General features: G+C 38.3%; 14 protein-coding genes across 29 annotated transcripts; 8 read left to right on the top strand and 6 right to left on the bottom strand.

Moving 5' to 3' along the window:
• The first annotated feature begins 3,419 nt into the window (after positions 1-3,419).
• Positions 3,420-4,331, top strand: DCTN5-p25 (Dynactin 5, p25 subunit). The gene is made up of 3 exons (XM_064697464.1): positions 3,420-3,565; positions 3,651-3,950; positions 4,020-4,331. The coding sequence occupies exons 1-3, from the start codon at positions 3,518-3,520 to the stop codon at positions 4,239-4,241; spliced, it is 570 nt and encodes a 189-aa protein (XP_064553534.1). The 5' UTR covers positions 3,420-3,517; the 3' UTR covers positions 4,242-4,331.
• Ankrd49 lies at positions 4,260-5,082 on the bottom strand. Its single transcript, XM_064697462.1, has 2 exons — positions 4,885-5,082; positions 4,260-4,831 (listed from the first exon to the last, which is right to left on the bottom strand). The coding sequence occupies exons 1-2, from the start codon at positions 5,018-5,020 to the stop codon at positions 4,320-4,322; spliced, it is 648 nt and encodes a 215-aa protein (XP_064553532.1). The 5' UTR covers positions 5,021-5,082; the 3' UTR covers positions 4,260-4,319.
• A 13-nt stretch (positions 5,083-5,095) lies between these two features.
• On the top strand, positions 5,096-5,936 carry NC2beta (negative cofactor 2beta). The gene has a single exon (XM_064697463.1). It carries the CDS (start codon positions 5,252-5,254, stop codon positions 5,846-5,848), a length of 597 nt encoding a protein of 198 aa, XP_064553533.1. The 5' UTR covers positions 5,096-5,251; the 3' UTR covers positions 5,849-5,936.
• THG (tRNA-histidine guanylyltransferase) lies at positions 5,859-7,076 on the bottom strand. Its single transcript, XM_064697460.1, has 2 exons — positions 6,699-7,076; positions 5,859-6,629 (listed from the first exon to the last, which is right to left on the bottom strand). Exons 1-2 carry the CDS (start codon positions 6,925-6,927, stop codon positions 5,938-5,940), a joined length of 921 nt encoding a protein of 306 aa, XP_064553530.1. The 5' UTR covers positions 6,928-7,076; the 3' UTR covers positions 5,859-5,937.
• Positions 7,077-7,394: 318 nt separating this feature from the next.
• Positions 7,395-8,892, top strand: Rnmt (RNA guanine-7 methyltransferase). Its single transcript, XM_064697459.1, has 2 exons — positions 7,395-8,659; positions 8,732-8,892. The coding sequence occupies exons 1-2, from the start codon at positions 7,477-7,479 to the stop codon at positions 8,812-8,814; spliced, it is 1,266 nt and encodes a 421-aa protein (XP_064553529.1). The 5' UTR covers positions 7,395-7,476; the 3' UTR covers positions 8,815-8,892.
• Positions 8,893-16,222: 7,330 nt separating this feature from the next.
• On the top strand, positions 16,223-31,045 carry GABA-B-R1 (gamma-aminobutyric acid type B receptor subunit 1). Of its 3 annotated transcripts, XM_064697862.1 has the most exons (16): positions 16,230-16,635; positions 20,316-20,570; positions 25,159-25,293; positions 25,359-25,529; positions 25,599-25,815; positions 26,250-26,415; positions 26,476-26,719; positions 26,789-26,938; positions 28,543-28,685; positions 28,747-28,870; positions 28,993-29,109; positions 29,180-29,387; positions 29,463-29,719; positions 29,938-30,075; positions 30,141-30,369; positions 30,934-31,045. In XM_064697862.1, the coding sequence occupies exons 2-16, from the start codon at positions 20,319-20,321 to the stop codon at positions 30,954-30,956; spliced, it is 2,574 nt and encodes an 857-aa protein (XP_064553932.1). In that variant the 5' UTR covers positions 16,230-16,635; positions 20,316-20,318; the 3' UTR covers positions 30,957-31,045. The 3 variants fall into 3 exon arrangements, with proteins under 3 accessions (XP_064553934.1, XP_064553933.1, XP_064553932.1); XM_064697864.1 differs by lacking the exons at positions 28,543-28,685; positions 28,747-28,870; positions 28,993-29,109; ... (3 more) ...; positions 30,141-30,369; positions 30,934-31,045 and adding an exon at positions 26,987-27,004 and having other exon boundaries at positions 16,223-16,635; XM_064697863.1 differs by lacking the exons at positions 28,543-28,685; positions 28,747-28,870; positions 28,993-29,109; ... (3 more) ...; positions 30,141-30,369; positions 30,934-31,045 and adding an exon at positions 26,990-27,219 and having other exon boundaries at positions 16,225-16,635.
• A 3,396-nt stretch (positions 31,046-34,441) lies between these two features.
• On the top strand, positions 34,442-43,759 carry Su(H) (recombining binding protein suppressor of hairless). Its single transcript, XM_064697528.1, has 7 exons — positions 34,442-34,775; positions 36,315-36,720; positions 36,791-37,464; positions 39,883-40,276; positions 41,545-42,425; positions 42,491-42,698; positions 42,756-43,759. Exons 1-7 carry the CDS (start codon positions 34,552-34,554, stop codon positions 43,101-43,103), a joined length of 3,135 nt encoding a protein of 1,044 aa, XP_064553598.1. The 5' UTR covers positions 34,442-34,551; the 3' UTR covers positions 43,104-43,759.
• CIAPIN1 (cytokine induced apoptosis inhibitor 1) lies at positions 37,472-39,100 on the bottom strand. Its single transcript, XM_064697358.1, has 3 exons — positions 38,885-39,100; positions 38,332-38,828; positions 37,472-37,699 (listed from the first exon to the last, which is right to left on the bottom strand). Exons 1-3 carry the CDS (start codon positions 39,018-39,020, stop codon positions 37,586-37,588), a joined length of 747 nt encoding a protein of 248 aa, XP_064553428.1. The 5' UTR covers positions 39,021-39,100; the 3' UTR covers positions 37,472-37,585.
• A 4,425-nt stretch (positions 43,760-48,184) lies between the features above and the next one.
• Positions 48,185-61,916, bottom strand: ck (myosin-VIIa ck). Of its 3 annotated transcripts, none has more exons than XM_064697320.1 (11): positions 61,635-61,751; positions 57,858-57,935; positions 56,994-57,254; positions 55,655-56,004; positions 55,383-55,583; positions 52,193-54,587; positions 50,685-52,135; positions 49,267-50,619; positions 49,061-49,207; positions 48,866-48,986; positions 48,185-48,780 (listed from the first exon to the last, which is right to left on the bottom strand). In XM_064697320.1, exons 2-11 carry the CDS (start codon positions 57,873-57,875, stop codon positions 48,574-48,576), a joined length of 6,504 nt encoding a protein of 2,167 aa, XP_064553390.1. In that variant the 5' UTR covers positions 57,876-57,935; positions 61,635-61,751; the 3' UTR covers positions 48,185-48,573. The 3 variants fall into 3 exon arrangements, with proteins under 3 accessions (XP_064553390.1, XP_064553388.1, XP_064553389.1); XM_064697318.1 differs by lacking the exon at positions 61,635-61,751 and adding an exon at positions 61,813-61,916 and having other exon boundaries at positions 48,186-48,780; XM_064697319.1 differs by lacking the exon at positions 61,635-61,751 and adding an exon at positions 61,813-61,876 and having other exon boundaries at positions 48,186-48,780; positions 57,858-57,938.
• Positions 61,917-62,258: 342 nt separating this feature from the next.
• On the bottom strand, positions 62,259-63,736 carry TfIIS (RNA polymerase II elongation factor). Of its 2 annotated transcripts, none has more exons than XM_064698249.1 (3): positions 63,581-63,736; positions 63,371-63,466; positions 62,259-63,293 (listed from the first exon to the last, which is right to left on the bottom strand). In XM_064698249.1, exons 2-3 carry the CDS (start codon positions 63,440-63,442, stop codon positions 62,400-62,402), a joined length of 966 nt encoding a protein of 321 aa, XP_064554319.1. In that variant the 5' UTR covers positions 63,443-63,466; positions 63,581-63,736; the 3' UTR covers positions 62,259-62,399. The 2 variants fall into 2 exon arrangements, with proteins under 2 accessions (XP_064554319.1, XP_064554320.1); XM_064698250.1 differs by having other exon boundaries at positions 63,371-63,453; positions 63,581-63,658.
• A 42-nt stretch (positions 63,737-63,778) lies between these two features.
• LOC135439495 (ATP-dependent RNA helicase vasa) lies at positions 63,779-77,783 on the top strand. Of its 3 annotated transcripts, XM_064698244.1 has the most exons (10): positions 63,779-63,905; positions 64,480-64,524; positions 68,049-68,098; positions 70,184-70,223; positions 70,287-70,749; positions 75,362-75,603; positions 75,660-76,403; positions 76,463-76,676; positions 76,739-77,004; positions 77,409-77,783. In XM_064698244.1, exons 4-10 carry the CDS (start codon positions 70,203-70,205, stop codon positions 77,457-77,459), a joined length of 2,001 nt encoding a protein of 666 aa, XP_064554314.1. In that variant the 5' UTR covers positions 63,779-63,905; positions 64,480-64,524; positions 68,049-68,098; positions 70,184-70,202; the 3' UTR covers positions 77,460-77,783. The 3 variants fall into 3 exon arrangements, with proteins under 3 accessions (XP_064554314.1, XP_064554315.1, XP_064554316.1); XM_064698245.1 differs by lacking the exon at positions 64,480-64,524 and having other exon boundaries at positions 63,806-63,905; XM_064698246.1 differs by lacking the exon at positions 64,480-64,524 and having other exon boundaries at positions 63,831-63,905; positions 70,181-70,223.
• On the bottom strand, positions 66,157-72,781 carry vig (vasa intronic gene). Of its 2 annotated transcripts, none has more exons than XM_064698247.1 (4): positions 72,614-72,781; positions 68,755-69,585; positions 67,690-67,962; positions 66,157-67,263 (listed from the first exon to the last, which is right to left on the bottom strand). In XM_064698247.1, exons 2-4 carry the CDS (start codon positions 69,428-69,430, stop codon positions 66,755-66,757), a joined length of 1,458 nt encoding a protein of 485 aa, XP_064554317.1. In that variant the 5' UTR covers positions 69,431-69,585; positions 72,614-72,781; the 3' UTR covers positions 66,157-66,754. The 2 variants fall into 2 exon arrangements, with proteins under 2 accessions (XP_064554317.1, XP_064554318.1); XM_064698248.1 differs by lacking the exon at positions 72,614-72,781 and adding an exon at positions 69,714-69,844.
• solo (sisters on the loose) lies at positions 71,280-75,032 on the top strand. Its single transcript, XM_064698243.1, has 2 exons — positions 71,280-72,525; positions 73,425-75,032. The coding sequence occupies exons 1-2, from the start codon at positions 71,360-71,362 to the stop codon at positions 75,010-75,012; spliced, it is 2,754 nt and encodes a 917-aa protein (XP_064554313.1). The 5' UTR covers positions 71,280-71,359; the 3' UTR covers positions 75,013-75,032.
• Positions 77,784-78,328: 545 nt separating the features above from the next.
• Positions 78,329-116,525, top strand: wwk (white walker). Of its 8 annotated transcripts, none has more exons than XM_064697940.1 (19): positions 78,329-78,390; positions 79,253-79,719; positions 101,588-101,840; positions 102,024-102,394; positions 102,834-103,126; positions 103,190-103,345; positions 104,713-104,778; positions 109,090-109,225; positions 109,288-109,418; positions 109,484-109,783; positions 109,956-110,285; positions 110,782-111,126; positions 111,189-111,277; positions 111,589-111,723; positions 112,590-112,893; positions 113,806-113,904; positions 114,354-114,750; positions 114,939-115,041; positions 115,117-115,257. In XM_064697940.1, the coding sequence occupies exons 2-18, from the start codon at positions 79,473-79,475 to the stop codon at positions 114,995-114,997; spliced, it is 3,711 nt and encodes a 1,236-aa protein (XP_064554010.1). In that variant the 5' UTR covers positions 78,329-78,390; positions 79,253-79,472; the 3' UTR covers positions 114,998-115,041; positions 115,117-115,257. The 8 variants fall into 8 exon arrangements, with proteins under 8 accessions (XP_064554010.1, XP_064554011.1, XP_064554004.1 ...); XM_064697934.1 differs by lacking the exon at positions 114,939-115,041 and adding an exon at positions 115,332-116,525 and having other exon boundaries at positions 78,333-78,390; positions 115,117-115,262; XM_064697935.1 differs by lacking the exons at positions 78,329-78,390; positions 114,939-115,041 and adding exons at positions 78,583-78,646; positions 115,332-116,525 and having other exon boundaries at positions 115,117-115,262.
• The last annotated feature ends 5,371 nt before the right edge of the window (positions 116,526-121,896 follow it).

The following is a 121,896-nucleotide window of genomic DNA, read 5'->3' as shown; positions in this document are numbered from 1 at the left end:
AATATAAATCATATTTCGGAACAGTTATTTTCCTATTCTCAATCTCACATATCACAACTAAAGACCTTTAGGATTTTATTGGAACAATTATAGATAGCTGGGCCATTGTTTGGCTTTATTTATGCCAATCCAATACTCAGAATATCCACAATACTCTGTATTTAGCTAATGTCAATTACAGCAAAGATTTATTGATTTTCAATGCCTGCATTAAAACAAAAGACTTGAGCAAAAAACTTGTTATTTGCTGCATGCAAAAAGGTGAAAATATTATATGCAATTGTTGTCTGCCTCGTCTGACCGCACCGCACCGCAGCTCACCTTTCCATGCCGCGCCTCACCTTGTGCGCAATAGAATTCAATGAAACAATTTTCTTAATTTTTAATTGCAGCTACGAGTTAATTTGATTTGTTGTTATTAAAATTTTTGCATTGTTCTCAGCGCGACATCGACTCAAATCGTTATATATAGATATACAGTGAAAGCTCTACCAACGGACAGCTTAATTGGATGAGATTCACATTTTGGGGCTAAGTTCTTGCTAGTTCCTTTGACCAAAAAGTCGACATTTCATTTTGAGCACAAATTAATCTATCTTTAATTTTGTATAAAATATCATTTCAAATTTATTCAAATGAAAATTTGTCTTAAAAATTAAATGGCAGCAGGAAATTTAGAAAAAGCCAAAATAATTATTTTTAATAAACAATTAATTTTCTGGTTTTTTTCGGCATTTTTATCGGCATCTCTTGCGGGCCAAAGAACCTGTAATCCGCGCAAGAGAGCTTTCACTGTATCTCTTGAGCATTACTTCAATTGCGGTCTTTATTAATTATGCGCTTATTTACGATTGTTTTCAGTTACCGATTTTTTTTGCTTTTGCCCCTGGGCACACTTCAGTTTTTGCCTCGCAGCAACTTGAAAAACGATTAAAACGCTCAAAATCAACCACTAAAACAATAACAACAAACAAACTGAAGCTGTGCGCACGCTCGCTACAACAACAGAAATAATAATAATAATAGTAAAAATCAACTTTAATGGCAAATAGATCGTGAGATTGGAAGAATTGGATGATGTCTGCCCAGGCGGATGTGCAGTGCGTGTATTTAAAACTTGATTAGCTTTTTGGGCTTTTAATAATATGGATAATAGCAGCAGCAGAAGCAACAACAACAACAACAACAGCTAGCGCTATCATCAAGGCCATCGTTGATGTAGCTCTGTAAATATTTACATAGATGCCACCAGGGAGATTGGCAGCGCTCAATGAATGCTGCGGCATGGTCAAGGTCGGCTTGTGGCAGCAATCAATTGATTTTTATTTTGTTGGGTGTCAGCAGCTGAAGATGAGCCAGAGTGTGTCTTCAAGATAATAACAATTGACGAAACGACGAATATTACAAATATATATGATCATTTTTGGATTAGGTAATATTTCAAATAGACGCTAACCAATCTCTCTTTCTACACCTCTCTCTTTCTATTTTCCTCACTCTTCTTCAATATCTCTCTCTCTCTCTCTCTCTCTCTCTCTCACTCTCTCTTTCCCCCCTCTATCTCAATCCTATTCACTCTTTCTCTTCCTCATTGTCTCTCTCTCACTCTCTTTCTTTATATCTCTTTCTCTGTGTTTCTCTCTCTTTTCCCTCTCTCACTACCTGTCTCTATCTGACTCCTACAATCTCCATCTAACTCTATATTTCTCTCTCTCTCTCTCTCTCTCTCTCTCTCTCTCTCTCTCTCTCTCTCTCTCTCTCTCTCTCTCATCTCTATCTCTCTCTCTCTCTCTCTCTCTCTTTAATGCTCTTTCTTTCTCTCTATTTTTCCCTCTCTAAATATCTCTCTCTATCTCCCTCGCTCTTACTTATATTCCTTCCACTTGCTTCTTAAATATATATTTTTCCATTTACTTTGTCTCTCTTTCTCTGTCTTCCTCTGCTTCGTTTTATTGTCTTTCATCATCGGCCTATTCTGAAGATATATGCATTCTCGTTCTCTTTCGATTTATGCTTTGTCCGTCATTCTTAAACGTTTTTCTTGCGATTTACTACATAATAAGAAAATTTAGGTTTAAGCTTTTACTCTTTATTTTTCTAAATGACTTACTTTTAACTTTAAAAATATTAAATAAAATATAAAAAAAATACACATTATATTTAATGTGCTTCCACCAACCCTCTGTATAATAACTAACATCAGCAATTCTGAATAGATCAACTTGAGTATAAGAAAAGCAAACACACACTTTCGAGTGCCAAACAAATTTGATTCGTGGTGTTTATTTGTTTGATCATTTGTTCAATTGTTTGTTTGTTAGCTTGCATTTGCTTTTCAATTAAAAGCTGAACATGAACAGCTTCTAACCTTTAGCAGGTTTCAAGTTGAAGTTTAATAACCTTAGGCCAAAGGTGGCAAACCCCGAAGCCTTCAACTGGCGGCTTTACTACAAAGATCAGCCAGATTTAGTTGAAATTGCCAGTTGGTAATTGCCTCCTTTTTTTTCTTGTGTGGCTGCAAATGAATTGGCCAAAAGTTCAAATGGTCAACCGGCCATTTGCTTGACCAAATGAATTATTGGTAAGGTCGAGACACAGTTGAATATCGAATTGCTTAAAACGCAGAACCCAAAACGAAATGGCAAAACAAATTCATTTACATGCACAACAATACGTCGTATTATTAAAGGCGGGCATATCATAATGGATTACCATAAATATGGTTATGAATGTTCTTTGGCATGCAGAACCTGGCATTAACGTCTGACTGCCAATTAGCGAATGTGGCCAGCTGGAGGGCATTGCGCATTCGAGCGTGTAGTCCAAGCGCCCAAGGCCAAAGGGGGCCGGGCAGACCCGATTATACAACGACCAATTTAATTGGAACATCATTGAAGCGCGTATGAAAAACAGAAACAAAAACAAAAACAAAACAAAAGTTTCAACTGAAACTTTGTATGTGGCATGCCTGAGGTCACTTCCAGCTGTTAGTTATTGTGCAATTATTTATCTAGAAATCTATGTACATGCTTTTTTTTTTTAATATTATTAGCAGACGATCTAATCAATGTGCAGCAGCTGCAACAACAACAACAACAACAAGAGCGAGCATAATTGTTGTTCTAATCAGCGCTGCAGTTGCCAACTGCATGCAAAGTTCAGGGTTAACGTGGGCTAAACACCTGCAGTTGCTATGCACCCGCATTTTATAATTGTAAGCAAATAGTAGCATGCGACTAATTAAAAAAAATAAAGTAGCTCTCAATTAAAATATTTATAATTATATGCATAAATAAATTGTTCTATTAATGCAGCAGCTGTAACAGTCAGTTCTCATTTAACGTTGTTTTAGCAGTGGTTGGCAACGCGTAAGACCACACAGTCTGGCAACGCCAAATACACACTGAGCCGCTGCAATATCGATATAATTGTTATCGAAACAGCTGAGCTGGTGAGACTGCCAACGCCAACAATAAATTGCAAATAAAATTAAGCTTTTTTGCACATATTGAAAATAATGGAAATTGCGGATACCTATTACAGCAAAGATGAATACGTTGAAACGGTGCGTGGTAATTATGTGCCACAAATATAAGCTGCAACTAATCAATTTGTTTCACTTCGATGACCTCATCAATTGTTGCTTACAGGCATCCGGCAATAAGGTGAGCCGCCACACTGTGCTCTGCGGCTCCCAGAACATTGTGCTCAATGGCAAGGTGATTGTACAGAGCGGGGCCATAATACGCGGCGATTTGGCCAATGTGCGTACTGGACGTTATTGTGTGATAAGCAAAAACTCTGTGATACGACCGCCCTATAAACAGTTTAGCAAAGGCATCGCCTTCTTTCCCATGCACATTGGCGATCATGTCTTTATAGGCGAGGGCGCTGTGGTCTCTGCGGCCATAATTGGTTCCTTTGTGTACATTGGCAAGAATGCCATCATCGTAAGTGGCCAGCTTAAGCTTTCCCAACTTTTATAAATCTTCTATTTATATGTATTCGATTGATTCCAGGGTCGCCGCTGCACGCTCAAGGATTGCTGTGTAATTGAAGATGGCGCCGTCCTGCCGCCAGAAACAACAGTGTCCAGCTATATGCGCTACACGGCCAAGGGCACCATCGAGGGCGGTCAGGGTAATCCGTATTTTGTGCCCGCCGCCATGCACGATGAGATGGTCAACTATACGAAGTCATTCTATGAGCATTTTGTACGCACACCGGCACCGGCCAGTTAAGCACAATTAAACACATAATTTGTTCACTCATAAACCAAACTAATATTAGGTATTATATTTAATAAAATCAACGACATTTTAGTCAATCAATCCCGTATCGCAGTCGTAGGCCTCGTCGGCAATTTCAAAGATCACATAGCTCATGCCAGTCCGACGTGCAATCACAGCGGCTGTCTCCTCCGAGTTATTCTCCTTGCGTGCCTGCAAATTGCGATCCAGGAGCAGCACAGTGGCCGTATTGCGGCAATTGGAAACGGTTGCCGTAATATGCAGAGGCGTCTGCTGGCCATCCGACTCGGCGTTCACATCGGCGCCAAATTGCAGCAACAATAGGGCGCAATCGGCATTGTTCCATTTGCAGGCCGAATGCAATGGTGTCCAGCCGAGTTCAGTGCGTGCGTTTGGATCTGCCTGATGCTGCAGCAACAGCTTGGCCATGTCGACGAAGTTGTTGTAGCAGGCGCGATGCAGGGGTGTGTAGCCATCGTTGTCGCGCGAGTGGACACTGTCCGCGTCCAGCTGTAGGATTTCGCGAACCTCGCTAATGCGATTCTCACCGACGGCCCACAATATCATGCGATCAATGCTGGCTGCACGTTAATCATTTAGTTTTCATTATTTTATGTATACCGTTGATTTGTACCTTGTGGATTTTTGTCCTCCTCGATGAGCTCGTCGGTGTCATCGTCCCAGCCGCTAACAAACATGCCGCGCGGCACCTTGGCATAGCGCAACTTCTCCACTTGCGATTTTTCATCATCTGAATCGTAGTCGCCCATAATACTGAAACTTTTTCTAAAAATGCCGATTTGTTACTTTCCAATTAATAAATGTTGTCTTTCAAACATATGTTTTGCTATCGATAGCACGTTGAAAACATCGCATTATCGATATATCTATGTTTCTCTGTGAATTTGCAACACTGCAAATGCTAGCAGCAAGAAGCAGCAGCATCGTTGTTATTTATTTTTCTATCAACGAGTTTTGTTTACATTTTGTTCGTGCGCGCAATGTCCAATCCACAGGAGGAGCTTTTGCCACCCAATGCCGAAGACGATGAGCTAACATTGCCCAGGGCCAGCATCAATAAAATAATTAAAGAGCTGGTGCCCACGGTGCGCGTGGCCAACGAGAGTCGCGAACTGATACTCAATTGCTGTTCCGAATTCATACACCTGATCAGCTCCGAGGCGAACGAGGTGTGCAATCAGCGCAGCAAGAAAACAATCAATGCCGAGCATGTGCTCGAGGCACTCGATCGTCTGGGCTTTCGCGATTACAAACAGGAGGCCGAGGCAGTGCTGCACGACTGCAAAGAGGTGGCCGCCAAACGGCGCAGACAGAGCACGCGCCTGGAAAACCTGGGCATACCCGAGGAGGAGCTGCTGCGCCAGCAACAGGAGCTGTTCGCCAAGGCGCGCGAGGAGCAGGCACGCGAAGAGCAACAACAATGGATGAGCATGCAGGCTGCCGCCGTGCAGCAGAGCAATGCGCTAATCCAGCGACAGCAGACGGATGCCACCGGCGGCGGTGGCAGCAGCAGCAGTGCAGGCTTCGTCAGCAAACCCAGTGAGGATGACGACGATGATGACGACGATGACTACTAAACACAGCTGCTAGTTGCAACGAGTTTATTTGCTTTGCTCTTAATGTATTTGTAATAATTTGTTATTAAACTATTGTCATAAGTCGAAACTCAGCTAATTGTGGCCTTCTCCTGCAGCTGCGCTTCAAGCTGCCTGCATAAACTTGTCGGCGCATGTGTGCCCGGCACATATTTGCCCAGTATTTCGGTGTGCTCTCGCCAGAACGCGGCGCCAATTAGATCCTCATGTATGGGCACTATCACCTGCCTGCCCTTATCCTGCTCGCCATCCTGCAAGAGCACCCGCTTGCGCAGCAAGATGGTGCCCTTGCGATACATGGCCGGCAGTTTGTTGTAGTTAATGCCGAACTGCTGGAAGAGTAGTTCATTTTTGTCGGCGGAGAGTGTGCCGCGTAGCCGCTCCTCGGCCTGTTGATTGGTCAGACCCGACTCTAGCACTAGTTTCCAAAATGCCGTATTATACAGATTATTCACATGAACATCCGCCTGCCGCCAGCTCAGATAATCGCGCAGATTCTCATCCGACGGATAGAGCACAATACGGCCATCGAAACAGGGCGCATAGCTCAGCGGCTGCTGCTGCATCCATTGTGGCCAGCTGAGCACATAGCTGCTGGAGAACATGCTCGTCACATAGCTGAGCAGCTTGGCGGCGCGACGCTTAAAGGCCGTCGTATCCTTGCGAAAGACAAACGAATATTCATCGCTCTGGCCGTAGCCCAGCACAATGTCCCGGAACTCCTGCATGACAGCGATACCGGCGGCATTCATCACATTCAGCGCTGCACGTGGTTACAGTTTTTTCCATTATTTATTATAATTTTGCAATTAAATTCGGGTAGCGTGCTCACCATTCTCATCGTTGGGCTTTTCAAATTTGTGCGCATTGGCAAATTTGTGAAATTTCTTGCCATCGATGCGTACCACAATCCACACATTTGGCAATATTCTATCGTCCTGTTCGTAGGACTTAACGTATTCATATCTGCTGCAGGCCATGTTGCGTCTGTCAAGCGCTATTCTGCTTTTATTCGTCAGCAAAAGTTTGAGCACAGCGCGATTAAATGCACGAAAATGCATTTAAATTATTTACTTTTGCCGCATGTGAAACAGGTGTTGGCAATGTGCAAGGTAACGCACAGATAAACCTCCATGTTAGCTGCATTGTTGTGACGTCACGAAGGCGATTATCACGTATGGTACAGATGTACCCAAACTGGTATATTGTATTGGCAATTTTAATAAATATTTTATGAACAAGTTCCTGGTACTAAAATTCATCTGGTTGTTTGGAAAAATTTGTAGAAACAACATAGAATTCGTCGATTGAAATTAACGGGTAAAATAAGTGTGCTGATCATAGTTTGCTCGATCCCGAGCCTCACGTATAATCAAAATGTATATGTTGTACTTTTTTATTTCTTCAATTACTTGTATGATTTCTTCACTACCTTTATTATTTTAGGCTCCTGAAGCAATCTAGACCATTGTACAACACTAGCAGATTTTTCAAGAGACGATAACAATCGATAGGCAACCTGAATATTTGAACAGCTGTTGCAGGGTATCGCGGCCAGATTTTCCATTATTCAGCGGCGGCCGCACAAATTTGCTGTGTGTTATAATAAAATGAGTGTTAATTATGAAAAAAATGTAATGGAAGAAGAATTTGCGCCAGTCAAATTATCAGACGATGAGGAAAGCGAGGGTAATGCCACCACAGAACCAAACGCGGCGACGGCAGCAACAAAACAGCCAGCGGCAACACAAAACAGCTCGGACAACGACGATGCAGAGGCAACAGCTGCCGTTGATGGAGATGAAGGGCGGCATTCAAGCGGCGGCGCCGCCAACACACATGTGGTCGCCCATCACTACAACGAGCTGAAGGAGGCCGGACGCAAGGAGCGTCACAAGTCGAAAATCTATTTTATGCGCAACTTCAACAACTGGATCAAGAGCCAGTTGATCAACGAGTTTATGGGGATAATCAAGCAACAGCAGCGCGTTGGTGATGCACTGCGCGTCCTCGACATGTGCTGCGGCAAGGGCGGGGATCTGCTGAAATGGGATAAAGCGCAAATATCGCATTTAATATGCACAGACATTGCCGAGGTATCGGTGGAGCAATGCCAGCGTCGCTACCAGGACATATTGCAGCGTGCCGAGAGATCAAAGTACGCGCATAAGTTCACAGCCGAGTTTTTTGCCTGCGACTCGACAATGGTTCGGCTGCGTGAACGCTATAAGGATGCATCTCTGCAATTGAATCTGGTCTCGTGCCAGTTTGCCTTTCACTATTGCTTCGAGTCGCTCATGCAGGCGGACTGCATGATGCGCAACGCAGCCGAGTGCCTGCAGCCGGGTGGCTATTTTATAGCGACCATACCGGATGCTTATGAGATTATAAGGAGATTAAAAGCGGCCGGACCGAATGCACGCCGATTTGGCAACGATGTCTATAGCATTGAATTTGAATGCAATACGGAGTCGTTGCCGCTTTTCGGCGCCAAATATCAGTTCCATATGGAGGGCGTTGTCGATTGTCCCGAGTTTTTGGTACATTTTCCAACTCTGGTCAAACTGGGTCGCCGGCATGGACTGCAGCTGGTCAGGCGCAGCACATTCGCCGACTATTTCAGGGAGACGATGTCCCAGGGCCGCCAGCTGCTGCAGCGCATGTCTGGCCTGGAATCGGTCCAGCCCCAGCGCTGTGGCAGCGATGACCAGTTCGAGCATGTGCGCCGAGTCATTGGCACACAGCGCTCTCGACCCGTGGGCACGCTCTCCAAATCCGAATGGGAAGCAACAAGTGAGTACCTAACAAACATTGCAGCGATCCAACTGATATAACTCATATACATGTATATATGTTTATTTTCAGCACTTTATCTGGTTTGTGCCTTCAAGAAATGCAAAAACAGCTGGGATGCCAACGGCAAGCCCCTGTTCGAATTTGATGACTGATGATTCCCATCAGATTTATATTTATAGATATATATATCTATCCGCATCAAATGTTTCGTTCAAATACCTGATTTTTTTTTTTTTTAATTTGAATTTACAACATACTCATCATAATCAGAGCATCTATTTTAAGTTGAAAAGTGTATTTGGAAGCTTTTAACGTCAATATAAAAAAGTTGCAGTTAAACAACGAAAACATTACAAAAGTATTAAAATGATTATCAAAAGTGCGAATGCATTAAATTAAGTGTACAAGCGAGTATAGTTATCTGCGTATAAGTTAAATATCCATGCAGAGATTTTCTATACTTCCACGTTAAAAATATTTAATACCATTTAAGGATCGTCATAATAATATCGGAATTGCTGAGTTTAATTAAAATATGTATATGAATAACCAAAATAGTTTACACAAAAACTGTTTTTCGGCTATATAGAATCGCAACAAAAAGACGTTGTTGTAGTTGACCTTTGTCAACATAGATTGATAAATATATAAAATGTATATATCCATTCATATCTAGTGAAATCGTTAAATAGTAGGGTTTTTAAAAAAGAAATGTTGACTTGTTAAGGGCCAGATCCCGCTCTTTCCCATAATTTTATCAACACTGGCCATATTTTTGTGCGGAATAGCAATTTGCACCTGGTTTGATCTCTGGAATCTAATCTAATCTAATATTTGTCAGATTTGAAAGAGATTTTATACCATTTTCTTATTTTGGGACAATAATAAAATTATATTTGAAATCATATATGACTTTTTTTAAGCTTTTTTTCTATAACGTTTTATATGCTTAGAACGTATATACTATTTATTTTAAATCTTTAAGTTAAGTTTCTTTTGTTTTACATTCGAACCAAGAGTTTCCGTAAAATGGGATTTTTCTGAAAATTTATTGTTCAACTCTCGTCACATAGACAATACCTGCGCCATTCTCTCTACATTTGAGCAGCTTTGATAACGAAGCTTTCGGCCAACGAATTTCGAAACTGGAAGTCCTTTTGGGCGATTACCGAAAGCTCAATGGAAGTACGAGGGGTATATGGACACGGACTTCGCGAGAGTGGGCGAGAGCGAGAGAGTAAAGAGAAAGAGAGCGCACAGCTGTTGCTTTCACAGCGACGGCGCCATTGAAGGACAACGGGCAAAGGTTAGTCCTGACGTTTACGTTGCCGGGTCGTGCCCGAGACCGTTTACCAAGTGTGCGAGCCCGTGCCTGGCATTCAATGCATCAATGAATTATTATAGCTCAAGTGTAAATAAATATTTGATAACAAAAACGAGAAGGTACGAATGAGTATGAGGCAAATAAAGGCATAAATTACGCCCATTGATTGGTTTCTGAAGGCAGCAAAACGGATAAATGTTTGCGTGTATGCGCCTGTGTGTGTGTGTGTGTGAGAGAGACAAAGATCTCAGACACACACGCACAACTTACGCTCTTAGTTATTTTTCAACTTACTCGCTCGCCCTCTCTCTCTCTCTCTCTCTCTCTCTCTCTCTCTCACTCCGTCTCTCTCTTGGTCCGTTTGCTTCTCTTTGTGTAGTGCTTTGCCCATCTTCAAGTTCTTGTCAGATAATTTCATTATTTAAAGTTTTGCTCATAAAAATAAACTTTGGGCGTAAAGTTTAAATTTGTTTTGCACACATATGCAAGCACACACCCACACATACACACGCTCACATTCACGTACCTGCATGTTGTTTACAACAGGGAAGCACGCGTGTGTGTGTGTATGTGTATGTCCGCTACGCTTTGTTTAAAGTAGAACGTGCGTATTTAGAAGGCAAACAACAAAACTGTTTACACACACAGAGGCACACGGCTCGGCTCGTGGCGCAGCATTGGCTCCCTCTTGCCTCTTGGCACCTGCTACCCCTCGCCCCGACGCGCTTTGCACTGATTGGCCCTAATGAATCTTTTTGTTACCTCCTCGTGCAGCAGCCGCCTGCGCATTGTTCCATGCGGTCTATGCAAATTAGTTCACTTTTAACCCAAATGCTCGCCATCAGGTTGCACAAAAAATTTGCTCCTGATGAAATTTACCAAAATGCTTAAAAAGACCAAATGGTTGATAATAAATAAATTTAAGAATTAAAATATCTTAAGCATTTTAAGCATGGTTTAAAATTCAAATTGGGCAAATATTAAAAAAAAAAGTTTATAAAATGTTGTTTCTTTTGATTTTGAATGAAAAATATATATATTTTGTAAAGTATATTTCCACATTTTATATATATAAATTGTTTTATTAATTTTATATATAAATAAAGTTTAAAACTCCCTATACTATCCGATCCCTATAACATACATAAGTTATAAAGTTATATGTATGTAGAACAGCTTTTGCTGACAATCAATTGGCAAGATTTTTTAAACTAAATTTTTCACAGAAAAATCACCCAAACGTGGAAAATTAGTGGAATTCAACTAATAATTTCTATGTGTTTTAAGCTAGGCGCCAATTGAATAAAAATAAAAAATGTTTATATTAATTTATTTAATTAATTTTATATTAATTTTATAAAAAAAATTGAATTAATTCGACTTCGGATCTAGATAAAATACGAATATGCAGTGCTTTGTAGGGGCCAAGGACTAATTCACGTATGTGCGAAATTTAGGTGGAAACTATATCCATTTAATATAATATAATAAAAAAATTTAACAAATTTCTTATAAAAGAAATGTTAAAAAAAAGAGGCAAAGTTCTTTCACAAAAATATAAATTTAATAATAATAAATTATGTTACATTCAATTTAAAAACAAACTCTTGTTAACTTTATTTTTAAGCATTTCTAGATAAACTAAAATATCAATTATCTGATATACTATGTTTGTCTAATCAATTTACTGACTTTTTCATGAAATTGGAATAACATTTTCTTAACTTGGAATAACATAAAACACACTGAAGCTGCAGCTGACAGGAACTAGGATATGGGTTAAATCATTTTGCCACAATGGCTTGTCGGGCTGCTGAGCTCTGCTGCAATATGTGTGACGTGCATTGTGTGTGTGGACGTGAGTGTGTGTGCGTGTATTGTGTGTGTGTATCTTTTGTGTGTCGTTGGCCACTGACAGTCGGCCAGGTGGGTAGGCAAAATGAGTGGCCTTCCATTACGTATACGCAGTGTGTACAAACAAAATACATACCGCAATGTTTATTTTGTAAGCCTGTCGAGGCAACCGAGCGAATAAGTGTCCGTGTGTCACTGTGTGTGTGTCACTGTGTGTGTGTGTGTGCAGCATATAAAATGCATATGTATGGGTGTATGTGTAACGGCTTGTGTTTATTCAACCGCATGGAACAATGTGAAAAACGCATGCCAGGCATTTGCCTTTGTTGTACCCCCTCTAGCCGCCGCCTGCCTCTTACGGCCCCAGAACGCTATGCTAAACTTTTCACAAGGATTGCCCCCAGGGCAAGGGCTCAAGGGGGCGCTGCTTAGGCACGAGGCGTGCAACAATTTAAAAAGATATGCGAATGTGTGCTAGGGCGTGTGTGTGTGTGTGTGTGCACAAGGACTAGAGGAATGAGCCGATCCGAGCTGAGCGCATGTTAATCTTTTGTGGTTCTTGTCCAAAAAGCAAACTTGAACTTTGCCATCAATGTATGAATGATTCATTCCATTCATGATTGATATGAATAATAACAGTGACGTTCGCAAAAGAAAAATAAGAAAGTTTCGGAAAGTTTTAAGAAAACAATCAGTTATCTGAGCAGCTTATGATGTCATATGTCAAATCAAATGCCTTTATATTTATATTCTGGTATTCGAAATTAAGCTTTCATTGAAATCAAAAAAGGATTTCTTTATGGGAATACTTCCATTCTTCAGATATGTATGTATATGTATATATTGATGTATGAATTATATGAATATGCATATGTACTACCAAAAATCCAATTAAAATAAATTAAACAAATAAGCCTGGGTTTTTTTTTAATAATAAGTAATAATAAGTATTTATTCACTTACCCTTATATTGTAAGTTTGTTTGTTAAACTTTTATTTTATTTATGGAAGCCTGCAGTAGAAAGCCAGTTGGGGAGTTAACGGCCTGAAACAATAATAATTAATTAAATATGTATGCTTGTTTATTCATATATATTCGTTTTATTATTTTTTTTTATTTACATTGAAATTTAAATACCTTACAACAGTAAAAATGATATATTTTAAGAATTTAAATCGGGTTTTAATATTATAAAATTATATTTATGATATATCATAATATAAACTCCAATCTATACTGAATTTCCTTTTGAAATTGAATGTGCAGTGTTGGAAAAGAATATTAAAAGAAATTGCGTTGGGAAATTTGGAAATTTTATATTATTTCTATTAAAATTTAAATATTTTAAAACTGCTAAAATTATTTAGTTTAAGAATTAAAAATTTAATTAAATTTAATCAAATTTTAATATAATATAATAATATTAATGCTACTTTATAATATAACCATAATCTGTTTTGAAATTGAAGTGTTTGAAAACAATGTTAAAAGAAATTAAGTTTAAAAATTTGTAAAAACTTCATATTTCGGACAATATATTTAGTCTAATTCTAGGATGTTTTTGGATAGGAATGTGATATATTTTACCGTAAATTGTATATTAATTCGTTACAATGCTTTGCAGCCCCCCTTAAGTTGAGTTTTCTAAGTGAATTAGTCATTTAGGTAAATAAGAAAGAATATCTGTGCTTGGATCCCTGACTAGTGTGAAGGAAAGCCAGGCACACTTAAGAGTTAATATTTATAGCATTTAATAATGATCAAAAAATTGATATGACAGGAATTTTGCTAGAGCAGTTGTCCAACTGATTTCGTTGCGTAGGCGATGAAACAACGAAAATGCGTTGAATCCCAGATCGTTAGTTAATAATATTATTAACTTAGCCCGTTGGCCAAAGTTAATTATAAGTTTATAATAATATTATATTTTTATATTTATATTTATAGTAATATTTATAATTTTAATAAAATATATATAATAATAATTCCTATACTAGTTATAATCTTAATCTGCACAATTAAAGTTATTATTTGTCTCTACCCTCAAGGTCTTTTAGGTGGATATATTAAATATTTACTATACTACAAGCCTTAAGTTTTTATTATCTGCTTATACCCTTGTAGAGGGTATACAAATTTTGTCAAGAAGATTGTAACTCATAGAAGAAAGTATCTGCGATCAAATTAACCTTAAATATTCTAGATATAGCCAAGTCTGTCTGTCTGTATCGATGTGAACTTGTCTCTCAGCTTAAAAGCTGTTGTCTTGGAATTTTGCTGGGGTTCGTGTCTCTGTTCCAGGCGGTACATACTATATATCGGAACCGGCTAGATCGGATCAATATAGCATATAGCTGACATTGCAATGATCGGCAGAAAAGTAGGTTCTTGTACGGAAAAGTTTTTTTTTATCAGCTATTTTGACCAAACTCGTCATTTATTAATTCCACTAGGATTCTTATATACGTGCAAAATCATATCAACATCGAACCACTATATCATATAGTTACCATTGGGATGATCGGTCGAATAGTAGGTTCATATATGGCAAATTATTCTGTTTTCAAATATATATTCAACAAATTCAGCATTTACAAGCTTCACAATTCCCACATATCAGCAAGATGGGAAATGTCTAAAAGGGTATTAAATCTTCTGCTTGCCGAAGATAAACGCACTCTCTCGTTTTTATGTAGAACACAAAATAAACAGATGCACAATTTGTCATTCTCTCGACTTTAGCTTAAATATGAATTTCTCAGTTGCATTTCGCCAGCGATAACTTTCGCTAAATAATGCATAAGGTGAGTTTGCAATGATTTGCTTTCGGCCCGTGTCGCTTATTTATTATGCAAATGTGCAAGTCACAATCCAGTTGTGATTCCTTGCGGAATATCAATTGTGAATGCGTTTGCGTAATGTTTCGCTTTGGCATACGTGTACGTTCTGTAATTACACACAGAGTTGCTCATGATTTATTCAGTGCAATTAGCAAAACTAATTGGCTACACCGGAAATGTATCGATTTAAAATTCAATAACTTTGAGCCCTTGATAAGCTCATCAAATATGCACGTGCCCGTGTGTAGCCGGGGTCTCTGGTTTTCCTTTTTCCTTTCTTTTCTTTTCTTTTCATATTTTTTTTTTTTTTTGGCTCAAGGCGTGGCATTTGGGTATTAGCTGGCAAACCATAAAGTTGTTTTCTTCTTTGGTTGTTGTGAAGTGCACACACGACAAAAGGTCAACTTGGCAAGTGAGTTAAATGACAAGGACCTCACCTTGTCCATGTCCGTGTGGGTACGTGTGTGTATGCATGGGTGTGTGTGTGTGTGTGTGTATAGCCGCGTGCCTGGCAGCGGCAACGTTGTTGCCAGTGCGTGTTTGCATGTTTGACTGTATTACGACCCAAAAACTTTGGCATGCAATGCCACGCCACGCCAGGCCAGGCCAGGCCCGACCATGCCCGGCCAGGCCAATAATAATGGCTTTCGCTTTCAAAACAAACGCCGCCTGACATTGGCCATAAGTTAAAGCCAATCGTCCTTGGCCATAACGCGCTCTGTTCTTCAATTTTAGCGGCCATTTGATAACTCCATAGCCAAAGGCAAAACAAAAATACGCCGGTCACACAGGCGAAAGGACTCAAACGCCCAGAGCCTGCTGGCCAAGTGGCCTCTAGTCATAATTGCGGTGCACACACAATTGACAGTTATCAACTTCGCGCCCACTAAAAATCAAACTTTACCAACACTCACGCATTTGCCTAGCTGGAACGGAGGGCAGCAGCAGTCAGCAGGCAGCAGGCAGCGACGCCTTCCAGTCGCTCAATCGAAAGCTTGCTGCTCAGGAAAGCTCCTGCCTGCCCGCTGCCTGCTGCTGGTGTCTGTTTGCGCGTGGCTCAAGCCAAATGTCGGCTGTGTGTGAATGTCAGTCATGGAGTTCCAGTCGTCGGATACATGTGGAACGCAGCGAATACAAAACAGTGCGCCTCGCCCCCAAATACAATGCGAAAAAGTTTTTTACAAAAATTGTGTATAAAACAAGCCAAGCTAACTACACCCCAGTGCGTGTGTGTGTGTGCACATTTAATTCGCTAGAAATTTAAAAATGTTTACTTAACACGTGCCAGTGTGCAAAACGTTTTAAAAATTGTACAAAATTTATGCATGAAACAAACAAGAATTAAAACATATAAAAACTCAAAGCTAATAGCTGCTGTGGAAAGTTAAGAAAAAGTTAAAGAAAATTAAATTAAAATAAAAGAAAAGCCAAGGCATACAAAAAGTACAAAAAAACGTCGCTTTACGAAATTTAAAATTCAATTCGAAGCTTTTTTTTTTTTTGGTAAAGCTCCACGCCCCGACGGCTGTTGTTGTTGTTGTGGCTGAAAGTGCAGCACCAGCAGCAGCAGCAGCAGCAGGAGGAACAACAAATAGCGCTAGAGCAACTAATAATCATCATTTAAAGGATAATCTGTGGAGCTTACGGCATTTCATTAAAATGGATTTGCGCCAATGCCGTTGCGTTGAGCTGCATTTGTGCACGGGATTATCGATTGTAATGCGCAGTCATCAAACAATGCAACAACAACAACAGCAACAACAACAGGAACAGCAACAGCAACAAAGCCGCCGCAACAGCAACAACAAACATTGAGTTTTGGCCCCCAAAAGAGTTCTTGTGTGTCTTATGAAACAATTGAAGCGCCGGCCAAGTCAGCAGCAGCAGCAGCAGCAACATCAGCACCAACAACAATCAACAAAATCGCATCACATTTTTGAACGGCATACGCAAAGTAAGTGAAATTAAATCAAGTTAAGTGTGAACTGAAGCGTAGCGAGGTGTGCAGCGAGGGCGTGCAGGGTTCAGGGGAAGGGTTGGTTTTTATCCTTTTTTTTTTTTGTTGTTGCTTGGTGCACTCAAGTGTTTAAGTGGCAAAAAGCGGTCTCAGTCACAATCGCAGTGCTCGCGTAATTATTCAACGCGTGTGTGTCCTGAAACTAGGTCAGCGGAAGTTGCCCACCAGCAGCCAAGCCAGGCACAACACGGCGACAACAACAACAATAACCACAACAAGAGCAGCAGCAACGACAACTCAACTCAACAAAGGTGTCAGGCAATGCGTTTGCCGCTTTGCTGATTAACGCTTCGGTCGCATTTGCCGATAATCGCCGCGCAAAATAATGTTGCCTACCTTTCAGGGCACGCATCGAATTGCTATGCCAAATAATATTGCCTACATTTGTGGGCACGCTTTGAGCGGCGCAGCAAAAAAATGTTGCCTACATTTGAGAGCACGCGTTGCGAAATAATGTTCACTGCCTTTGAGCCCGGTGTTATTCACATTACACCCACAACACCTGTACAGTGAGCGCTCGCATATTCTTATTTGTCATAATTACTGACAATAATGTTTATTTTATCAAAAGTATTTTGGAGTTTACGCTTAAAACATTTGCTTTAGCAAACGATTTTGCTTACAACAATTTTCTGTTTGTTAACAATAAAACTAAAGGTGCAAACTTGCCAAATTTTGCATAATAAATATAATTATTTATACATATATATATATATATATATATATATATATATATATATATATATACTATACAAAAATATTGTGTAGTATATTACTTTTTTTTAAATAATTTAATATTTGTTTATACAAAATTAAAAGTTTATGCTTGTAAAAGATCACATTTTAAATTTAATAAACTATTTGGAATATTGTGAAGTTTGATTATAAGTAATTAAAATAAAAGTGGTTTGCTTTGTAATTAGCAAAACTGTAAATTTTAACTTTTTGTAGGAATAATTTACAATTATTCTATAAAAAGTTAAAGTTTGTAGGAATAATTTACAATTATTCTATAAAAAGTTATAGGGTTGAATGAAAAGTTTACTACTATACTTTAAAACAAATGATTTTGATTATATAAAATAAAATTAGTCGATAAAAAAACAGATTCATTAAATATTTATTTTAATTGCATCGCGTTTATATAATTGAATTTAATTTCTGGAAAATTCTAGATGCTAAATATTTTAATTTTCGAGCGTTCACTGTATTGCCTACACGCGTGCTTCATGTGCGCGTGTATGTGTGTGTGTGTGTTTATGTGCCTATCTGTATCTACCTCGCTCACACACACACACACACACACACACACACACACACACACCCGCACGTACGCACACGAGCGCGCAATGAGCGTAGCCTCGCAACTGATTCGACAGCAGCCGCCTCATGAGGCTGTAGAAAAATATTTTTTTTTTTATTTTGTTGATTTTTTTTTTTGCTTTTCTCATTGGCAAGCGCTTGGTGAAGTTTAGAACAGCACGATTGCGGTGTGTGTGTGTGTGTGTGTGTGTGTGTGTGTGGAGGTTAAAGCTATAAAAACGAAACGCCAAACAAAATGACCTTGCTGAACGAAGGAGCGAGCAATTGATATCAAGAAAATGAAGCAGAAAAAAAAAACAAAGCAAAAGCAAATATCTATGAAGAAGAAATAGAATCTAATTATTTATTTATTTGTTGCCACAAATGTCAGTTGAACTAAAGCTTAAAAGCTTCCAAATCAACACTAAAATAGAAAACTGGCAATCAAATCAGAACTATTTAAGGACAAAGCAAATTGGTCTCAACTTACGTTGACCTTAAGATAAAATAAAAAAATAAAAATAAACTAATAACATGATGACAAAAAGAGAGACAAGACAGAAAGAAATATATAGTATTCGGCTATAAATGGAAAAACGAATTTGTTTCCAATTGTAATGCAAATGGGAAATAATATTGGAGATAGCATGTGGAATATATTGATTTTTGACTTAGATACTGAATGACAGACAGATATAAGTGGAAATTGTACAGTCATGTAGTATAAATAGTTCATATTATATAAATCTCTCTTGAGAATAGATTGTGGGATATTTTGATCTCTAATTTAAATACAGAAATATATGACAGTTAATAGATACAAGTAGAGAAAGATGGGTCATATTATATAAATATTCTTCGTCTTAACCCTAAGGGAAACATAAAATTATAGTTCGACCCATAATGCTTATGGCGCAGCTATATGTATATACATGATCCGACTCTCTTTGGTAGATTGCAGCAAAAACAAAAGTCTATTTGAACAAAATATTTTCGCAACTGCAAGAAGTCGACAAGAAGACGAGGCAAACTATAAAGACCCAGCTCGTCGACCCGATCAAGAATATATATGCTTGAACGTTTCTATGCGTTTTAACTCTTAATCTGGGCTTCAAATCAAAAGTTTTTAGTATAAGTATAAGTATATAAGTATAAGTATAGTCGAAGTATCACAAGCAAACGGATGCTAGCTTGTCGAAGATATACAAGGGATCATAAAACACAGTCCTGTTTAGTTCTGTTAATTTGATGGACGATTTTTGAGTAAATATAACAACTTTTTGTTGAGTTTCTATAGAATATAATACATAATATACTACAATAAATAAAATTTATCAACTTTAAGCAATCTACCTAACTAATATAACCGAGATACAAAACTTTTTTTTGATACGAGCCGATTTAAAACCGAAATTCCAATTTATTTTACAATATGAATCGATTCGAATGAATTGAATGTATTTAAATGTATCGAACCTTAAGCAAAACCAGTTGCCCAAATAAACAGCTGAACCAAAACTCAAAACGAAACATAATTATCTTTTAATACCATTTTGTTTAAAAATAAGATAAAATTTAGCGCAGCACTGCACAAAAGCTTGTTAACTTAGACCTCAATCATTGGATTTATCTAGACATATTGGAAAGATGCTAATTTTAAGTAGAGATAAAATACAGCCCGCAGTTTCTAAATATTAATATATTATAATTTATTTATTATATTATGTCAATATTTTCGTAGAAAGGGCACTTAAAACATAAAAAAATAAGTTGTTTCATATAAAAAAAACTAAGGTTTGAACCAACACATGGATTCAAACCTGTATTCACAAGCTGAAGCTAAAGGCAGGCAGTTGGTTCGCAACGTGAACCTTGTTTTTTTTTGGGTCTGCAGCCCTGAATAAGGTTAAGGCTTAGGTTTTCAGCCAACATTTAAATTTAAAGCATAGCTCGGCTCTCGAAGTAATTTCTTTGGCAAACGTGTCGAGGCAACAAATCTGTTAAGCAGAAAATATGAAAGAGTCCAAAATAATTTTATAGCAAATGATGCCCCACCTCATAACAAGGAAGTGTACGAAATTGCTTGCGTTAGCTGTAAACAGAACCGAGGCGAGTCATAAAAACAAAACAAAAAACAAAAAAAAAAACAAAACAAAATTGCCCTGGACACATAAAAAAAAGGCGCTTGAGGTACGTTTTGGTTTCCCATTTCGCGTTTGTCGTATTGTCTAATTTTCTATTTGTATTTGTATTAATATTTGTTGGATTTGGATTTTGGTATGCGGTAATCACATTTGGTACATCATTTACTGCAGGATATGACAAGTGATGGTGCTGTTGCGTTTTGGATATTTTTGCTTTGTTTGATCGGCACACCGCAGCTGGAGGGCAGCGAGGCGGGCAGGCCGGATGAGCTGCATATAGGCGGCATCTTTCCAATTGCCGGCAAAGGAGGATGGCAGGGTGGGCAGGCGTGCATGCCGGCCGCAAGACTGGCATTGGATGATGTCAACAAGGAGCCAAATCTTTTGCCCGGCTTCAAGCTCATCCTGCACAGCAATGACAGCGAGGTGAGTTCATTTTCCATATCAACTTACACTATCATAAGCCAGCCGCTGACCCAGACGTACCCACCCACAAAACACAACCCTCTCCTCCCCCAGCGCCACAATAAAGATAGAGTAGAGATATATAGTTGTGTGTAAGTGCGTCTAGTTTTGAACCCTTGGGTCTCACTTATTTCGCTTCGTTTTGTTTTTGCGTTTTGTTTTTTTTTTTTCCTTCTTTATTTTTTTGCGACCGTTTTACGTATTGTCGTTTTTGTCGGCTGCTACCGCAACGGCACGTTTCCAGGGCGGTACGAGGGTAGCAAGAGCTGCCTGGGGTTGGGAAGTTGGGCGGGGTTGGGAAGTGGGGTGGGATTGGGGCATTGGATGTGTAGCGATTGGTGGGTGCGGGTAAGTTGGCATTCATTAGCATATTTCTCTTGGGGGCCACACACAGTAGCGTTTTATTATGCTTTTGTTATATTGCGCATAAAGGGTATTAAGCGTTCTTCAAATCAATTTCAACTCAATTTCGTACAACTCTTATCGTAATTTACTCAATATTCAGTTAAAGTTGCTTTAATCGACACCAAATAGCAGCATCTGGGATTGCGATTTATTTCTAATATATTGTAAGCATATTTTTTGGTATCAATCTGAACTAAAAGCTTAATTTTAGCTGTGTTTTTTAATCTCAATAAAACTAAAAGATTCCTTTTATCTTTGTCAATAAGTAGACGCTGAATCTTATTAACTCAATTGAAACTAAAAGCTTCTTTTTAGCTGTGTTTTTAGGCAGAAGCTTAAGCCTTTAATCTCAATAGAAACTAAAAGATTCCTTAGCTTTGTTATTATGGAGCTGCGTAATCTTTTAACCTCGGTTATGGTTAGGTTTTTCTTTCTCTATTAGTTCTGATTTACAAAAGGAACTTACGGAAATATTGGGTTTAATTTTCTTTCAAACTTCGTGTTTCATTTGATGACAGAATTAAGAATCTAACTTTAGTTTCTGTTTTAATTATATTCTTCACTTTAAGCCCTTTTTTAAGTCCTTTTATATTCTTGCATATGGGCTATCCTTAAGGATTTTTTTTGTTTCCTTACTTTAACTAATTTTTATGCTTAATGTGTACTATTCAGGAACTCTTCATATTATTTTATTGGTTCTATTCTGTAATCGTATTCTTCTTTGTAAATTCCCGTTGATTAACTAAGTACCTCTGGGAAATAAGTATATGTGCATAGACAATATTATATAATATGTGAATAGATATTTTCATGTTTATTTATTTTGTTATATTTTTGGTAGTATATTAAAGTATTATTATTAACTTTTCCATACTTTTTGTACTTAAATTTTTAATATTTTGGTATTATATTATAGTTTATTATGCACATATCTCTAGTTTCTTTTGTTTCTTCTTTTTGAAAAAGAACACAAAAAGAATAGAGAAAAAAAAATATAAAGATATGGAAATAAAAAAAAAAAATTTTTATATTTTTTCAGAATTTTTTATATTTGTAATGAAAATTTAAAATTTCACTTCATTAATTTAATTGTTTTTTACTTAACACAATTTAACATTAACTATAAAAAGTCGTTTGTATAATTGATATAACCGCGAATGCAGGCACCGATTTCTTTAATTTTTTCTTTAAATATCATTTTCGCATAAAATATTTGAAAAACATTTTAGATACAACCAACTAAAATTTAATTTTTATATTTTATTATATTTATATCAAAGAGAATATCTGCTATTTATATTTTTATATTGCTAAGAAACTTTCAAACCAATTTCTTGACTTGCACACAAAAGTATTGAATTTGTGGAGAAAGCGTTTTTAAGAACAGCACGAAGGAGGATTAGAAGCAGAAGCATATGTATGTAGATATTAATATAAATATATTTACTCGCATAAATGTCATATGTCATAATTAATGGCTAGTTGCTGTCGCAGGCTCGCACGAAATGTTATCAATGCTCCGAGCGAACGAACAGTTATGCTTATGAATAGAGGCGAAAGGACTGGCCGAACAGTTACAGTTACAGTTACAGTTACAGTTACATCTATATTGTTACAGTTACAGTAACGGACCAACTGTGGGTTGTAAAAGTGGAATATGCCTATTTATAGGCGCAGCTCATTAGTTTTAAGTGAGCGAAAGCTTAACAAACTTGTTTTGAGTTTTGAATGAGGTCACTTTGTCGCGCTCGTCTCATCATTTGAGTTTATTTTTATTCAAGGCTGTCAGACAAACCTTTCCACATACACATAATCATATATATATGGGCCATACTATATACTATGTATGTAGGGGAGTATGCTCAAAAGCAGCTTGAATTGAGTTCAGTTTGGTTCGCTTCGCTGGGCTTTACGGTCTGTACGGTCTGTATTATGCTGGCTAGTGTCTCTGGCTTTGGCAAACAGCTTCCGTTAAATGCTGCATAATTAGTTCGCATCTCTGCACCATCTACGTGCCACATGCCCATCATCATCATCATCATCAGTAGGCGACAAGCGGCAAAGGTCGCACGCAATGCTCAACGCTGGCTTTGGCTTTGCCTGCGCCTTTTGCTTGACCTACTTTGATGTGTGAATTGTCCCAAGGAACGCGCTCGCACACACCGAAACGATTAAACAAGTGCGGCCATAATGCGGCGAGCCCCGGATTTATATATATGTATATATAAATACTGGAATATGCTCTCGTAATGCCACAGGATAATATATAACAAAAAAACACACACACACACACAAACAACAATACGACTGGACACGAAGCTAAACAATTACAAAGGTTGTTTACACGCAAAGTCAAGTTAAACAAAGCGTAAATGAGTTTTTCATTAAAGGCATGAATTTAATGATTCATCATCATGCAGCGAATGCAAATGAGTGCATGCTTTATGAGTGCCACAAACAGTTGGCTATTCAACTAAGCACATCAATTATTCATTGCATTTAGATACACAGACGCACTCTAACCCTCAGCGAGGACTCGACGAATTGTTGGCATGAATTAATTAGAAATCAAGAAGGACGAAGCTTTCATTGACTTGCCAAAAATGAAATTAACTTGCAGACAAGTAGCATATTTGCAATATATTTCTTAATTAAGCCATAGATTGGGATTTCTTAAAATGAAAATTTAATTGTTGAACTTTTGTGCCTAAATAGTAGTACAGTTCAGCAACTTTGGCCTACTTTGCAAATGAACAGACAGATACTGTTCTGAACAGACAGATACTGTTCTCAACTTTGGCTTAGTTTGCATATGAACAGACAGATACTGTTCTCACTGATCAAAAGCATATAGACTTTATCGATTTAGAGATATCTCTTGACAGTAAATAAACGAAAAATTAAGGACTTTTGAAGACAATTTTCTTACGGTTTTGCAGTTATCTGAAAATAGTGAAGCTCGTAAATGCTGAACTTTATGAAATCTTTTTGGAAAACAACATATTTTGCAATACAAAAGTTCATTTTTGAACCGATTCTTCATATAGTGTTATATACTATAGAATATATATATAATATAGTGCGATACTAGTAAGTCTTGGCTTATATATCAGCTGCAAAGTTGGTCAAGATATCTTGACAAAAAAAAGTTTTTTGTTACAAGAATCTACTCTTCGACCGATTGGTCGATATTGCAACTTTATGATAAAGTGGTTCGATCGGGCCGGTTCCTACATATGTACTGCCTGCAATAGAAAGATGGACCTATGCAAAGTTTTAAAGGCTAGGTTAAGACTGGGAGACTTGTTCGCATAGAAACAGACAGACAGACGGACAGACGGACATGGCTGTATCTACTCGGCAATTGATGCTGATCTAGATAATATACACCTTATGGGGTCGAAGATGTCTCCTTCTGTGCGTTACGTTAAATTAATTAATTATGTATATCAAAAATATATTTATACCTAAATGGTAAATTTTAAAATTGCTTAAAACTTTTTTACACACGCCATTTTAGACTCAATATGTTATGTTTTATTTAAGTTTCAGTAACTACAGTTCCAAATTTGAGCAAAATTTTTAAAACTGAAAATATTTATTCAAAAGAAATCAGTTTTCGTAATAATTCGTTTAACTTCTTTTCTTGTAGAAGAAATTTGAATTGAAAATAATTGAAAATATATTTAAAAATTGCTGAAAATTTTTACAAGATTCATTTGCATTCATTTTGAATTAAATTCCAAAATATAAAGTAAAGTTTTTCCGAAAAAATAAAAGGAGAAATTAAAATTTCATATAACTTTGAAATTTACATTTAATTCAAGACAAATTTTTTAATATTTCATATATATATATATAAAAAGTCAACATCACATAATATTTTAGTTTTTCTTTCTTTATGGAGTGTTTTCATATTTCCATGAAGAAAATCATCAATCAGTTCTTTTAGGTTTGGAAGGTGCTTTAATGGGTATTCTCTTGGTTAGACTGACTTTATTTTTATTATTTTTTAATTTATTTGTTTTTTTGCATTATGTAAACTTGCATCGAAGTCCCGTTTGTTGGCAGCTGACAAACTGGGTCATGCCCTTTGCCAAATGGCGTTTGTACACATGTGTAATTGACTTTCTCGTTGGTACAGTGCGAACCCGGTTTGGGCGCCAGTGTGATGTACAATCTATTATATAATAGGCCACAAAAGCTGATGCTTTTGGCTGGCTGCAGCACCGTCTGCACCACTGTGGCAGAGGCAGCCAAAATGTGGAATCTAATTGTGGTAAGCAAATTGACAATCATAGAATATAATATGCATTCATATAATTGAATCTGGTCAAATTGTAGCTTTGTTATGGCGCCTCAAGTCCAGCTCTATCCGATCGCAAGCGTTTTCCAACACTTTTTCGCACACATCCCTCGGCCACGGTGCACAATCCAACACGCATCAAGCTGATGAAAAAGTTCGGCTGGTCCCGCGTTGCCATTCTCCAACAAGCCGAGGAAGTATTCATATCGGTAGGTAAACCCCATAAATATATACATATATGCAATGCCAAACAACAGCAAATATGATATTATTTGCAGACCGTGGAGGACCTTGAGAATCGCTGCATGGAAGCTGGCGTCGAAATCGTAACTAGACAATCATTTCTATCCGATCCAACAGACGCCGTACGCAACCTAAGACGCCAGGATGCCCGCATCATAGTGGGCCTCTTCTATGTGGTAGCAGCAAGACGTGTTCTCTGCGAGATGTACAAACAGCAGCTTTATGGACGTGCCCATGTCTGGTTCTTTATAGGTAAGCCATTCGGCAATTATAACGATAGAGTTTCTGCATGTTTCTCTCATCTTCATTTTATAATACTTGCGAATTAAACGCAAACATGTTTGAAATGTGGCAGCGCCGCGCTATTTGATAAGTTTCGAGAATATGCAATATTCGAGACAATATGATATTGACACTTTTGTTATGATGATTATTCGATTAGTTAAAATACCTAACGTTGATTTACAATCACTTTTAACACTATTTTTATGCTGCCAGAAAGCTGCAACAAGGTGGCAACACTGCAGTTCTATTTAGCTAACAACTTCACATTCACAATAGCCAAAATGTCTAAGTCTTTGTTAACTTTAACAGAAACATGACAAAACGAGCTTGTGCATAGAAATTTTAATACATATCAAATTAATTTTCCTTACAATTTATTCCAAAAAAAACGTAATCGACAGGCTGGTATGAGGATAATTGGTATGAGGCAAATCTGGAAAATGAGGGCATTACCTGCACAGTGGAGCAAATGCGTAAGGCGGCCGAGGGACATCTGACAACCGAGGCGCTCATGTGGAATCAAAACAATCAGACAACAATATCCGGCATGACTGCTGAGGAGTTTAGGTAAATTTATTCAAATTGCTTAACCCAAACATCTGTAGTTAATTTCAAATTTGCATTTAGACATCGACTGAATCATGCGCTAATTGAGGAAGGCTATGATATTAATCACGATCGCTATCCGGAAGGCTATCAGGAGGCGCCGCTGGCCTATGATGCTGTCTGGAGTGTGGCATTGGCCTTTAACAAGACAATGGAGCGTCTAACAACCAGAAAGAAATCGCTGCGTGATTTTACCTATACAGACAAGGAAATTGCCGACGATATATATTCGGCAATGAATTCTACGCAATTTTTGGGTGTATCGGTAGGCGCAAATTAGGTCTATACAAATGTTCAAATATTTACATACTTTCTCTGTATATTTTGATGACAGGGCGTGGTTGCATTCAGCTCCCAGGGCGATCGTATTGCGCTCACACAAATTGAGCAGATGGTAAATGGCAAATACGAGAAACTGGGCTATTACGATACACAGCTGGACAATCTAACCTGGCTAAATACGGAGCAATGGATCGGGGGCAAGGTAAACCAAATAGGCTATGCCACAAGTTTAAATTCAAATCAAATCTAGTAGCTGACTAGGCATAGAAAACTTCAAAGCAGCTGGGTGAAATGGATAAAAAAGATAAAGAAGATGAGGATGAGGAGAAAAATGATGATACACCTAGCAGTGACAGAGTTTCTGAGAACTCTGCGGACAATCCTCCAGCCATAAGCAATGTTGAAAGCGTACCAACATCCACAAGGGTCTTTCAAGATGCCAGATCGTATGCCACCGCAGAGCTAAATGAAATTGCCAATAAAACAAACATAAACAATAACGAGCAGGCAAATTCAATTCTCGATGCTCACAGTAAGGCAAATAAAATTGTCAGATTCAAACCAATTATCGCAAAAACAGAACTTGCACCCACAAACCGTGGTGTTGTTACAAGCACACGTCAAAGGCCACACAAAATCCAAATTGTCCAAGGAGAAGAAACTAGCAATAAACGCATGACATTATATGCCCAACCAATTAGGCAGAAGAGTGTTAAATTACCGCATACAAGCGACGATTACCATCTGGATAGCCGTCCTCGTCAAAACTATACCGATTGTGAATACCATTTTCCGTCCGCCTATCGTTGGCAAAATATTTGGTATGATGGCAAGCAACATAAATATTTTTCTCGTCATGTTCTAAATTGGCGTTACTCGGCTATTTATGTGACCGGCTTTATAATCTTTATGCTGTTCTTTAATATGGCAATATCTCGACGTCTAACAGATAATTTGAACATGACCAGCCCAGTGATTCAGATGTCGCAACCGTTTTTGATTTTTGCACCAACCGGCAGCAAAACCGAACCGAAGCTAATCCAGTATGCGCCCCGAAATGGCACACATAGTGGACACATGAGAAGTCGGCTATCTGAATTTCTGAGTCATCATGGACGCAGTAAGGGGCAGATCAAGCGTTTCGGGCCCTGCCAGAAGGACAATAACTTTGGCTATGGCACCGAAGAGCCGTGTGTATTTCTAAAGATCAATCGTTTGATTGGCTTCAAAACCAATCCCTATAAGGATGATGCTGAAGTGGTTAGATCGAAATTCGAGCACGTCGATTACACGGCCCTCATGCAATTACTATTGAGTATTCCAAACGAAGATAAGCGTAAGGATCGCATTTGGATAACATGCACATCCCCAAATAAGCGTGCATACGTTGATTTCTATCCGGAAGCGGCATTTAGAACAAAATATGTTGATAATGAGAAATTTACAGATATTAAAATGCATAATGAGATAATCACATTTAAGAGCAAAACGGATATGAATCGACTGGTTGCACTCAAATTGAAGAATTTGGAGCTAAATAAAAGAATTGGTTTCAATTGCAAAATTTGGGCACATAATATCAAACATCGCAAATATTTTGGACAGACAGATTTCTATATGCTAATCGAAGGAGTCAAGTTTTGCAAGAACTGCTCACGAATTGTACATTTACATTAATATTTTTGAAACATTGATCAAATTGATCGAAAAAGAATAAATTGCAATTACATATCTTACTTAATATATACTTTATTTATAAATATGATTAATGTCTAACAAATTGGATTCTGTTTTAATAATTATTAGGTGCCTCAGGATCGCACAATTGTTACCCATGTGCTTCGCACGGTTTCCTTGCCGCTATTTGTCTGCATGTGCACCATCTCCTGCTGCGGCATCTTTGTGGCCTTTGCTCTGATCATCTTCAACATATGGAATAAGCATAGAAGGTAATTCACGAAATGGCAATCCAATAAAATAACTCATGGCTAACGCGCTTTTCTTTTGTAGAGTAATACAATCCTCGCATCCTGTATGCAATACCATCATGCTATTTGGCGTCATCATCTGCCTTATATCAGTCATATTACTGGGCATAGATGGACGATTTGTCAGCCCGCACGAATATCCAAAGGTATGACGAATATATATGTATATATATATATATATATTGTAAGCAAGATGGATCGGCATTTTCACAATCATTTCCTTAGATATTATATAGTATTTATTAACGATCTTCCTTTCTTCACACAGATTTGTCAGGCTCGAGCTTGGCTATTATCCACCGGTTTTACATTAGCATATGGTGCTATGTTCAGCAAAGTCTGGCGTGTGCATCGATTTACAACAAAAGCGAAAACTGACCCAAAGGTAATTACTCCATGAAAACATTGTTACAATTCTTTAATAATGTATTCTTTTCTGTGTTTGCTTTGAATAGAAAAAAGTGGAACCTTGGAAGCTATACACCATGGTTTCGGGGCTCTTATCAATAGATTTAGTGATATTACTGTGTTGGCAGATCTTTGATCCGCTGCAGCGTATACTCGAAACATTCCCACTCGAAGATCCAGTATCTACAACTGATGATATTAAAATACGTCCAGAGCTTGAGCATTGCGAAAGTGAACGCAATTCCATGTGGTTAGGTAAGCTATCCAGTTAATTATTATTTTTATTTATTCCTTTTAATATTTTACTGATTATTAAAAATATTTTTGCAGGGCTTGTCTATGGCGTTAAGGGTCTGATACTTGTATTCGGTCTGTTCTTGGCCTATGAGACGCGTTCGATCAAAGTCAAACAGATCAATGATTCGCGCTATGTGGGAATGAGCATCTATAATGTGGTTGTGCTCTGCCTAATTACGGCGCCAGTGGGCATGGTCATTGCATCGCAGCAGGACGCGTCTTTTGCCTTTGTTGCACTAGCTGTGATATTCTGTTGTTTCCTAAGCATGTTGCTGATATTTGTGCCAAAGGTAAATTGCATTTTTGATCGTTTTTGAACACTAACACAGCGTTTTTATCAAATTCACACGCAAGTGTGAAAAACTGGTGAGAAACGGTTCACGGCGGATCACCGTTAAAACTTTGTTTTAAAGATAATTTGTATCTATTCTATTTTCATTAATTTTCCCTCGAAACTTAATTTGCAACAAAAGAATTAATAACCTTATTTAACATCTACCATATTTAGGTGATTGAGGTCATACGACATCCAAAAGATAAGGCCGAATCAAAGTACAATCCAGATTCGGCCATATCGAAGGAGGACGAGGAACGCTATCAAAAACTGGTAACCGAAAACGAGGAATTACAACGATTGATAACACAGGTAAAGTGAAAATTTATCGAATTTTGAAAAATTCCCTACATAAAGCTAATTGAGTGCACCGACAGAAAGAGGAAAAGATACGAGTTCTGCGGCAGCGGTTGGTCGAGCGGGACGTGAATACGAAGGGCACAGAACTGAATGGAGCATCGGGTGCCGGCATCGCGGTTGGCGGGCTCAACGGCAACGGCGGCACAGCAACAACCTCGCTGGCAGTGCAGTCACAGGCTGCTGCTATCATCAGTACAGCCGCCTCTGCGCATCCCACGCCCGCAGCTACACTCGCAATCACACAAGGTAAGTGAGCGGTAAAATATATATCCGAATGCAGCAAATGTAGCAGTAGTTGTTTAACGAGCTTTACATGATCTCAACATTTGACATCTTTTACTAGAAATTTTAGCTCTTTTTGCGGGCATTGACAAATTCGATTGATCATTTTTCAAAAGGAGTTTAAAGGGTATTTCCATTTATCTGCATCAAACGCAAACTCACCCAGCTGTTTGTTATTGCAATTTAACGTTAAGTTCATTCAATTTTCACTATTAATCACACTTTTATTTTTGCGTAAACAAAAACGCGCACAAATTTTCACAAATAACGGTTCTATCAGTAACAGAGCCTTAACATGAATAAAACATACGATACTGGCTATCGATTATTAATGTTTGACTGATTCACTGGCTCACAATTGTTTACACCTTGTTTTCGCACCAATCGTGATCGTCTCCGGCAGCTCGATAGTCACTGTTAGCGTAATCGATATATCGTATTGTACCACTCGGCGCGTTCAACTTTGATTTAAAATTTAAATTCAAACGTAAATCAACTGAAACTAACTCATATTTATTTCTCTTGCAGATACTCATGAGCACCGTACATGAAAAAACTTGTCAATTTCCTTTGCGTGATAGGTGAATTATACAAAAAAAAAAAAAAAATGAAGAAGCTAAACGATAACTTAATAAATATGTGTATGTACTTAATGAACTTTGTATCAACTTTAAGCTGAGCTAACTATTGAAAATTGGTAGCAGCAATTTTGTAGATTAACTGAAATATGTATTGTACCTTAAACGTGTTTAGCAAGTACTTAAATTAAAACGAAATACTCTTAACTTACTTAAAAATAATTAACGACATTAGAATGTGAACTAAACAAAATTGTTAGGCTTTAAAGTTGAACACAACCCCAACATAGACGTCATTAAACTAAAACAGAAATTAAACAAAAAACAACAAAAATAGCAATAATTATAAGCGAAATCATGTTAAAGTTAGTAATTTTTAAATGCAAATGTAAACAAATTGTTGTGTTTAGTACATATGTTCTTGTATAACGAGTATTTTCCCCATATAAACCTATTTTGCTCAGCGCTGTCTCCTAGAGCTAGAAACACACGCACGCACACACACCCACACACTCACATCCATTAATGCTGTTTGTTTCCCCTCCCAAGGCGGCCTTTCCCATTTCATGTTTTGTTGAGCCCAGGACTTCTACTCCTGACTAATGCCGTGGCAATATGAGCTCCTAGACTCCAGTACCAGACTCTAACAAGATTTGGCCTATTTAACTTGTAGTTTAGCCTAAGTTAGTGTTAGTTTTTTGTATGGATCATGTTGTGTACGCGTGTATAAATTTTTGGCGCCTGTCCAATAATTGTCGTACTTAACATTTATACTGCACACGAATATAATGTTTTAAATAGTTTAAATTTCTGTGAGTCGTAAGTAGCACAAATCGTAAGGAAAGCATAGCAAATCTTAGATAAATAATTAACATATAGCATAGTCTAGTGTAGTATCAAGGTAAATATATTATTATATTTGGGGGCGGGGTTATGTGCTCAAGCAACATTTTAATTTATTTGTACTGTTATTATACACATAGAAATTGATGATGGGAAATCTGAAAATGGGAAAGCAAAGTAAAATTTTTGAACATACTGTAAGTTCTAAAATTGCATTTATAATATATATATACTTATGTATGTATATATACATATAGACAAAGCAAACAAATCGGAGAATAATGTATAATGTGAAAATAAATGCGTCGTTATTTAAATAGGAATTGACATTTATTTAAAAGAAAAATGAAAAAGCAAACGATAACTGAAACCTATTGAAGAAATTTCTCAAATATATATATATATATAAATAAAATAAATCGAAATGGAACCTTTTTTAAATTCAATCACTCTTATCCATCACGAAAAGTGCTATAAAAAATGAAAAGAAAAAAAGCAAAACATAGACAACATCAAATTCCTACGAAATGAAAGACTTTAAAATCTAAGCCGTTAAATGAAATAAAACTATACACACACACACACACACACAATGAACGATGATGAATAAAATTACACAAGCATTCATAATATATATATACATATATACATCTATTAATATATGTATACGAATTGAAGAAGTGCATAAGAAAATTTACACACTGCAAAAATGACATCTCTAGTATATAAAAACAAAAGTCAAATGAAGAAAGCAAAAAAAGAACACCTTTAATATATTGTTAAGGATCGTTGGAATTTGTAGTTTAATTGGATTGTAATTCATATATAGGGAATGCTGTTAGGGTAGACGTAATTTAAAACATGTATATTGTATATAGCGTGTTAAGCTAAAAACTAAGCGACAATTGCAAGATTTACTCGAAACTCAAATGTTAATTTTATTTTGGTTCTTTGCTTTTCCATCGTTTATCACAAACACAGCCATAAATATAACTACAGCCCGACACCTGCAACCAAAAAGTTAATAAATAACTTTAGCAAAGCTAATTGTTGTAAAAACACGAGTATATAAACCGCATTCAAATTGATTTCCCAAACTTAATGTTAGTGAAAGCAAATACAAATACAATTGTAGCAATATGAAGCAAAGAAAACTCGGTATGTTCTTATGAAAGTAACATTAACGAATTAATTTAAAGTCTAATTAACGGAATATGAGAATTTTACTGAATAAACACACAAAAAAAAAACCAAATAAAAAAAAAAGGAAACAAATTCAATTGGCAAAGATATTGTATACTATACAAAAGAGCAAAACAAATCTCGTTTATTTTTTCGCTTCAAGCCGGCAACCAAAACTCATCCATATTAAAGCATATGCATCATACAAACATCTGGAAGCTGATATTGTGATAAATGCAATTACCATAAGCCCCCTCCTGAGTCAATTGTTGTATGCTCAAATGCCGTGTTTGTCAACGGGTATGATAATTTACATTTTGATTTAAAATGAATCGTGTTTTAAGAGATATAAAGGAAATTTCAATATACTTTATACCCAGCAGCAGCTAAAAATATCTCGTTATTTAAACTGTTCTTGCGTAACTTACGCCTATAGATATTATTATTTTTATTGTTATTGTTTGAATACAATTTTCATCATATAGCTATATGTAGCTAGAATTTATTGTTAAGTTTTTGTTACACTTTTTTTTTTAACCAGAGCTATGTTAAAATTTACAAAAGCTGCAGCTTAATTGCTTAGAGCTGTGTTTAGCCAAGGCTCACAGCTATATTTTCCGCTAAAGTTGGCATTTTAAAGCTAAAAACATGTCAAGCTTTAGCTATGAGTAAAATAGCCATAGCCAAAATGTTTGCTTGTAGCTCTTTTATAAACTCTTCAGCTTTTTATAGCTATATTAAAATGCATAAAGCTTAAAAAGTGTTAAGCTATAGCTTTGGGAATAATAGTTATAGCCGTAATGCTTGGCTTGAGCTCTTAAATATGTTCTTCAGCTTTTTAAAGCTATATTTAAATGGACAAAGCTAAAAAAGTATTAAGCTATACCTGTGTATAATAGCCATAGCCAAAATGATTGGCTGGAGCACTTTTATAAATTCTTCAGCTTTTTATAGCTATATTTAAGTGCATAATAGCCAAAATCACTTGGCCATAGCTAGAATTGTTATGTTTTGGTTTAATTTAACAGCCAATTACAGGGGAACCGGCTTTCTGTTAACTTTTACTCGTAGTTTTCCATGTTTTCAGCTGAATTGAGAACTCGTTTCAACTGTAAACTAGTTTCCAATTGGATTCAGCTCAGAGCTCTATCCACACACACAATAGCATCTGACCCGATGAGTTACGCATAAGTTGTAAGTGACAGTTAAATAAATGCTGTCCATTTATAGACTTTTTAATGCAACATTTATTTTTACCGTACCTTATTCCCTTCCGCCTATGCTAATTTGGCGGCGACCCACCCACAAAAGAAGACAGCTGTCGCCTGCAGTGCCCCAGGCTGCAGTAGAGCTTTAAGCCGTTAGCCGAGGGAAAGCTTCGCAAAGCTTTTAGCTTTCGTCAGCATATTAAGCTCTGAACGGAGCTCAAGTATTGCAGTAGGCGCGCTCAGCTCGAACGCAACGGAAGCCCAGTTTGAACGCGGTCGACGGAAGTTTTGAGATAATCAAAAAAAAAATAAAGAAAACCGTAAAAAAGGCAGCCATGTATTCGGTTAAAGTTCTGGCTTTGTGCCTGATCAGCTGTTGCTGTTGTTTGGGCATCAATGCCAAGCTGGAGGAAAGATTCTCATGGAAGCAGCTGACCTTCGACTGGCCCAGCGCAGAGGCCGAGACGGAGGCCAAAAGCAACGGACACTACATAGCGGAGAACAATTTACCGCTCGGCGTGGAGCGCTGGGAAAACAAAATCTTTGTCACTGTGCCAAGGTAAGCGGAGGCAGCCAAAAATATCAATTACCGCTGCGATTACCTCTTTGTACTTTTTTTTTATATATATTTACTTTTATTCGTGTTGCGAAAACCCATTTGTCTTGAGGGAAAACCGGTTATTCGTTGTTTTTGCTCTTTTTCTCTTTCCTAGTATACAACTATTTGCATTTTAAATAACTGTTATGCAAATAATTATTAATTATATTAATGCTCAGACAAAACGCTTACATGGTAAATTAATTCGTGATCGAACAGGGGACATATATATACGGACGCTTATCACATTTGATCTTTGACTATTTCGACCTGCCCATCTAGTTGCGATGACGTCATCGCTGCGCGGTGGTTTACCTGTTCCAATAATATTTTGACCGAAAATATTAATATGCTTATCAGGTTTGATGTCAACAACATGCTGATTCAGAAGAAGAAAAAAGCCCAAATATATTGTTCTGAACAATGCAGTTAAATTTATCAGAAAAAGGCTGAATGAGCAATATCTGCAATAAAATATATAATATATAAGATTGCATTTGTGCCTGGTTTTGAGAATTCCCGCTTTACCTTTTTTAAAAATTATTTTTAAATAACTTTTGAGTTAATTCTTCGATCGCTTTTATGTTATCAGGTCATGAGTATATCATTCAAATTTATTCCTTACCAAAAACAGACTCAAATACTCGGCAGTTATTTATATTAAATTTAAAACTCTGGAAGAAATTGTTTAAAAACGTAAATATACCTCAATTGAAGTCTGCTCTAAGAGTATATTTGGGCCGAATTTCGATGACTCTAACCCGAATATTCTCAAGGATCGATATTTATCGATTATGGATAAAAGGGTTTTCGAAAAAATAAGCATATTAAATATGTGTAACTACACTCTTTAAAATATGAACACAAACAAATCTCTTTTTACATCAAAGATGCAAACATTGGCTATTTTCGGCATGCCGAAGATTAAATACCCTTACAGTTTCGCAGATATCTGAGAATCTGTATACATCGTAATTACCGAGTTTGGTGAAGATAACTTAAAAAAATCAGAAAATTGTTCCCTTTAAAACTCATTTTTCAACCGATTCCTACTCTAGAGCTAAATCATGGAAGTATTATAGTAGACCGACATTGATATTTGGCTTATATGTGAGCTTAGTGAAACTAAGCATAAAAAAATTTTTCATCCAAGAACTTAATTTTCGACCGATCATACATATGGCAGCTGTGTGATATAGTAGTCTGATCCCGCTAGCTTTGACTTATGTACTGCCAGCCACAGAGAGACGGACCTCTGCAAAAGTTTCAAGAGGATAACTTTAAAACTGAGACCAGTTCGCATAGAAGGCAGACAGGCGGACTTGGCTATATCAACCCGACTTGATGCTGATCAAGAATATATATACTTTATGAGGTCGGAGATGTCTCCAGCTATGCGTCATTTATTTTATGACATTTTAAAACCCCCCACAAGAGTAAAGAAAATGGGTAAAGCGCTCTCAGACTTACCGATTTTGTTTTTTTAATACACTCGCTCAGATGGAAGGCAGGCGTGGCGGCTACACTGAACTACATTGATCTGACGACCAGTGAAAAATCACCGAAACTGCGTCCGTATCCCAGCTGGGAGGCCAACAAGCTGCCAATTGATGTGCAGCCACAGGAGCAGAAGACGCCCGCCGGTGGCCGATTGGATGCGGAGAAGGCGCAAGATGCGGGTGTACAATTACAGGACAATGCCACCATAATTTCCACCTTCCGCATTCAGGTGGATGCCTGCGATCGTCTTTGGGTGTTGGACACCGGTCTCGCCGATATTTTGGGCAATCCCAAGCAGATTACACCCAATTCGATTTTAGTGTTTGATCTGAAAACGGATCAGCTGCTGCGCCGCTTTGCCATACCCGCCGAACAGACCAAGGAGGACACGTTCTTTGCTAATATTGTGCGTACTCCTGGCAAAATCAATTGAGGTTTTTACTTAACAAGTTTTCCCTTCCCCACATTTTGTTTAGGTGGTCGATGTGGAGCGAGAACAGTGCGATGATGCGTTTGCATATGTCCCAGATTTGGGCGCATATGGCGTCATTGTCTACTCCTATCGGGACAACAAATCCTATCGTGTAAAGCACAATTACTTCCACTTTGAACCGCTGCAGGGTGATTTCAATGTTGCAGGCGTGAATTTCCAATGGACCGATGGCGTATTCGGCTTGGCCGTTGGCCCACTGAATCCCGATCACACCAAGGATATATACTTCCATGCGCTGGCCAGCACCAAGGAGTTCAAGGTCTCCAATCGTGTGCTCCAAAACGAAAGTCATGTTAATGGCGGCGAATCCTATCATGATTTTAAACTTGTCGGCGATCGCGGCATGAACGGACAGTCGACGGCCGAGGCGTACGACAAGGAGACAGGCGTGTTGTTCTACACGCAGGTGAACAAGGATGCCATCGCCTGCTGGAATGTCAATCGTCCATATACAGCGGATACACAGGGCCTCATTGATTCCGATTCGCATACTTTGGTCTTTCCCAACGATCTAAAGGTAGACAGCACTGGCTCACTCTGGGTACTATCCGACAGAATGCCCACCTTTCTGTACAAGGAGCTGGACCACACGGCCGTCAACTATCGCATTTTGACCGGCAAGAGTCGTGATCTTATCAAGGGTACGCCATGCGAACAGTGAGCCTTTGATTGTGCGCTATTCATTTGTTTTCTCTTTAATTAATTTTATATTTAATTATGAAATTATATTCACTTAATAAAGTGTCCAAGTCTATATGTGCTGCATTGTGTCCTAAGCCTAAATGTCCGATTTCAGCAAATTATCCGCCAGCTGCACCTTCTCGCCCGGCTTGAAGGCTGGCATACCCAGATATGGGCACGAGGAGCACCTAAACGCGTCGCCCAGATAGCACTGCAAAATAATAGAATAAGAAAAAACAAAAACATGAGAAAATTAGTACGCGTCGGTTACTTAAATGATGCTAATTGGAAATGAACTCTTAATTGGTGAAAGTCCTAGTTTTCTATATAAGAAAATTTAAAAGTGCCCTAATGTTACATCCAATATATTAAAAACTAGTTGCACAGGGTTTTTATAAACTTTTTCATGGACTATTTCAGGTCCATGTAAGGTCTTGAATTAATGTACTTAATTTTTAGCAGATCCGAAATATAATTAGAAGCATGTACTGCCTGCAATAGACATGTGCAAAGATTCGGCTATATAAACGACAGACAGACGAATATGGATTATAAATTTACACTTGCTGAGGTCGGCGATGTCTGTCAGGCGTTACAAACGTCGCGACATAATAAGAACGCCCATTGTTAGGGTATAATGACGACTCAAATTGCTAAAAGTTCCAATTCCCAAGTGCTTTCTGAGGTCGCAGTTGTCTGCCAGGCGTTACGAACGTCATCACAAAATTGAAATGCCCAATGTAAGGGTATAGTGACGATTCCAATTACTAATAGTTCTAATTTCCAAGTGCACGTTATTGTATGGGTTTTGCCTTTTCACACGTAAACATAGACGTTACATACATTGCCGCAGCTGGACTTTGCATTCTCGGTGACCGCTTTTGTTGTCTTCTCGCTTTCTAGCTCCTCGGCCAGGCCGCAGGAACAGTTCTTGCATGCCTTGCGCTTGCCAGTGGTGCTGCAGACTCGCAGCCCAGCTGGATCTGGCTTTTGTTTATCCTCCTCATCGAGCAGTTCCTCCTCATCGATAAGCTCCTCATCATCGCCGCTTATTTTCCATACATTCACGCTAGATGTTTTCTTTGCAAACGATAGCCGGGCCGAGGACCCCGTCTCATAGCCAGGCTTCTCCGCGGTCAGCGTATTGGCAACGGCATCCTCACGGCAATTGATGAATCCAGACAGCTTGATTTCCTGCAACAGACTGCTGCCCGGTCCAATGTAGGAAAACAAATGCAGTATGCCGCTCGGTTTTAGCATGTGGAGCAGCTTTACGTAATTGTCAGTCAATTGGGCGCATTCGATCACAATTAGATCAAAACTCGAATTGGCGTAAGAGGCTAAAATGCATGCAATTGGCAATAAACATGCTGACTCACACTCTGTTAACACTTACAAAATGACAGGCGATGCACATTTTCTACAGCCACCTCGCCGCAGGTGGCCGCCTTCAGTGTCTCTACACGTTTATCCAGATCAGCGCTATCAGTCCATATATATAGGGATTTTTGCAAGCCCTTAAACTGTTCCATTGTCTGTGTGGTTGATTCTAGAATTTTATAAAAATTTTAAGCGCACACAGTTTGCGTTGCTGCCAACTTGGTGGTAAACTGACTAGGAGCTGCCAACTTGCTTGTGAGTCCTCATTTGTTGTAGTCACAGCGAAGGCGTATTAATGTGATGAATATTTTCGAAGAAGGTTGCCGGCAAATTACGATTTAAATTAATTTAATTTTTTGAATTTTTGAAATTCCACAATGATCTTTAAAAGCGTGTAATTGTAAATGAGTTGAAATGAATTTATGCAAGCAGGCCATTTACCTAATGTTGAAAACATTGTAGAATTGACGTCACAGATTTTAACCGTGAATGTATAAACTATCGATAGAACACTCTTGCATACGCATATCGCATACGCTCAGCCACTTATCGATAGTGGCATATTTGAAGATATCGATACGATAACAACAACCCTAGTTTGTTTGGTAGCTGCTGCTTGCTAGTGGGGTTTGATTTCGTTTTTATTTATTATAAATCAGTTACCACAGTTTAGTTGCTAGTTTAAACAGCAGCCAGCCGCAACGAGCTTCAGTCGTACTCGCACTCGCGCTCCTAAGTCTACACTTGTTAATTGTGGCCAGGCGGGCATTCTAAAACAAAAATTAAAAAAAACAACAACAACATCGAAAGCGAAACCGTGAGAAACGACAGCTGCTGCTGCGTGTGTTGTGCCAGGATACAACGACTTGAAAGACGAAAAAAGCAAAACACAAACAAAGTACAAGTGTAAGTGCAAGTAGTGCCAAAGTGTTAAACAAGTTGCCAAAAAAAAAAAAACAAAAACAAAAAAAAAAGCACAACAATAATAGACGACATTAAAACAGCATGTGCTTAAATGAAGAGCTACAGCCAATTTAATTTAAACGCTGTTGCCGCCGCACCGCCCGCCATTGTCTACGAGAACGCAGCCGCAGCAGTAGCAGCCGGCAGCAATAGCAACTCCTTGGAGCATACTCAGCTGCACAGTCACAGCCAGGATATGCCGCACTTTGGACTGGGCAGTGCGCCGCCGCCACAGCAGCAGCAGCTACAAGTGCATCATCAACAACAACAACAACAACAACAGCAGCAGCAGCAACAACAACAACAAATGCAACTATCAATGCTGCCGGTTGCTGTTCCAGGTCCATACCGGTCGCACATTGAGGAAAAGAAGCTGACGCGCGATGCCATGGAGAAGTACATGCGCGAGCGCAACGACATGGTCATCGTCATACTGCACGCCAAGGTGGGTTTAGTGTGAAACAACAACAGAATATTTTGAAAGGTTTCGCTTTGAGAGAGGATTAACAAGACAGCGTGACGTCACAAATACATACAAATTATATGTGTGCATAGTATGTCCTTGTTATCACTGTCTATTGAACTATTGAGTATGCCTGTACATGTATATAAATTTATATTCATGATTATCAGGATCAGCTTGGAGTTGTTGTGAAAGAAATGCTTGACAGGAAATTGAATTAAAATATATTAAAAATATATCTTAACCAAATTTAGCAAATACAAGTTTTAGCTTGCATCTAATATTTTGAAAGTTTTATTAAAATCGGGCTAATAAATCATTTAGCTTCTATAAGATCTATGAAACTTGGAAGATGACTGAAATTTATATATAGCTCTCAAAAGATTTTAAATCTTCAAGAGTTTTTTATGTGGAATACCCCTAAAAAATCTGTTTTTTTACCTAGAGACAGGAAATTTTAAATGAATGTATAAATTTTTTAAATAATTGCACATTTTTTATGGGATTTTCTAATAACTTGAAATATTTTTCGTATCTCAATAATCTTGTTTTCGTATTGTCTTAATTGTAGATAAACATTTTGTTGATATAAAAAAAAAAATTAAATTATTAAAAAATGGCTATTTTTATAAATATAATATTTATATATAATAATATATGCCAAAACAAGAACCGTATAAAATCGTAGGACGGTTTTATATAAAAGTGTGTTAAAACGACGTAAAATTTGGAGTTTTTCTTTTAATACTCCTTTTTATATATACATAGGAATAAATATATTTGTATATATTCCATATATTCAGGAAAGTTTGCCTTAAAATGTTGCTGCAGTGACGTCATCCACAGATTTGGCAAGAGATTGTGGACAGCTTTATATGTATTAATTTATGGGTGGGCTTGGGTTAATGTGTGGGCTTCACTTGCAATTCCGAAGCGAATTGCTGCTCCAGTGCGGGCATTTGTTGCGGTTTGACGCGGCTATCTTCAAGCGTCGGCCGCCGTCCAGGCATCGCATCCTTCACACTTGACTGCACCCAAATTAAGCAAACGGCGGCCACAATAAAATAATTGAAATTAATTATACGACAAATTTAACAGCTGCATTGCTGCGGTTACAGTTTGTTACGATTTGTCTCTGTCGATAATCGAAGCACTGATTTTCATTATTATTACTATTATTTTTACTACTATAAGTTATTTGTTAGATTTACTCGGCTAGTTGGCTAATCGAGTTTTTGCTACTCCTGCAGGTGGCACAGAAATCCTATGGCAATGAGAAGCGTTTCTTCTGCCCGCCGCCGTGTATCTATCTGTTTGGCAGCGGCTGGCGTCGACGCTACGAGGAGATGCTGCAGCAGGGCGAGGGCGAGCAGGGGGCACAGCTGTGCGCATTCATTGGCATTGGCAGCAGCGATCAGGATATGCAGCAGCTGGATCTCAATGGCAAACAGTATTGTGCAGCCAAGACGTTGTTTATATCGGATTCGGATAAGCGCAAGCATTTCATGCTGTCGGTGAAAATGTTCTATGGCAATGGCCACGACATTGGCGTATTCAATTCCAAGCGCATCAAGGTCATCTCGAAGCCGTCCAAAAAGAAGCAATCCCTCAAGAATGCCGACCTGTGCATAGCCAGCGGCACCAATGTCGCCCTCTTCAATCGCCTGCGTTCCCAAACTGTCTCGACTCGGTATCTGCACGTGGAGAACGGGCATTTCCATGCCTCATCGACACAATGGGGCGCATTCACGATACATCTGCTCGATGATAATGAATCCGAATCGGAGGAGTTTCAGGTGCGCGATGGTTATATACACTATGGTGCCACCGTTAAGCTGGTATGCTCTGTTACGGGCATGGCGCTGCCGCGTCTAATCATACGCAAAGTCGATAAACAGATGGCACTGCTGGAGGCCGATGATCCGGTCTCGCAGCTGCACAAGTGCGCCTTTTACATGAAGGACACGGATCGCATGTATCTCTGCCTGTCACAGGAGAAGATCATACAATTTCAGGCCACGCCCTGCCCAAAGGAGCCCAACAAAGAAATGATCAACGATGGCGCTTGCTGGACAATCATATCCACCGACAAAGCCGAATATCAGTTCTACGAGGGCATGGGTCCCGTTGCGTAAGTCCTTCAAATGTGTATCAATATTCCTTTTTATTGTTTATAATCTTTGATTGGTTCCTTAGCTCACCGGTGACGCCAGTGCCAATTGTTAATTCGCTGAATCTTAATGGCGGCGGCGATGTGGCCATGCTGGAGCTGAGCGGCGATAACTTTACGCCGCATTTGCAGGTCTGGTTTGGCGATGTCGAGGCGGAGACCATGTATCGCTGCGCAGAAACGCTGCTCTGTGTGGTGCCCGAAATCTCACAATTTCGCGGCGAATGGCTTTGGGTATGTGTTTTGCTTGGAATGCACGTGAATTCTTATGTTTATACAATTTCTTGGCAGGTGCGACAGCCCACGCAGGTGCCAATATCGCTGGTACGCAACGATGGCATCATTTATGCCACTGGGCTGACATTCACCTATACGCCGGAGCCGGGTCCGCGATCGCATTGTAATCAGGCTGACGATGTTATGCGTACGCGTCACAACAACAATAACATCACAAGCATTAGCAACAATAATAACAATAGCAACAACAACAATAACAACAACAACAGCAACAACAGCAACAGCAGCAATTCACCAGCTGGCGGCTCCAGCTTACAGCAGAGCATGCAACAGCAGACGCATCAAACGCTACCCTCCATCTCGGAAGTGCAATGGAATAGTCATGGGAGCGGCTTGTCTTGAGTGCGGCAGTATTGCTATTATTTGCAATTTCATATACATTTATTTATGCCAAGTTATTTAAAGTTCGTCTAGCACATATTTAGTTTTTAAACACATGCTTAGTTCTTAAGTTGTTCACTCTCCCCCACCCCCTCTCACTCTCTCAATGCGAGGCGAACAAAACGAAAACCAATTTCAAGTTGACCAATATTATCATTTTGTAGTGCTAGCCGGTACCAATAGATGTATAAATGCAAAATATATTTGTAAATAACTCGAAAGAGCTCACTGACATAAAGAATTAAATGTAACTCTAGTTAAATATACATTTATATAGTATATAGAACATTTGATGTATATGCTGGGCCTATGCGTTGTGCCAACTTAATTGGATCGCCCATATAATTATATATAACAACTGTTTGCTGAACATCTTGTACAACATTCCACTTAAAAAAAGCTACAGTCAACAGGCACACTTGAGAATAATTTACATCAAGCCCAACATAAGCCCAGCATTAGACCATATACAGATATATATAAATAAATATATATATATATATATATGACAAAGCATATAATTTTGTAAGATAACTGAATGAAGAAAGTTGTAAGCCTAAGAGAAACCCTAAATCTAAATAAATACCAGAACAAACATAAACTATGTCAGTTAACAATTTGAATTTGTCATGATTTAACATTTTCTTTCTCCGTTGCTTTAAATGACCTACCAGCTAAAAAAAAAAAAGGTACAAATCCCGCCACCAGCCCCCTTTGGTTAGGCGAATAGTCGATTTAAATCGGCATGGGAAAATGTTGCCATGTCGTGTGAACATTTTTGAGACTAAAACAAAACAAGTGCAGCACTTCCCACGGTGGGCTGCCTCTTCAACTTTAATTACAGTTGGTTGGTCGATTTGAATTTTTAGCTGCCATTACGAAAAACGCAAAGTCAAGAAATATATATATATATATGTACATATATAACGCCGCATTGTTTCCGTTTGGAGCTAAAGGAACAGAATATTCACACAGCCCCACAAGGCGTTGACAATAAGCGGCCCAGCGCTGAGAATCTTTTTTCTTTTTCTGTTTTTTTTTTTTGTTTTCTTAACTATCTTTGTTTAATATTTATGCATTATTTGCCAGACTACCTGTTATTGTTGTTTTACAGATTTACAAATTAACAATCGCAGTTTTGCATTAATTATCGCGCTTCCGTTTTGGGTTTGCCAAACTAATCACAGCGTCGAACTTGAAGTTTTCGCCCAATACTCTATACACCTGAACTTATCTAAAATGGGTAACATAATGTTACTCAAATATATATTGCAAACAGAAGAAGAAGTGTCAAAGACAAACAAGGAACATCTCCCGAGACCTTATTAAGATATTCCACTGTGAAATATGTTTGTTCAAAAGTATCGTATATTTTCATATATACGTTAGTATGGGCTTAAATGTAATATTATATATATATTAATTAAAGAAGTGGTCAATGGCTTGATTTGCGTTTCGAACCTACTACCTGAATTAATCTTTTGCTGGTTTACCAAATCCATCAACCCAGGATTTGGTTCGTATCTTGATTTGACATGCATTTTCAAAATTCTAATGAAACAATTCAATTTCTAATTGCCCGTTCTACTAAATATAACCCATTCTTATAGAATGGGGGCTTAAATTTATATCTACCTTAATCTAGCAGTTACCAAATATGTTATTTTTGTACTGCTTCCTCAAGAGTTTTCTATTTTTAATAAAGTCCTTGTTGAAATAAAATATGCTACATTTTCGTGTAAGCTGTTTTTTGGGTAATTGGCTTACTTTAAGGTTCGGTTTATTAAAAAAAAAAATAATTCTAATTCCAGTCTCGAAGCGGCGCCTTTTAAGCAATCCTCGCTTGACAAGCAGCCCAGCGACCAATTTTTTATATATCACTATTTCAGCCTAGAGTTCTTGTGTTTACTAGAGACATCAAATCTGTTACGTAGTTTCGCGTATTTTCTTTATACAATCCCCTGTTTTGCCAAAGAATTATATACGATATATTTCAATCAACGAAATTGTAAAAAAAATCGGACATTAAACACAAAAGTTAGGAAAGAGTGTTAGATATGTTTCTATAAAGAGAATAAAGTTTGAATATCTTGTACAGCAGCTAGCAGCGTCGTGCAGAGTATCTCATATTCGGGCACAACTGATTTAAGCACTCTTACTTGTTTTAATTAGAATTTTTGTAGCTAAGTCTCAAGTCTTATCAGAGTCAGTGAAGCAGGCAGGCAGCAGCAGCAGCAGCGACAGCGGGAACAAATGCAACTCACCCCCAAGTTGATGGGAATTTCTGGAGATGGCAAACGAAAGACTCAAACGACAAACTTGGCGTCGTCGCCTGCGTCGCCTGAGTTGCGTGAGAGATGAACTGAACAGCAAAGGGGCCAAAGGGGTCAAGTTGTAAAAACCACCACCAAGTTTTGTAATTGGAACTGCAACTTCTTTAAGGCCGTTGCCACGCATGACATCTTATAAGAAGCTGAATATGAAATTAGTTGAATTTTTAATGAACATTCACATTTCGAGTGCATAATTTTTGCCCCTCGCTCTGGTCTGGTTGGACAGGTGACTGCGTTGGGTGTTACAGGTACAAGGGGGGAAATGTTAAAAAAAGAAAAATTCTCAGGAGCTTCCACTGCACTAATTATCTTGAAAAATCTGCGTCTTGACTTTAAAGCCGGCTGCCGGTTTTCACACGCTGTGAAAATTCTAACCATACAATGCGTGGGAATTGCCAGCCGGTTGTGTGGGAGCCAAAAAGGGGTTGCATGCAATCAAAGCAGATATAAAAAGAAAAATAAATACATATATTAAGTTATAGTATATATTTTTATATCATTCCAAGTAGTAATAGAGACCAATTGCAATAATTAACTGAAATGATCTTCAAAGAACGCAAATGTTTTTCATCTAGTATCAAACATTACCTGGATTTAACCGGGCATAAAATGTAAAATTTTCCAAAACTAACTTAAAACCCCAATTTTAAGCCAAGGTCGGTTTTGCGCAATCTGTGAATCTTGTTTCAAATCAAATTTTACACAGTTAAATGAAATTGAGAATATTTCAAGAACAACACACGTATTCCTGTATCTGGCTGATGGGGTTCAAAATAATATTAGTTGCTTAGTTTATGGTTATCTACGAGGCATTAAAGACATTGAGTGATACCCCGATTGTGATTGTTAAAATTATAACAGGAACATAACAGCCTGTTATTCGCTATGTTATTGATAACAGAACGCTGTAATTTTTCGCGTAAAATGGAACCAAATATGAAAGGGCTCAGCGTAAAAATTCCACATCTATTTTAAACTTTTTAAAACTCTCAATTATATCTGATATCATTATCAGTTTATAATTGACAGGAGTCTTTAAGATTTGCACATTACAATGTGCAGCCTCAAACAGAAACGTTTACCTTCTATGATATGAAAAATAAATACATATATTAAGCTGTAGTACATACAAATATAAACATAGATATTTCTATATGTATGTCTGTCAGTATTACTCAGGCAAAAAAAGGAATAAATAGAAATGGAATTAATTGATATTCAGTTAAATTTCTAGTGAAAGATTAAGAGTGCATCAGTCAGGAAATACACTACGGTAGCTATGGCCAGGTCTATAAAGAAATATTCGAGAGATAGTAGTATATCGAGAAATGCGACACTTGCAGCTTTGGCATTAGTCTCTGGGAGGAGATGGCACGCCAGAGGCTTTTCTATCACATGGAGTAAGTGACGAAATTTGTTGAGGGCAAACGCCTACTACTGATTTACATAAATATGACGATAAGTTACAAAAACTGATTCAAAATTGTTGTAATCAAGCGATCCATTATCAAAAACATTCAACTTAATGATGATCCATTTTTTGATAATCCACGCAAAGCCCATAATTAATTTTACATTTATTTATTTCACTTAAGCAATATGCCTTAAGATAATCAGAATCTCGAGATGTTTGCATTTTGATATGTAAATAAAAATGCTTTGAAGCAAAAATGTGGATTCGTATTTTTAGTGTATATCACTTTATGCATGTCAAATCACAAAATATAAAATATTTGTATGACGACTTGTAATTTACCTATTAAAGAGTTTATATTTTGTCAAGCGAAAATAATATAATTTGAATCAAAAACAAATTACATTAATAATTTGATCAAAAGCCTCAAAACTTGACCACAAAAAACATATGTAAATAATGCAGCCAAGTTTCGCCACACACCACAAGTCTATCGAAAAGTTGAACCTTTTTAGCCTGTACACAAACCGCGTGCACAGCTAGAAAAACTTGCTAACACTTTACACAACAGTCTGCGCAGAGCGCCGTGCAGTCTGTGGGGCGCTTTGGGCAGTGACGCAGGCGTCAGCGCAGGCGTCGGCGCTGGCAGTGGCAGTTCCTGCCACGGGTTGCTTTTATTATAAAGTTTATAATATAAAGACCGCCTACGCGCATCGAATGACCGCAGGCGCACTTGTTTTATTCACTTTTACGAATTGCATTTCATTTAATTTATGATTACAAATTTTGGCCATGGTTGCGGCCATAAACAAATTTGATTTTGCATTTTGCGAATTCAATTTCTTAGCTATTCCCATTTAAATGTAACAAATGCACACTTACCCACCTTTTCATTGTTGTAATTAAATGGAGTTTTTACACGTTTTTAGTTTTATTTGCACTTTAAAACACAATTTTATTTTTACGTACACAAAAACGCGCACTAATTTTCACAAATAACGGGACTAACAATTGTGAACAGAGCTATAACAGAGGCTTAAGACACGACACTCGTTATCGATAGTCAGTTCATTCACAATAGGTACAGTGGTGGCAGTGGATAAAACAGCTGCAAAAATATTGTTCCACTAATGGAAACCGCGTGAAAAAGTAAAAAATGGTTTAACAGAATTCTGCAATGTCTATGCAGAATAGATGAAGACATAGCACACCTTGTGTATATATATAATTTATTAAATAATTGAACATTTCTATGTATTTGATACAAAACGTCATCAGTACAGATATGCAGTTGAGATATACATAAAGTTATATAGAGTGCAAAATGCATAGATAATATTGCTTATCTATAAGGATAATATGTAAGACCCTCAACTTGATATGTTTAATCAATAATTTAAGTAAACGGAATGTGAGATAAGATACTACAAACAAAAGTTTGCATATTTTTACAAAAGAAATGCATAATATAAATATGAAACAGGGTTTGGTATAAATTATAGCAGCTAAACAAGCCAAAAACGAATGTGTTATCAAAGTAGGGATGCACAGTAGGTAATTGACTATAGGTCCTAGTTATATAAATTATTGCATTTATAATTTATAATTATTATAAATATATATATATATATATTGATATATATATATATGTGTGTGTGTGTGGGAGTCTTTTTAGATAGCTTTACTAGTTGGCTCGTATTGTTCGATTTTTGTTCATATTGGTCAACATCAAAGATATATATGAAGTTAGCAGATCGTCCATCTTATAGCCGAGAGATGTCTCGCAGAGCAGCTTCGAGCCACGCACCAGATTCCCAATTGTCATATGGAAGTATGTATTGCCTGATGACCAGTTCGAGATGCGTGTAAAGGGATGTGTAACCAGTATATCCTGCAATCGTATTAAATATTTATTAATATAATATGTTATTGGGATTATAGTTGTAAACTTTTGAAGACTTTTGTTCTTCGCTTACCTTTGTTACCGGATGTATGAGACTCACGCCGTGCTTGTTAATGGCAATGAGCAGCATTTCGGGATAGTTCGGCTCGGTGGTTTGCTTCACTTCAAAAAAGGCAGAGCCAAAGGTGGGCCATCTGTGATGGAGAAGAGAAAACGATGTTATTAAAGCAGAAAATAAAGAAGTAGAATAATACGCGCTCGCACATACCTGTAAACGATCTTTAGGAATGCAACTTTAGCATCCTCAGAGCTCATGCCGCCATCCTGATTATATGAGGCAACAATGGAGCGCTTCCATTCGCTGGTGCTCTGCATCTTCATTATATCAGAGGGTATCAGTTCGCGCAGCATTTGTCTAGAATATAATAATAGGAATTACAGATATATGGATAAAAATTTATAAATGACACTCACGGTATGGCCTGCAGCTCCTGTTTGTTCTCGCCAAAGCGTACACGAAAGACGAGAGCGGCCAACTTGGCGGCCTCCTCGCGCGAGCACTTGTGATAGCCGCGCAAGAGCTTGGGCAGCTCCTGGTGATAGTGGAAAATGAGATCAGCATTGCGATCCTTGCCTGGCACCGTATTCGTCCATAGTTTCTTCATGAAAAACACCTGATAGGTGAACTGCGGATTGGCGCCATCGCGTATGGGTCGCGCCTTCTTTATCCAGTCGGTCAGATGGCGGACAAAGTCAAAGAAGAAATCGCCCTCCGGCACCGAAATCACCTTGTCGGCGATCTTAACAAACAGGGAGAAACCCTCGCTGGTGCGCAGCGAAAGACGTTGCGAGATATTGTTGCAAAAGTCTTTGGCGCGCGTGGAAGAGTCCACTTCGAAGGCCTCATCGGTGTCGTCCGGGAAGTAGACCTTGTGAAAGATTTGCGTTGTCTTGTGCTGTATGGCCTCGACTTCGACTTGATGCGGCGGATATTTGCGCTGTCCATGGCGTATGGTTTTCTGCAGGCGATGCATCGAGTCCTGTGAGATGGGATGACGGCGTGTGCGCAAAAATAGCAACAGTTCCTTTAACAAGCCCTGCGAGCAGGCGAACAGTCCGGTTGCCAGCCACATTAGCTCCCAGCCACGCTCCTCGGACATCCGATTGCGATTGTCAGTCAGCTGCTTCATCAGCTGGCAATAGATCTCGTCGCGCAATATCTCATGCTTGAGCGGACCATCGAATATGTGATCGGTTATCTCGTTGCCCATGCGTGGTCGCTTTGATGGCAAATCGCCCATATATTTGAGTATGGCAGCAAAGGCGAAGCACGCCTCCTCGACCAGCTCCTCCTTGCTCTGCAGCTTGCGCAACAGCGGCGCCTTGATCGGATCTCTGGCATACCGCCACAACTCCTCGCTGCGCTTCGAACCGAGCGTCAGGGTTTTGGACATGGTGCGCTTTGGTGGCAAACGGAAATGATCCAATGCATATTCCATAAGTGTGTGCGGACGATCGCGCGGCTCCACCACAGCGCCATTTGATACCATGCTGAGACGCCGGCCATGATGCGCCTCCTCGATGTTAAACAATGCCAATATGTCCTGTGGCGGTTTACTCAGCGTTGGCAGCACGTAGACCGTCTCGGCTGGGAAATCGCCACGCTCCTGCGTCCGATCGCATCGTCCAATGCACCAGCCATTGTTGAGCACCGACTCGCCGCACGACTCATCCTCCAGTATGATGAGATCGCCCTTGAAGAACGACAAGAAACTGGTGCCGTCCGAGGGTGCGCGATAGTCCTGCAGCGCAATCACATATTTCGATCTGCAAATGAAGTGAGGAAGAAAAAGATTAGTAATAGCTATTGATTGGCTGTTCGGTTCACCTACCGCTTCTTGAGTCCATCCAAGAAATACACGACCAGATCGCGTATATCCTCCGCATTGGGACTTTGGAATGTGAACTCCTCACCCCGTACCGTGGCCAGGCTGAAGGTCTGGGTGAAGACCTTGTTTGTCTTCTGGCTGGAAACAGCTGTGATCTCGGGAAAGCTAAGCTCGAGCAGCACCTGCTCCTGATCGTCGACCACATAGACGCCCGTCCAATTAACCGCTATGATCACATCGTTTTTGGGCAAATTGGGGCCCGAATTGCGATAGGCCTCATAGAAGCGCGAGAAAAGCAGCGGCCACTTATATTTTGCATAGCTAACGATATCCTCCTTAATCTTGAGCGCTGCTATCTTATCCTTGACATAGTAGGACTTCTTGTAGGCCTGCAGCACAAGCGCCGCCCAGCGCTCAATGGCCTTATCAATGCCACTGAGACAGAAATCGGGTATGAAATTGGGCAAGAGCGTGAACAGCCGCTCCATGGACATGTCTGTGCCGTATTCAATGAAATATTGCTGGGCGGCTATCATAGCCAGATCCTCCTCCTTGTCGCAGCGATATTCGCCAAATTTAACGCCACGCACAACCTGCTGATAGATAAGATTTGTGGCCACCTGATCGTTGGTTGGCTCATGCCATGGCGCAAAGATCTCCTTGCGAAAGAATAGACGCCACGGTGCATTGCGCTCCTGGGCGCCCTGCTCCTTGGCATACTGTTCGCATTGTGATATGGCGTCCATCACATGATCACCGCCGCTGCCCAGCGAGCTGACCTTGTCGAAGAGCGCAATGTAGAGCGAGAAGCCAAACTGATCCTTGAGCGTTATCTTATCCGAGAGCTGATTGCATAGCTCGCGCGCCGTTGTCGCCGAATCCGCCAGCAACGTTTTCGTATTGCCGTCCATAAATGTGATGGGCAGCATGATGGGCTTCTTGGATTTGGTTGCCTGCAGTTCCAGCCACGAGGGCGGCTGATTACGTGTACCATTGTTGAATGTACGCTTCAGACGCTCCTCACAATACGGCGCATAGCCGGGCGGACCCTCCCTAATGAAGGCCCTCAAATAATTAACAAACTTCTCCGATGGCGCAAAGCAGCCGACGCATAGCGACAACAATATCCAGCCGCGTGCATGCGATGATTTCAATGGATTATTGGTCAGCTGCTTGCATATCTGGCAGTAAATCTCGTCGCGCAGCTCTGCCCGCAATATGCCATGGCCAATGATGAAGTGCAGCTTCTCCAGATTCGAGGTCGGTCGCGATTGCAGCCACGACTGATAGCTATCCGCCGTATACTCATCATCCTGCAAGCGCCGGCGCACATCCTCGCCCAATTTATTCTTCCGTTTCAATGTGAGCGAGACCAGCTTGTGGCGTATGGAGCGTGGTTTTTGCTTGAGAAACGCCTCCGGATCGAGGCCCATCAATTGAGCCTCCTGGAATTCCTGTCAATGGAATGCCAAATGAAATAGTAATAATAATTATTTAGAATTCACACTCACCTTGCTCCTAATGAAATTGCGTCCGAGTGTTGCCGTCACCTTGGACATGACGGATGTGGTGTCCATGCGATCCATGGTATGATATTTGGGTTCCTGCATGTCGCCCGTAAAACGCAATATGGTTATCCATAACGCCTGCGCGGCCAGTTGATCGCCTTGCGTGTGCAGCGGCAAAAGCGGATGCTTCAATGCCTTCTTGGCATACTGATGATTCACATTGCCCTGGAAATAGGTGGCTGCGAATTTCTGGAATTTATATTCGGATAGATCCTCCTCATCCTCGGAGATATGCATGGGCGCAATGATGTCCTCCTGATTGACTGCCTGACCATGCGGCAGATCATTGAAAACGGACGTCTCACGGCCGCCATGCGGGGTCGGTGCATCGCTGCTTGAATCGGGCAGAAAATCAAACATGGCCTCGACCAGTTTGCCATCGTCGACGGGCTCCTCCTGCTTTCGGGCCGCATCATTGATGATATTCATTTTAACCTCAACGCGGCGGCGATCCTCGAGCTGCTCCTGCAGCTCCCGACGCTCCAGCTCATGCAATCGATCCCGATAATGCTGTTCGGCTATCTCGCGTGCATGCTTATTGCCGCGATGCAGCAGCTCCTGCTCCTCCAGTTTGCGCAGCTGCAACACTTCCGCAAACTGTTTATGCTCCAGCCGCAGCTTGCGATATCGTCGCACTGCAATCATGCGTCTCACATGCGATTGTATCTTAATCACCGCCCACATCTTGTGGCCATATTCGCGGCGCACCAAATAGCCGCGAGCGTGCGCCTGCAGCCCCACAATATGGCCGCGCAGATGACGGAAGCGATGGGAGAGGACGCGGGAACGTATCAGCGCCTGCAGACGCATATAGCCCACACGCATGCTTCGATAGCGTTTCCGCTGGGCATAGCCCTTCCACACGCGCTGCACACTGATCGCAGCGGCGCGCAGCCTTAGATAGCGGCGTCTATAGACCCAGCCGCGTATGCTGCGCTGCAGTATTAGTATTTTGCGTGTGAGCACACGATCGCGTTCCTGCTCCAAATACAAGTCGTGGGCATCCTTCAGAAACACCTTGGTGTGTCCCAATTGGTAATCGGATTTGCCCAGTACCATGGCGCAAATGCGTGACGTCGCCGCCAGACAGTCGGTACGATGTGCGGGCGGCACGCCGGCAATAAGGAAACGATAGCGTTCAACGAACTCTCGGAAACCGTGTCGTATGGGATAGCCGGCACGCCGTATCCGTATCGTCTCCATCATGCCAGAGTAGCGCAGTTGGCGACAGCACAGACCACGATCGAACATCATTGGCCTTTTCATCTCGTTTGGCTTAATGCAGCGTATAAAGAACGGCTGGCAGCTGCTCAATGTCTTCATCAGGGCATCGAGACTCTTTCGGAATTGCGTCGACAACGTGGGCGTACGTTTGCGCGTCTCGGCGCCCATCTCAATGTCCTGTGCGAATATTTGACGCAAGAATTTATTGCCACTTTGGCTGACCAAATGCAACAGATCGGGACTGAAGGTATCACGATTCTTGTCGAGAAAGCCGCGCGTATCGTAGAAAACGATGCCAGCAAAATGATTCAAGCCGAAACTTGTATTGATATCCGATTTGGGTTTCAGATAATTCTTGTGCGCTCCGTGCGTTTTGTGCAGCTTGGCGAGCATCGTCTGATCGGTGCCCTTGGGGAAGCGCGCCTCCTCATCGATCAGTGCCATTATGTTCAACTGTTTGATGGCAATCAGATCGAGCGCATCCTGATTGTCCACAAATTCAATGTGCTGCCAGTTGATCGCCTCGTGATTGTATTCCTCCTGTTCCAATTTGAAAATGTGCTGTACAAAGAATTGCTGCAGATTCTCGTTCGCATAGTTGATGCAAAACTGCTCGAAACTATTCTGATCGAAGTTCTCGAAGCCAAATATGTCCAGGACGCCGATGGCGTTGCGTGATGTTGCCTTCGGTTTAAATATGGCCGTGTTTATTTTACGCACAATATGCACAAAGAGACGTCCATAGATGCCCTTGACGAAGGCGTCACGCACATCGACCGACTGATCCCTGGACAGCGTCGAGACGACCGTCTCTCCGTGCGCGAACAGCGTCCGGCGTGTCAGTGCATCAATTAATGGCTGTATGGGCAGGCCAAGCAGCCCGGCCACACGCTCCACATTAATATGCTCGGGTATTTCCGTTGCATCCAGATTATCCACAACGGTCGCTTTGTATTTAATATTGCCGCAATGCAATAGCGCCGCCAGCAGCTTGATTATCTCCCAAATCTCCTGATCCGAGAACAGCAGCACCTTCATCGCCGATCGTATGTCCGAGAATTCGGCGGCATCGTCTCGTCCCTCGCACGTGATGCTGTTGCCGCCAGTCAAGTATCTGATAAATAAAATATTTTATGAATATAACATTCTGATTTATGATGTAAGGTGTAAGAAGTTTAATAACGCGTGTACTAAAGTGAGTTTATCTAAGATATCTAGCTTATCCTATATCTTAAATCTTACATCTTACATCTTACATCTTACATCTTATATCTTACATCTTACATCTTACATCTTACATCTTGTATCTTACATCTTACATCTTACATCTTACATCTTACATCTTACATCTTACATCTTACATCTTACATCTTACATCTTACATCTTACATCTTACATCTTACATCTTACATCTTACATCTTACATCTTACATCTTACATCTTACTCATCTTATATCTTACATCTTTCATCTTACATCTTAGATCTTACATCTTACATCTTACATATTACATCTTACATCCTACATCTTACATCTTACATCTTACATCTTACATCTTACATCTTACATCTTATATCTTATATCTTATATCTTATATCTTATATCTTATATCTTATATCTTATATCTTATATCTTATATCTTATATCTTATATCTTATATCTTATATCTTATATCTTATATCTTATATCTTATATCTTATATCTTATATCTTATATCTTATATCTTATATCTTATATCTTATATCTTATATCTTATATCTTATATCTTATATCTTATATCTTATATCTTATATCTTACATCTTATCTTTAAGCAAAGTTATTAAGAGCTTAATTTTTGATCCGGTCGATACATATATATATTACTACTTTATCTTTTATCTCCTCTATCTTAATCTTAAAAAAATCTCACTTGTAGTCGGCAGCCGCGCCCAATTCCAGACGGCTCTTCTCATCGGCGGAGAGACCCGCCAATATGCAATAGAAGACATGATAATTGCGTTCGCTGTGATTCTGCGAGACAATGCGCGACTTCTCCAACAGATATTGCTCGATCTTGGCGCCCTCGATCACCCCATTGGCGCTGAAGTGTATGTCAATGTACTTGCCGAAACTACAAAATCAACAATTATCAAATTATTCAATTAAAAATAATAAAAATAAAAAGGAAATTGTGTTATTTACCGCGAGGAATTATCGTTGCGTATCGTTTTGGCATTGCCAAAGGCCTCCAGTATGGGATTCGCCTCCAGAATTTGCTGCTCGATCCACGAGTGCTTGCCACTGATCGCAGCCAAATATTGCAGTATCAGCTTTGTGCTCTCCGTTTTGCCAGCTCCCGACTCGCCAGATATCACAATGCACTGATCCTGGCGATAACGTTTCATATGCGCGTACGCATTGTCGCCAATCGCAAAAATATGCGGCGGCAGCTCCCCAATTTTGCGCTCCTTATACAGCTTGATCTGATCACCCGTGTAGATGGGCAATATCTGATACGGATTGACGGCGACCAATATGGAGCCGGTGTATGTCTAAAATGTTCAAAATAATGTAAACTTTATAAGCTGTTTATAGGGTATATAGGATAAGCAACAGGTTTCATTGGATAGATTCGTATTAGATTATTTAAATAAAAAAAAAAAAGGATAGAATCTAGCGAAATAGTTTATAAATTGGATAGATTATGCACAAATTAACTTTGTAGTTACTTAATAATTTTTTAAATAAGCTGCTGGAAAAAGCTGATCTAATATTAATGGGTGAATAAAAAGGGTAAAAAAAAGAATAAAAAGAGAGAGAGAAAAATAAGAGAAAAAGAGGATAAATACATTTTTTTTTTACTTTTAGATAATAATTTTTTAACTTAATTAATTCCAAATTAAAAATTTATTTATTTACTTATCCTTTTTTTATTCTTTATTAATTTAAAATGTATCTATGTATAATTTTCAATATATACACTTTATTTGAATATATTTTTTTAGAATAAATAATGAGCGGAAAGTGAAGAGAAAAATAAATAAATAAAAACAAAATTGTAAGTGAAACTATTTTAATATCAAATTTGGATTGATTTTAATCACTTTAGAAATATTTGTCAATTGTCAAATTTAAAGTTTTTAACGTTCTTAACGAAAAGCAGAATATAACAATTAGAAATTGTCCAAATTTTAAAAAAATGTTTTCTCGTAAACACAGTGTTGATTATTATTATTATTAATTTTTGTAATTCATATTTGCATATATCTAATAATTTATGGTAATTTTGAATAAAAATTTATTTTTTAAATTATTTTTTGTTTTATATTTTTTTTTAATAAATAATGCTGATTATTATTATTCATTTTTGTAATAATATATTTCTATATTTTTAATAATTTATGTTCATTAAAATTTTTTTTTAATTTTTATTTATTTATTTTTTTATTTTATTTTTATTATTTTTTATTTTCATTTTTTTTTACTTCTATTTATTAATGTTAATTTTTGTTAAATAATTCGTAAAAATTTCTCCACTTACATATATCAGATTCTCTTTGTAGCGTATGAGCAGATTACGTAAGATGCCAGCTTCGTGAAGATCTCCCAGAGATATCATATCCTCGACACCCTGGACGGATGAGGCGTGCATCGCCTTGATGCGACGCTCTGGCGCAAGCCAGACCTCGTCGCCATCATCATCGCGCACCTGGATGCGACGACCCTCCGCGGAGATGACACGTGCTCCAATGGCCACATCGAATTCCCGCCCCGATGCGGGTTCTATCCAGATGTAGTCACCCTGTTACAACAAATACACAAGTGCTTACAATTTGACATTCCAGTTTACGAGCCATTGGGGTTGCCATGGACATTTGACGAGGGCCATAAAACTTTGCGCAGTGATGTGTTTTTTTTTACAACATTTTTTTTTTTTTTTTGTATTTTAAAGAATCACTTGAGCGTAACGCAAAATGCCAGCCAGGGACAGGCGTGATAGATATACGAGGCATGGGAGCTATCCACACAAGCAAATACAAAACGGAAAACCAAGCAAGAATGCTAAGAGTGTTGCACAATAAGATACCCTGTATTATATATAACCAATTTGTTGACTCTAGCTCTGAGATAGATGCATTATTACATATAGAGAAAGACAAAGTCTGCTTGTCCCTCTGTTCAAGCATATATATATAGAAAAGAGAGCTTCACAAATATCCATTTCTGACTGTTACATAACTATGCATAACTCTATCATAGCCAATTTACACAAACATTCCTTAATAGCTGCAGGGTATATGTTTGTTTGTATGCGTGGACTTCCGTTTGGTATCTGATGGGCAACAAAGTTTTCATGGCTCTCACTCTGTCTCTCTGGCATTGGAGAGCCGTGCTCTTAACTTACACGTGTTACAATCACCATATTCGTCGTCCTTCATTTACTGTTCCTGGCTCTCTGGCATCCAATGCAAAGCCCGTTTAGCTGCTGAAAGAGAGGAGAAGAGATGAGTCGAAACAGTTGCTCTTCGTTTGGACAACCATAAAAACAACAATCAAACAGCAACAAGTTGCTGCAGGCGCTTAAAACCGGCTTAAAGAAAGATGAAAAAACAGACAAGTATAAGAGTTGGGAAAAAAAAATTAAGGTGAAGTTTACGGTAAATTGAAAGAATTTACAAAGTTGTCGCCGTCTTCGCTTGTCGCTTTATTTGTTGTCTTCCCCCTCAGCCACAAGCTGTTGTACAAATGTCTCTACTCATTTCCTCATTTCTATTTTGGCAACCATTTAACACTCTACGACAAATTTGTTGTTAGTGTTGTTTCCACGGGGGGGGGGAATCAAAAGCCCGATCCGAAAACCCTCTCTGATTCGTTGACAATTGATGCCCAAAAATAAAAGCAATACAAATACAAATCGAAAGACCACAAAAGCCAAAACCTTTAGACATGCAAAAAAGGCCAAGGCACAATTTCACTTTTCAAAACTATTGTGTTTTCTTCTTCTTCTTCTACCAATCAGAACAAGCGGCATTCGCTTGTTCCGTTGCAAGCGAAGCTCAACTTTTGCGTTTGTTATGCAAATAATAATTTTATTTCGTTTTCCTTTTTTATTTCGATTTGTTTTCATTGAAAAAATTTACTTTCATTACTTATACGGCAAACTGAGCGATTCGTTTAGGCCATAGAAATTTGTGGCCCAAATGAAAGGCTGCCTGTTCATTGCTGCTGCAGGTGCTGGGGGGAGGGGTCTGTCAGTTTTTAAAATATATACGTATAGGCAATGATAGGTGCGATGGTTCGATTATAAACTAAGTCCAAAAAGACAACAATTTAAACCCTCAATTCTATTTAAAGCCTTAAGATAAAACTTAGATTGCAACCCGTTCTATTTAGGTAAAATCTAAGTTTGCGATCTGTTGCTTTTAAGAATTTCAAAATATCTATGAAAATAAAATTTTTCCTTTTAAATTTATTAACATTTTTTTCAAATCTTGATTTAGCTATTTCCTCTTCTGGCGTAAGCCCAGAAATGGAATTTTAAGATAAAAACAAACAATTACAGAGAAAAACATTTTTGCTTATTGCGAAAAATACAAAGTTCATTAGATCAACAATCGGAAAGTAAGTAGAATCTGATAAAAAGAGGTATGCAAAAGTACTAAGTTTGGAATTTAATTGAAAAGCAAATGTTTTGCCTTGAGTGTAAAGCAGTTACGTATATATTCTCACATATGTATTCCTGTTCCTATCAGTTGTCGAATTTGATACGTTAGACTCGGAAAACAATTGTTCACCTAGTCGAAGCCTTAAGCCAAGTACAAACATGCGTCATAAGATAATTGCACAGTTGGAGGCGTCTCTGGCAACTGATATACTAATCGCATACATATGCATAAGCATGTATGTATGTATGTGCATACCATATGAATGTGCGTGTGTGTGTGTACATTAGTGTCTAGGTATGTAATTGCAGACAGACGAAATAACTAAAGCAGCATTTTTTTGTGGCACAGAAAACTCGAGCCATACACACACACATACATATATACATAACATAAGTATAAAAGTACGTTAAACAGTCTGGTTACGCTCTGGCGATCAAAATACAATGCACACAACAGCACCCCGATCCCACACATAATAGAGCGAGTGAGAGAGAAAGAGAGAAGGGAGCAGGAAGCGGGGGGAGGGGGGAGGAAGAGAGAGAGAGAGAGAGAGAGAAGTGTCGGATGCGAGAGAGTGCCCAAACTGTTGAGTGGACCCTCTGCTCAACATTATTTAAAATACTTATGTATTGCCTAACAATGTTATCACTAGACAAAACTGATAAGCGGCGACGCCTGTTAAAGTGAGCATAATCAAAACTAAACAAATAATAAAAACATTATCATCGTAGCGACATCTTGACTCATTTTTCGATTTAGGCACGTTTCAATTAAAGATATGCCATGACAACTGACATAATTCTAAATAGAAGCAAGCTAAAGATACATTCTCTGATTGGAAATCATTTGCATTTTTTAACGGTGCAAAAAGTATAAGCATGTAAGCAATAACAGGAAAGAAATGCTATATGCTTAATTGCGCTGGGAATGCATCAACGCAACAGTGATAAAGTCTCTGATTAGAGTTTGGTGACAGATTTAAACAGTGCAAGCACAAGCATGTTAACTTTAGCAGAAGCACAAATCTGATTGTGCTATATCACATATTAGCACGTATGGGAAACGCACGTGTGCAAGTGTGTGTGTGTGTGTGTGTGTGTATGCATGTGTGAGAGTTCACCAAGAGTCATTAGTGAAAGTTCGTATACCGCTGCCACGTACATTACGCTTTAAGTATAATATCTATCTGCATACTTCATGATTTCGTTTTTTTATTGTTGTTGTTTTTATTTCACTTTGACATTAACAGTGCTTCAACTGTTAGGCTGCAGTGCAGAGCGCATTTACAACTGCTCTTTTTAAATCTTCCAAAATATACAAAGTGCGTTGTATTAGTTATGTATATGTGTGTGTCTCTGTTTTTTATTATTATTATTATTATGCCGATGCCGACCTTAAAAAAAGTTTCACCAAACAAACAGAAAGTCGCAGCCGCTGGCTGCGTGTGCGGCTGCTGTTGCTGCTGCAAAGTCGCGAAAGCTGCGCAGCCAACAACAATAACTATGTTAGCAGAAACGTAAAAAAACAGACATAAAGACACACACACACACACAAAGTGGGGCTTTTTAGGTGTTTTATTGAAAAGGGTTCTCAGCGCTGCAAGCTACAAAATATCCCGTTGTGCAACAAACCGGCCAAACAAGTGTGGTTTTTGTTGTCGTTGAATTTAATTCTAGCCCCGGCTCAAGCGCAAGCTCAAGGCTTGCGAGCGAGTTATCTAGTTTTTTCTTTTCTATGAATTGAATGCGTGAGTAAAAGAGAAAGAGAGAGAGCGCGCAGCAAGGGGCACCCATGGGATATGATATGCGGCTGCTGCAATGTGAGCCGCTCTTTATACACGGCTCTCTCTTTTATGGGCTCTTTAACAGGTGCGCAAGTATGTGTATGAGTGAGTGTATTGGTGTTTGCTGTACTCTCTCTGTGCCTGTGTGTGTATGTGTATGCGCATATTAGTACCGTTCTAGACAACGAAACCTGAAGCGTAGCTAACCATAATTTGGTCAGAGGCTTAGCCAGAATGCAGCCACGTCTCAGCCACAGACCAAAGCTCATCTGTTGACACACACACACACACACGCATATACAGAGATGAAAACATGTTGGGTGTCAGTTTCACTTGTGACCCTTAAAAACACAAATAACTACGCCCTTGGCAAGCTTTGATACTCTTATTAGATTTTCAGCGCACTTTTCTAGTTTCACACAAACACACACACACACTAACACATGGCTTGCAGGGTGAATGCACTCAATTTTTTCTTCACTGTTGAAAAGTTAGAAGAGAGCTTTTGATTTTTAAACAGCGCTCGATAATAAATTTATTTTTGCCAAGTTCTCAGCTAGCGGCCATTAACGTATTTAATTAACACTTTGTACACTTTTAGCCCGTATTAGTACCAGTTCCAGTTCGAGGTGCACAGTCCCAGGTACCAGAACCAGGCAAAACTTGTAGCTTTGGGAGCTTAGTTAAAGCGGTATATTCTTTTAAAAACAGGTTACATAAATAGGTCACGCACCATCGAGTGCAGCGCGCAACAGGTTAACAATGGCAGTTTGGACTTTAACTTAAACTTAAATTATTGCCACTTTCGGTACTCGAAAACCGTTAAATACACACGCGTTCACACATTCGCTTAGCTAATTTGTTATTGGCTTGGGTGATTTTTTTTCTTATTTTTTTTTAACGGTAGTTACCTCAACAACCAAAATAACCAACCGAGCACAAAACCGAACACGACCGATCGTTGCAAACAAAAATTGTGGACTGTCGGCAATGTGACCGGACTTGGTTAGCGTAAAAACGGCGCGGCAAATATATATCAATGTGACCGAACTGTTTGTTACTAAAGTGCACCAACAATTTCTGACGTCATGCAGCTGTTTTTATTTTTCTATTAAGTTAGTGCAGCTAACTAGAAAATTTAAATATATATTTCCTCACTTAATGTGACTGCTATTATTATGCTAATAGATACATAAATAATTAAAATACATAATACATGAATACTTAAAGCGCGGCTGGCAGCCCTGTTGCCGTGCATACTGTACCCCAAACTGCAAGCGACTTAAAACTGATTAAAAAACAAGAATATTCAATACATACATATTTATATATTAGATATTTATTTTTTTTTATTGAATTTTAGTTATTTAGGTGGTCAGTGAATGCGTTCAAATACAAAATGTATTGTTTTTTTTTGTGTGAACATGCAATATCTTGAATTAATTTTAAGGGGGGGCGCTTGTAAGATTTTGGTGTAAATGAATTGAAGGACCTCGGCTTAGCAGAACTTCCAACGATTGCCGCACTCGTTGCACATGACGAAGGTGGTCATCGGCTCGTCCGCAGAGCGTGTCTGTAGCTGATTGTAGGTGCAGTTGCGCTTTTTGCACTTGCCGCACTTGAGCAGATCGGTTTTGGTGCCCTGGACGGTCGCCAATTGGGCATCGTTGATGGCCTCCTTGACGAACTTTTCGCGCAGCTTCTTCATCTCATCGCTGGCCATTTCCTCGGGCGTCATTTTGGCCAATTGCTTGGCCGAGATGGCGCCGCACATGAAATTGCTGCGCAAGCCGGGATTCTTTGGATCCTTCAGATTGGCGACACGCGATCTAATGCGATTCTTGTACTTCATATCAGTGTTCTTGAACTCCATGTAGATGGCCTCCTCCAGTTCGGCGGCCATCTCTTCGGGCTCGGCACAACCGTCCGGCACTTCACCAATTTTTAAGGCATTCGCCAGCATCTCGCGGCACTTGAGCCGCACGGCGTCCGTCATGCCGCCCGCTGGAAATGATGTTTGTGCCGAGGAGGGCTTCTTCTCCTCGCGCTTATCCTTTGTGGAGTTGCTGCTGCTGCTGCTGCTCGATTTATCCTTGCCACTCGATGAATTTGACTTGGTGGCACTTGAGGATTTTGTTGCGCTGGAGCCGCTATTGCTATTGGTGCTTTCCTTGCTGGCGGCGCTCTCCTTGGGCGTGCCGGGCGGCGCTGGGCTGGCCAGAAAACGTTTCCAATTCTTGATCAGCGTCTTGGCCAGTGCAATCACCTCGTCGTCCTTGCTGCTCTTGCGCAGCTCGTTGACCGTCATGCCGATGCGCGTCTTTGTCAATATCTCCAGATTAATATTGAGTGTCTGCAGCGCCTTCAAGAGATCCAGTGCCTGGTCCTGGCCCTGCACAATCAATTAAATATGAAACAAAGAAACTTGCCCACCTACATTGCGGCATTTTAATTGTTTTATTTACTCACTGCGCCATCGCTGGACGTCGATATTTTGCCAATTTTTTTCTGAATTCGAAACACTTCATCCTCGACGCTCATTTTGACAGCCGCTGCGGATAGAATCTATGTATATTGAGAGTATGATAGAACAGAGGTTATGTTAACTGATATTTAATGCGGTCGGCTTTTGTTTTTTAAATGCTCGGCTACAATAAATAGTCATAATTGGACAATTACATTATTTCCCTCCAATAAATGTTGTTTACTAATTTTTCTTTTATGTATTCTCTAGAGTTGCGTGATTCTATTCGGATCTAGTTCCAATGTCGCATACACTGCTCATTTTCTGCACATGTAAGAGTGCCATTTTGAGTTTAACAGAAGTTATCCTACTGTTAATGGTATGGTATTTTTGTGCTCGTTTAAAGTCGGCCGCACTGCCGCACTCTGTTAAACATCAACAGCCATTAAGGACGTAAAGTTTCGAACGGGCGCGGTAGAATTAATATTTTATTAAGTTTACGCTTGTGTTTGCAAAAATATATATATTTCGGAACTTGTGGTGAGTGCATAATGTTTATTAAAAGTGCATTTAAAGTTAAAAGATGATTGATAACAAAAAATATCGGTTTCTTTTCCTACGCTTGTGGTTAAGTCAAATTTGGAATTATCTTAAATGTAGCCAATGAAGTTTAATTTTAGCTGTGTGTTCACTTTCATTCTATTAAATAGTTTTGCAATGTCAATTACAAAAATAACATACAATAAATCATGAGCCAGCCTACTTACATATTAATTCCGCAAATATGTTTTATGGATGCGTGTATTCAAATTCGTGCACAACTAAAAACATGCATAAATACATGGCTTAAAAAGCATTTCACAATCGAGCTCCCGAAGTGCTCTCTTTCAATTTCTTTTGATCCCAATCGGCATTCTCGTGCCTCGCTTGTATTTCACCGTTATAGTTTAGGGTTGCCAATAGACAGCAGAAATGCCTATGCTTCTTGGTATTCTGACAATTCTGCATAGTCCGGCAGCTGATGACAACACTGAAATTGGCAAATAAAATTAAATCGGTTACTCTCCGATCTGTCGTTTCATATATCTCTACGGATTTCATTCTAACTTTTCAGTCATCCAGCTTGGACGTTAACGGCTTGCAAATAGACAAACAAAAGGTGAGTGCCTGATACAAGAATTTAAAATTAAAGAAAATGGTGAAAAAACGCAATTTGATTTTACTACATGTTTTGGCATTCACGTTTGCGCAAGCTTTCCTCTTCTTGGATATACGCCGTTTTAATTTTACTATTTCGGCATTTCCTTTTATGCATATTTACTCGTTTAGTTTGATTTTCTATTTGCTTTGCCGTTTTTATAATTTTGACAGCAATAACAGTTCTTGTTGCTTCTATGTGTACTTAGGGCAAGCTGCCGATTGTGAATTGCATTTGGTGAACCAGCAAAATTCGTTCAGGACAAACGCGCGCGCATTGTGAATTGGCGAAGAGTGTTCAGAGAGAAAGCGAAGACAATAAATGAATTAATTTTAACAGCTTCTGGATCTTACAGAGTAATTTCACTTGCCAAAATACATAAGTGTATTTCAAATCTGAATGATTAAGCAATTCCCATTCAAAAATGTTCCAATAAAACAAAATACCGTAGATAAAAACATAACCTCAAAAAAATTCAAAAGTGATTATACTGCTGCTAAAAGTTAAAAATAGCGAGTATACGCTTTAATTGTCAGTCGAAACACCCATTGAAAGATTTTTGTGTGTTTTTCTTTATTTTTATCAAATAATTTTTTTTTTTCATGTTATTTTAAACGAGTTTCTCTCAACGATTTTGTTGAATTGGGTTTGAGTTTTGTTTCATTCTTTGGGCTCAAAATACAATACAATATTAGTCAAAAAATGTACGTTGTATTTTTGGATTTGTTCATCTCTAAGTGGTTTAGTCGTAAAATTTTGTTGCCATTCCATGTTTTTTTTTTTTTCTCATTTCCAACTTTTTTTCATGCAAATACATGCACACATACGTGAGCATGCACATACATATATTTATATATATATAGAAGTATATATATGTTAATATATATAAATATAGATTATTTATACAATTTCTAATTGTAAAAGCATAAAACTTTACAGGTTTTACAGGATTTGGTTTTATTATATTTTCTGTTGAAGTTTTTCTTGTTTTTTTTTTTTTTTTTTTGTAAGCGATTTTCACAAACTGATTTTATCATAAGTCGCGTGTGTTTAACTCTACTTAATAAGGTTTTTATATATTTTGCTCCAATAGTTAATATAAATTTGTTGTTTTTAATAATGCTTAAATTAAATTTATTTCATTTTCAGTGTGTGCTTGATTAAATTTAGTATATACGATGCACATAATTGGATTTATAATTAATATAATAGAGTATGCATCATAGCGGTATACGTATACATATATATATATACTTATGTGTATATATATATAGCATTATTATAATTTTTTGTACGAAACAAAATTACAAGTTTTCAACACATTTGTTTTTTAGCATATTTCGTTCTAATTTCCGGACTACCGTGTGTTCGGTTTTTATTTAGTTTTTTTTTCAATAGTTTTTTGTTCATTTATTAATTTTTAAAATACAATTGTAACACAGTAAAAATTAAAAAAAAAATGCATTTTTATATGAGGGCATTGCATATAAAAATGTTTAACAAAAATATATGTATGTATATGTAAGGTTAGTATGCGTATGTGTGCATGAAAATGCGCCTTTAAAAACTGCCTCCGACAATGAGAAACTCGTGATGTTGTTTTACTTCATGTAATTAATATTTTCTTTTTTTTTTGTGGTCTCTCATTTTTTTTTTGTCACTGGAAAGCGGAAGTGTACTTTTTCTGTGTATGTGTGAGTTTTAATGAACCTTGTGTTAGGATAGTAAAATGAATTTTGGGAGGGGGTAAAAATATAAAAGAGAAACAACAAATTTACAATGTATCATAGAAATAGAAACTTTGCTCTCTTTAGTTTGCTCTCCAAATTGCTTTTGCTTAGACTTACAGTTTGCTTTTCATTTTTTTGTTGTTTTTATTTCAATATTTAATTTATTGTATATATATTTAATTTCTCTCATTTGCTGTGTTGTTTTTGTTATTGTTTTTATTTATTTTTTGTTTGCTTTTGGCTTTGGCTGCGCTGCGGCCGCCTTATAATGAAAATTTAACTCTCGCTTACAATTCGTATGTTTCTGTATGTGTGTGTGTTTGTGTGTGTGTTTGATATATTGGTAACCTGTTCTCCTCCTGCTCCTAATACAGACACCAACTCTAAAATTGAATGCACTCCCGGCGCCTGCGACAGCAGCAGCGAGCGCCTTCCTCCTCTATCTTAATCTCCAATCGCGCTTAGGCGAGCGTCGGGAATTGGCGCTCATCGTTGACCTTGGGTGCAGCATTCTGTTGCCGCTCGTTGCCAAAACGCTTGCCAGCATGACCACCGCCAATGCCGCCGCCCAAGCCGCGACGCTCAATTGGTGGCCGACTGCCGCCCTCGAGACGAGCCGATGGACCGCCACTGCCGCCACCACCGCCGCCGCCGCCAACATTGCCACCATCGGCATTGCCAGCGCCGCCACCGCCGCCGCCGCCTTGTGGTCCGCTTTGCGGTCCGCCGCGATTGCCCTCGTTGCGTGGTCCGCCCGGACGTGGTCCACCACGGCCGCGACCACCGAAACCACTGCCGCCTCCGCGACGACCGTCATTGAAATTAAACTGAATGTCAAGGACGCGCTGCTGGCGGCCCACGCGCTGCGGATACATGGCAGGATCGTATTCAAGTTCCTCTTCGCTTTCGTTCTCCTTCTTTTTGTTGTTGTTCAGCACAATCATTTTCTTCCATTGCGAAGTGTCCTCACCTGAAAAGCGTTTTCAATCTTGTTTAATTTCTATGAAATATAACCTCAAAATGTGATCGGATATTAAAATTTATATTCGTAACATTTAAAAATTTCATTAGGGAACCTTTTTTTACCCGTTTTGAAATTCTCAGAAAGCATTAAATTCATATGCTGTTCATAATATATCTAAAATATTTGTAAGCATAGAAAAATATATAATTTTTGAAAATAGAACCTTCTGGAATTAAAGCTTACTAATTAACGGGAAAAAATATTTCTATATATATGCAAATTTTATAGCACTGTTTTTTTCTAGTATCAAAATTTGCAAAATTCGAATATATCTGCTACAAATTGATTGTTGTAATCTATTTGTAGATTTGGTTAATTTTCGATCCACTATATTAATCAATGTTTAGATCTATTTGGTCTCATTTTACCCACCTTCGCCCGCCTTGCGTATGTTGAACTTGGGCTTAATGCGCTGCTGCTGCTGTGCCTTCCATTCGTCCAGGGTCAGCTCTTTGGTCTCCTCCTCTGGCGGTGTCTGCTGCTCATTGGTTTGCTCATTACCGGACTCATCGGCCTTTCCTTCGGTATTGGTATTGTTCGCATTGGTCTCGCCCTCGGTGCTCTTGTTCACATCATCGATGGCTTCCTTAACTGATCCCCAATTGTGTGCGCCAGCTCCGTCGCGTTTGTCGATTGCCTTCACACCTGTTTTGAAGAAACACGAATTAGGTTTTATTGAAATTTTCTAATATGCTTATTAAAAAAAAATATTTTTTCTTTTTCTTTTACAGAATCGAAAAAGTTCTCTTTCTTATAACACTTTCGACATTTCTACAAATCGGTAAGTGAAAAATAAAACTAATCAACTTGTAGATAATGATGGAAAATCTCAGATAAGGAACTAAGGAAAGGGCTATTGTTGCCGACCTCTACTTAGATTTTCTTATCTTCGCTGTAACCAAATGAAGCTTTCGTTTTAATAGGGGTTATTTTTTAGGAAGTTTTTCTTTAAGGTTATCAAAAATTGTACAAAAAGTATTTAAATAGTGAGAAAATGCAGTTTTTTGCAATATTATTATCCAAATTGAGATATTTTAAAGCATGTAACGTCGTGGTTTAGTATATATAAGCAACACACCCCCTGCTGCCCGCCCACACTAATCCCCCTGTTCGCCCCTGTCTTCAATCATAATGTTCCATGGCGTGGAAAACTGTGTGGGCCTGCCTACATTCGTGCAGTGTGGGGCAGGGACGACGGGGGCCTATAGAGGAATCAAACTATTTTTAAACATATTTCTATACAACAACATATCGGACTAATGAAATGTGCGCAACACTCAATTTAGTTTGTGCCTCCTCGTTTTTTTTAGTACATTTTTCTAAAGATATTAATTTTGTATACAAGAAAATGGAAGAGCGACTAGTTAATTTTTGCCCAACCTTTTGTTTTGGGGTTAGGGTTAACACCTAACATGCATATGTATATCAGATACTCACCAGTTCTGTCGGAGCCCGATTGACGATCAAATTCACGTTTACGATTGGCGCCATCAAAGTTGCGGTTCTGGCGTGGTGGACGGTCGCCGCCAAAGCCGCCGCTGCCACCGGCACCGCCGGGAGTGCGATATGATCGAGGATTGCCGTCGGCAGCAGCGTTGCCAGAGTTGCCACCTGGAGCGCCATTCTCGCGCACATTGCGGCGATTGTTGCGCTGCTCGCGCGTTACCTCGCCGCCGCCGCCGCCACCACCACCTCCGTTCTGTTGACGAAAATTGACATTACGCTGTTGTTGCTGCTGCTGCCCTTGACCAGTTTCACGTGTTTTGCCCGCAGCAGCGCTGCCAGCATTGCGCGTAGCGACAGCAGCCCCACCTTGCTTGTTGTTGTTCAGTTTGTCATTGTTGTTGCCAGCTGCGCTCTTCTTGCCATCATTTTTGTTCAATGCACCTGGTTTGTTTTCCTTTTCGGCTTGATTTGGCTTTTTGGCTCCTGCTGATGCTGCTGTCGCCGCTGCTTTTGGTGCCTTTGCCGTTGGCGCCGTTTTTGTGGTGGCTGCTGCGGCGCCAGTCGCTGGTTGCTGCTTCTTCTTGGCCGCGACAAGATTATCTAATGGATCGCTAACATCATCGTCCATGAACAAAAGTTCATAACGATTTTTACCGGCGCTATCCATGTTGTTGTTGGGCTGCTGCTGCTGCTATTGTATGGCAATATATCTTCCAAATTGATTTTTCCACACACAAATGATTTTATGCAAAAATCACACACAGAATTTCAAGAGTTTCTGTCAGGAAAAAACTCGTGTGTGTTTGGTCGCTGCTGCTGCGCCTGTATTTGTGTGTGTATGTGTTTGTTGGTGTAAGTGAGAATAGAAGAAATACGTTTTTTTAGTCTTGCTTTTTGCTATTTTTTCTTTTCTTCGTCGTCGTCGTGTGGTTGCCTGGCTGCGCTCTAACCTTAATTTTCTGCGTTTCTGCTTTGGCTGCTACACACAAACGTGCACATATACATATACCACTCAAACGCACATGTGTTCTACTACCAGAAGGCAAGGCGAAAAAAACGCAAGCATGCTGTGTATACATACACAGAACAGAGCAACTCACGTTTTTCGTTTAACATAATTGCGCCTCAGCACTTAACATTGCGCTCGTTCGCGTTTGTGAATGGCAAAAACGGAACGCAGTGTTGTGTTTAGTGGACTGTTAGCGTTGCTGTTAAAAGCGTTGCGTTTGAATTTTTGCGCTGTAAAATATTGGCTGTGTTTAGTGAGCGACATACAAATTTAACAATTTATTTGCATATAGAATAATTTAGTTGAAACTATTGCTAGCCTCCTAAGTAAAATAAAGCGCTGCCTGTTAAAGCTTTCGTTTATTAACAATTTGAATATAATTTTATTAATATATGTTATCTCCCAAAGCAGTTAACGACAAACTAAAATCATGTCCGACTGGGATGATGAGGTAAGCTAAAAGAGGGAATATTACGAAAAGTGTACTATAATTTCAATTTACATTAATGCTTAGCCTGACTGCACTAACCAGCCTATACACAAACCCCACGTTGATGATAAGTGGGATAGCAAAGAGGCATCATCCAATAAGAAGACAGTGTCGGAATGGAGCGATGAAGAAGTAGCTGTTGACAATGGTCAAGGTGGCGATGGAGATGGCAAGGGCTATCGTGGGGGTGGCCAAGGAGGTGGCTATCGTGGACGTCGCGATGATGGCCAAGGAGGCGGCTATCGTGGACGACGGGAAGACGGTGATGCCGGCGGCTATCGTGGACGTCGTGACGACGGCGATGGCGGCGGCTATCGAGGACGACGTGATGACGGCGATGGCGGCGGCTATCGTGGACGTCGTGATGGCGGCGAAGGCGGTGGCTATCGCGGACGCCGGGACGATGGCGAAGGAGGAGGCTATCGCGGACGCCGGGACGATGGCGAAGGAGGTGGCTACCGCGAAAAACGTGATGACAACGAGGATGGTGAGTATACACATGATATTCCATAAAACTACGAGTGCTAGGCAATTATTTATTGGTTCTATAGTTAAATGGAACGGCTTTGACCAACTATATAAGATAGTATTCTAGATTCATAAATCTCTTAAAGATTATTAAAATTTTGACAGGAAACGTTTATCTAATAAAGGAGAAAGGAGATCTGTTTCGATTCCATACAATAGAGTCATATATTTTTATCAGTGTCAATAGACGAGTCCGTTTTAATACGTTTGTACAGCGTATTAAAATTTTGTCATAAATTTAAATTAATGTAATTTAGCATATACCTTCTACGGGATAACATGAAGAAAATTAACAAAATATCCACATTAGACTACTATAAGCATATGCATATAGCTCCCATAGAAGTTCTCGGGGAATAATTAATTAGAAACTTTTTGCTAGTCAAGCAAACTATATAACGAGCTGCATTGGGCAGAATCTCAATATCAAATAATATATGCATATAAGATATACATATGAGATAATGCTTCCAATGGGAATTATATACTTTTAATACCTGTTGTTTGTTTTCTGTGCAATTACCGAAAGCAACTATCGTAAGATAGTTTTCAATGTGATGTAACTATATATGTCCAACTATATGTTTGTGTGTCGTTTGTTCTTGTATCTCGTCTCGACTATTGTAACGCTAACAGTGGCTCAGCTGATGCTCAGTGGAAACAGCCTTGGCCAGCGCGTGCCGAAAAGCTACGATGCGGAAACGGTGTCTGCATATATCGAAAACCTCAAACTAAATTTACCCAACCAGTCGCTGATCAAGCTGCGCGAGCAGCGCGACTATTTGCTAAAATCGTTCAGTTCGCTGGTGAACAGCGAATGGAATTTGATTCAGGAGTCCGAGCGTAAGCAGCGCCAGGAGAAGTTTAAAAAGTTGTGCGCCGCAGCTGCCGCCAGCTCGGATTCTGTAATGGCAGAAGTGGCTCAATTGCTGGAAGAATCCGAAGATGAGCTGCAGCAGTTTAGGTGTTTGCCATTTGGTGGGGGAGCACGTGCCGAGCAGTTCATCGAGGACGCAATTGTGGTGCCGTGCGCACAACAAAGACGGGAAATGTCAATGACAGCGCCAACAACTCCAAGAACAAGAGCGCCAGGAACAACAACAACAACACCTGGAAAAAGAGCACCAGGAACAACTACGCCTGGTAGAATGTTCAATGTATCGGCACGCCAGGAAGAAACTGTTGCTGCGCCCCAACAAAGCTTGGATCAGGCTATAAAAATTATCAGAAAACTTTTCAAGAATGCCGCACGTGACTTTGAACTAAATAATGGCAAACTGGAGCTTGCAACGGACGAGTCAATGTCAACAACGAACCCAATGCCAAGCGACGAGCAGCGACAACAAGAATTTCCAATACGTTGGCTATCTGAGAATTTTATGCTGATGCGCGAAATGCGTAAGCTGCGCTCTTTTGATCCCAGCGAAATGTACGAGGAGCTGCCCTGGCCGGATCTAGATGACAACCCGGTCTGGCTGTACAACAAACAGCCGCCGGTATTAGCTAAACCTTGGCTTGTGCCAACGGCGCCAGAGCAGCAGCAGCAGCTGGGTGAGGGTCGTGATCGAGATGAGGCAATCAGTTTACCTCCTTTAGCGCGCCAGGCTGTACAATCGCACAGCCAGAACACACCGGGTCAGGACAGATTGCTGCAGGATGTGCAGGACAGTGAAGCTGGTGCAAATGCCACTCCACTGGTCACCAGCAATGCCGCACAGCACATCTCCAATGATGGGTATACAACTTAAACAATTCGCTATCTCTCTCTCTCTTTCTATAGTATCTTCCAGTCTCTGTCCCGCTGTGTGTCTCTTTGCACTTACCTTATGCCAACTTCCTTGCCTGCATTAGTCTATCTATGGAAACAACGGCCAATTCGATGGAATGGTATATTCTTACACACACACAACCTTTATTTTGGGTACTAACAATTTTGACATTCACTCGAAACATATGTGACAAACTTGTAAATGAACTAAATGTATTTATGTGTGTGTGTACTGGCAGAAACACTTGCTATATAAATATATACATTAGCAGGCATTAACCAGCTAAGCTCGGGTTTTATATTTCAAACTATTATCGCCCAAGCGTGGGAATATTAAGATAATTCCGTTCTTCCATTTAGCTCAATGAGTGAACGTCTTGTGGAACTGCATTTTCTCGCATTTACTGAAAAATTTTCCACAAAAGATCTTAAAGCCCTTTGTAGGAATGACCAAAAAAATGTTTGACACAACCAGTTCCCACAAATTGTTCCAACCTTGGAGTCTCCCATAGTCCCGCTTTGGCAATTACTTAGCTTTTCTGATTTTGCGGTTTCCAATTAAAAAAAAAAAGCAAAAGTATAATTTGCTGTTGCCAGCTTATAATTCTCAATGGGTTAAAGCATCGAACTAGAAGACACATTTGTTCACATTTAGTGCTAATGCCTTGATGTTAAGCTCAAGCAAAGAGCTTCAAATTTGGCTTAAACTTGTCCCTTAAAACCCGCTTCAAATATCAGTTATAATTAGCTTTTCATTCTTCCTATTTGCATACCTCGCATGCTCATATATTTTCGCTCCACTTCACATCTTCATTTCAATGTTGATATTCATGATTGGTACTCACAAATACTCACACAATTCACAGCCTACCATCCATACCGACTGGCGACAATCAGGCAGCCAATTTAACGGACGAAGATATGCATACTTTGTACCCACCGTTGCCAGTGGTATCGCCAATGATGGAAGTGGAGAGCATCACATTGCCCATAGGGGGGGAGAGAAGTGCTAGTGGCGGGGAGAACAATGTCTCAACGCCGCTGCTGTTGCGGACACGTCATGCGCACGCATCGACCCCGTTGCAAGCGTATCGCACCCAGTTGCCGGCCATCGATGAGGAGCAACAGAATCAGAATCAGAATCGAGCCACAATGCCGCGAGTGCTTGAATTGAGTGAGGATTACACGACAGAAACAGCAAGAGCAGCAGCAGCAACAGGGCCAGCAACAGCGGATCAAGCTGAAGCAATTTCTCATGATATTCCAATTTTATTCACGCCGCCAGCAAATACTTCGCCACCATTGACTCGTGATTGGACCTCAATCTTTCGTCCGCGAACAGCTTTACCAATTTATGCACCTAGTCCTACCTCAACAACAACAACACCTCCATTACCGCCCAGACGCCGACGCAAACGCAGGCTTCCAAGGCCGCCAAGCGATGATGAGGTCATGCTCGGATTTTTGTCCAATATGTTCCAGGAAAGATGGTCACAAATAGAGCAACAAACGGAAGCAGTCGACGTACCGCAGCATGCGAATGAAATGCCAGCAGGCACAGAGCCGCCGGCATTACCCATGGATCTAGATGAGATTCCCGACAGGCCAGCAGCAGCAGAAGACATAGAGCCGCAGGTTTTACCAATGCAGACGGATGAGCTGCGCGACAGGCCTCCAACAACAGCAGAAGGCATAGAGCCGCCAACATTGCCCATGCAGACGGATGAGCTGCCCGACAGGCCACCAACAACAGCAGGAGGCATCGAGCCACCAGCATTGTCTATGAATTTGGATGAGCTGCCCGAAAGACCGATTGTGACTTCCATTGAAGTTATATACCAACCGCCCAGTGTAATTGCAGATGCTGGACAATTAGTTAATCTGACCGAAATAAGCACAACTGGTAGCCCGATCTTAGTGGACGCCTCACAGCTCCCAAAGAAATCGCTAGTAATGCAAAGTGCAGCTAATCAATCTGCGGGAATGCAGCTACTAACCAGATCGGAACGCGTAGAACGGGAGCTTCGTGAAGATCTAAGCTTTTTAGTGGAGCACAAGCACTTGCTGCGTCTCATGGTGGATCATACCAAGTATTTGAGCGATAAACAGCAGCGGGAAGATCAGCTACGAAATTATCAATCGCTCGCTAACAGATCCCATCCAACAGACGATAGCGATGAGAGGAGCGAGGGAGAACAGAACATTCGGTATGTCGCATTGCCTGCCATATACACATACGATCCAAAAATGATCTTGGAAATGCCCGAGTGGAAGCCTCGTGTTGTGCACAATCTAATCGGAGCACTGATCCGGAACGACCAGATTGACATGCGTGCGACTGGATTCATCGAGACGCGCATGGAGGCAGCATTTGCTTTTCGTGTGCTCCTCGAGCTGAAGGCAGCCAATATAATTAGTCTAAGCCCCGATGCGCGGTATGCCTCGCTGCTTTAAGGTGCTGAAATTAGAACTAAATTAAAACTAAATTAAATAAATAATCCGAATGGAAAATGGGCAAAAAGGATACCCATCAAAATATGTAGAGAATACATTAAAAACATATAATTTAAGATTTTAAGATTTCATTTTCAGATGGATCAAAAATTACCAAAACAAAGAAAAAGTATACATTTAATTTCGACTTTGGATTTCATATTTTTCATATTTCAGTTTATAAATAAAAATATAAAATATATCGTGTGTTAATGTTGTGTCGTTTGTTTGTTTGTTTAACAAATATCTCGTTGTAGTTGTACTGTTTGAATATACATTTAATTATAATTATAATTTTGAAATCCATTAGGCGAGGATCGTCGTGGTGGTGGCCGCGATGGTGGCTTCGTTCGTGAACGCGGTGGCTTTGAAAGACGCCGTCGCGACGATGGCGACATGAATAACAATCAGGAAGATGGGGGCGAGGATGGTGAAAAGAAGGCAAGGGAGTTTTATATACCACCGGAGCCGACCAATGATGAGACCGAGATGTTTAGCACCGGCATCTCTTCGGGCATAAACTTTGCCAAATACGATAATATTCCCGTCAAGGTATGTCGGATCAATCAATTAGAGAAACTTATCACTAATCACGAAATTAATTTCAGGTGACTGGCGAAAATGTGCCGCAGCCAATTAAGAACTTCGAGAATGCGCGATTGCGCGGCATTGTGCTGGAGAATGTGGTTAAATCGGGATATGTGGTGCCCACGCCCATACAGAAGGTATCGATACCTGTAATTGCCGAAGGACGTGATTTGATGGCCTGCGCCCAGACGGGCTCCGGCAAAACGGCCGCCTTCTTGCTGCCCATACTTAACAACATTTTGGAAGAGAGTCATGATCTAGAGATTGGCAAGCCGCAGGCGGTGATTGTCTCGCCGACGCGTGAGCTCGCCATTCAGATCTTTAACGAGGCTAGAAAATTTTCGTATACCACATATCTGAAGATAAGCATCGTTTATGGCGGCACCTCGTTCAAATATCAGAACGAGTGCATTACCAAGGGCTGCCATGTGCTGATTGCCACACCGGGACGTCTGCTTGATTTTGTGGAGCGCACATTCATAACATTCGATGATACACGTTTCGTCGTTCTCGACGAGGCCGATCGCATGCTGGACATGGGCTTCTCGGAGAGTATGCGTAAGATTATGCATCATCAGACCATGCGTCCGGAACATCAGACATTGATGTTCTCGGCCACGTTCCCGGAGGAGATCCAGCGCATGGCTGGTGAATTTTTGAAAAACTATGTCTTTGTTACCATTGGCGTTGTCGGCGGCGCCTGCTCCGATGTGCAGCAGACCGTCTATGAGGTCAACAAGTTTAACAAACGCTCCAAATTGATGGTCTGTCAAAAGCATAACATTTTTATTTGTTTGTTTTAAATAGTTTTTTTATTTTGTAGGAAATATTACGCGAGGGCGCCGATGGCACCATAGTCTTTGTGGAGACAAAGCGTGGCGCCGATTTTCTTGCCTCGTTCTTTTCGGAAACTGAATTCCCGACCACCTCCATACACGGCGATCGCCTACAGAGTCAGCGCGAGCAGGCTTTGCGCGACTTTAAGACTGGCACCATGAAGGTGCTCATTGCCACATCGGTAGCCTCGCGTGGTCTTGGTTAGTCAGCTTTTGCACCCCCTAAAAAAACATTTATACTAATCATATTGCATTCTTTACAGATATTAAGAATGTTAAGCATGTTATCAACTATGATATGCCCACCAATATTGATGATTATGTGCACCGCATTGGTCGCACTGGTCGTGTGGGTAATAGTGGACGTGCCACATCATTCTTTGATCCAGAACAGGATCGCACTCTTGCCGGTGATCTGATCAAGATCTTGGAGGGTTCCGGCCAAGAGGTTCCGGATTTTCTAAAGGAAATTGGCGGTGGCAGCAGCTATTGTGGCTCCAAGTTTGGCGGCATTGATGTTCGCGGCGGTGTTAGTATTTATTTATCATAATTATTGTTATTAGAGAGAGTATGGTAACAGACGTCATGACTATATATATTCTTGATCAGTATCTATAGCCTAATCGATCTGTCCGTTTGTCTCTATGCAAAAGAGCCTCTCAGCTGGAAAATTTAAACTAAATCGTGTCAAGGGAATAATCGGTTGAAAGTTAAACAATTTTTGTTTGATATTTTAAACAAACTTGGAATTAACGAGCTCTGACATGATCTAATTATATCATTATATATATACTATATATCCCAATAAGAAAAATCGTTCGAAAATGGGTTTTTCAAGACCTTTTCTCCCAATTTAATTAATTTAATTTTCGGTTTGCCGAACATGGCTTTTCTTGTAATTTATTTTATTTCTATTTTTTTTCTCATCCACAGGCCAAAAACGGGCACATTGAGAACTTGGAGGATGAGGAGGAGTGGAATTAAATTAGTATTCTATATGATATGCATATATTTTTAAAGCACTTTGACTAGACATCTCTCACACCCAAAAACCCAACAATCTTTCAAATATTTCAATTGTGCTTTCATACAAAACAAAATTCATCGCGAACAAACATTATTTATGTTAACCTTATATAAACATTGATATATTCGTAAAACAATATTATATGAATATCATATAATTTGTATTAGCAATGCAGATAATGAATGATGCATTCAAATTATTCATTTCATTAAATTTAATCATCTTGTGCATTTCGTTTGATTTTATTAATATAAAATTAAATAAAACCACTGACAACGTCATCTTTTAATTGCGTTCTATATTTTTTTTTTACATTTTATTTTTTGCTTGTTTTAATAACCAGCCCTTGATATATTCAAGTTAGTTTTTACAGTTATAATTAACAATTAACGAACGCTTAAGTGAAACGAGAAGAGCACGCGAATACCCTTCAAAACAAAATCATATGTTTGCTCTTTTTAGATGGCGGTCTGCATTCGAAATGCTTGTCACTTTACCAGCTCTTTCTCTTTGCGCGCTTCGCTCTGTGCTTTGCTTTGTTATCTGCCGGCTTTTTGCATGCTGCAGCCGCGCTCCCTTAACACGGACACGCTGTCCATGCCCCCGCCCCGCCCCTGATGAAGCTGTCATAGAGCGTGTATGAAAACAAAAAAGGCGACACAAATTTTGGGTTTCTGTGTTGCTTTGCTTTGTATAAACGCACACGCATACGCACACAACAAAATCAATAAATGAGAAACTCACCACACTCTCTTGTCGTTCTGCAGCCGTGTTGAACATTCGCTTTGTTCAACATTTGCGTGTCATTTCAGTCTCTGACGGCATTTTCCAGCGTGCAAACGAGTTTTAAACCGCGTGCGCATTAAATAATTATTATAACATTTTGTGGTATTTAATAAACAATACATTTAAATTAGCTAAGGGAAAATCAAACAGTTACGCGCTAAAAAGTGTGCTATGCAAAAAGTTACATTAAGTATTTTTCGCTGTTGTTGCTCTTGTTGTGGCATTGGCTTAACCTAAATCGCTTCTTAGCGATTATGAAATAACGGTTTCGAGTGCCACTCACTGTTGTTGTTATTGTTGCTTAAATGCGGCTTTGACGAGAAACAACAAAGTAGGCAAAACAAGAAGCAGTTCTGACGTACACGCAAATTAAAATTTACGCTATAAGTTGTGGATAGGAGGGGGCGGGGGTTATGTGATGGCAAGATCCCGTACATTGTAGCCTTACTCCGCGCGGATATTAACTAGCCCCTCCCCCCCCACACAAGCTTGGCTAGCCGGCGCAGCAAACGGATAACTGTTTGGCATTTTGCGCGAGTTTTTGTTCTATTTTTATTTTTTTTTGCGTTGCGTGTTTTCGTTTTCATTTCCTTTTTCTATGCTGTTTACAACGGGAGTGAAAGAGTTTTTTCCAGGCTAGAGCCTTCATATTCTTAATCTATTCGTTTTTGTTTGTCTTTGATAGTGTTAAAATTTTGTTCTCTTGCAAATCGCGCAAATCTCTTATCCACAGTTTAAGAGATTGAATTAACAGTTAATCCTTCTGGAGGCCTTCTTTAATGATCGAGCAAAAATACAGTTGCAGGGAAAGCTCTCTTCTTTGGTCACAAATTAAGAGTATTGCAAAGACGGGAGTTTACAACATAAACTTCTATTACTTTTATTTTGCGTGTTTAATTTACGTATTCCCATTTTAATCACAAACGATAACGGCGAAAAAATGATTAATGAACATATTTCACAGGCTTCCGTTTTTACTTAATCAACACGCGACGCAATTGTTGAACTCAACATCAATTGAATCCTTTAGAACCTCGAGAAAGCAATTTATCAAAAAAATAAACTAATAACAAAAGTGAGCGAAAAACAAACAGAAAACAAAACGTTTTAATAGAAAAAGAAAGAAACTGAAAAAACAATATTTGTTTTTGGTTTGCTTTCTTATATTTTTATTTTGGCACACGATGAGCCAAAGTTTTGATAGTTTAATGCAAGGCGGCGGCGACTTCGAGGAGCGGCAGTCCTCGGAGGATGTGCCGGAATCGACGACAACTACAACAACAACAACAACAGCCGGCGACGGAGCTGCCGCCATGGCAGGAGCTGCTGCTCTGCGGGACGAAGACTTCAGCGAGGACAACAATTTCGAATCAAATTTGCGACGACGCAAAGGCAAAATCATATCCTGTGCCAAGGAGACTATTGAGAACGGTGAGCAAAATAAATATTACAAAATATTCCATTCTGCATTTGCAACTAGTTGTAAATATGTTGCAAATGTTCTGCTGAAATGTTGTAAATGTAACTTGATGCGTTGACAGCTGCAAATAAAGTTGTAGAATCTATGCAGGACTTTCAGAGATGAGCTGCCTTGCAAGTCGTCTTGCAGGACATGTCAGTAACGTTGTCTGCGAGCGTTCTAGTTTTGGAAATTTGATTGCTTTGGTGGACTTTTCAAATTTAAAGTTACCTTTTATTCTTTTAGGGGGATTTTGTCCCTTCGCTACTCAAGCGATTGGCTGTGCGCTGCCAAATAATACATATTTCCGCATTATACTTGACAAAGAAAGAAAAATATTTAATTTCATTGTTATAATTCCTTACGAATTTGAACCGGCGACCTTCCGCTTGTTAGGTCGACGCGCTGACACAATTCAGTCAGTCAGTTAGAACAAACTCTTTTATAAAGAACTAAACAATAACTTGAGGTACATTAAAGGTCCTTAGCGAACCTTAGTTTAGATAGACAAGAAACATGTCCCAAAAACACTTAAAAAACAAAGATAAATAAAAAATAAAGATAAAAAAAATATATATAGATTTACGAACTTCACATTCTGCGATTCCGTTACTAAGTGTCAGTTGTCGGTAACATATTAATGGCAAAAGTACCGCTTCTTTAAATAAACAGCTCATCGGTTTGATTTGATTTACCTAACCGCCGCAAAATTTTCCTTCTAAAGGTTAAAAAATTCGGTTAAAAAATGGAAGTAGGGTCTCCATTTTAAGGACTCTCCGAGAAAAGGCCATCTTTAAATGTTAAAACCTGTGGGATTAGTAACATTTAAAGTTACCTTCTTGCTTACCTTATTTGTTATATCAGCTGTTTGTGGTAATGATACTTTCCTATTTTCCATCGATAAGAAATTCGATAAATCATCGCAAAAAATATGAATATGCAAATGTGAAAAGCGTGGTTTCTTATGGGAAAACTTACCATGTTGCAAAAATGTAACATTCGCAAAAAATGTAAGAAATGATGATAGTGGAATTAGGCTATTAGTTGTATTTTTACTGATTTTTAAGTACACGTTTTGTGTAATTTATATACCCTGTAACCATTGAAAATGGTTAAAAAGGGTATTACAGTTTCGTGCCAATGAAAGTAACAGGCAGAAAGAAGCATCTTCGACCCCATAAAGTATATATATTCTTGATTAGATATCAATACCCAAGACGATCTAGCCATGTCCTTTGTCCGATAACTCGCCCCTTTTTCAAACAATCGATAAATATTGACATCGAAATCCTGTTTTATGAGAAATTCTCTTAGATTTTAAGAGCTAGCGTCATCAAAATTGACATGTAGAATAGTATATACAAATCAAGTATCTTTCAATTTATAGCTATTTGGTGTTGTTAGCAGAAGGTTCAGGGTATCCGCTAGTCGGACACTCTAGTCTAGAGCTCTCCAACTTGTTTATCATAATTTATTCGCCGTTGTTAAAGGGTTTCTATCGTATTTTAAATTAGTTATGTTTTTTATTTATTCATTTCCTAACTGACTTAATATATAAGTTATAAAAGCGCCATATACACTAATTATTCGATATCACCTAGAAGGTTTATAATGCTTGTTTCGTACTGTTATTTCTACTACTAAAAGGCTTTGTAAATTGGCCATAAAGACGCGTGTCTAACACGCCCTTCAGCCCTCTCCAGAGTATTTCGAGAGCTACCAATTTTGTAGTATGTACATGATTATGGCCAACCCCTAAGCTGGCACCCTGAAAGCCAAGTCATAAATATCACTTGGACTCGTATTCGTATGATATAAAACACACGCAAAGCACTCGGAGCCTTGACCCATAAAAAAGCTAATGAAATTAATTAACCAAACCTAAAACACGGAAAAAGTTCATTGAAAATATTTAACTTAAAGCTCTCGAAATCCCGCAAAATGGGTATAGAAAAAAGGTTTTGGCTTAAATTGAAAGTCACTTTTGTGTTTCAAATAAATAAATGCAAAATAAAGCTTTTAGTTTAATTTAAATCTATGCAAAAAATAAAATAAAATAAAACAAAAAAAATACAAATGAATGAATATTAGCTTTATCGCATTGATTCAACTTAAAATTGTTAATTAAATAATTGTGCTGATGAAAAACTTAAAGCTAATATGATATATGATAAAGTGTCTAACTAAGGCCTTCTTTTTACTGAGCTAATCGTGCTTTAGTCCAGCTGAAAATTTAAGCTCAGTTTAAGTACACTCAGGTTTTCATTTTTCAACTAAAATGCAATAAGATAAATGAACAATTTCATTCAACAAAAGCTCAAAAGAATGAAAATGTGTTGATTTTAATGTCAAAAATTATTTACATTTTCGATGACGTGTAATTAACAATTAAACCAACATATTTAACAATGCAATCAGGTCGATAAGTCGCTGGAGCTAGGACCTGGTACGGGTTCTAAAAAGTTAAATATGCCGTCGGATCCAATCAATTAAAAGGGCAAATGCATGTTCAGTAGCAGCAAATAAATAATTCAAAGTCCCTTCAGCGGCAACTTTCAGTGGCAACTTTTGCAGCGAGTCGCCGTTGCTGCCACACAAGGCGAGGGGGAGGGGGGGGGTGGGTGCAGCTGACTCATTCCTGTGCTGCAAGTGCACAAGAGGCGAGTCCTGCGTGCGCAGTTTTTATTATTTACGTTGACAGCACAATTAACTTGGTGAGGAGGAGGGGAGTATTTACGTTAATTCGAAAATCATTCTGGGACAACCTGATAACCGGGTCGAAACATAAAAAAGTACAAAAAGTAAAAAAACAATATTAACAGAGTAGGATATATGTAGGTAGAAACTGTCAATCTAAGTTTTTAAAAAGTAGCACAGCTAAGGTTCGAACCCTAATATATGCAGCTCATATACAGAACACTGCACGTAATTCTTATTGGACCCTATTGGAATATTTTTAAAGATGGAACAGATTCGATATTGTTTAAATTTGAACAATTTCAACCCATTTGTTAAGCACTCTTCTAATATACATAATTAAGGGATAAAAAGAGTGTAAGGGACAGATAAATATATTATTAGCTAAGAGAGACAGAGAGAGCAGAGGCGATAATTAAATTCTAATTAGGCTTGTTTTCTTTATACATATGTGGCCAATACTAATATTGTGAATGCTTAAAGCGAGAAAGTTTATTTGTATGCTCTCTGCGCCATTGGCATTCGAATCCTTTATCTAAGTTATGTAAATAGCCGAGAGCGCGTATGTTAGCAGCGTCCATTGTGAACAATGAGAGAGCGTTAGCTTTGATGTTTGTGTGCTCTTAACTAGAAGAAGTGCGAGAGCCCATTTAGCATAGACACGCGCTTTAAGAGACGGATCAGTATGTGCGCGTCTTTTCCACCGATCGGTCGTATTCCCCGCGCATGTGTAGCAAATCGGTTACAATAAGACAGTTAGACAGTCGTATATAATATATCCGTCTGTGCTCCGCCCGTGTGCAAAATGGCCACTTTGCCGAAAAGAATGATAGAGAGAGAGAGAGAGCGAAAGAGGATAAAAGGGCGTAATAAAGAAAATATTTTTACTGTAAAACGCGTTTGTCGGCTGCCGGATCACCGCACTAGCAGAGAGCCTTTATCCAGAGAGTAGACATTGCGGATAATGTAAGCGTGGGTTACACACATACATATAAGTTTAAGTCGTGCATAAGCTATTGTATTAGTGCGAATGCCGGCTTAGCAAAGACGCGACCCTATGATGCGACGATGTGAGCGACTGCCCTGTTAACTGGCCGTATTATCCGCGAGTGTGCATTAAATCTTTTTGAAAAGTAGCAATTTCCCGTTTTATGTTCTTCCTAACCGCTGCTAATCGGTAAGATAAGTTTAAAATTCTTTGATTAATATGCTTATAAATATATAGAAACATACAGACATAATCCACATAGCTTATCGTTCGATTAAGAAAATATACATATAGTCTTATATAAAGCCCTCTGCGTTGACCACATTGTCGATCGTGCGTGTTTTCCAAGTGTAGTTAGTTTTCTTATTTGACAAATTCGATACGCGCCCATTTCTAGTTGGAGCTCACACATAGATAAAAAGAGACAAATACAAATGCGCCGTTGGGAACGGTTTTAGCGAGCGAGCTCAGATTTTCGTGGGCTACGAAAAAATCCAAAAAGTGGCAGACATGACTTTTAAACTTTTCTCGCCTGACGTAAACGCTCGTCTCGTCCCGCCACGCCCCGCTCTAGGGAAAGGGGAACGCAACTGCATCGCGTGCGTTAGCCTGGCGTGAAATATTAGAAGTTTTGCTGGCAATTGGGCTCTGGAGAATTTGAAATGGAGGGCTGTATTGATTTTCTAGCTACGATAATGTCTGGCGGCCATTAAAGGATACGTCTGTTTGCAGCGCACCTCGTACGCTCCCCTTCGTAGTTATTGTCATGTACTCCATTTGCCATCACTGTCACAGTGCCCCGGGTTGATTATCTGGGCCCCATTGTCCAACTCGTTGGCATTGTTTAGTGTTTGTTTTTGCCCTTTTGATGATTGTTTTCGTTGCCAGCCCCACGAGGAGCGGCTTCTGCTGCTCCCCTTGCTGTCGACTAGCTATCAATCGAGGCGTCGCCCGCAGACGTTTTATGGCTCCTCGGTCTGGCCATAGATTGGCATTGCCTTCTGTTTTATTAACCCCTTGGCCTTGTTTCATATGTATTAATGTATCTGTTCCTTTGCTGTGCGCCGTTAACTTTTTTTTTTAGCTTTATTATTAAACATGTCTAGTGGCTAGTTCTTAATTTGATAATAACTACCTCGATTTACAGGGCTTTGCATGTACAATTAGGTTTTTCTTAAGTTCCATAACAGATTATAAGCATTTTCCTCTATTTTGATTAACAACTTTCCTGATATCCCAAAAATTACAAAAACTGCTTTGTTTTTATAACCATAAACGAAGAAATAAGTATAAATTAAAAGCATAAAAACAGTTTGAACTCAAATATATTTTCTCTTCAAAGAGATTTGTTTTCACCAAAAGAAAATTTTTTTTCCTTTGCGTAAACACGAGCGAGAGAAAAGCCATTAAAGCAGTTTTACGAAGAAAAACAAAAATGTGTCATCAGCTAATGGATAAATAATGCCCGCCCCTTGGTATCATATGAGTTGGGAACCAATTTGAAGTGTACTTTTTATATATTTTCGGTCCAAGCTAACTTCTAGTTGAAGCAAGATTGAAAAAGAAGTGAAAAGGACAGAGGTTGCTTCGGTCTTGCGGAAAGTGTCCAACAATTTGTTGTTGGCTCGTAAAAAAGGTAACAAATATGCGACACAAATGAGAGCACTATAAAAAACTATGTAGCACAGATACATGCATATATATATATAATATATATATTGTGTCAAAGGCAGTTTAGACAAAGAAAAGTCAACATTGCATGCATTTTTTTTGGTGCTCGAGTGAAAGTATCCTTGGGAAAGTAAAGTTGAATTTGAAATTCCATGCAATGCAACTTGTAACAGCTGCAGAACTAGTTCGTTAAACTAGTTCTGTTGAACTAAATCTCGTGCGTACTAAGAAGTCCTCTTTTTAGTTGTCTAAAGCGTTGCCAATATCATAAAAACTTAATCAAATTATATAGAAAATGTTGAAGGTCACGAAAATCGTAATACGCGTAGCATCTGATTCGACTTTGAGCATATTCAATATGTATAAAGCCTTCAGCTGTTGAATAAAGCCATTTATCGCAAAGTGAATCATTGGCTTCTTGTGCTGTGCGTTATTGTTTGGGTCTTGGCTCTATTGTGCTTTTGCTCTCTCGACTTACATTTTTCACATATTTTGCATATGAATTTACACATTGAGCCACATCCCTAGCACCGCACCGTGCCCTGCGTCCTACCAAAGCCAAAAGCCGATTACATTGGCTTGATAATGAAGGAATGCTTGCGGCTTATTCATATTATTCGTATATGTGCGCTGTGAACCCAAAACTCAACTCGAAATAATATTTGCATACAAATTTTGTCAGCCAAAGGAAAATGATGAGGGGAAATCTTTTGAAATTTAAATGCTCAACAGTAGCCGTAGCTATGACTCATAAACTATACCCTCTCATTGTTTTTTTGTCTACAAAGCCAATTAAACTTTGTAAAAACTGCTAAAAATTTGTTTAAACATAAAATGGTCTTATTTATTTATTGGAAATATAGAAATAATAAAGTTAGTAATAATAATAGAAGTTGGATATGATTGGATTGGATATTTATATAGTATACTTAGGATTTAATTTATCTTATTGGAAAATTTCGTATAACAGAGAAACCAGAGATCGAAACATGGCAAAACTAGCTCAAAAGGTTTTGTGTAGTTCTTTAAAGACTCACATTAAAATAGAAACAAGAAACTTTAACAAGAAACTCAAAATTCGTTTGTCGAACTTGTTTGTGATAGTTCTTCTTAGATAATGTCGGCTCTAGCTGACTATTTGAGCATTGTTCTGTTCTGTAATTCAATTTCAAACTGTTGTCAATGCAAAGTTTTGGCAATTCTGCTATAAATTTTAGATATGCAAATGTTTTCAATATGCCGCCAAGCTGCTGAATTGCAATATCTTTGCGTCCCGCCGGATCTGTGGAGCATGGCAAATACTTGTCCTGTGGCTATGGCAACCTTTCTGCCCTGCCGTCTCTTGCTTATGTGCTTTTTGATACATCAGAGTTTTCATCTTCGTGTGCTGCCTGCAGCCGCTGGTCTCAATCTGCTCAGCCAGGTGCTCAGTCAAGTGCTCACATCTGTAATATTGTTGTTATACGCCTTTTACGACCTATACACTGCACAAAATATTCGTTGAACAGTTTCCCAACAATGTCAGTTACAAATATTGCCAGTTGAAAGGATTTTTGATTAATTTTTAATTATGTGATGTTACATTATTACAGATTTTTAATGCTTCAATCCAGAACTTTAATACATTTTAAGCAAGTGTCAGTTGTCGGTAACATGTGAATGGCAAAAGTACCGCTTCTTTAAATAAACAGCTGATCGATTTGATTTGATTTACCAAGCGCCGCAAAGTTTTCCTCCGAAATGTCAAATAATACTGCCTCTGAGTAGGGGCTCAATTCAATGGAATGCTTGCGAGATTTGGCCATCTTTAAATGTTAAAAACTGTAGGATTAGTAACAATTAAAGTTACCTTCTTGCTTACCTTCTTTGTTATATCAGTTATTTGTGGTAATGTTTTTTTCATTTTTTCCAACATTTTTGCAAATGTGAAAAATGTGCTTTCTTGTTATGTGTCTAGTTATGTGACATTACGTTTAACACATTAACACATTAACACATTTTTTATGCTTGAATCCAGAACTTGTATTGTGTTTACTTCAAATAACATTTCCTAAGCTCTTAACATAAATTTAAATTTGTTTCAATTTTATGAAAATATATGAATATGAAAAATCTTACATATAAAATTTTTTAAAATTTTGATTTATTTCAAGCCAATTTTACATTATTCAAGAATTTGCAGTTTTTTTAAATTTAACTTTTAAAACCTTATTGAACTGCGATATTTTTTTCGGTGTACCTACATATATTTAAATTACGTTTTATTTGAGCAGATGCATGAGCTTACGCTTTGCCAAACCAACCCAAGCCCAAATTTGTTTCCAGTTCAATTGCAGACTCCAAACCAATGCCCAACATCATTATCATCATTGCCAACACCATTATCATGATCATCAGCAGCTTGTGACATTGAGAGCAGCTTAATTTCCGTTAAGCGTATGTTAAACTGCATGCCAAATGTGTGTGTATGCATATACTGAAATACATGCATGTAGATGTGTGGGCGAATGTGTGTGTGTGTGTGTGTGCCTGATACCTTTGATTGGCTGCTAATGCGATTGGCTGCTGTCAGTGCTGTTTCGTGTTTTAATTTCTCATTGATTACCATCACAAATGCAACCCGCACAGCAGCTGCTCGATTTGCCATGTTGCATTTGCCGCCGAAGCATGTAATTCAATTTTAACTTAATGTCTAGGGAATCGTCCTGTGACAGCAAATCCTTTTAAATGCAGCTATTATATTGCTTAGATTAAAGCTGGGAATTTACATATTAAATTTATCTGTAATAAACCTTTTTTATTAGAAATTCTTAATACAAATTGAACTGCCAAATTGCACTTAAATAGGCATTCAAAATTGTAGACAGCCGAGATTTTTAAGCACATAAAATTACTTTTAAGAACTAATGTTCCTTTTAGGCGGAAAATTAGCTTATATTGCTTGGTATAAAAGATATTCAAGATACATATTTTGTTTGATTTTTGATGCAACTTGCGTTAAACGCGTTTTCGATTAATTGAATTTTCGTAAATCTAACAAAAATTGGATCAAAGAGCAGTATCAAATATGCAAATACTATTATTTATATGTCAAATAATTGTTTGCATTATTCATTTGAACTAAATAACTTTCCTTTTTCTAATTTTGTTTGCTTTATTTTTAATTTTACTGTTATTATGGGAACAACTTAAATTAAACATTTATGAATATTTACAAATAAAACTATTCTACTGTTAAGTCTAACATATTTCTAAATAGAATTTCCATTTTGCTTCCTTTAAACTAAAAAACTTTCTGAAATCTAAACAGAATTTTCTTTTGAATTATTGTGTAAGCTCCGCCTTCTGCTAAAGGTCATTTACTTTTGATAACTTTAGTTTACAGTTCTTTTTGTGTTGCAATTTTCATTCCTAGCTAACTATTCATGTGTTAACTGTGTGCAACAATTTCCTGCAGGCTGCTTGGGCATACGTAATCCACTTCGGCATCGAAAGCCACACACGATGCCCAATCCACCGTTGCAAACATTTGACTTCAACCTTAAGCCGAAACATCTTTTGGCAGTGTTTTTTTTTTGTCCACTCCTCGGGTAATCTGTGCCGATCAATCTGCATTTTCCATGCGCATATTCACATTGTTGTACTTTTATGCCCATGTCCGGCGGAAAACCGCATTTTGGAAACAAAAGAAAAACTAACGTAGGAAGTTGCAGCTGCTTTTTCAGCTACCGCATCCGTTGCCACACCTGGCCCTGTGTCTAGCCGACTCGCCCATTGCAGTGAGGCGTAAAATTGCCAAAATAAAAAGGAGTAGAAATCTACCAAGGCACTCGGTTGTCTGTATTTATAAATGAATACTAGATATGTGCCTCATTTTTGGTCCTTGGCAGTCAGCCAAAAAGAGCTGGCAACTCTTTTCCCTGCCCACGCCGCCCGCAAAGCTGAGCTCAAGTGCATTTCTCAGTAGTTGCCGAAATGGAATAATCAATGCGAACAAGTGGAATGTCGAGCTCGAATACGAATCGAATATATTTTCAAGAAATCAAAGTGCTATTTAGAATATTCTATATATGCTCTAGGCGGGGAGATTTTTATACGGTTTGTTTTTCTATACACAGGAGATACTCTTATTTTGTATATATATTTTTTTTTGTTTTATTCTGGTATTTTCCTAATGAAAGTTTGGTGCGTTTTTTATATTAGTCAAATTTTTAGCTAAAAATAAACTTGTCCATTGTGAAAGTCGCATTAAGAAAAAATAAATTAACCAAATTAATTATTAATTACAAATTATTCTCTAACATTCAGAAGTTCAGCTAATTATGCTGATTCAAATTAGAGAAGTTTAACTGCATATTAGCATGACAGTTAATAATTTTAGTTTTGCATTAATTGAAAATCAAAAACTTGCTATAAAACTTATTTTGGCACATTGTCTGCATTAAGTAAATAAAGTAAATCTCGATATTATTTGTTATTTTTAAATTTCTCTCTCTCTCCTTTCTACTCCCAAATGTAGGCAACGTTTTTTTGTTTGCCTCCAATCTCTTGTTTAAATGTAGGCTATGAATTTAATTTATTTCGATTTTTACTCGCCTTGAACATGCCATAAATATGACATTACGACGCCCGCAGAACGCAACGCCACTTTGCACTGCAAAATGTTTTGACATTCATCATACGCCCCATGTGGCGGCTCCGTCGTCGTCATCGTCGTCCTCCTCATGGTATATTTTTTTTTCTTTACCATTAATTCAATTGAATTTCTTGTCGCTTTTTCTGATAAATTTCATATCATATATTTGTGCGAGCACTTTATCATTTCCCAGCTGCCGGATTTACGTAGATGTTACCAATTTTTAAATCGATTGGGCAATGGGTGCGTTTTCCGGAAAATTGAGCCGTTAAATTATTTAATTTCTGTTTGGTTAAAGTGAATATTTATTGAAAGAGTGACTGAAGTTGGGAAGGTTCTGTTTATTCAATCCATTTACAGACAGTTTCATAAGAATCCTTAAAAATGAGGGTGAGAAAATAATTGAGTCAAATATAAGAAATATAAATGTCTGTTAAGAAAAATCTATAGCAATTATTTAAAAAAATATTATTAAAGTAATCGATGTGTTCTATAAACCTCGAAAGAAAACCTTTTAACTATTTTTTGGACTGCTATAAGAATATTTTAATAATAATGTATTATAACCATTTTTTCTAATTGATAACAAAATATTAGTAAGTGCGACGTTTTGGCAGTCCAATCTTCAGTTTTATTTAAAAATAAATATATTAAATATTTGTTGATTTTTTCCCATTGTATCTTCAGCCAATGTGTACACGAATATACTAAGTCAACATGTCAGCGATTGGTCTTTAAGTGCTGTTTGCTGTTGCGTGTTCTCTCTATTAATTCTTAGCCCCTAACGCCATGCAAGACCATTTACCCATTTCCACATGCTTGCTCAGCTGCTTAACACATGTCTGAGTGTCAGCATTCATCCATTGTGCACATCCTTTGTGCTTACATGTGTATATGGACATATTTAACATGTTATTCACTTCTCGTGAACACACCTCAAATTCCAAAGCATGCTTCAATGATGCTTTAGCATTATCTACCAACAGTTCTTTCTGTTCTTCACATCGCTTAATGTTGCCACCACAAAAAGTCCACAAATTATAATAGATGCAAATTGCCTAAGGCATTTTGACCGCACAGATTTCAGTATACTATATGCTTCTCTCTGCTCTGGTTAAACGAGGCTGCCAAAGTTATTTTATATTCTGTTTGTAATGTGAAAAGGGTATATTTACGTTCTGTCTTGTTGTATTTAGAGACTTTAAACTTGGTGTGCAATTGGGGCACCTTGCCAATGCTGCAGAGCAGTCATTGAAACGGAGGCTCCACGTTTTCCAGCGAAAACCATCATCAGAATCCACTCTAACTTATATAAAATCAACTAATCATTTTATATTTTACACTTCGTGTGAACTTTAAACAATGTTTTAATAAGTTAGACTGCGCTTTTAGTGCTCCGCTCGACCTCAAGTCGTCTCTCTGTTTAGGTGCAGGTAATTAACAGAGCGTCGCACTGTTGCCGCCGCTCTGTTAGTTAACATGACGCTAACAGGTTTGTGAGACTAAACATATCTGCTATATCTTATACTCGCGTTTAAAGCTCATCTAAAAATCAAGCCAAATATAGCCCGGTCACGCCAAATATATATATTTCTAAATCATGTCATGATTGGGGTTGCAGCTCTTTGAACAGAGTATTAGGTAGTCGGTTTGGGTTTCTTTTCGTTTGCGGTTGGGGGCATGTCCGCCATGTTGTTCGTGGGCCACTCTAATGAGCCCAAATGTGATTTGCGGTTCACAGTTTTGTGGCTTGGCCCCAATTTTCGGCCAGAGCACAACTTTTCTATGCGCTCAACAAAGTTTTCTGCTGTTGGCCTGTCATATCTATTACTGCCGTTGTTGTTGTTCCATTGGTCATTAAAAGCGGCCATCAATCATTTTCTTTCATTTCGTATCTCGAATGCTGTGTGGGCGTCGCTTACACGCTCATAAACAAGAGCAATACAACATGGTCAATTCAGGAAAACTGTGTTCAATTGCTTGTAAGAGCAATTAATCAGGAATTTTTGGGGGCTACTAATTGAGTTGGCTAACAAGAAGTAGATGTAAACTTAAACGTTTCTGACTTGAGTTAAAGCGGTGCCAAATGGCATAAGAGAATCTTTTGATATAATAAGAAAGATATAGAGATAACTAGTATAAATATATTCTCAACTCTTGGCTCTTGGAAAAGCTCACACACACCCCAAAATTTGTCAAGTTTCCTTTAAAGGTTTTTCCAATCTTATCTCTGTTTGAACACACTCAAGGCCTAATGAGCTCTAATGCCTGTGCCGGGCTGGCCCAGGCGAAGCCTCAGGCAGTTGACAGGTAAGGTAAATGTTAAGACATAATTACAAATTATGCGCGCAAATTAAATAATAAATCGCGTCCCATATATATTCATAATGAAAATCCACTTAGTGAAAAGACACAGCACGAAGGCATAGGAACAAAAATGGGAGTGAGAACCATCCTGGCTCAAGGATATGCATAAAAAGCCTCCTATGTGTGTGTGTGCAGCAGATTATTTTTGTTGCGAGCCTTGGCATTTTCAGCCAATACACATTTCAGACAAATGACGTTGCTTGGGCTTTAATATTTTAATTACTTTCAACAAATGAAGTTGGCAACAATAATTATTTTGTTTAACTATGCTTAAAAGCCTACAGGGAAAGATATGTGGGCGCCTATGCCCACAAACTTGTGGTTTAACCACAAACACACACACACGAGATGTGCCTCGCAGCGTATACGTGATGTGCGTATACGTAAAGTGCGTATACTTAATGTGACAGCCATATGAGGCGCCAAGTAGCGCTTTTCATGTCACTCACGAGCTTTGCGTTGTGTTTGTTTATACCCTGTACCCATTAAAAATGTGTGAAAATTGGATAGCTTGGCAGGCAGACGACAGACTTCTTATTTGAGTAAAGTTTAAAGTTGATTTAAAATTATTAATAACTTATCCCTGTCGCGAAAAACAATTAAGTTAGGCATTACTCGTTGATTTTCAAATCTATTGATGCCAAATTAAATATGATAAATTAAATATGAATCTTAAATAAGGAATATTAAATATATTTTCCTTAACCCAACTCCTTCCATCATTTCTTTTGATTTCATGCTCACAGAAATTATTCAAGATGGTTTTTTACATCGCCCAGAGCTACGTAGAGGGTATATTCTAGTCGGGCTCTGTTGAGTCTTTCGCCCAATTTTATATGTGAATAAATATGCAGACGAATCCCAACTGACAGTTATGAGTTGTTCGATATTTAAAGCTGTCGCTTGACAGATTGATGCGCTTGTTGTGGCCAAAAAGCCAACCATATAAACAGCTACAGTACAGCATAAAAGTACTTATACACTTAACAAGTAAACAGTACAGTAAAATAAACAAACTCACGAATTGAGTGATAATACAATAAACTGACAATATCTTTGATATAAAATAAATATAGATTCTTATTGCAATGGAAATAGTTATTGCATTTTAATTTTTGAGTTCGGCTTTTATTGCCTTTTTAATACCTGGAACTAAATATTAAAATATGCAAAAGTCTTTATTACTAATAATAATAATTGCGGAAAAAGCTCTACGCTCAGCGTTTTGTCATAAAGAAACTTTAATTTATATTCAAACTGTTCAAACTTTTACAACCAAATAAAACCCAAAATTAATAAAAGTTTATTTGGAATTTTTTAAATTAAAAATTGTTCTCTAGGATTAAGTTCAATGCTAAAAAGTCCTCATTCAGACTTTACAATATTCATCCTGCTTCGCCTTTAGCCTTACTTTTATTCTTCTTATATACTAGTTTGTCCTTTTTTGTTGCTGCTGTGCCAACTGCATAATTTCGCTTATGGAAATTGAAATGGGCTGCTGCACTTTGCACAAGTCGTCAAAGTTTTCGCAAACAGCCTGCACGGGGACCCCAGCCCACAGATCTTTTCCCCAGAGCCACGGCAGGGACGCACCGCTTGCCTATTGTAGAAACTTTTGCAACTTGCCGCCGTCAGCGCTCATTAAGCTCTAAAAGCGCTCGTCGAGGCGACATTTCTGCTGGGCATCTTTATATCTATTTTAAGCGGATGTTTGTAGGGAATTACTACACGGTTTTGCTTAATGTGTTTATAAAGACTGTTTGAGATAGAAATAAATCTTTGAAGTGCACGACGATACTTGATCTGTATATACTTTTCAAGAAGCTAAATGTCATATTTGGGGATTCTAGATCTTAAAACCTAAAAGAGATGTACTCCAAAAAACAGGATTTCGACGGACAAACGAATATGGCTAGATCGACTCGGCTGCTGATGCTGATCAGGAATTTATATACTTTATGGGTCATTCCTTCTGCTTATTACATATTTTTGCACAAATACATTATAACCTTTTTTACCCATTTTCAAATACATATTAAATTCTGAGCAAATTCCTAGTATCATAATATTTTTCTTACAGTTTTCCTGTTATACCAACTATTTGCATAGTTATTTTTGCCTTCAGCCTTTTTCAAACCTAATTTCTATTTATGTCCATTTTTTATTATATCACTGCTTTTTCCCTTCATTCCCCCTTCTTGGTTCCATTTTGATTTTCAATTGTGCGCTTCAATTATATATGCAGATCCAATCAATAAATTGACATCACTCGTTCTAGACTCGACATAGTCTCTTTTGTATGATGACCTGCCTCCCTCCGCTCCGCCCTCTTAAGCCCCTAAGAGCCCCTTTTCGAGGCGTCAAACTGCTGGGCGTTTTGACACTTTGAGTGGTTTTAGTTGTCAGAGTGCTGAAAGTGTGAAAAAAGCGTGGCTATAAAAATTCTTTGCATAAAATATGTCCACTAAAGGGTCACACAGAAGATACGGGGGCGAGCTTTAGCGCTGCTTGGGGAATTGTGAACCAGCAAATATTATTGCCAAGTGTTTGATTGAGCCGAAAGCAGGCGACAGTAGAGTGTAAAAGATTGAAAATATTTGAGCTGACAGCAAGCATTGAAAAGTGACTAGCAGGATAAAAATAATGGAAAAGTATAATCAGAAAACTGAGTATCATTAATTGAAATAGTTTATAGATTATAATCTATAAAGTGTTCTGCAGGCAATTGTGTCCCAGAATGTCATCATTCAAACCTTTTAAGTAAAAGAGTGAGGGAGTTTTGAAATTTCAAATTTGAGGACGCAGTGCATAAACAAGTAAATATTACGAGTTCATTGGCATTGAATTAAGTAGAGCGAAACATATAGACGATACGTAACATAAATAAAGTATATTTTCTATTTTAAGAATTTACCAAAGGAATCCATGCTTCAAAAATTTGGGATTTATTAATTTTGTAATAAACGAAAAATCATCTTTATCTAGGAATTGGTAAACATTTAAGTTTTAAATTTGTAGAAATTGGAAAAAATATGTACTAAGAACCATAAGAAAAACTAGAAATGATCTTAGACGGGAATACCGTTAGATCTCTATAGAGGTTTTTCTGTCAGAAAACCCATCAAGTATTAGTATTTTGAAAGGCTTTCAGCTCTGGGCTCAGTATTATGACCCTCTTCTTCAAAAACTAGCATTATTTTGATTAACTTTTGGCTTGATAATACACAATTTTAAATGTTTTTCTTCATAAAGTCATTTACTTTCACTCTTCTTTTGCTTTCCCTTTGAATTTCTATGCTTTCTGTGAATAACTTAAAGTCACAGTCATTTCATGATTTCACTTTTTATTTACCACACGTTGTCGTGCATCCCTTTGCTCGTTCTTTTCAAATATTAAATAGATGACGTGACAACCTTTTACAGTATTTTCGTTGTTGTTATTTTGCTCAGTTTTACACATGGGCACCGTAAAGTCGTTTGGCAAATTGATATCGGTTGTCCAGACAACATGAGTCCGGTGACTGTGACCTACCACTTCAGCTTAGTTGTCCTTTAATGGTATTTGTGGCACATTTTTATTGATGCACTGAACTCTTTCAAGTGATTAATGTGGCATCCTCTTTGTGTGGGTGCCATCAGTTCCTGCCTGAAGTTGGGTGCTTTAGCTGCTGTGCAGAAATTAAACGAGGACCAACAAGGACTAACGCTCGGTCAGCATAAATTAATTACATTTCTGTATGGGGCAGTACACGGGCTGAATAGAGTGTGACAGTTAAGGCGGACAATGTCAAGTGTTGAATGTCCTATCTCTATGTGTTGTGAGTGGTGGTTGTGTATGTGTGTGTGCGTTTGTTTGGGTATGGATGTGTGGATGTACTACCTATGTTGTGAGATTGTTCTGAAAAGTTTCCACAAAGAGAAGAAAACTATATTATTTGCATTTACTGCAATTACGTTCACGCTAGTAACGATAGTCTATACTAGTCTTTTTTTCTTTTGTAATTTCTGTCTCCGTTAATCGCCTTTCTATTCGATTTTCAATAATTTTAGTTTCACTGAAAAGTTCTTATTAGTTATCAATCGCGGACTCTTTTTCGGTCTCTCCTTTAATCGCTCTCTCTTTTTAGTTTCTTTCTCTCTCTGTGTTAACTCTCGTTCTCTTTTTAAAATGTAGCCTTTCAATGATATTTCATAATATTAAGGATGACATTTTTATTTATGCTTATGTGTACTTACATAAAAATATGTATACCATATGTCATAATAAAAGTTATGTTTTTATGTTAGTGATACCACAAAATAGCTTTCTATTTTCCCGAGATTTTTATTATGATTTAAAGCCCTTCGTACGGCTGCACAGCGCTTAGTACAAGATGTTTTTTTTTTTTTTTTGAAAGGACTTAAGGCTGCTTACAGAATCTTGTCTTTGGTTCGACTTGTTTGCTTAAATTGCTATTTTACTACCTAACCTTTTGGCAGTCCTAGCTGACGCCCTCATAAAAATAATTTAAGCAACAGTTTTGGGCTTATGTGAACCCGATTTTCGGAATAACTGACTCGAATAGTTGATAAGCTTGACTTAGAGATGAGCGACAGGATACGAGCTCTAGCTACAAATTTTTAACTTAAACAGAATAGTTGGATCGAAAATACAGATTTTGTATTAAATCGGGCGAATGTTTGTGACTTATTATTGAATTATAATGCAAATATTATATTTATTACCTCAATTTTGAGATTATAGATTCTATATATTTATAAAACGAATTTTCTACGTGATATCGAAATGCGTTAGATCTGCATTTCTATTTTCTTTCTATCTTGATTCGTAACTGTCAATGTCACGACATAATGATGAAAACTTCATCATTTGATTTCAATTAAATGCGTTTAGTCAATTAGAGCATATTGCGTTAAGTGCGCAATTGCTAATGAGTTTCTTTCGTCAGTTTAGACGCTTGTCAATGTCATCAGCGCGCGGCTAATTAAAACATAAACTGCTTTCAGAGTGCTTTCTAGTATGTTCGCAACGGTCTCGGCTCACTCAATTACACGGGCTTAAGCTAGTTGTTGCCAGTTTGAGCCATTTCGTGGTGGGGCTGGGTGCTGCTTGCTTGCGCTTCTAGGTGGCCAGCGGCTTTTGGGCTTACGCAACGCTTACAAATTACGCAGCTCCCAAACCCACCTCTTTGCCTGCCTCGTGCCTCGAGCCTGGAGGCAACCAAGGCTCTGCTCGGCTCTGCCTCAATGCGGTTTCAACACGCCCGCCGATTTCATTAATTATTCAGGGCACAGTTGCACAGCTTCCAGCTGGCATCTTTACCCTGCCGCCTGCCAGCTCCAGTTGCTGTTGATTTAACAGACGAACGCATTTTCTGGCACTTTTCGGCGATGTCAGTTGGAGTGTCAACTGTAGCTGGTGTCGACTGTGGTCCACATAAAGAGTTGTGCAGTTTTGGGCATGGATTCCCTTTAATGCCTTTGCAGAGGGCATGTTAATGAAAATATAGTTTGCAGGCAGTACATATGTTGGACTCGGCCGGATGATATCGGAATATAGCATGGTAGAACATAGTTGATTTTCAAGATATTTTGACCAAAGTTGTTGTTAATGTATTATTACTATTGCTGCCGAATTCGAACTGGTGACCTCCCGCTTGTAAATTCGACGCTCAGACACCAATCAGGACAAAAGCTGTTATATATATAGCTGAATACTAACTTTAGCTCATTAAAAAGTCCTTAAGTGAACTCAAGCTGAAATCGCTCTAAAAATAATTCAAAATAAGCCCAGCATAAAAGCCCTAATTATCTTGAATAAGAGTTTGGCATTTCAGTTAGATTAGGTGCAGTTATTTATGCACAAAACTCATTTAGATAGATTTCAATCTTCATCGACGGCTTTTCATTTAGCGAACAGATCCCATGACCCGAATATTTATAAATTTATAAAACTCATTAGGCTCGCAACCTCTGCCCATTTGGGGGAGACGCTGACTGCTATTTTCAGCATAAATGTATATAAATCACAAAATCCAAAGCGCGGTAATTAATTCCATAAATAAAACCGGAGCAAACTGTGTCCCTGCACGGATTTTTACATATGTATATATGTAGCATATATATGCATATATATTTGAGCTTTAAATGTGTAATTCCGGCCTGTACATACAATGAATATTGTTCAATTTTGTTGATGCCCGCATTGCAAATGAGCTGTAAATTTGTGTTGCCAACCGCCGAGCAAATTATCAATGCAAATTTAAGCCAATAAACCCGCCCAAAGAACATGCGAAATGTCCGCTTGCCAATTTAATATGCTTCTCGCATAGGGTCCAATCCCAAAAAGGGAGCTACAATTTCATTGGCGACACGAACCGCACGCGTTGCTCATAAAATGCAGACAATGAAGGGATTACACACAAAACACACACCCACACACACACACACGCAGCTGCTCTCCCCGCAGAGGTATTACACACACACATGAATAGTTAGTGCGAACGATTAATGTAGGGTTTCAGGAGTAAAGCATACTGCAATGAGTTTCGGGTCCGTAACATGTTTAGTTGATTTTATAGTATTAGATAATATGCTGTGTATTGAGGCTAGGCTAGATATTTATCTAAAGTAACTATATATTTTGACGAAGTTCCCAGATATACTTTAGTTACCTAAAAAAATCCAGAGCAGGATATATGTCTAAAAAGTATGCTTGTAATCATAATGTAGCATATAGGTAATTATATATATATATATATATTTATAGAAAAATTTTAATATAATATATCTGTAAAAAAAGTGTTTACGTAGTATATAGTATCAGAACTGTGTCGAACTGTCCAAGTCAATAAGATAACTTAACACAGGGGATTCAGGTTCATAGGCAATAATAAAATAAGTCTCAATATTAATGCCACTGAAGCTAAAATTCTTGCATGTAAACAGTTTTGCTAACTCAGCTATTTTCAGAGTCTTCAGATTGTCAGTTTTAAATAGTCAGGTTAATGGTCCAGTTAAAAGGTTAAAATTTGAAACTGATTAAGCAAAGCTTTTTACCAATTTCTGCTTAATTTGTGTATCTTATGCAGCTATTTTTAGCTATTTGTGACATCGAATTTAGATAATTTTTGTAATTAAGTTTTAAATATTGTTAGTAACTTGATGCTTTTATGCAACCCAAGATACGCATATGGCAACAACGAGCTTACAAGTCGTTTAATAAATAAGTAAATAAATGAATTTTATGAAAAATAAAAAGCCAAAAAGTTGGCAACATTGTACAGTACCTTTAACTAACAAAAGGAAAAGGTTTTTGACAATATATAGACCAACCATTTTTAATGCCAACACTTAAAAGCTAAAGGTCATAAAGAACCAAACGCTTATATAATTTTCTTTCCCCAACGAACCACTGCGAAGTAAGCTCGCGCCACTTGACCCAAAATTAACCTTGGCAACCATTGATGCAGCCATTAAAGGTTGCCACTTGCATTTGTCATTTGTTTAATGAGGAGTGAAAGCGGTTGATAAACAAAATGCAGCTGAGTTTGACTTTTGCCGCAAGTTTCTAGCTTGCTATCAGCCACGGACCAGGCCTTGACTTATTCTCATTATTAATTACGACCTCGCGTATCTGCCAAATGGTGCTGTAGATATCAAAGTCTGAGGTACACAGTTCCTTCTGGTTCACTTTTGGCATGCCGTGACTTTCGTTGCTGTCATTAGTCAAATTTTTTTGTTGCTGTTGCGATTTTTCTTGTGGCTTTTCGCATTGCTTTTCGCATTTCCTGCGGGTGGGCAAATGGCAGGGCTCAAGTTTTTTGTCACTTATTGTTGTTGTTGTTGTGTTCTTTATTGTTGTGTTAGTTTGCAGCGGGCTGCCACCTTCTCTAATTAAAAGTTGTGGCAAATTTTTGCGGTTCGTTATTTACCTTTATTTTTTAGTTTGTTAGCTTACCGACCGCTCCCCACGCTCGTCTTTTGTACCTGCAGTGGTTATGCAACATGCCAAACTGCAGGCTGTGCGGCTTTTTGTGTCATATTTGAGCTATGTATGTCATGTGGGCTGCTGCCGCTCCTTGACACATAAGCTCGAGAGCTTTTCTATAAATAATAAAACGCGACTTTAACTATATTTGCTCGAAACATGCATAAAGAACGTATATTTACGGCTCCAGGAAAATTCGATACCCCTGTGAAATAGCGACTCTATTCTATAATTGTGCAGCTTATAATAGCTGAGTTGGTGAACGTGACTTGAAGAAAAGAAAATTATGTATACAAGAAATATATTTCCGCCTAGTTTTTCCAATAGAGCTACATGAAGTTGTCTGTTGTTAACAACACATGATTCATATATAAGAAGCATAGTAAAACTAATAAGAAGTGCTATCTTCATAAACAAAAATGTTTTTCATACAATAACTGAATTTTAAACCAATCGTTCCTATGACAATTAAATGATATAGTGACCCGCTGTTAATAAGATGTTGCTCATATATTATCAGTAGCATCGTAAACCAAATTATTCAAGTTTGCTCAAGATATCTTCATAAACAAACGGTTTTCCAACAAAAACCTACTTATCCATGGATTCTTCCTTTGGCAGCTGAATGATATTGTGGTCCAATGTTAATAAGATTTTGCACATATATAAGGAGCGTAGGTCAAGATATCTTGATAAGCAAAAAAGTTTTCCATGCAAGAGGCTACCTTTCAACTGATCGTTCCTATTGCAGCTATTTGTTATAGTTACCCGATGCCTCCAACAGCTCTCTTTACTTTTGTTTAAAAACTGTTAATCTTCAACATTATTATTTATATATTTTATATATATTTTCAATTATAGTCCTTGATTACAATCCCCTAACTGCTTTGCATTGGCTCCTGCAACTTTAAGGACACCCCTCGTATCTGTATCTGCATCCGTATTTGCAGCTGTGCTTTGTATTTGCATCTAATGGTCTTATTGTTTTTTTGCGCTACCTGCATTAAAAGCAGTTTGCACTGCCGCCAATTTTTTATTGTTACCCACAAAATTCTACTATATACTACATCAGACGCGTTGTGAGCTTTTTGCTACAGTCTATAAATATGCATTCGTTCGGTCTAAACAAACCGCAACAGAAATGTATTGCCAAATATTAAAAAAAAAAACAGTCAGCTATTTTGTCAAGGTTTTTTTCCGTTAGGAATGAACCATAACAAAAGTTATTTTTAACGTATTTTTTTATACCCTATAACTATGCAAATGTGTGAATGGAAGATTCTTATAGGCAACATACGATATATTCGCTTGGAATACTCCATCAAATTATCCATTCATAGAGACTATTTACAAACTAGAATTGTGATAAACTTTTTAAAGATTGCTTATAAATAGGATATAGATCACATAATTTATTCTAGAAAACATTTTTTTTGTACCCTACAGATTTTATGCTCTGTACTAAGCAATTAATTTGAAATTCTTTTGCAGCTTCCCGCCAACTACGCCGCAAAGTGCCCTATGCCGGCCATTTAATGACCCCGCGTCGCCTTTGGCTCAACAAAATACCCACACAATGCGATGTGGTGATTGAGTTTCCCGAGGATGCGCCAGACGAGGCACTACGTTGGCTACTGGCCCGCATACGCTCTCAGCCACCAGCAGGTCTGGGACTGTTAGTTCAGGTTAAGGCACACGAGAGCTCCAGACGCAATGCCTTCTATGTGAGCGCGCCAGTTAATGTGTAAGTGGAACAAATATAATTGACAATAATCATAAATTTATAATTATGGGTTTATTTTATGAGTATATTTGAAATTAGAAATTAAATTCATTTGCTTGAGTATTATACATATTAATTTATCAAGGTTCCATTTATGTTTTAAGCCGAATCATTCTAAAACTCAATCAACTCTTACTTCCGCAGCCTGTTTAAAGCGGCGGAGGAGGCACGTCTGCCGAAACGTTTACGTCCGGATTTGGGCGGCGCACTGCGCGAGTTCACCACCCGCGAGAGCCACTGTTTCCAGCAGCTGCGCGGCGATGTGGGCAGCGCCGCATTGTTCACCTCCCAGGAGCGCCAGTGGCTGGTGCTGCAGGTGCTGCAAGGCCTACGCGCCGGTTGCAGCGATATTGATGCGTTGCAGGGACGCGCCACAGTCGCCGAGGGCCAGAGCATTGTCGCCGCCTGGCAGGAGTCGGGTCTAATCACACAGGTCTTTCCGCTGCACGAGACCCGCTCCCTGACACAGCTCCAAACGCAGTGGGTCAAGCAGATCTTTGCGCCGCAGCCGCTGGGTAAGTCTGCCTTCAGTTGCGATACACATTTAGCTTATATAAAAAAAATGTTTTTAAATCATCTTAAAAAATATGAGCATAATGAAAGATATTTTAAAAAAAAAATTGAAATAAAGATCGGTCAAGAATTAGATTCTTGTCTTAAAAACTTGTTTTTTATTCAAGATATCTTTAACCTTAAATATTGAACAATCGTATCCATCATATGTCTTACTATATCACATAGAAGAAGGAAGGAAGTAAGAATCGGTTTAAAAATAAGGTTTTATATGACATAAAGTTCTGTTTTCCAAGATCTTCCCTAAACTCAGTTTCACAATTCCCCTCAAGTATTTGCTAACTCGTAAGGCTATTAGGGTATTTAAACTTCGGCGTGCCGAGGAAAGCTGCCTTTTCTTGCTTAACTGCATATTTCACTTTTGTTTTTTATGTTTTTCAGATGACATAGCAGCCTATTTTGGCGTTAAGGTCGCACTGTACTTTGCCTGGCTGGGCCACTACACCTGCGCTTTGGGCGTGCCCGCTGTCTTTGGCACCATACTTTATTGCATACTGTGGGGCAAGGGTCAAACCGCTCAGGATATGGGCCATGTGCTATTCTCGCTGTTCAATGTGGCCTGGGCTTCACTGTATTTGGAGGCCTGGAAACGCTACTCCGTCGAGCTGGCCTTTCGCTGGGGCACGCTTTCCACGCCCCCAGAGCTGCTTGAGCCGCCCAGGCCCCTCTATAAGGTGAGTAACCATTGATTACCTTACAATTTGCCTGACTAAGCCGTTGATTTGCTGTGTTTTTAGGGCCCGCTGGAGGAGAACAATGTGACGGGTCGCCTGGAGCCGAAGGAAGCGCCCGCTTGGCAGCGACGCGCCTTTCGCTATCTGGTCAGCTTTCCTGTGATTGGACTGTGCCTCTGCATGGTGTTTGCTGTGATGTTTCTCATGTTGCGCTTCCAGGTGAGTGAAGCATCAATTAAATAAAAGAGCACATATTTCGGTTTACCGACTACTCAATACCCTTGCAAAACAAGTGAGAGCATAGTTTGATAAAATTAATTTGGTGCAACTCTAACTTTGTCTTTTTGATAAAGTGTTTGCTCTATATAGAACCTACCTGTCGTATTATAGCAAAAATTGTTATAAACAGGTTATTATTGCAATATTAACATTATTAGTTAAATACATTATTGTCATAAATATCAGTGACTCGAAATAAAACAACGCAATGATTACATAAAAAACCTAAATAAATAACTTTAAATAAAATAAAATGAATAAATAAATAAAATAATAAAATAAATTAATTAAATTAAATTATATAAATAAATCAATTAATGATATAAATAAAATAAAAAAATTTAAAAAATAAATAAATAATAATTATAAATTAAAATAAAAAAAATAATAAAATAAAATAAACAAAATAAATAAAATACATATATAAAATTAATAAAACAAATAAAATAAATGGAATAAATTTAAAATATTAAATAAATAAAAATATAACAAAAATAAAATAAAAAAATAAATTAAATAAAAAGTACAAAATAAAAAAAAAATACATTTTTATTTTATGCTATTAAATTAAAAATGCAAAAATGGTTATCTTCTTTATCGAAGATAAACTGCTTTCGAAGAGCTTAACAAACTGAATTAAGTAGCCAAACAGCTGCTCTTATTGCAAGGGTATTACACATTAAATATTCCTTTCGAGCAATTTGCACGATTATCACACAGTGCGTATAATTAATATTGTTTTACACTTATGATAAACCCGATCCCTGCTAATCTGTGTGTGTGTGTGTGTGTGTGTGTGTGTGTGTGTCTCGAGGGGTTGCGTTTATATGTGAGTGTGTTTATTCTAATGCCTGCGTGTGTGGGGCGTGTTTATCAATTTGCTTAACGGTATCCTTTCGCATTTCATTAGCGCTGTTGTTACTGCTCTTCGCGCTTTTACGAGCACACGCATACAAGTACACACACACAGCCGCATAAGCAACCATACTTACCTACACACACACACACACACACACACACACACAAACATAGCACCCACTCACACACTTATTTGCCCGGCTTCCGTTTGCTTCGTGCTGCTGTATTTGACTTTTTATGCGCACACCATTTTTGTCGCTTGTGTTTTTGTTTATTATCATTTTCGTTTCCTTTTATTTTTGTGCATTGCCAATAAACAAACACAAATACAGTAACAAAAAATCAAATGAAATGAAAACGTTATTTATCATACATCACGCCTCATTGAATTATTTTCTTTCTTTTCCGTTTTCTTTTTCCGTTTGTTTGTTATTTCTTTCTTTCCACAGGATTGGCTGGATCATCATAAAATACCCGACAAAGGAATTGCTCAATGCATGTATAATTTGCACAAGGTTTTTATTCATTTTTTTTACCTTATTATTATTATTAGTAATAAATATGTTGTGCTCACATTTCAACTTTTATATTTTATGCGTGTTGGTCTTGTAGTAGAATTTATTATCATGTCATTATTAACACGCAGTACTCGGCCATAATACCAGACCAAATAATACGAATTTTATTGGTCGTTTATTACCATAACATTTTGAGGTTAGATTTTGTGTGAGAAAGCAATCAAACACTTTTTACTGCTAGGATGAGAAATATAAAGTATTTTTAATTTAAATGAACCAGAATTGTGTTGATAAACTGTTCAAACATTGTTGATAAAGTTCTGGTTTGCTTGAGTGACGTTTCAGATGCTTAAAACAGAGTTAGTTAATTATTCAAAGGGATTTTGATTGACAAAGACAGTGTTAGCAGCAGTATTAGGCAAATATTCAAACGAATTTACACTGAAAACAAAAAAACCGTGTAAACAGCAATGTTAGTGAGTTATTCAATTTAATTATTCAAATTTCAAAATGGCTGGCGGATTGAAGTTAATTAGAATTTGTAAGCCAGTGTTGGCAAAGCCGTGTGTTGAGAAAGTTTTTTATACGAATTTGGAACAGTACGATAAATTCCTATAATATGGAAAGCAGTTAAAGCAAATCATAGTTTTAGCTGGCTAAAACCAGTGGTTAGTTACATATTCCACGAATCTGCGGGTCATGTTTTAATTAAAACTTTTTCCACAAGCTTTTGCAAGACATTTTCAAAATGCTTTTGGCCATCCATTTGCATAGCTATTTTTTTTAAGGCACACACACATACGCACTCTCCACACAGACTTGTCAGTTGACATTAATTAAAATGTTGAGCAGGAAAGAAGAAAAAAGACGCCTGTGGCGAGGACACTGTTTAAATATGAAGAAGTAGCAGAAAAGCGAAATAGAAACCAAAAACTGGCATTGACAAAATGCGGGACTACGCACTGCTCGACATTCGCCATATTTTACGCACAATTGAATGCTTGGAATAACAGCAACAACAACAAAAGCAAGAAGAAGCACAAATAGCTTTAGCAAAGAAATCATTTAGGCTGGCCCGTTGCCCCCGCGACCGTCCTTGAAAGACTAGCAGCTAGCAGCAGCCTCTTATCATAAAAGAAGTAAGGACAGCTAAAAGAAATGCGAGTCATTTTAAGAAGCATCTTTGCGAAACTGAGACTTTTACGAATTGCTGAACATAAAAATGAGTGTAAGCTAAAAAACTATAAACATGCATGTTAAATATACAATGCGCAAAAAATAATTGGGATATTATATATAATATGAATATACACACAGTGCTATTGGGCTTATAATTCACAACTACTTTTAGCTCACAGGACGCTTAGGTTAGCTTAGATTAGTTGCCTAATCAGCTGTGCTTGTGGCCAATTCTGACAAATTTTAATTCACTTAACTCAATAATTCTGAAAAAACGTGCTAGATATATTTAAAGCGGTATTATTTATTCTACAAATTATTTGTAAATGTATACTTCTTACATTTTAAAGCTTTCTAGATGCAACATAGCTGAGAGTTATATTTGCTGCTGTCTCTATGCTTTACTCTGTCTCTATAAAAATGTACTGAATGGAACTTAAAAAACATATACAATTTTTACCCATTGTAAATGGGTTCAGGGTATAAAAACTAGTCTCTCGTGCTCGATTTGGCAATCTAAAGAGTAAACAGTTTTAAAAAGATTTGTTTTTACTATTCTTATTTAAAATCTGTATATCTAGAACAGAAGCACAGCGTGAAAATTTACTTCTCAACACACACACACACGAACACACACACATGCACACATAAGTGTTAAAGAGCTACCACTTCACATTCCGCTGTCCTCTTTTTCAAAGAAACCAAGTCCACTGGGACTATCCACAAGTTGACCTGACAATTGACATGTTTTTCGTTATTCCTGCTGTTGTAGCTGCCATGTTAGATTGATGCACTTTGTTGCTGCTGTTGCTCTTTCATGCAGGGTCCTTGGCTTAATATAAACAAGTGAAAATCTAGACACTGACTAGAAGATACCCTGTATGCTGCTACGAGCTGCTATAGCAAGAAATCGTACATTAACCATACGCTGCCTTTCACTAAAGATAATTCACTCTTAAATAACTTCAGTGCTTATTGTTAGATCTTTGTTATGCCAGATATGCATCTTTTACTATGTATGTACAGCTTAACAACTGTTAGATGCAATCTACACCCATTTTCTTTGGGTACAGGGTATATGAAAGTTTTCCGGCTAACTGAACCTTGGACAATGACATTTAAGCTTTACAAAGCGCAACATTTAGTTGCGATAATGAGGCACGTCAGTTGTTTCTGCATGTGTATGTGTGTGTGTGTGGGGCTGTCACGTGCAGCAGGTTGGGCAGTGTTGCAAAAGAGCTTAATACCTGTGTGGCCAAGTGGCAGCTAACTGTGTTGTGACGCCAGGTTTAATGCGCTGTGCTCGAGCTGCTAATACAAATGTCAGGTGCATGGGATGAAGCTGTGCGTGTTGCACCAAGGAGCTTAAAAACATATTTATTGGATTTAAGCTTTTATGGTTGGCATTAAGTTAATGGCCTTCGACAGCGCCATATTTTAAAGTTTTTATATATGCATATATATCTATTAATATATAGAAGTAATACTACATATATAATAGAATGAGGTTAAACTCTTAAGATTTATTATTGATTTTAAGAAAAGATAATATAAACTAAGCGCTGGAATTCTCTTTGATTTAAAGAAGTAATATCTGTGCTGAAATAATTTCTAAAAAGATTTCTGTTTAGTTTCACAACTGTAATTCTTCATGAATGAGCTGTTGGATCAGCAACAGCTGCTGTCGAAAGAATGAATACTTACTTTTTTATGTAAAACACTTTAATGAAAATGCACGAAACATATTGCACACTTAGTCATTCATTATGCGCTGTCCTTTGTTCCTTTCATTGTCCTTGCTTAGTCCTAGGCTACCATTGCCTGCGAGCTGCGTAAATTATGAAATTCAGTTGGCAGTTTAACCAACTACCTTGCTACAACAAGCTGCTAATTAAGATGAAAATTATGCAACAAGACAAAAGAGACGCACGCATATAACCAAAACACAGCACACACACACACTCACGCACACTCACACAGGCACGCGCACACTCTCGGAAGTGAAGGCAGTTAAAAAAGCGCAAACAGCTTTTGTTATTGTGTAAAATGAGAGCCGGTTTGTGGTAGGCATTGTTTTTTTTTGTGTGCTATAAACACCCAACAAATTGACTGGCTAAAGGGTATATTGAAATCCCTGTTAAGAGCATTGCATAGAAATAATTTGACAAATGTACATTGTGTGGTCAAAAGTGTACAGCTTGAGGATGTCCTGTAACCCGATCTCAAAGAAATCAAATCTTTTATGACTAGTGCTGAAAAACTATTTATAAAGGCGCCACCTGGTGTTGGTGTTAACTATCGTTTTGCAACACTGTGCATTTTTTTTTATTCAACGCTTTGAATATTTTGTGAATTAAGGGCTAATATAACAAGAAATAAAGAAATAAATAAAAAAAATTTTGAAAATTTATAATATCAAAATTTGTAGTTAATTAAATGTAGAACGGTATACCCCAAAATTTGGTAAATACATAGGGACCTATAACTAACTAACTAATATGCGAAAAATTTTAGCCTAAAAATATAAAAATTGTAAAATAGGAATATCCTAAATCTGGTATATATATGAGAAAATATTCAAAACATACACAATTTTACTAAATTATTGAAAATATTTGCAAATGTTTAATTTGCATAAGATGTAGAAATGTAGAAATATTTTAAGATATTTACATGATAAACTATGCGCCAACATTGAAAAAATTGCTCGTATATTTAGCAAATTTTGTGTATGCACTTCTAATAGAGGGTATCTCATAGTCTATTGTTATTCTTCAAATTGGCTAGTCTGCGCAAAAAAAGTGCCAATTAATTGTTGCTAGTTAGCCCCGGAGACAGCATGTCACTTTTGATCCCATGCCCAGAACCGCAAAGTTGTGCACAAAAGCGTGAGCCGTAGCCCTTGCCGAGCCTCTCACACAACGGATATATCATAATGTAATCAAATTAAGCTTCGATTTGGTAAATGAAGCGCGTGTGTAATAAATGAATTGCTGGCAAAATGAAATTATGTATTATTTGTTAATAATAAGCCTACCCGCTGCCTCTTCTTACTCGAAGTAAAGTTGGTTAATTTAGCGTAAATAAGCACTCATTAGCTTTATTTATTTTTCTTTCTTGCTGCGTTAGGATTGGTGGGACTCCAAGCTGCCGGAGGACAGTGTCCTGTGCTGCCTGAGTGTGATACCCAAGGTGCTGCTGGCTGGTGCCATTACCTTGATGGATGAGGCCTACTTTAAGCTGGCCGTTTGGCTAAATGACAGAGGTAAAAGCTTGCACAAACAATTAAGCCATATGGAAAAACTCTAATGGATAATCTATATGTAGAAAATTATCGGCTGCAATCGAAATACGAGAATCATTTGATAGCCAAAGTGGCGCTATTCCAATTTGTCAACTCGTTTCTCTCGCTCTTCTACATTGCCTTCTATCTGCGCGATGAGGATAAACTCAAAGAGGTGGGTTTATTTAAATAAATTGCATTTTTCCATCACTTTTGAAATGCTTCCTCAACATGTTGCAGCAATTGGCTGGCCTGCTCATCTCTCGGCAAATAATTGGCAATTTACGCGAATCGGCTATACCCTATGTCTTGGAGCAATGGAAGCTGGCCAAGCTGAGCTTTAATATGTGGGGCGCTCTCAGTCCCACGCAGCATGTGAATCGTAGTCTAGCCGAGGAATTGGCCATTGCCGAGGAGAAGCTTAAGTCTGAGGCAGCTGCCACGCCCAAAACTGTGGCACAGCAGGAGCAGCAACAACAACAGCAGTCGGCAAGCAAGCGAAACATTGGACAGGCCGAGATCGAGAGCTCATTATATAAGGTAAGAGATCTATGAAAATCCTCGCACAACAAGTTGGATGTCTATGATTAAAGGGTTCTGCAATACATAATGTAAACTAAATAAAAAAGAAAGAAAATCCACATGCAATTATTTAAATGTTATAAAAACGTGAAATTATTTTGAATAATGTTTAACTTGTGTTTTTTTTCAGTACGATGGCACATTCTCGGATCATTTGGAGATGTTGGTCCAGATGGGCTATGTTGTGCTCTTTTCGGCTGCCTTCCCGCTGGCCGGGATTTGTGCGCTAATTAACAACCTGATGGAGATACGCTCGGATGCGTTCAAGCTGGCGCATGTGCATCAGCGACCGTTCGGGCAGCGTGTGGCCAACATTGGCACATGGCAGAATGCGTTGAGCATTTTGTCGCTGGCCGCGGTTATTGTCAATTGTGCACTGATTGGCCTGTCCGGCCAGGTGTCTCGTCTGTGGCCTGGATTGACCACTGCACAAACTATAATATTAATAGTCACACTGGAGGTATGTTCAATGCCGATTTATATCCAATCTGTCCTGACTTACTGACTGATTAGCAATTAACGCACAGTCCAATTGAGACTGAGACAGGTAATGTTGTATTGTGCAAATGTATGTAACAGGCAGAAGGAAGCATCTCCAAACCCATAAAGTATATATATTCTTGATCAGCATCATTAGCCTAGTGGATCTAGCCATGTCTTTCCGCCTTTATGGCCGTGTGTCTGTCCGTCGGTTCGTATATATGAAGGAGTCTTATAAGTGATAGATATATATTGAAATTTTAAACGTATGTCCTCCTAGTGGCGAGTACAGCTACGAGTTTCCTTCCAATAATCGATAACTTGCTCCGTTTCTAAGCCATCGATAATAATCGATATCGAAATCATGTTTCTTTTAGTAAATCTCGTAGGTTTTAAGAGCTAGACAAATCAAGTATCTTTCATCTAATAGATATCTTAAATTTAATATGACACGTTCTTCTTTTTTTTATGCACAGCACATCATGCTGGGACTGCGGCAGGCGTTGACTTGGCTGCTGCCGGAACTGCCCTCCTGGCTGGCGGCGGAGATAGCGCGCGCCGAGCATTGTCGCCGCGAGATGCAGTGCAAGGGCACCTCACCGCGTCCCACACCGCCGACGCCGCCCTCAACCACATCCACACAGCCGGAACAGGAGTGCACGGGCGCCGAAACCACGCACGATCAGTCCATGGAGAGTCAACTGGCCGATGATATGCTGCTGTATGGCCACGAGCTGGCCGCCAATTATGGCCGCAGCATTGAGGCGGATGTTAATATTTATGAGAATCGCGACTCATCGCCCGATTCGCCGCCATCGCAGGTGCGTGTTTAGCTGAGCGTGCTATTAATATATTAAAGCTTACAAAACTAAATGCCTTGCAGACGAGCACAATTCTAATAAGACCGTTGCATGAATCGACACCGCCGCACGGTGGCGCCTCGCTGAGCAGCCTGCATCAGGATGGCAATGGGTAAGTGCTGGCAACTCGGCTAGCGTAACCTGTTAAGTATTCCGCACACGCCAAGTCAATTTGGTCCGTCTAAGGGCTGAATAATAAAGCTCATATATGCCTCAAGCACTCAAAGCACACAAACTCGCACAAGCACACACACACACACACGCATTTATAAATATCCTAGTCGCAATTTCAAAGTACTTAAACAATTTCTTCTGAGTATCGTCGTATATTTATATATATTTAATTATTTCTTTTTGCAATTACCTTTGACCTTCCTTTTAATATAATACCACAAATGCATTTGCCCATAAATCTTTTTATAGCGCTTGTAAAAGTTGTAGGCAAAAATCGCAAGTTTTTATACCGGAAATACCGCCATTTCTTGGATATTCGGTGCGCAATTTGAGTGCTCTGTCAACACACAGCCAAAGAATACAACAACAACAGCTGCTTAGCGGGTAAATTGTCTACATTATAGCTGAAATACTTAGATGTCTAATAAAAATGTAATCAATTGATATATTGTTGTTATATCTGTGCTGTGCTCTCATTTTTTGCTGTGTGTTGTTGTTTTCGCTTTACGAAACGCAAAATTTGTGATGCAAAACATTTCTCTCATTGGCAAATTCTTCACTTTACAAGCTGCTTCTATTAAATATAATCAATTATTATACTATTTAAAATATTTAATATGAACTATGCTGTTTATTTATTTATTTCAAATAATTGGTAGGGGTATTCCAGCAGATGATTTCATGGCAATTATATGCGCTTAATTGAATGCAAATAAATTAATAATTAATTAATAAATCACAGAAGCCCCATCTTTATTTTGTGATTTACTTATTAATAATTAATTTAAAAGTTAAAGGAAATTTTCCAAATTTTATTCATGATGATTTTTAACTAAAAATATAATTAATAAAATATTGAACAATTCTCTATTTTGATAATATTAATTAACTGAATTATGAATATTTCTGTACGAATTCATAAAGTAAAATTTAAGAGAATTACGGATTTAAGAGGTTCTTTATATAATAGATATTAAAACTCAAAATATTTTGATTTATTCAACTCGCAATCAATTTGAAAATTTAAGAAAACAAAAAGTTTCTTTCGGAATATAAACAAAGTTACGTTTCAAACGTGTTCGAAATTGAGAAAAAGGCTAAAAGAAACTTAAGAAAAGGCTAAATTAGTTTATGGATTACTGGAATACCCCTGCTTGATAATCTTTTTTATTCAACATCTTACTATTTACACTCTATATTTGTTCTTTTTTCTCTTTTTCCTCTCGCTTATGAAATATGGCACCTAACAGCGCTTCAGCTAGCACGCTAGGCCTGAACTCTGCCGCTGCCAGCTACGCTTCAAGTTTGCAATCGATGCATATTCCGGAAATACCGCCGTTCCGTAAGAAATCAAGCGATTCGGCTGATCATACTGGCAGCAGTACGAGCAGCAGTCCACAGCGCACTTCGATGCGTCAGCTTCAACTACAGCAGCTGCAGCAGCAACAACAGCAGCAACAACAACAACAGCAACAGGCCAAAATCGCAGAGATTCCGCCGTACAGCAAGACGCGTAAAATATCCGCCGAGAGCGCAACTCAATTGCAGATGAGCGTAAGACATAGCTCAGCATAATTCAATTCCAATTAATTTTCCCCTAGATATACACACACACAAACACACCCCCACACACACAATCTCTTAAAGTGGTCTCACAATCTGATTTTATCCCATAGAAATACACTTTCTTGTAGACTGACAATCAGTAAAAAACTCAATACTTGACTATTAACCTACGTATCTTAGTGCTAATTAATATGTAATTTGACCCCATGCCACAAGAAAATAATGCAATATTTGTGGTTGATGTAGTGAGTAGTTTGATCAACTTTTTATTGTCCCCTGTGTCACTTTCACATGACTAAAAGGCTATGCTATTTCAATAGGTTTAACGCAAAATAGGTTTTATTTGTTTAGATACATCTTGAAAGATATTTTCGATATGTACATATAAGTTAAAGGTCGCATCTTTATACATAAAGTTTATGTCCTAAAGTGAAATATTTATCCGATCGGATTCAAACTCAATTTTTAAGTTCTACATAAAAGTTGAATACGCTATTTTTAAACTCTCCTTTCAAATGGAAAAGCACACAGGATTTCTGTAATGCACATCACCTTGCCCTTTAAAACTAATGTTTTATTGAAGCTAGGTAAACCCTATATGGTTATATGTACTTAAAAAGTATAAGTAAGCAAATTTAATATATTAGTTCAACATTATTAATGACATGTCCACTTATGAACTGATTGGTATTCTGTTTCCAATCTCATAGTTAGTGAGAATACGTTAACAATGTTATTTTCGGAAGGGTCTAATAAGATCTAATTAGAATCATGTTACAGAATCTTAGTATAAATCTTGTAGGCAACACATTCTTAACAAATATCTGTTTACACAACACAAATTGTTCCCTAACCGATAACTGATCGAAAGTGACTTTAACATCCTTCTCCTGTTTAAAGGATAAACTACATATTAAACAACACGCACCCGAATGGATGTCCCGTTTAAAAGTCAACGATAATGCGAGCCTGCATAGAAGCATAGATTGTATTGCCAAGGTAGTGGATAGACGTGTTATACTCATATAAACCGATATAAAAGCCCCATATACGATATATGTTAATCGATTTGCATTCAAATTGGGTTGTGCTAGTTCCTTATATAATCACCATATAAAAAAACCGTATATATATAAAAAATATTGAAATATTAAAAAAAAAAAGTTTGCCTCGCAATTGGAGCTTCATTTTGTTTAGAGTTGAGTCCGATTGGCAGGAAGTTCATATTGTGTTATAAAATATTATCATTGAGGTTTAAGTTCCGGCATGGCAGCAGCTTTATTGCACTCCCACACACTGTATTTTTCACGCTGACTTGAAATACTCATAAGCCCCAATCTCATGTGCATGAACCAAGCTTTGAATGTGTGTGTAGTTATGTGTATGGAGTCAGTTAGCCGATCCAATACTTAATCCAGCCCCTTTATTATACATATATCAATCTCAAGGAACTCGCAAGCAATGCAGATAACACGGATGTATTGAAGCCTGCGCCATCCTGGAGCAATGTGGCACTCAAGACCGGCGCTCCGGGTATCATGCTGGCCACACCACCAGCTACACAGCAGCAGCAGCAAATTGTCGCGTCCTCGTCATCCTCATCAGGAGGCGGTGGCAGTGTCTTCAGTCCGAGTGGTGCTGGTCCAGTCGCCGGTAACAGCAGCATTAGCATCAGCAATTCCCAGTCACGGCCCAGCGTTGGCGCATTATCCAATTCCTCATCGGGTTCATCTCAGAAGCAGCAGCCGCAAAAGCAGTCGAAGGAGGACCGGGATAAGGCACAGGAGCAGGCAGCGGCGGCCACTGCCTCCACATCCGCTGGCAATACAGATGATGAGACAAAGGGTAAGTCAGTGAAGCTATCTAAATATAAAAAAACTGCTTGTTCTGGTTGATTGATCGACAAATTGATTGATTGCTCAACAAAGTACAGTGCAGAAACGTCTTGTCACTTGAGACTATTTGTGTGTGAATTTATTTATTTATTATTTAATTTATTTATTATTTATCGTTTATTTATTTTTTTTTCAAAGACGAGTTTCACATTTTTTGGAAAATTCACCCCACTGGGTGGAAGTGGAAGTTACTGTGAGCAAGAATTAAATTTATTTGCGAATTGGTTTTATCTTATTTAAAGTAAATTAAAAAAGTTGTGTAACACTATCAATTTAACTCGTAATCTCATTAATTTCCATTATTTTTTCACTATAGCTGCCGAGTTGGCGGCCAAGAAATCGCGGCTCAAACAGAAGTTGGTGAAAAGCGCGCGATCTGTGGCCATATTCTCGCTCAAGCTAAAGGAGCGAAGACAGCGCGAGGCGGAAAAGGCGGCTACCATTGCCGTAGAGCATGCCAAGGTAAGAGAGCAAGAATTACAATTTCTGCTACTTCAACGACTATATTATAATCTTTTTCCATTTTTACAGGCTCTGGCTAAGCTGCCAATGCCTCAGGCCGTGGGCGGTGAACTGTCTTTAATACCCATCGAGCAGCTAATACAAATTGATGATATCAGACCTGCGCTAAAGCCTGCACCAACAGTAACAACAACATCAGTCTCGTCGTCCACCCAAGCTGGCTCTTCTCTGCATTATCATCAGCAGCAGCAGCAACAGCAACAGCATCATCATACGGATAATTAAGCTTAACCAAAATCGAATACTAGCTATCCCGAGCGCACATTGTAAATAGTTTTTCTATGCACAACCCCATCTAGTCCATGTTTTAAACGATCTTTCACTAACATATTGATGATATGAGCAATTTGCTGAATGTGTGTCTTGTCCAGAGTTGGAAGCAACTAACTAACTTATACATATGTACTTAATAGTAAACAAGTAATTAACAAAAGTAATTAACACATTATATGGCTAAAAAAAGGAAACAAAAAAGAAAGAAAACATTTCGCATTTGAAATAATGCGTTAAATGTTTTTCGACCATTTTTCACACTCGCAAATCCCATAAATATTTGTTAAATGAAGCAAATGTGAAACGAATTTTGTTTAGCGTTTTTAAGCCGTTACATGTTTTTTGGTAGCCAAAATGTTGAAAGCCTAGAGCTAAAAAAAAAAATTATAAAAAATAACCAAAAACAATTTGTTAAAAGTTGATGTTACGTTTTGCATTTATGTTGCCAGAGTAAGCAATTACTTATTACTAATATTACTAATATTTGGGTACTTAAAAGAGTGCTGCAATGAGTACTTTTATTTTGCGTGTACCTTTCATTATTTTAACATACAAATATTTATTTTATAATATTTTTGCAGGCACGCTACTCATAAACGCACTTATACGTTAATTTGCGCCTCAGCTTTGTATCACACGCATGAGCCCTACTCATTCGAGCTGAATACTCATTTCAAACAAGATTACGCTTTGAATACTCGTTGCAGTTATCTACTTCTCTTAAGCAATCAAAAGACATAAACACACACACAGACACACACAACGACACGACTGTGATGCGTTCGCATATGTCGTCCATTGTTCCTTCCATATCTATATACAACACAGACAAAGTGAGTAAAGAGAAATAGCCAGATTTAAGACATGAATTAATCGCCGCACTCGCTTGTAAACTAAACAAACCTATTTACAAGAATTCAAATTCTACAACAGCTTTCCGCAAGCTATCAAAACTATTTTTGTTGATTTAATGCTTGAGCTAAAACACGAGTTTTTGTAGTACTTAGGCCACACACACAAAAGGACACACACACACACAAACACAACTCTACCGATGGATATTTGTACATAATATTTAGCATTTAAGTGTCAACGAGAAATTTACACGAAAATATTGAAATATAATTATGTGCTCTTGTGTTGAAAACGAAAACCGAAAAATATATAAAACGAATTACTAGGTAAAAGCAAATTTATTTCAAAAACATTTAAAAAGTTCTTTTCGTATAATTTTGTGTTGTGTTCTTTTAGGCATGTTGCTGTTTCGCGAAATGCAGCTTGAGAAACTCAAGGAACTGTTGTATATTTTAAGGAGCTGTTTATAATTTCTATTCCCTGAGCCACACTTTAAACTGGCACGGTTTAAAGAAAAAAGCAGGCGTGTCTTGTTGCCAAGCAGAAGTATAATGTTTAATTGGTAGTGCGTGAGGAGGAGATAATATAAAGGTAAGTACTACAAAATTCCAATTTGAATGACGATATTAATCAGAAGTGCTGCAATAGAGTTAGGTTATTTTAGGTAATATCTTAAGTATTGTGACCATGGAGGATGATTTTAAAGAAATTAAATGTAGACAGTCGAAATTGCAAAGGGCCATTTGATGACAATTTATATACGATTATGTGAGGTAAAGTGGTAAAAAGAATGTGCCAAGTTCTTAAGAAGAGTTGATGCGTCAACGTGACCAGGGAGGAAATTATTATTGATTTCAAGAGAAAAGATAAAGGAAATATATTTAGGTCGATATTTGGATGTAAACAATAATAACTCTATTAAAGAGGGATAAATAGGGTTCTCAGTAGATTTGGCTTCGTTAATAATGTGAGCATGGAGGACGTAATATTTGCATATTAAGGCATCTTGAAACTGGACAAGATGTAAATTATCATGTCATTTATATTTTATATTACAAATACATTTAATTTTACTTGAACGAATGAAGAAAAAGGCCTTGAAAAAATATAAAATATAATAATATAATATATATATTTTATACTACGTGAAACAAAAAGAAAAGTCGTTGAAAAGTCTAAAATATTATATTTAATATTATTTATATTTTATATTATCGCTGAGCTTTGATTCGTATTGGCATATCTAATCCAACAAAGAGTCTTCCAAATATAACTATTTTTTTAAAATTAAAAATAAGTTAAATTAGGATGACAACTTTAAATAGAGTAAAATGAGTAGAAAAATATATATTATATATATATTTTATGTTATCGAAGTGCTATCAATCGAATTTGTATATCTGCCGATTGGGGAATGCACAAAAGAGCTCCACAAACAATTATTTTCTTCAATTAATGAACCTGCCCATATGGCAAGAATTTGTCATATAACAAACACATGCCATTCCGTCAGCTCAGTTGTTACACTAACTCCTCCTAATGTGCATTATATATATGTGTGTGTGTCTGTGTTCGTAATGGCCGTCGACTCGTGCGCCCGGCTGCCTGGTGGGGGCCTTAAAACGCGCGCTAATTAGCGGTACGTGCGGAGTGCGTTTTGTCAGGCGTACGAAATGGGAATGGGAATGGAGCTGGCTCCGAAACTGGGGGCATTGCCGGGCACTCAGCGGCTGCAGCAGAGATCGCGCTGTGTTATCAACGCATTCAAATCAGCAGGCACCGAACAGCGAACAGGGGACAGCTCACCTGTAACAATGACATGTGTTGCTGTTGCTGTTGATGAGAGCGTTCCGAGTGTGCAATTTTGACCCCAGTGGCCGCAACCATTCCCTCCTGCCCTCCTTCCCGTCATTGGGCAAAGCTATAAAACAAAATGAGAAATGTTGTTGCAAACAAAAAGGCATAAGTGCTCTACTGGAAAGTTTCCAAATAGAAGATACCCTGTAGCCAGCCGCAGTATATATACTTTATTAATTATGTATTTACATTCTATGGAGTAATCATTTTAGAAGTAGTTCTCATTAATATTGTCCGATTGCTATAATTGATAATAATTAATGTCCTAAATATTGTGTTCACATAAGTGTACATATCAAACAGTTCAAAATTCCTAATCTACCATATATATAATCGCAAACAAGTTTTGATTAATTTGATTTTATTAGTTAATTATTGATCAGGAGAAAATATCCTAAGATCAGGGTTGCTTCCTTTTGTTATAAATATAATAAGTAGACACTGGTTTATTAAATATATGTATTTATATTTAATATAACAGTATATACATATATATTCTACATGTTCAATATACCCGTCTTTTTCTAAAATTATTATTACAAATAGATATATTTTTATATTTAAAGACTGGTATATATTGGAGATTAAATATATCCGTCTATGAATAAATAGTTGATATATTTACATTTTAATATACCCGCTTTAACCTATTTACCTTGTGTATAGGATATACAAAATTCTGGAACTGGCTGCCCTATTAGATTTAAACGTAATGATTAAACCATAGCCATAGTGCGTGTGTAATCAATTTGTTGTTGTTGCCATCTGGAAAACTTTTAGCTGGCCAATCATTATCCTTGACCCACGGGTGCTGCAACAAACAATGTGTCATTTTAATAGGCTGACATTATTCACAGTTCTGTTCGCTTGAGTTGGTAATTAAAACCAGTTGTCCGTTAAAGCATCGGAATTTTACAGCACGTTTAATATGAGCAATGATATGAGTACATTTTGTAGAGTACTATCCATTTTTTTTTTTGTTGTTTTGTTTTGTTTTGCATAACATACCTCTCAAACTGATTAATATGATTTAGAGAGAGATGCGCGATATTATTTTATAGCTGATGTGCTCAGTTCAAAGAAGAGTATTATCTATGTGAATCAGATGCATAAATGGAGAAATATTGTATTATAGCCGTTCATATTATATCTGTTTAGTAAAATAAAAGAACATTTTTTATGTGAATTAGTTTTTTGTATGTGTTAATATTCAAATATTTCACTCGAAAAACAATTTTTAAAACTAAAGACACAAAGAAGAAGAAAATTTATCTTGAACAGAAAATGAACTTAAAACACGAGCTTCATTTTCTAACTTGTACTCTACGAATAAAAGAAATTATTAGATTTATTTGATGTATTATTCCTAAAAATGTTTCTTTTGGCTTTTTTAAATTAATGTATTTAATTGAATTTTTCACTTTAAATTAACATTAATAATGGGCTTCATTTTTTAAATTTGATCCTAAGAATTAAAGATTTTATTAAATTTATTGTATTGTTCTTAAAATAGTTTTGCATACGTTTCTTTTGGCTCTTTTAAATCAATGAAATTTAAATGTATTTTTCACTTTTTAATATTAGCATATATAATGGGGAATAATTTTTTTACTATCTGATATACTGTTGTCTAGAAACTTTATTATGTTGAGGATCGAGGGATTCATAGTTTACCAATAGCTTTTGGTTTAAGGTAGCTAAGTTTAGATATTTACAGTTAGTAAATGGTATATACATATGTTCATTTAGTTTAGGATAGACAAGCTTATATTATGTTTGGCTGAGGATCTGCCTGCTACACTGAAGGCATCGATCAACTAAATCTGTTGGGTAGGTCCTTCTAAGCCTCCTTCTTCTTGGCCTCCTTAGCAGGTTCCTTGCCAGGACGATAGGGTGGTTGTGGAGCTTAAATAGGTATTGCAACCTTAAGGTCTTTTGCAATGTCCCGTCTGCGAATATACCATTCGGCTCTAGAAATGCTTCAAAAGGTCTTAGACTATATAATGCGAACTTTGCTAAAGTAAGATTTTGCGGCTATACCGTAAACTTGGAGCCCATATCGCCACGGGGGCTAGGATTACCTTATAGATAAGGACCTTGTTTCGGAGCGAGAGCTTGTTATTGGAGCTGAGTAGCCAGCTCAAACGCTTGATTTTACTTTTGACATTCTTGGTAACCTGGTTGGTCAAAAAAATGATTAAATTTACTTTTAGTATTATTTTTAAAGACTTTCTACTTTATTTATGTTTTTTTTTTTTTATTGTTAAAATTTATTTGCATTTTTCACCTATGATAAATCAAGAGCGCGGGCAGGCATTAGGTGAAATTCTCCTTATTTTTTTTTTATTTAAGAAGAAACTTTTTCTGGCACAATTTTTTAAAATTTCCAACGTTTGTACTAAAATGCAATAGCTGTACGCTTAGCTGCGGCGTCTCTTTCACCTTTTTTTTTTTTATTAAAACCGACACCAAATTGGACACAATTTAAAATTTGGCTTCTTTTTCGGCGCCCTGTTCACCGGAAATTGCAGCAAAGCAGTTGACCCAACAAAACAAACGACGGGCAATAAAAAGAAAACAACAACAAAGACTGTATACAGCGTACCAATCAAAAGAGCAAACTCTAAGATAAATCTGCGCAATAACCAAACGAAAAGCAACACCAAAAAAATACAGCAAATACAATACAATAAAATAAACAGCAAAAGGCGAGCTTGTGTAGATATTGCACGGGCACAGAGCCAGGCCAGGCATGTAGAAAACCATAACGAGCTGTGCGTGTGTGTGTGTGTGTGTGTGTGTGTGTGCAGTTGTTGTTGTTGCAGTTGTAGTTGTGTCTAAAGATCAGCGCAAGATGTGCGAAGGCTGACCAAATGATCATCATAATGACGATGATGCTGATAATGATAATGTTGATGATGCCGACGATGATGATGATGAAAGAGCAACATACAAGCAAAAGTCAAAAGCTTTATGTGCGATATTACCGTAAGATAATGAAAACTGTGGGGCGTTGGCTGTTTGGTGAAATCTCGTTGGCAGCACCTGACCCGAAAATGTTTCACATTGCCCACAGTTACAGTTAAACGCCATTTTTTCCGTTGAATTTGTGGTCGTTAAGCGGGGCTAGCGAGCGTGCGAGCGAGATGGCAAATGCTGAAGACCCCAGCATCAGTTTCAGCTACAGCTACAGCATCAGCTTCAGCTTGGAGTCTCCATTCAGTAGCAGCCGAAAAGTTTGTTGCTGTTGGACACAAAACTAATGTTGGCCTCAAAAATGAAACATGGCCACGCCTCGAGGGCGCAACGGTAAATGGCCCAAATGTTGGGTTTTTTTATTGTTATTTTTTTATAATGTGCTTTTTAGTTGTTTTCTTTGATCTGTCGAGTCGCAGCCACGTCGTGTATTTTGTCTCCACTTGACCCATGGTTTATTCACCTGTCGTCATAGTCGCGTTGAAATTAAAAATTAAAATTGCAATAACTCTTTTGTTGCTGTTATTGCTCATACAGTAAGCTGTTTTCGTAGCTGTTGTTGTATTTGTTATTGTTGTTGCTTTGTTTTTGTTTTTTTTTTTTATCTTAATGA

Source organism: Drosophila montana, unplaced genomic scaffold (genome assembly GCF_035044405.1).
Source record: "Drosophila montana isolate Dmon_TW-CO22-7 unplaced genomic scaffold, ASM3504440v1 contig_402_1, whole genome shotgun sequence".
NCBI lineage: Eukaryota > Metazoa > Arthropoda > Insecta > Diptera > Drosophilidae > Drosophila > Drosophila montana.
Note: the sequence above shows the minus strand (reverse complement) of the source record. Positions and strands in the feature narration are given on the sequence as shown.

What these genes read in the sequence shown, in the direction of transcription:
- DCTN5-p25 (XM_064697464.1), top strand. Translation starts at nt 3,518, where the DNA reads ATGGAAATTGCGGATACCTATTACAGCAAAGATGAATACGTTGAAACG. An exon ending in AAGATGAATACGTTGAAACG is followed by an intron (nt 3,566 to 3,650) that starts GTGCGTGGTAAT and finishes TGTTGCTTACAG; the next exon opens with GCATCCGGCAATAAGGTGAG. An exon ending in TTGGCAAGAATGCCATCATC is followed by an intron (nt 3,951 to 4,019) that starts GTAAGTGGCCAG and finishes GATTGATTCCAG; the next exon opens with GGTCGCCGCTGCACGCTCAA.
- Ankrd49 (XM_064697462.1), bottom strand. Translation starts at nt 5,020, where the DNA reads ATGGGCGACTACGATTCAGATGATGAAAAATCGCAAGTGGAGAAGTTG. An exon ending in GGAGGACAAAAATCCACAAG is followed by an intron (nt 4,832 to 4,884) that starts GTACAAATCAAC and finishes ATTAACGTGCAG; the next exon opens with CCAGCATTGATCGCATGATA.
- NC2beta (XM_064697463.1), top strand. Translation starts at nt 5,252, where the DNA reads ATGTCCAATCCACAGGAGGAGCTTTTGCCACCCAATGCCGAAGACGAT.
- THG (XM_064697460.1), bottom strand. Translation starts at nt 6,927, where the DNA reads ATGCATTTTCGTGCATTTAATCGCGCTGTGCTCAAACTTTTGCTGACG. An exon ending in AAAGCCCAACGATGAGAATG is followed by an intron (nt 6,630 to 6,698) that starts GTGAGCACGCTA and finishes AACCACGTGCAG; the next exon opens with CGCTGAATGTGATGAATGCC.
- Rnmt (XM_064697459.1), top strand. Translation starts at nt 7,477, where the DNA reads ATGAGTGTTAATTATGAAAAAAATGTAATGGAAGAAGAATTTGCGCCA. An exon ending in ATCCGAATGGGAAGCAACAA is followed by an intron (nt 8,660 to 8,731) that starts GTGAGTACCTAA and finishes GTTTATTTTCAG; the next exon opens with CACTTTATCTGGTTTGTGCC.
- GABA-B-R1 (XM_064697862.1), top strand. Translation starts at nt 20,319, where the DNA reads ATGACAAGTGATGGTGCTGTTGCGTTTTGGATATTTTTGCTTTGTTTG. An exon ending in AGCAATGGATCGGGGGCAAG is followed by an intron (nt 26,939 to 28,542) that starts GTAAACCAAATA and finishes AATAATTATTAG; the next exon opens with GTGCCTCAGGATCGCACAAT. An exon ending in TACAACGATTGATAACACAG is followed by an intron (nt 30,076 to 30,140) that starts GTAAAGTGAAAA and finishes GTGCACCGACAG; the next exon opens with AAAGAGGAAAAGATACGAGT.
- CIAPIN1 (XM_064697358.1), bottom strand. Translation starts at nt 39,020, where the DNA reads ATGGAACAGTTTAAGGGCTTGCAAAAATCCCTATATATATGGACTGAT. An exon ending in TGTGCATCGCCTGTCATTTT is followed by an intron (nt 38,829 to 38,884) that starts GTAAGTGTTAAC and finishes CATGCATTTTAG; the next exon opens with CCTCTTACGCCAATTCGAGT. An exon ending in CAAAGTCCAGCTGCGGCAAT is followed by an intron (nt 37,700 to 38,331) that starts GTATGTAACGTC and finishes ATTATTTTGCAG; the next exon opens with TGCTATCTGGGCGACGCGTT.
- ck (XM_064697318.1), bottom strand. An exon ending in ACAAAGAGAATCTGATATAT is followed by an intron (nt 56,005 to 56,993) that starts GTAAGTGGAGAA and finishes TGAACATTTTAG; the next exon opens with ACATACACCGGCTCCATATT. An exon ending in GGCGCGGCTGCCGACTACAA is followed by an intron (nt 54,588 to 55,382) that starts GTGAGATTTTTT and finishes TTTATTTATCAG; the next exon opens with ATACTTGACTGGCGGCAACA.
- TfIIS (XM_064698249.1), bottom strand. Translation starts at nt 63,442, where the DNA reads ATGAGCGTCGAGGATGAAGTGTTTCGAATTCAGAAAAAAATTGGCAAA. An exon ending in CGACGTCCAGCGATGGCGCA is followed by an intron (nt 63,294 to 63,370) that starts GTGAGTAAATAA and finishes TTGATTGTGCAG; the next exon opens with GGCCAGGACCAGGCACTGGA.
- vig (XM_064698247.1), bottom strand. Translation starts at nt 69,430, where the DNA reads ATGGATAGCGCCGGTAAAAATCGTTATGAACTTTTGTTCATGGACGAT. An exon ending in ATCGGGCTCCGACAGAACTG is followed by an intron (nt 67,963 to 68,754) that starts GTGAGTATCTGA and finishes TCTTCAAAACAG; the next exon opens with GTGTGAAGGCAATCGACAAA. An exon ending in CATACGCAAGGCGGGCGAAG is followed by an intron (nt 67,264 to 67,689) that starts GTGGGTAAAATG and finishes AACGCTTTTCAG; the next exon opens with GTGAGGACACTTCGCAATGG.
- LOC135439495 (XM_064698244.1), top strand. Translation starts at nt 70,203, where the DNA reads ATGTCCGACTGGGATGATGAG. An exon ending in ACGTGATGACAACGAGGATG is followed by an intron (nt 70,750 to 75,361) that starts GTGAGTATACAC and finishes GAAATCCATTAG; the next exon opens with GCGAGGATCGTCGTGGTGGT. An exon ending in ACGATAATATTCCCGTCAAG is followed by an intron (nt 75,604 to 75,659) that starts GTATGTCGGATC and finishes AATTAATTTCAG; the next exon opens with GTGACTGGCGAAAATGTGCC.
- solo (XM_064698243.1), top strand. Translation starts at nt 71,360, where the DNA reads ATGTCCAACTATATGTTTGTGTGTCGTTTGTTCTTGTATCTCGTCTCG. An exon ending in CAGCACATCTCCAATGATGG is followed by an intron (nt 72,526 to 73,424) that starts GTATACAACTTA and finishes CACAATTCACAG; the next exon opens with CCTACCATCCATACCGACTG.
- wwk (XM_064697934.1), top strand. Translation starts at nt 79,473, where the DNA reads ATGAGCCAAAGTTTTGATAGTTTAATGCAAGGCGGCGGCGACTTCGAG. An exon ending in TTCTCATGTTGCGCTTCCAG is followed by an intron (nt 103,346 to 104,712) that starts GTGAGTGAAGCA and finishes TTCTTTCCACAG; the next exon opens with GATTGGCTGGATCATCATAA. An exon ending in TCGAGAGCTCATTATATAAG is followed by an intron (nt 109,784 to 109,955) that starts GTAAGAGATCTA and finishes GTTTTTTTTCAG; the next exon opens with TACGATGGCACATTCTCGGA.